The 143,844-nt window shown below is 39.7% G+C and overlaps 5 protein-coding genes across 7 annotated transcripts; 4 read left to right on the forward strand and 1 right to left on the reverse strand.

Moving 5' to 3' along the window:
* Positions 1–2,625: 2,625 nt before the first annotated feature.
* Positions 2,626–27,966, forward strand: RANBP3L (RAN binding protein 3 like; the record flags this gene model as incomplete). The annotated part of the gene is made up of 15 exons (XM_083883147.1): positions 2,626–2,644; positions 7,152–7,210; positions 7,476–7,512; positions 8,092–8,169; positions 9,198–9,272; positions 11,068–11,142; positions 11,792–11,916; positions 12,407–12,510; positions 16,564–16,681; positions 18,095–18,194; positions 19,282–19,412; positions 20,981–21,101; positions 21,654–21,796; positions 23,172–23,367; positions 27,026–27,966. The coding sequence occupies 15 exons, from the start codon at positions 2,626–2,628 to the stop codon at positions 27,067–27,069; spliced, it is 1,425 nt and encodes a 474-aa protein (XP_083739273.1). The 3' UTR covers positions 27,070–27,966.
* A 6,204-nt stretch (positions 27,967–34,170) lies between these two features.
* On the forward strand, positions 34,171–63,348 carry NADK2 (NAD kinase 2, mitochondrial). Of its 2 annotated transcripts, XM_083883918.1 has the most exons (12): positions 34,171–34,553; positions 48,598–48,686; positions 49,039–49,127; positions 50,625–50,706; positions 51,640–51,723; positions 54,780–54,916; positions 55,701–55,779; positions 58,014–58,157; positions 60,266–60,321; positions 60,405–60,458; positions 60,911–61,034; positions 62,845–63,348. In XM_083883918.1, the coding sequence occupies exons 1-12, from the start codon at positions 34,206–34,208 to the stop codon at positions 62,981–62,983; spliced, it is 1,425 nt and encodes a 474-aa protein (XP_083740044.1). In that variant the 5' UTR covers positions 34,171–34,205; the 3' UTR covers positions 62,984–63,348. The 2 variants fall into 2 exon arrangements, with proteins under 2 accessions (XP_083740044.1, XP_083740045.1); XM_083883919.1 differs by lacking the exon at positions 34,171–34,553 and having other exon boundaries at positions 48,659–48,686; positions 58,062–58,157.
* A 138-nt stretch (positions 63,349–63,486) lies between these two features.
* Positions 63,487–78,456, reverse strand: SKP2 (S-phase kinase associated protein 2). Its single transcript, XM_083883920.1, has 10 exons — positions 78,377–78,456; positions 77,217–77,473; positions 75,609–75,720; positions 75,181–75,324; positions 74,554–74,688; positions 73,231–73,329; positions 71,619–71,746; positions 69,993–70,044; positions 69,240–69,347; positions 63,487–68,102 (listed from the first exon to the last, which is right to left on the reverse strand). The coding sequence occupies exons 1-10, from the start codon at positions 78,382–78,384 to the stop codon at positions 67,889–67,891; spliced, it is 1,257 nt and encodes a 418-aa protein (XP_083740046.1). The 5' UTR covers positions 78,385–78,456; the 3' UTR covers positions 63,487–67,888.
* Positions 78,457–78,580: 124 nt separating this feature from the next.
* LMBRD2 (LMBR1 domain containing 2) lies at positions 78,581–109,892 on the forward strand. The gene is made up of 18 exons (XM_083883478.1): positions 78,581–78,685; positions 85,578–85,804; positions 86,244–86,323; positions 88,464–88,559; positions 89,387–89,554; positions 90,410–90,620; positions 92,057–92,131; positions 92,467–92,580; positions 93,141–93,324; positions 93,648–93,829; positions 94,618–94,751; positions 94,963–95,068; positions 95,849–95,946; positions 97,704–97,807; positions 99,935–99,981; positions 101,103–101,205; positions 102,426–102,555; positions 104,972–109,892. The coding sequence occupies exons 2-18, from the start codon at positions 85,631–85,633 to the stop codon at positions 105,030–105,032; spliced, it is 2,067 nt and encodes a 688-aa protein (XP_083739604.1). The 5' UTR covers positions 78,581–78,685; positions 85,578–85,630; the 3' UTR covers positions 105,033–109,892.
* Positions 109,893–129,657: 19,765 nt separating this feature from the next.
* On the forward strand, positions 129,658–141,021 carry CAPSL (calcyphosine like). Of its 2 annotated transcripts, none has more exons than XM_083882792.1 (6): positions 129,658–129,946; positions 133,692–133,842; positions 134,695–134,872; positions 135,496–135,705; positions 138,375–138,480; positions 140,901–141,021. In XM_083882792.1, exons 2-5 carry the CDS (start codon positions 133,706–133,708, stop codon positions 138,474–138,476), a joined length of 627 nt encoding a protein of 208 aa, XP_083738918.1. In that variant the 5' UTR covers positions 129,658–129,946; positions 133,692–133,705; the 3' UTR covers positions 138,477–138,480; positions 140,901–141,021. The 2 variants fall into 2 exon arrangements, with proteins under 2 accessions (XP_083738918.1, XP_083738917.1); XM_083882791.1 differs by having other exon boundaries at positions 129,661–129,946; positions 133,706–133,842.
* Positions 141,022–143,844: the final 2,823 nt, after the last annotated feature.

The raw sequence follows: 143,844 nt of genomic DNA on the forward strand, positions 1-143,844 counted from the left end.
CAAGTGCAGCCAGTGGCCAAATATTAGTGATATATGTTTAAGTTCTCTAGAAATAAAATTCTCAACAATGGGTGGTTCCATTTTTTTTTTTTTTTGTTCAAATAATAAAAAACTTTGTCAAACATGTTTGAAGTACTTTATTTTAACAGTACTCAAAATATTTTTTTCTCTATTTAGAATGATTTCTATTGAACATATTTAGAAAATCAGGATTCATGAGGAACTGTTGCAAATTTATTGATTCATTGACATTCAGAGGAGTATTGTAAAAGAAAAGATTCCATTAACATGCAGGCCTGGAACTATGACTAAGGTACTGAAGCTGCATGTTGCTGAATATCAACATGCATCTGTGATACCTTTGTGTAGGGGAAACTCTTCTCATTAGCATTGGAGATTTGACCAGATTAGAACTTTGTTTGATTTACGACCTTATTATATTTTCTTATTTTGCTTTGAGTGTTTACAGATTAAATAAAACTCATTATGTACATATAATAGATATAGATGCAAATTGAAGTAATCAATCTTGTATTACAGTGTCTCTAGCAAAAACAAAGAAACAACCCACAAAAAACAAACAAACAAAACTAACTTTGCTTGGAAAATACCCAGTCATGGCATTAAAACTGATCTTATTTTTTAAGACAGTTGTTTTAGAAAGTATTAAATATGCTTCATAAGCAGAATCAAAAGTATGAAGACTAATAAATGAGAATCTGAAAATAAGTTTCCAGATCCATATTTAGAGCTTTACTTAGTGACCTGTTTTTCCAAAGGTGCTGAGCAGCTGTGTGTGTGAATTCCATCAGAATACTCGGCTGCCCAGCACTTCTGGGAACACACCTGTTACTCGGGATCAGCAGTGGGAAATTGAATGAACCCTTTCCCATACTTCTTTTAAGTCGATCCATTTTAAGTTGGTTGCATGAAGTAGTGTTCTAAGACACCCCCATTTTACCTCATGCCATCTGTCTTACTTAGGTTTTGGCCGAGGAAAGCCTGGCTTATGTAGTGAGGCCTCTGAGGGACCCAAGATGTTGGCTGGCTGCATTGTGGCACTTTCTCTTGGCTCTGAACTGACTCTGTTTTATGTTGCCTATTTCCATGAGTATTTTTAAACCAGAAACTGTGGTTCTATTGCAAGTTTGGCAAATCCTGTTCTTGATTTCTTCTTGACAGAAGCCAGAAGGTTTTTTTGTTATTTTCGACCTCATTTTAGATGAAAATGGTCCATCACTGGAAATACCAACAGATGTCTTTTTGTATCAAAAGCCAGAAACAATATTTAGACACAAGCCCAAGCTTAGAGAGCAAAGTATTTTGTTAATTCATCTTGTTTCTTGTTTTCACTATATATATTTTTCTTCTGCCTGTTGCAGTTTTGCTGTCTAAAGTATTGATAGTTTGCTATGTTTTTGCAGCATTTTGAATAAAAATTGGTCATATTATTACATAGTTTAACTCTTGCTCCTTGAAGTCACTAATGTACAAATCATCATCTAGCATAGTGAAAATAATTTTTTATTATTTTATTAATTTTATTTATCAATGTAAATTTCTCGATCCGTGTCTCCCACTTCAATGCTAGTCCATTGTTGCTTTCTTTTCCTTCATTTATATTGCCACAAAAATTTATCTTAGTTTTTTTTCAAGTAATAGCTGTACGTAGCACATGTTCATTAGTGACAAAGTTTTTCCATGTGGTTTTTTTCTTACTATTTTAGTGATATAAAATTACTTCTGGGGATGTAGTAAACCAACATGACATTAAATTTACTTTTCTTCTCAACATCTTCCCAAATTCTCATTGAGTTAATTTAGATGTTGAACAATCAAAATTTCAAAATGGCAGTCTTATGTGCAAGAATTTGTTATTATTGGTTGACTTTGTTTGGTTAGAGTTCTATGGGACTCTAACCAGCCGTCTAAGCTGTAACATCAAAATAGATCGGTGTCTCTGCTTCTGTTTTTGCAAATTATAGCAGTAATGTGCAAAGCTTCCAAAATTGCATATCAGAACACAGAAACCTGATAATTCAATGTCATAGCTTTATCATTTGATAGGATAAAATTATAAGCAGATTACACATTTTTGTGTAGTCTTTGTGTGTTGTGCACTGCTTACTAGGATTTTGTAAAGGAAATTTGGATGCAGTTAGAGGTTTTGTAAGTCAGTGACATTATTTGGACATTAGACAATTTTCAAGCATCATATTCTATTTGAGTTTTTTTTTTCCTGATTAAGAAAGGGGTTTCTGTTTGGTTTTGCTTTGTGCCAGTTTTTTTTTTCCTTTTTGTTTGTTTTATTTATTTAAAGTTGTGGTATGTTTAACCCAGCTGAATGCCACGTGACTACCAAAACCACTCTTTCACTTCCCTCCTCTGCTGGACTGGGGAGAGAAAATTTTGGAAGGCTCATGGGTTAAGATAAAGACAGGGAGTACCATCACAGGCAGAAGAGATTTAACTTGAGAAAATCAATTTAGTTTAATACCAGTCAAATTAGAATTAAAGCATAGTTGTAAGAACTAAACCAAATTCTTAAAAAAACCTGCATCTTCCCATCCTCACAGCCTTCACTCCCTCCGTTCTCTGCCTCCTCTGACTGAGCGGAACAGGGGCATGGGGAATGGGGATTATGGTCAGTTCCAGCACAGGTTGTCTCTGCCACTCCTTCCTCCTCACTGGAAAGACTCCTCACACTCTTCCCCTCCTCCATCACAGGGTCATTCCCACAGGAGACAGTCCTCCACGAGCATCCACTTGAGTCCCTTCCATAGGCTGTTGTCCTCCGTGAATTCATCTACTGTGGGCCCCTTGTGTGGTCACAAGTCCTGCCAGCAAACCTGCTCCAGTGTGGGCTGCTCTCTCCATCGGCCACAGGTCCTGCCAGGAGCCTGCTCCAGCACGGGCTTCCAGTGGGTCACAGCCTCCTTTGGGCATCTCCCTCCTCCACTGTGGGCTCCTCCAGGGGCTGCGGGTGGATCTCTGCTCTCCCATGGACCTCCAGGGGCTGCAGGGACACAGCTGCCTCACTATTCACTTTCTCTCTCTCCTCCTTCACTGACCTTGGTGTCTGCAGAGCTGTTCCTCTCACACATTCTCACTCCTCTCTCCCAGCTACAATTGCCCTTGTGCAGTACTTCTTTGCTCTCTCTAAATCCATTATCCCAGAGGTGCTGCCACTGCTGCTGGTGGCCTCAGCCTTGCCAGGCAACTGGTCCATCTTTACTTAAAAAAAAGTGTAAGTTTTTGCTATGGATATGAAATAAAGAATTTTCAGTTTTCTGGCCAGCTTGGTAATGGTGAAGATGCAACGGATTTAACTTTTAATATTGAAAACGTAAAAATTTACTGTTTCAACATCAGAAATAAAAAACTTTTATTGAGATCACAGTTCCTATCTTACCTTCTGAAAGATTTGAGTGGGATTTTTTGCATCTTTTTGAGAGGAATAGTGAAACAGTACTGTCACCACTTTTGGCATTATTTCAGGCATAGGACTGCCTGAAAATTAGAAACAGGTATGTGTGTATATTCTCTCCACTGTGTCCTTAGCCCTCAAAGGTTAAGGATCGTTTTTCTGTGTTTAGGGCAGGATGGAACAATAGTAATAACAACTCTAAATTTTCAAAATCATCAGTGTCCCACTTATTTTTAATGTATATATTTTGTGAAGTCTCAATAGCTTTAGAAAGGCAATAGCAATGGAAGTGAAGAGTGGCATGTCACAGCAAAGAGAGATGGACCCTTATATCTCATGGACAATGCTTGCTTTTAGGATACAGGCAAATCTGGTAAAAGAAATTTTAAATTATTTCTTGTGTATTATTCTGGCTAACACTCCTAAGACATCAGCCAGCATTTACTCTTACAGTCTCCATCCTGTAACCTGGGCACCTTCCATGTCAGATAGCTCAGGTATGAGCACATAGTGCTTCTGTACAGGACAGGAGGCTGAGTGAGGACACCATCCAGGTGAGGTCTCAGACAAAGAAATTGGACATTTCTAATGCATCTTCCAGGCAAAGGCCTGTTTTGATCTTTGAATACAGCAAACATTAGGCCAACACATTTTTGATTCAACAGCTTCAGGGAGACTATAGCAAGGGCGAGAGAGCCCAATCTGTGGTGATTATTCATGCACACACAGACAGGTTCTGTGTCTGGACTCTTGGCTGAGGCTGGTGGATTATTCCAGTCCTTGCAGCCAGAGGCAGCTCATTTGGCATTATTTTCTGGTAGCTTTCCCAATAGCCTCCTTTATCCCCAAGTGCCAAGCTGCTGAGGACTGGAGTGGCCCGGTCTGAACAAGGCACTAGCCAGCCCATGTCTGTCTGTGTCCTGGTGGTAATGATGAGGGGGAATGATTCCAGCCCACAAGTTCCCATTCCTCTGTCTGCATCTGCCTGTGCCTGTCCTTGGCTGCTGCTGCCTATTCCTGGGACAGAGTCTGGCGTTGCATGGCTGGGTGCAAGGGTGTAGAAGCACTTCTCTTTCACCCAGCACAGCTACCCTGCCAGAGGCGGACTTAGTGCAGGAAGTGAAGGGGAGGAAGGCAGAGGTACTGACCAGTGTTAAAATTACCATGTCAGCGCAACTGTGATAACTCCTTGATGGCCTTGTGTAACAGCCACAAGAAGTTCTAGGTGCCTTTTTCTGTGGAAATCAGGTATGTTGTGCCTGAATGTCTGAGAAGCTGAAAATGTAAATTTACGCTTAGGATACATATATAGTTAACACAAACATATTTTTAAAACCCTGTTATGAACAGCCTGATTGAAGAATGAATATCTTACTGATGAGCTTTGTGGAGTATGCTTCAGGAATTACAAAAAGGTTTTCTTGATTTGAATAGAAGCATTATAGAACTGTAAGAACTGTAAATAACTGTGGCAGCCTCAGCAACCTCTGACTAAATCTACAGGCAGCTCTTTGGCTCAAGAGCAGTAGGTGGAATATATTCTTTATATTTACTGCAATATTAAAATACGCATATTTATCTTTGATTATGCTGTAGCTTCTTGTGCTTCTGTTGGTAATTAAGCAGTTGTGATTTTTTTCTTCAGGAACCTTTGGGTTTTAAAATATTATTGGAATCTTCCTGCTGTTTCAAATGTAGTGGGCTTTCTTAATTCCTTCAAATCCCCTACAGCCTTTTAGCTCTAGGAAAAGTTAACTCTGTGACAGAAAGTCAATTCATTTTTCACAGCACTTCACTCTTTTCCAATTCCATTCTTTGGAGTAGAAAATGTACCTTTAAAAATAGTACAAGCTTCTGAGCTTGAGGATTACTGAGAAGAATATGAAGGTTTCTACAGTTATTCTTTACTTTTTGTATTTTTCCTTCATTCAGTAAGAATGCAAATTTTCTTCCTTTGTTTGTTTTTAAGGGGACAGAAAAAAAGCCTATTCTCTTCAAAGAATCCTATTAAAGTGAAATACTATTGTTCATGTGTGCCACTCCCCTCTAGTGAATGGAAGTGGAATTGCTTCATGTTATCTCATGCCATTGAATCCCTAGCTGCAACCAGATTATGGAATTTTTCTTCAACTTTCAATGACAGAGAGTTGTCTTTCTTTCAGTGGAACAATGTGAACTTTATTCTGCTTTTTCTATTAAGGAAGAAATAGACTTTCATTGCAAAGCGTGCTAAATTTGTTAAATCCTGCCCTCTGCACACACATAATGCCCAAGCAAATATAAAATTAACATCAGCAAAGCTGTGTTAGTTATTACTCCTCTATCTACATATCCCTGCTTTTGAGTAAAAGTTTCATGCTCTTATTTTAACAATGTTTACTTTTTTCCTTAATAGTTGAATACATTTTTGTGTAGTAACCTTAACTCCTCCATGACGTTGCTTTATTAAACCTTTGAGTTTAAAATTAAAGCTTGAGTTGTTTGGTCACAGATAGGTTTGCAATTCTAGATAAAAAATACCTATCCACATATTTTTACTTGGATGTTTTTGTTGAAGAGGTAACAGAGGAAAGGAGTATTACAAAAATGTTGCGTATGTGATGAATATTCTGTCAAATGTCAGCTAACAAGGCACCAAGTGTGAGATTTCTCTGGCCAGAGGCCAATCAAATGCAAATCAATCAGCAGTCACTCTAGTCCATATGCAGTACTTATCAGCCTTGGAGAGAAATACATGCATTTAGCTTTCCATTTATCATCCAAAGTACACAGCTAAAATATGCTCATAGTCAGAAGCTGATTGTTGCTATTTACTGCACATGACAGATGTATCAAGCTAGCATGAGATGAATCCTGTATGCGGTGGTCTTTTAAAAAAGATCTATTTGTGTCTGCTTTTTTGTTCATTAATTGTGTCCTTAATTCATATAATAAATGTGCCATTAATCAGTGAAAACAGCTTTTTCTTTTACACTGACAACCAAATTTAGTCTGAATTTAGCACAGGCTGTGAAGCTCACAAGCCTAACAAAGTAAACAGACTGAAGAAGTTGTATGAGATGTAGAAGTAGTGAACCCTAAATCAACATAAAATCTGATGTGAGGCAAATGTATGTGAAAAATATTTCATAGAAGAAAAGAGCACAGATCCAAGGTATTTTTAGTTATGTCTAAGAGATGCAGAGGTATGCTGAGACTAGAATTTGCTCTATAGAGCTCCATATGTTTATTTATCATACATGCACATTAAAACTGACCCTAGACATCCACTTACCTGAGCCTTAAAGAGCAGAATGTGTGAATGTAGCCGTAAGGCCAAGTTTAACACATTCTCTTGTTTTTCTTCCTTTAGGAATATTTTACGTTTCACATCCTTGCTCTTTTCTGCTACTCAATGATGCAGTTCTCACCCCTGTTCTTAAAGGATGGCAGATGTTTTTTGTAAAGGCTAAAAGCACTTTTTTTTTTTTTTTTTTTTTTTTTTTTAAGAAGCATTGAAAATACGAGGCCAAATCCCATAGCATCTAGTTAGGCAAAACTCACACTCAGATTAGGAGATCATACCTTTTTTTAAAAAAGTACTGTACATCACTGCATCTCTATAGTTTCTTCCTTTGTAACAAAAGGATAAACTCCTGTTTGTTGCTGCACAGCATTTTCAAAGCTCTGGTTGATAAATACTGTTATGGAATTGTTATTAAAAATTATCTCTTCTCTTTTCCAGAGAAATCAGTGCTTGCCCAGGCAACATTTGTTTTTGAAAAGAAGGACCGCTCTTTGAAGGTAAACAGCCTTTCCTCCCCCGCTTTTTCATTATTGATAAAAATGGTTGAGAAATAGGGATTCTATAGACAATTACCTTAGCAGTAGTATAAAATTTTAGCCCTGGTTAGCACTTGTAATAAATGGTCTGAAAATAGAAAAAGGAAGAATAGAAAACAGAAACAAGACAATGCATACATGCTGGATTGTTATACTTTGTGTTTCTGTCTAGAAAATGACTGTTCTATTTTCCTTGACTTTTCCATGCTTATTTTTTTTTTTCCAGCGGCCTGCAGAAGACCCAGTTTGCAAAGCTGAAAATGGTAATGACCATCCCACTGAAACAGCATAATGTAACTGGGTTATTCATAGGTCTGCCAGTGGAAACAGTATTTGGACTCCTTCTATGAGCAGGGGCAAATCCCAGTTTCCAGACTAATATTCTGTGGGTTATAGAGACACCTACTCTGTCCTAATATATAGGTCCCTGTCTTCCCTCAAGAGTTCTTCCATCTGACCTCTCATATTTACCAGAAAGACAGGCTCCAGAAGCCCTGAAAGTTGACCAAGCATATTCATCAGCTGTATGAACTCCTAACTGTATTTTTCTGTTTTCTTGGGTAAGGTTATAATGTAGCTTCTCATTCTTAATGTTTTCTTACCCTATGGGCTTATGAAGTGATTCTAAGTGCTTACTTTAAGTTCTCTGAACTTAGTAGAAATAAAGAAGACTTCCCAGGGCTTTGTGAAGGTGTTGACTGAGATTCCAAAGCCCTTTTTCTCTTGGGTACTGCCTTAAAGCTGTTCTGTAAGTCCCTCCTAGAATTTATTTTGTTCAGGTTTTAATTTAGTATTATAACAGGATGCCTCATGCCAATTACACTATATTTTATTTTTTCTAGATTTCATTAGTTGTTCCAGAAAACGTGCAAGATCATCATCTTTGACTTTCCAGAAGTCTGATTCTCAGTCTAACACTGGTATGACATTTATCTCCAATCATATTTTAATTGGAGTTCTGTATTCTCATCTAGTAAAGAAAATAATAAATTCCCCCATCTAAAAAATGTTTCTGCATTGTAGGAATGCTGCAAGTAATAAACATTGATACTTGCTGGTAATTTCCAGTAAATACCTTTTTAATTAAAAATACATTGTTTTTTCCATACTTACATAATACTACATAAAGTAGTGAAAAATCTAGAAATTCTGTATAATTTTCTTGAATTGCTCACACAATCAAGGGAGGATGAGGTAAGGAAAGGAATTATATCCATTGCTTCTGGAAGACATCAGTGTTCCCTGGGCAATCCTTTACAATGTAAAGCAGTTTCCAGAAGTGCCCCTCATTCTGTCCAGCCAAGAGCTGACTGAGAAGGCCTATTAAGGACTGTGTATTTTTTCCATGGGAAATGAACACAAATCATTGAGTCTACTGTGCAGAAGAACTGATCTGTTTTTTACAATCTTTATTTAACATATGGATGATACCAGAAAGATACTTCTGAATTCAGGCATTAATAGGTGTACAGTGTACCTTTGTTTTAATCACATCTGAATGTTCCTAATAGGACTTAAGATAAGCTAAATTTAATTCAATCTGAAGGTTAAGCTGGAATAGATATGCTAGAAATTTTAAGGCATGCCTATACCAAAAAATAAAGCAAAGTGCAGGAGGAACTGGAGTCTTTTCCCTCTGGATTGCCCACACTTTTTAAGTGTCACTGTCTGGCTCTGTTTTGAACCTCTCCACCTGGAGGTCTCCAGGACAGAGCTGCTACAGAGAGGATTAGCTGTGTGCCCAAGCCAGGCTGTGCTGCTTGGCCTCAGAGACCTTCTGGTATCAGCAGCATAGACATAACTAATAGTCTGCTTCAGAAAGATGGTAGGTAGCAGTAGCAAAATTTATTCTACTGTCAATGAGAGCATGGCATCAGCCTGGCTAACTCTAAAACTGGTCTTTTTTATTCTCCAAGCAAGTTATAATTTCAGTCTTTTACTCTTTTAGATACAGCTCTCACACAGAAAAGAGGGAGGTCATCTTCATTTAACATCCTTCCTACCTTCCCTCCCTCCCAGACAGGTAAATAAAAATTAATATTTATGTAGAAAAGCAAGTATTAGCTAAAATAAAGATATGTGCAGAAATGCTTTTTCTGCAAGACAGAGCTCAAGTGTGTTGGACTAGTCTGGCATTTAAATGAGAGAAAGGAGTGTTTTATAAGGAGGACTGGCAGTTCAATAGAAGATTAGATTTTTTTAATATTTGAGGAGTCCTATGGAGCAGGGGTGGAATCTTTGAATAATTTAAAAACATTTAAATGCATTTACAGAGTGTGATACAAATTGTACTTGAAAAACCAAAATGAAATTACAGTAATTACATGAATAGTTTGCTTGCAATATAATGGTGATGGAGTGTAATTTTCCATCCTAGGAGCCTGTCTTCCACCTAACAAGGGACCCAGGGAATATCCTCACTCTTAGCACTAACAGGAATGATGGAGTGGTCTCAAATCCTAGCCTACGTCTCTTACCAGAGACAGGTTCTTGACAGACACTGGTGCAGAGGATTTCTAAACAATATTAAGAGTTCACAGCATTTTTATAGCAACAAAACACACTCTTGGAATGAAAAAGTGGTGATTGTAGTGTATCAGTTGTGCCATTTTAAAGGACATGGTACATGTGTGGCATCCCACCCTTAAGGGGAAGACAGCACCCAAGATTTGTAGGTGGTCATGGTGGAAAAGAATGACAGAAGCCAGAGGTAATTCAAAAGCTTAAAAAGTTTTACTGGTAAATTACACACTTGGCATGAAAACTGGTATAAGTCCTGACCTCCTATTTCAAGCTCATGGAGGTGGATTTTGGATGAAGGAGTAAGGTGAAAGGGAAGAGAGAGGATTAAAGATTAAAGAGGAGAAGAGAGAAGCAAGAAAGAGAGAAAATGAGATCACCAGTCCTGGTTCCAGCATCAGTGTTGGTCTGGCTGAAGGCATGTCCAAGATCCTGGGGCACACTCCTGGGCTTCCTGGGGGTACCTCTATATAGAAGGGTTTCCCCGAGTTTCTCTCTTTTTATGCAAATAAGTTCTCATGTGCAGTTTGTTCTTTCTGGAAATGGGTCAAAGGCTTTGAAGGTCTTGGGTGGTCTTGATACCCCTACAGTCCATGCCCACTTCTTGGCCTCATTCCTGCTGTGCTGTGCCATGTTGTGCTTACGGCTGTCCTGGAACAGTGCAGCCCTACATCTGTATGGCCCCTTCTCCAGCCATATCCTGCACTTCCTCACAGTGATTTACTGCCAGAAGTCCTTGGTTGGCTCCACAGCTATTTGGACATATGCATTACCCCCCTTACCTCCTACAACATGGTTGCCATCACCTTTTCACTGGTGTTTGGTATCTTTATTAAAAGAGTGAAAACAACAATAGTGCACTGCCATTGTTCTAGTAAGTTATGAAGGCCTTTTTAGCAGAACAGGACAGGGTACCTTTATTTATTTATTCCTCTTTGGGGCTCATTTAGTCGTCTTAAAAATACCTAAAACTCGACCAGATAGCATTGGCATTTCAATGTTTCTATGATTTAAAACTAAACACTTAGTTTTAAAAGATGAAGAAACATTTTGCATTTAAAATATTCATTAATATCCAAAAGACTGTGACATAGCTAGAAAACCTCTGGTGCCAAAGTCTGCCCAGCTGTTACAAGGTGAAAACTGAGACAGTAACACTTATCTTGGAGATCTTTTTCAGATGTATATGTTGCAATATTGCTCAGGTACTACCAAAACAGGGAGAGGTTACAGAAATACTAATTAACGGTTAAAATTTGGATTTACTCATTATTCAATTTTAAATTCCTTTTCTGTAGTAAGGAAGAATAACATATTCATGACCTCAGCTCTTCTTCAAAGAAATTCTGACATCATCAAAAGTACAAGAGAAGGTAACTGTCATTGTAATATTTATTTACTGTAGTTCCGCAAAGACATCCTTTAGAGATACTGGTGCAAAAAAAGAACAGCTCTTTTCCATAATGAATGATAGAGTAGATGCGTTTATGCAAACCACGACTTATTTGTCAGTGTAAATGTCCTGTGGTCCTATGATCCTAAACTCTGAGCATCTGCTCTGACTACTTATTTCCTGAGTGGATTGAACATAACCTTCCATAATGAAATTTCACATTTCTAACTGAATGTCTCTGCTCCTGGAGAAGGCAATGAAGAAACCTCTTGGCATCTGAAGATAGAGGATTAAATCTGAAATGCCAAAAGACATATCTAAAACAAAATAAATACAATTATAAAGATATACTTAAATATATAAATACAATTACGTTTTATAAGTACAAATAAGAATGTTTATGTATATAACACATTAATTTTTTATCTGATAGGATAAACATTGGTTTCAGTTCATAGTTGTGTATTTTAGAAACTATTTCAATTTTTCAGAATGTGAAGCAAGTAAATAACAGTAAATGTTATTTTAAAATGTTTTGACACTTTCAGTTTAGAGGCAAGACATATAGGTATGAATTAGATGTGAAGAAAAAGTATATGTTTAAATATTTTGTCTTTGTATTTTGCAAGGATCCTTGTCACCAAGTCAATTGTGGAATGTCATTAGACCTGCCACTTTACAGCCCCCACAAGCCCTGACCTGTCCTGAAATTCCTGTAGTATCTCTAGTGACTAAGAAAGAAGCATGTGTTCAGGTAAAAAGAAAAAATAATTTTACTGGAGCTCAAATTAAGGAAAAAACCCCAACCAAAACCAAACACCAAACAAACCAGTGCTGGTTTAAAGCAATAAATTATTCCACTGTGATTTTCAAGAAAGTTCCCATTAAGTTTCAGTGGAATTGATGTATTGCTGACATACTGTGAAATGTTACACTCATGCTGACTGTGCTTGAAAAATACCTCTTCTCTGCAGGCTATCTTACCTTTCTGGTATCAGGGTTCTGTGGGAAATCAGCTTTGGGTGTTTTGGATTTTGTCTATTTAGAAAGTGAGATTTTGGTATTTTAATTGAGGGCACTGGCTTAGTACACAGCTGGAGGAAGCTCTGCCAACAACCACATCTATTATCTGTATCTGTATGTCTGTCTATCCAACTACCTTAGTGACTCTGGATTCTAGCAGCTCTGTTAACAGCAGAAAATATACTACCTCTAATTAATCCATTTGATTTTATTATTCCTAGCTATCTGAAGACAGCTCTTTTTCATCAGCTGAGAATTCACTAAATTCCAAAACAGCAGTGGGATCATCTATTACCATGGGTCTTTCCAACTCTCAAAAAACACAGTAAGATTTTTGTTTATTATATTTCTGTATCATCTTGGCACTTGGCTGATGGCGTGTCCTTTCATCATCTATGTCTAAGATGGTACTAAGCTGTGTGCACCCACACAGGGCTCAGTGATGTTTGTGTGTGGTGCCAAGATTTGTGTCTCAGCATGAGCTTCATATGCCATAAAAAAAAGGACTCTTAACTGCAGTTAATCTCTGTGAGACAGGTGGTTTCTCACTGGCAACCAAGCTGGAAACTGTTTTGGTTTGCCATCTCTCTTCTGACTGCATGTCTGCTGCGTCTCATAAAAAAGGTGCAGAGAAACTCAGGAAATTTCATTCTTTTGAGGAATTACCAATACATGTCAGCATATTGGACACAAGAGGCATAAAGAAAAAAATACAGGATTGATTTGGAAGACCAGGTAAATGCTGCATTTGATGCTCTGCTTTCATTTACAAAGCAGAATTTCTGGCATGAAAAGTTATCTGTGGTGACTGTGATGTGGTGACTGCATTTTTGTGCAGCACAGACTTCATGATTTCTGTGAGGAAGCTGACATCCTTGGACTAGGATGTTTCCCTATCCTTTTGACACTGTATGTGACAGAAAGAGCCCCATTCTCAGAGATGAGTCAGATTCTGACTAAGAGCTTGAAAAGATTCTTTCAAAAGTGACAGAAACACAATGCAAACACTGGGAAAACACTAGTTTCTGGTCCTATGTGCAGCTTTGTGCAAGGTTTTGCTTGGGCAACAGAAAGGGATCAAGGCCACCATGGAGAAAAACTCACACTGGTGCCAAATTTGACTTTTCAAAATTACTGGGGCCACAGAAAATAGATTTCTAATGTTGCCTAATTCCCCCTCCTACCGAGGGAGGGCACAGAATATGTTAATTGGAGAAGAGTCTGTGCTAGTCTTCTACAGGGCTAGATGGCCAACAGATAAAGGTCAGGATACACAGTGCCAGGGTTCTGAGGAGGCAAGGGATTTTTAGATGCACAAAATGCTTAGATTCTTAATTATTATCAACAAAAAGAACATCATTAGAGGGCAGATGCTCACTGTGATTTTGGAAGAACCAACCTTTTATATTATGTTTAATGCTGTTGTGATGCCCTCTGAGGACAACATGTAGCCACACAGCACACTGGGTTTTTAGCAGAATCTGAATGATGGTAGTGCATGTATTGGAAAAGCTAAATCAGTTGCTGTTGGTACTTTAAATTTATTTACATTCTGTCAGCTGCACAATATCTAGGAAAAGACCGGTGAGTGACATTCTCCTGTGATGTAGAGAAATGCAACACAGTGATTCAGTGCCAACAAGCTAACTTAAAGTTGAAGGTACTTATGGTATTTCTTTCCCATGTATTTTTTTTTCCACAAACATCCTGCTTGGGGTGTTTGTGCCTCATGAACTCTGAACATCACTATAATAGTTCTATCACAATCATGATAAATGTTGGTTCCTTTGACAGTTGAAAACTAATTTAAATACAACCAGGTGCTTGCTGCTTTTCTGAGATTGCAGGAGGATGTAAGTGCCATTCTTCTGATCCATACTAAGGGACTGATACTGTAAAATACTTAGGTAAAATCTTTCTGGCATAGCTGTTTTCTCATCAACAATAAACAAATGACTATTAAGCTCTGCATACATGCTGAGCAGTAAGTGAACATTGCTAGAACCTCCTCATTGCTAAGAAAACAACCTTTTGGGCTTGCTTTTAATTTTCAATCAAGGCATTTGTTTATAAAATGAAATGCAGAGAGATGCAACAGCAGAGATTACTTTGCCTGCAGACATCTCTCTCACTTTTTGTTCCTCGTCCACTTCTTCATTTTTCCGTTACATGATTCTGTGGCGAGATGATTGAAAATACCTTGTTATCCCTCTACAGTTGCTGCAGCTGTCCATGTTCCATGAAACCAAACCACTAATTTTCAATTTTTTGAGCTGACTATAATAATGAACTGAAAAGGAAAAAAGTTCAGGCTCTTGATTCTGATTAAGAGCTTGGAAAGCTTGTGTCTTAAGTGTCAGAAATACAGCAGTGGGAAAACACAGGCTTGCAGTCATATCAAGTCAACTTTGCACAAGGATTTGCTTGAAAACTGAAAGGGTTCAAGGCCAGCACTGGAACTGGTGGCTACTCAGACCTTTTTGGACACTCTGAGAAGGCTAGTACCTAAATATATTCCCCTCATAATCCCATGTGACTATTTTATCCATTTCTCTCCTCCCATTGTTCCTTGTTAGTGATCATTCCCTGATCTCAGTGACTGTGTTTTCTATCTCCATGACAATGCCATCCCTGGGGCAAGAACACTTTGCATCCCCACAGAGAATCGCTGGAAGGAACACTTAGTTCTTGCCATGCAGCAACATAAGGCTCTCTTGAGGTTTTAATAACATTTTAAGGCTGGCATTTGCAGTTTTCTCTTAGAAGAAAGATCTTGCACTGATTAATTTTTCTTACATTTTTGAATATAATCAAAACAAGTTCCCATATTTTTTTCTTAGAAATGTGCCTCTAACTGTTGTTCTTCTAGCTCTTTTGGCGTGCTGTCCTTAAGCTGCTATTGGAGCAGCCTAGAAGCAGCAGCTGAAATATCAGTATGGAAATCAGTTACCCTCCAGTGAATTTTAGTGAAGGGTGTGCTTAAGGATAAAAAACTCATCAACACACTTCAGATTCCCTTTTCATCGCCCAAAACATGCATAGAAGCTTTCAAGGCTAAAAAGACAAGTATTTTCTGATTTCTCTGTTTTGCTTCTAGACTTAGCAACACATCAAGTGTGAGAATTCTAAGGAATATTTTTCACATTAAGTGTAAGATTGAGAGAGGTAGTACCCGTAAACCCTTCATCCTTGAAGAGATTTCAAGCACACTGTAGCTGTGAACAGAGAAACTGTGTTTTAGAGGCAATCATCAAAATTCTGCCAACAAACCCAATTAATTAACAGGAATATCCTCCACATATGTTATGTTAAGCCCTCCCAAGGGTGATAAATACTGTGAAACAGAAGTTGAGTGGTGCTGAAGTATGCAGTTTGTGACACAATATCAAGTTGCCTTTCTGCCAGGTCATCTTTCTGGAACAGAAAGTGAAAAGAACTTGCATGGTTTTGCCTGTGCCAGCAAGACATGCAGGATTAAGCTCTACTAAGAGCATGAACAACATATAACCCCTTCATAAAGAAAAAAAAAACAAACAAAAAACCCCCCCAAAAAAAACCAAACAAAAAAACCCAAACCCCAAACCAGCAGCAGGAACAACTTCCACATAAAGGAGTTTACAAGGACTTTTCTAGTGACTTTTACAAAAAGTGAACCCTGTTAATTTAAAGTGGCTGTGTAATTAGCAAGTCAAATCACAATTCTACTTGTATAGAATATTCTTGAATGTAATCTCTAAAATATAGTTGGTCAGTACCGAAGGATTGCAAATATTGCGTCCTCTTCTCATTTTAAGCGTATCTATGGAACCAGTGATAAAAAAATGGAAACACTTTTCTCTCCTGTTTTATTTATACCTCATCTTAAACCATTTGCTATCATATCTATACATTTTTTCAGTATTGGTTTGTGTATGTGAATACACTGCCTCCCTGCCCTTCCAAAAGGTAAGGAGAATGGCCAAGGAATCTCAGTAGGGCACCAAGATGTACATTATTCTGCAGAGTACTGGAGCTGTATCCTCTTGAAAGGATGGTTAATTGTTGGTAGTCTTTTGGAGGAGCAAAAGGCAACAGGGAAACAGAAGTAACTCATTAAGATTTCTGGACTAAGACAATTCCCTGAGGAGAAGTGGCATATTGTTTTGCTGGTTGTTCTTTGGTCTTAAGGAACATCCTCAATAATCTTGATGAGATATAGTGTGATACTCTGTTCCTTTTGTGAAATGTTCCATAGAGAATATTCTCAGAGTCTCTTAAAGAATTTGTCTGATTACTTTCATGACTATTTTTTTATTTTCCTTTAATGTTAGGAGCAGTGAATCTTTAAAGTGCTTTAAATAGTTCTAAATCACATTCTTATGTTATTTTGTTCCCATAGAAATCAGTTGCTCAAAGAAAGAAGTGTACAAAACATCAGTAATTGTGATTTTGTGTTTGGGGAAAACATGGTTGAAAGAGTTTTGGTGGGATCTGCACACGGCAGACTTTTTATCAAGGTCAGTGTACTTAGAAGTATAATTACTTTTTTAGAGATTGATTCTTTTTAGGTCTTTCCTTCTTTTAAAGATGTGAATAGATATGGTTCCTATCTCTCTTGAGGAGAAAATATCTAAGAATGTGCTGCTGGAGGGTTAGGCATTCTGATCTTCACCACCCTAGTTAGGTTCTTTAATTACTAACCCCAGTTAGGTTCTTTAATTACTAACACGCACCAATATGCACTTCTGGTTTGCTCTTCTTTTGACTTGAAAAAGAGTTTTTTTATCTATTCCATGTAAAGTGGAACACCCACAATGTAAGATAAAAGAATGTGGCTCCTACTGCTCTGATAACTTCCATCATAACTGGAAAGAGTTTGGACACCTAAAGGGAGTCTACAAGAAAGCTGAAGAGAGACTGTTTATAGGAGCACAGAGTAACAGGACAAGGGGAAATGGTTTCAAACTGAAGAACAGTAGGTTTAAATTTGATATTGGAAGAAATTCTTCTCTTTGAGGGTGGTGAGACAACAGGAAGCCATTGCCTAGAAATTCTGTGGATGCCCCATCCTTGGAGGTCATCTAGGGTGACCATCCAAGGCCAAGCTGGATGGGGCTCTGAACAACCTGTCTAATGGAAGGTGTCCCTTCCCATGGCAGAGAGGTTGGAACAAGATGATCTTTAAGGTCTCTTTCAACCCAAACCATTCTGTGATTCTGTGATAAATAAGTATGAAGGAAAAATTGGACACCCGCTCTAGAGAGTGTCCATGTTAAAGCATATTGTGCATACTTGTGCGGCAGCTTAAGTCCTGAAGGACTCTAGGACAAAAAAGTATTCCCAAGCTGAGGATTGTACCACTGGAAATGGAACTGAAATTCAGTTTTCAATTGAAGTAGGATTAAAACTGTATGCTCATCTGCTAGGTAAAAAGCTTGGCAACCATAGGTTTGGGCTATGACTTTTGGCCAAGATTTATTTATAAGGTATGAGTTGAGCCACTGAGCATTTTCAGAAGCCACAAGCATTTACTTAGACATGCCTAAGAAAATTTATCTGCAAAGCTGAAGGTGATAGAAATTTTTAAGTCCTCTGAGGTTAAGTTTGTGGTGTCTGAGAGTTTTAAACTACTCTTCTGGGAACTATGGGCTTGAACTGGAAATAAACTGGTACCTTAACATCTAAGTTTTTCAGTGGATTTAAATACTAGTCCAGGATGCATAAAAAGAGGTCATTCTTCTCAGAGGAAGGATGATGTACTCATTCTATGATAATAATATTACTTCCTCTAGAGACTGAAATTGTATATCTGGGCTATTTTTACTCTGAAGCTATTAAAATTGCTGATCTTCAGCCTAGCATTCAATGTTCTATTTGATATAAAGTGATTTTTTAAACAGGAGTTCTAATTTCCCCCTCTGTTTTTCTAGAGTCCTGAGAGGCATCCCAAGCTATGTAATGAAGCTGATTTACACAAAGGGGAAATAACATCCATGTCCACAGGATCTGCTCATGTCGGGTCACAAAAAAGTAAGTATAATCAGAAAACAAAAACAGTTAGTTTTATTATTATGTTTCACTGTATTCTAGAGGATGTCAAATGAGTAGTGGTCAATAATTTTCATGTATTCTCAAGCTATCCAGTCATGAGCACGCTTAGACTATGTGCCAAAATCTATGCAGCTACAGTTTGGTTTATGACATATGAACTGGACTAACTTCAGAAAGCATGATCTGAATTACTCAAGAAAATATTACAGAATATTATGAGTTAGTTCAGATCATTATATATTGTTTGAAAAAAAAATGCAGCAACCATTACGAATGCCTTGTGGACCACATTGTTGAATTACAGTGATTGATTTTAGGCTGTCTTCTGCTTGCATTTTTCAAATTCTCATGTAAATTACTTGATTATTTTGGATCATAATTGTGGGACTGAAAGTTCTGTATGGACAGATTTTGGGGCTTGTTTGGGACTCTGGTCACAGTGAGATTTTCTGCTAAGCAAGCCATGTGAGGCTGTGAGGGAGTCCCCAACAGTCCCCTGTTGTGAGCCTTCTTGAAAAATCTTCCACTTCTCTTTACTAACAGATGTATTTAGAGCCTACGATTTGTGTAAACATTCTTAAAAGTAAAAAATTTTAAAAATAAAGCCTTCAGAACAGGTGTATAGATTATGCAAAGGTACGGAGCTTTGTAACATTGTTAGTTTCAAATCTTATCCTGTTAAATATTCATTGTATATGTACCATTATTCTGAATAATGGGCTATGTATACTCAGCATAACAATGTATCAGATGAGTTTAGTTTGGAAAATCACCTTTTAAATATTTATGCCTTGTTTCTCTTTGTCCCTTGGGACAAACCTCTGCAACTATAAACACCCCTGTTCAATTCTGTATGAACCTTTTTAGTGAGGTATTTTGTATTCTTGCCTTTTCCTCTTATGTTTGTTCCTTTGGCCAAAAACTTATTAATAACACTAAACAATGTCAGATACCACAGGTATTACTGAGGTCACATCCTGTGTACTAGTTTCGTTATCCTAAAAATATTCCCAAAATATCCCCTGCATAGAAAGAATTTCGTTGTTTTTTTTTTTTTTTCCTACAGAAAGAGCTTTGTTGAGGAATGCAACACTAATTGAATCAGCAGCTGCTTGTATTTCCAAGCCAGTGGAGAAAATCCTGTTAGATAAAGTTGAAGTTATAACTGGAGAAGAAGCAGAACACAATGTTTTGCAGGTGTGTATTTCCTAAAACCTTGATGGTGAGTAGTTCTGTTGTTGAAAAGAACATCTAGATCTATTGCAGATGCAGCAATCTGAAGATAACTTCAATTTATATTTTAAATCTTTGCCTTTTTTTAAGCTATGCCTCAGCTAACCCACTTTTCTGTAAGTTGGTACTTTCTTTTTCATATTATATTTATTCATTTTGTGGTCCCTTTCAGTAAGTGACTATTTCAGTGGTATTTTATAAGCATCTACATAATACACTAGATAACCAAAACCTTAAACCTAGAAGTGATTTGAGTAAAGATGGGGTTTATGAAAAATGTTTTTAGGGAAAAAAAGCAATGTGTTGTTAAAGTAATTTGTTCTATAGTTCAGCTAAAACAGCAGTTATCTTTCCAACCTAGCAAGGCATATCTTGCTATTCTTTGACTTCAAAATATTATTTTCTCAGAAAATATCAATTATGATTTAAAAAATCTTAACATTATTTTATCTTCGATTAATTCTTGTGTCGTAGTAGAACACAAAAGTTTACTGTCTTGGGAGCAGTATGCTTCTAGTAGCAGTACTGGTATCCTGGGCTGCGTAACATCTGTAATGAGGGAGGAAATAAGGTTGTACAACTTCTGCAACAAATTTAGCTATGCTGGTGTGTTGCTTCGCGTATCTGTCTCTCAGGTCAGCTCAGCGTCGGCTGGGCCACCCTGCTAGCTGTGATACGCCCAACAGTACCTTTGCGTGGGTCTTTGGCTCCGCAGCACCTTTGCCTTAGCTGTCTCGGCCGTGGTTCGAAAGAGGGGACACTCCAGGCTCAGGGAGAAAGGTTTTATTCGGGTAACTCAGGGGCAGCCCCTGGTTCCAGGCCTGTGCCTCTGGGGAGTGACCCCCGGCCTCAGTTACAGGGGGTTTTTGTTCCCCCAAAATCTCGGGGGTGGACACAAGTTACCAGACCAATCACACAAAGCCAGGTGGGTAAGGTCAAAATGCAATACACAACATTAACAAATCAGGTGAATTTGGGATGTGGTCCTGTGAGACCCACCAATCCCTGTCAGACACCTCTCCTGAAGGTTTTGGGGTCTGGGGTATGCTGGACATGTGGGGGAGAAATACAATGGGATGGGGGAAAATACAATAGGATGATCGAAACCCAGGGCAGAGGATTAGAGTTGTCTTGGCAACTCTTATCAACCTCTGATAAGCACAATCCAAGACAGGAACTTTACCAGGCTAGGGTTAAAGTCCAAATCACATCAAACCTACAACTAAGAAACTTATGATAACATTTCAGCACCCCCACACTGGTGGAAATCACAGATGAAGAGTTAATGAAGATTAAATAATTGAAAAAGTAAACTGGGATTCATGATGAATGATGATGATGAGAAAAGAGTTTAGCACAGATCAAGGAGCCATTTCATTTTAAGTAATAATGGTGGTATCTCTATACATCTACCTTTGTACCTATGCATATGGATGTACTAAAAGCCATATCAAAAATTTTACAACCATAAAGTTTTAGATCCGATAAAACTAGTACTGGCTGGCAGTTTTCATAATGTATTTCTCTTTCAGATTAACTGCAAGCTCTTTGTATTTAATAAGCTTTCTTTAACCTGGACTGAAAGAGGCAGAGGATCCCTGAGGCTTAATGACACCTCTAGCAATAAGCATGGAATGTTGAAGTCAAGGCTAAGTACGAAATAAATAAGGAAATACCCCGCACAGAAAACACCAAATAACTTGTATTGTTGTTGGCCAGATTTTATTTCAGAATGTTTACATCTGAGAAGATTGTTATATTACGTCAAGTTGCTGAGAATCTTTTTACCTGATAAAGTTCTATGTGTTGCAGACTAAGGAATTGGACTCACAGATATTGTTAGGTTGTATGAACTACTCTGCTGCACTGTGTCTTCAGCTCAGTCACCAGCCTAACAGTTTGCTCTTTGTTGGTTCTGCTTTTTCAGCAGCACTGTTTCAAGACTCTTTAGGAATATTGTTCTTACTGTGCTGTCAGGTTTTTGTACTGTATTGCACAGTTTCAGCAGATTATTTCCTTTGTGTTCCAGACATATTGAAAGAAACAAACATATTTGGGTATTAAAAATAATTAAAATCTCACTATATCAGGGGTTTGAAATATTAATTATATATAATATAAGTAATATATAATATGAAAATATTAGTTGAATACAAGTGCTGGAGAAAACAGCTGCTGCTTATCGTATTAACCTTCTTATTTTAGTTATGCGAAATCAAGGTAGCCTGAGACTGATTCTCAACACCCAACTCTGGGAACAAATGATTATAAAAAGAGCAAACAGAAAGAGCCTGTGCTTCACTGCAACAGATCAAGTGGACCATTCTGTTCAAGTATTTCTAACTCAGGTGAGTGGGAAACAACAGTTCCACCCAAGACCCCACTTCATCCAGAATTCTGAAGGGTTGCTGAAGGTTAGTTTTAGCAAACGGCCTTCATGCTCTGTCAGCTTAGACGTTCAGCATAGATGTTACATGGCTTTTATAATGGAACGTGTTAGAATTATATTTCAAAAAAACAGGTGTGATGATAAGATCTGGCCTTAAGTCAGATGTTTCAGACTCTGGTACACATACCACCAATGGAATGGATATTATTCCAGTAATATGCAGAAGTGGCTCTTTTTTAATGGAAGCAATACGCTGACAATTTCTTCACAAGTAGTTACAATTTTGTAAGTTACTCTGGTAAAAGGCAGCAGCTTTCTGCCACGGTTCTCAACACAGCACTTGCAATAAATCTATCCAGTGTAGGACCTCTATTTCTCAATAGAGAAGAATACAGAGTTTTAATATTGCCTTGTGTAAGACAATAGTCTTGGAAGCCCTGATTTTCTCCAGGAAGGGTAAATTGGAGATAGAAATCTGCTGGACTTATTCGCAAATAAATAGCACATATGTCCCAAGTTGGAAGGTGAGAGCATCCACATGAGTTTAAGGATGTTTACAGTTTCCCCAGCAGATCTTTCTAGGAAGGATTCAGCTTGCTGGGAAAGAAAAATAAGTCATAATTTCCAGGAAGTGTCACATATGATACACAAGCAAAGCACCATGCACTGTATATGCAAGTACTGTAAGTCTGTCACTTCCTAACAGGGACTTAACTATGGCTGTGCTGGACTGCTGGTCTGCATGTGAGAATTATAAATGTCCTGATTTCCAGATGTGCCACACTGTTTTCACAGAGTGTGTAATTTACATTCTGTAAATTTGTTTTGGCATTACTGGGCCAAAAAATTCTGACATGTATGAGGAGATCACAATATGTGAGAGCTGTATGGGTATGGCAAGGGTTGCAGGAAGCTGCTTCTACAGTCACTGAAGAGGCTGGTGTCTGTCCCTACAGTATCTACCTGGTGACTGTATAGATTAACATGCCAGTGCTTTCTTACTTCTAGAATCAAACTCAGGAATCATTCGAAATATCAAGTACTCCATATAAACTGAGCTGTTCTTCAAGGAAAGTAATTTTTAAGCTTATGTTTCTTGTAACTATAGAGAAAACAATCAACAACTACATATAAAGCTCAGACCACATAAAGGAACTTCACAGAATTTTATTTACATTATTATTTGGATGTTAATTATTAAGTGTGAATCTTCAGTTGATAATTTTGATTAGAAAAAATACAAAAATACAATTCTTTCATTATTTTTTAAAATAAAATTTTAAAAATAAAGATTTTTCTCAGTTGTTTTGGACTTCACATTTTATGTTCTACAGGCAAGCTCAAAAGACACTGAACACCTGTATGCAGCAATACATCATCGCCTTGTGGCCTTGCGAAGCTTTGCTGAGCAAGAGCCAGATGTTCAGCAAGTAGACACAGAGTCAGAAACAGTTTTTCAGCCCCTAAACTGTGATAGTGATGATGAAGATGATGAAGAACAACTAACTCAAGTGAGCAGCACTGGATCCGGTAAGCAGAAGTTTTGCTGGAAATGTGTAATCCTTTCAGGGTATTTGCTTAAAGTAATGAAAATCGGACTCTTTTTTTTTTTTTTTTTTTTTTTTTTAATACTGACTGTAACTTTTATCTGATACAGATACCCCCTTTTCAGGTAGAAATAGGGTAGTTCCTTTTAGTATTTTGACTTACTACTGTTAAAATGTAAGGTTTTGCCAGTTCAAGTATCTACACATATTTATGGCCATGGAATACCCTTGACAAAAGCTTTTTATATTAATAAATTTATATAATAATTATATATAATAATTTTATATTATTAAGCATTACCTAAATGTTTTTCAGTATATTTCAGTAGAAATGACTAGAGATGTTGATTTTACTTTGAGTAAGTAAAGGATGAGTCCATCCACATCAGTGACTAGCTTTACACTAAAAGCCTGGTGCACAATGTTTTTACTAAGGTATTTATTATGTCATGGCTAACTGAATTTAAAACATGATTCTTGATGAGCTGTAACAACTACCTCAACTAGAAAATCAGCAGAAGAACATTTACACACCAGCTTTACCAGCTTTCTTCACCATAACAAAACTGTAGGCTCCTCAGAGAGAAAAAGACCACTAAAATAAGCTACAAGATATTAATGCCTCAATACTTCAGTAAATGCAACTCACAACAGGGGTGCAGTCACATTTACAGAAAGCAAGACAGGAAGAGCTGTTTGACTTAAAAGCTCTTCTTTCTTAGCAAAAGACAGGTCATATTTCTGGAGCAAATTCACTGCTTGTGTCAAACTGCTACAGCAGATAGAGGAGCTGCCAATTAGGTGTGATTTTTTAACAGATGGACTACATCAGGCAACTTTGTTTTGTTGCTCACAGCGTTAGTTTCCATCTGTAGCTAGGTAAAGACATACTGTCTTTATATTATAAACCTTCCTTTCAACAACTATTCATCAAGAATCAAGTAATGAAAAGTAACAGCTGTAAGTACTGTTTCCCTGAGGAAACAATATTTCCCCCTTTTATCATAGAATCATAGAATATCCTGAATGGGAAGAGACCCTTAAAGATCATCAAATCCAACTCCTGGCCCTGCACAGCACACCCCAAGAGTCATAGCAAGTGCCTGAGCACACTGTCCCAACACTTGTGGACCCTGCCAGGCTGGTGCTGTGACCACTTCCTTGGGGGAGCCTGTTCCAGTGCCCAACCACCCTCTGGAGAAGAGCCTTTTCCTGATATCCAGCCTAAACCTCCCCTGACACAACTCCAGGCCGTTCCCTCAAGTCCTATCACTGGTCACCTCCTCTTCCCCTTCCTAAGAGGAAGTTGAATGCCCCAGTGAGGTGTCCCCTCAGTCGCCTCTTCTCCAGGGACAACAAGCCAAGTGATCTCTGCTGCTCCTCATACATCTTCCCCTAAAGGCCCTTCACCGTCTTGATTATCCTGGTCTTGATAGATTCCAGTACCTTTATATCCTTCTTATATTGAGGTGACTAAAAAACAGCACACAGTTTCTGATAACTTGGAAATTTGGATGGAACTTGATTCCTTCCCAGATTTCCTAATGATAAGAACTCTTTCTTCTTTCAGAAAAAAAATAAAATAGGGGAAAGGGAATTTCAAAGCAGTGGAGGAACACAAATGTACAAGTTAAATATTTATCTTGATTTGCAGAGACTTCTGATACAAATATTCAGCTGGCAGCCAGCAAATAGATTCTGAAATGTGTGAGGTGTTGTTTTTTCTTGTCTTTTCAGTTTAAGCATCTGTGCCTCATTTATTCCAGTTTGTAACAACAGTTTTAACAATCCCTTTCAAGCACTTTTAAAATGGCTCCTAGCACATCCTGCTTATCTTAATCTCTTCTCAGAGCCACAAGGTTTTAAGTTGCACGCGTTTTAGTTACTGCTATCCTAGTCACTCTCCACCTTCAGACGTTCAATCTCACTCATGACTAGAACTCCCTAGAACTCCCTTTTACAAAAATGGAAGAATAATAAGCCTCATGGGTTTTGAACAGGAAGAGGTCAGTTTTAAATATCAGAACAGAAATGTCCATTTAGATCCAAGAGAACAGATCCTGGCTTTTTAAGAGCTATTGTTTTAAACTTTTAATTTTCATTCCTTCTTTTTCATTGAAAGGGTATATGTGAATAAGTAATCTTTTTTTTTTATTGATATAACTCAGTTTTGAGATTACCTCTCCTTAAGAGTATGTAAGTGTTAAGAAACATAAGTCCTCAGAGACTCTTTCTTTACAAGAAATACAAGAATTTACAAAATATGCCTGCATTTTATTTCATTCCATTTTATTTGTTTTTCTCACCCCCTCCCAAAGTGGTTTTCTTCTCTTAATATGGGAATTTCTTTCTTGTTAAACTGAACTCACACAGTTGCCTAGATGATGCTATGTATTTCATGACACTGTAAAAGACATGAAAAATTACATAATTATCTTCATAGTATCTTTATAATAATTGTTTTTAGTGCTTGAGACTGAAGTAGAAAGCAAATACGATATACATAATAAGTGAATTATGGACATCAAAGTGATTCTGTATCATAACACAGAAATGCAGAAGCAAGATGCAAAATGAATTTGCAGAAACGAAAAATGTTTTATTTTAGGGACATTTTCTGGTCCACTATGCATGTACTTCCCATCTCAGCTTCATTAGGACTCTCTCTTATACTGGAGTTTATCAAGATTTAAAATGTTTAAAGAGTTTTCTTTCTATTTTGAAGTACTTTGAAAGTTCTTAAAAGAACTACTCTTCAGCAACAGCACAGTAACTCCTGAAAAACTGCTGTCTTTGGTATTTCTTGTCAATTTAATTTAAATTCTTATCATTGTTAAGGATTCCAAACTATAAAGCTAACACACGCGCACTTGATAGTGATTAAAACTGAGGAAAAGGGAAAAGTTAAGAATTAACTTCTTTGTTGGACTTTCTGTATTCTTTTCAGCAGGCACTAGTAATATCTAAAGCAGAGAAAAAAGACACTCTGTGATTGATTTTAAATGCTCCCATATAATGAAAGAGAAGGAGGAAAATTATATTTAATATTCTGACAAACACAAGCTTTCATTTCACCTGCAAGAGATTTAAAATTCTTAGTAAGCATTTAGGAGTGGCTGGATGGTAGCAGCAATTTTTAGGCAGATACTGTGATAGTGGTATTATGTGTCTGATATTATTAGTCAGTTCTACCTGTACTGTATAACTGCAGTACTTTCTGCAGACGAGTCAAAGTCACAGAGATTATGCACCAAAACCACTTTCTCATAACCAATGAGCTGTTTGAAGGTATGTTGGACTTTTCAGAGTTTTTTGAGCATCTGTAATGGAGTCTTAAGACAGTGTACCGTCACAGAGTGAGATAATTTGCATCCTGGGTACATTGCCCTACCTAGACATCAGATTTTTTAGTGTTTTTGTGCTTGTCTTTATTGACACGGAGGGTCATAGGCTTCATTCACAATTCACATGCTCAAATATTTGTGAATAGTCCTGTGTTATCTAGTTACCTATTTACCTAAACCAGAAACTGATCATATCCAAACTTTAACCTACTGCTTTGGTATTATGAAATGCTGGATTGTTTCAAAACATGAATATGCTCAAATAAGCAAGGTTTTTTTTAATAAATTCTTTTTCAGATCATTCTAGATGGAACCGCAGGCGGTCTGTTGTGTGCTCATGATATCTGCCAGAGGTTACAACAGCTCAGCTGGGAACTCATCTTCCCAAAATGTCTAAGCTGACTCATCAGCCCCTGGAGGGAGGAAGTCAGATGTGTATTATTTTATGACTTTTAAGTAGAGATTCATTTTAGAGACAGCTTAAGTTTAATGTGTTGAGAAAGAACTTCAGATGCACTATTGAGGATTCCAGGCAGCCTGCTTTGCACTGAGCTGTGAATAACACAATGGCTTCCAATAGTCAAGAACTGTTACAAGGACTTTCAATTTTAGAATTAAATATATTTAGATACATTATTAGAGTAAGTAATTTTATAGGGAATAAGTACTTGTTCATCATATTGATGGATAATACCACATGAGCATGAACTAATAATAATATATGTGAACAGATATTTGTTACTTCTAGTCTGTTATTTAAAAGTTACATTTGGAAAGCTTTAAATTGGGCTTCACTGAAAAAAATTATTTAAAATTGTGTTGTAACATTCAGCATCCCATTTGGAAGTACATACAAGCAAAACCTGGGGTGGCAGTTTAGCATGACCAAGGCCTATAGAAACCAGCCTTCATAAAAGGGGTTTTATCTAATGTTTATTTTGAAAATATTCAGAGTGGTATACTGGCTGCAGAATTTTGTGTAAGGGAGAAGAACCATGATCTGCATCTTTCAGCTTTATGCACCAAAAGAATTCACCATGAAAAAGTAAAAGCCCGCTCTAAGGGCCATATGAGCTTTAAAACTTGAAGTGTATCTGCTTGCTCATGAACACCTTCCTAGCGGAATAAAACAAGCACCTGCACTTGTGTATATTAGTTCTCCATTTGATATACACAAATAAATGTGTGTACAATACAACGAGATATCTACATTAAAAAAAACCCCAAAACCTTAAATGTGTGAGATTTTCTGAAGTTACTTCTGCCTTACCTGTAGCTATTCCTAACAGCATCATTCATATGAGTATGTTACACATTCTCATGTGCACAATAATCCCAACAGTGGCTGAGACATGGTTGCTCTGTAAAAATCGTTCCACAAACTACTGCCTTCCACCTAAACATTTTTGTGAGAAAAAACCCTCCAATTCTCTCTAATACATGTGAATCAAGACTTGCAGGGTCATTCATAACCCCATGCACAGTAAAACACACCACTTATGTTCCATATTTTCATTCTGTCAAAGATAGAATTTGTCTGCGATCTCTCCACTGCCACTTCTCTGATGTCTTGCATATTGTTTGTCATCCTCAGAGCTGAAAGAATGTTCTGAAATATCTCAAGTCCTTTTAATTAAGGTAATTGTAATGATTTGTCAATCTAAAAAGCTGCAACACACCTGAACAGTCAAGTTACAATTTAGTTTTCCCATCTGAACATATGTATGAAGTTATGAAGAAACAATACTAGTTTCTTTCCGAATTCTCAATGGACTGCCAAGATCAGTGTCCAGATGTAGCTGAAATAATTATCTGGATTACACTGAACCCTAAATGGCCCACCAGAATTAGCACTTGTCTGACACTGATCGGGATGACAGTAAATGTAAGTGGAACTTGATTTTTGCCTTCAGGAAAGAGACAGTGCTTCCCAACAGAGCACCTGTGTCAAACAGTGAAGCATGGGGATTCTCTTTGACTTCAGTCTGCCAATAACAAAAATATTGTTTCCATAACGAGCTGTACATTGTGTCCTTTGTTATCAGCCTCACTCCTGACCACAGCAATACTTACATCACTGACCTTCATATTTCATTGCTGCAACTCATCCTCAGGGACAAAGCTCCATGTTATAAAAACTCAGGCAGTTGTAAAACACAGCAGTCCTATGTATTTAGCAACAGGTCGTGGTGATAAGTTTGCCCTGGAGTTCAGCTGGCTGTGCACTGAATGCAGAGTTTGATTTCAAAGTCTGTCCTGATAATCAAAGCCTTCTGTGAAACAGGATTTAAGCACCTGAGTGTCATGATACCCCTCTAAATTCTACTACAGCTGTAAAATCCTTGGCAAATGAGGGAGGTTTCCAGGGCAGGGACAACTGAACTTTTTCAGACACAGGACTTGGACTTTGTAATTTGCTCCCACAGCATGCAGAACAAGGTTTATAAATAAAGGCTCTTTCGATCTGCTTCCTCCCAAGATCTTGATGTGTACACACAAGTATACATACAAAAACAAACTCATGTGCACACACACTCAAAGCTTCATCTCCTAAAAGGTGAGGAGGAAAAGAGATGTTTATTTTAAAGACATTTGATACTTTGATAATAGAGGAAATTTTTTTTCTCTGAAGAACCTAATAATGTGTTCTTGTCTCACTGCACTAAAATGCACTGCTCCTCAAGCCTGAAGGTACAGCTTTATGTGATTAATTTGGTTTTAAAAATGTAGTTTGTCATTTTATGACACCTAAAGAGCAATTTCCATGTCTCAATAATGAACAATTTTCTTAAAACTTAAATTTCTGTTTAACTAGTAGTTTTGTGAGCCAGAGCTTCTACAGTTCCATGCTGCAGAATCTAAAGCTTGCATTCCTAAGGAAACAATATGTAAGTGGTTGTGCACTCCATCCACCCATCTGTCAGACCCACAGTGAGTCCACTCTTCAGTTTTAAAAAATTGGACAGGAGCTAGAATGCTCTGAGGCAATTTTAATTCTTCATGAAAATTGGCAGTTGCTGAGTGACAGAAATCAGAGAAAAGCACTCTTTGAGGAAAAAGTTTCAGGGTAAGCTTGGTATTTTCTGTGATGCTGGTGTCAAGAAGCTGCAGCACTTGCTGGGAGGGAGGAGAAAGAGAGCATGGAATGATGGGTCCCTGTGGCCTGAAGAGAGGTGTAAAGACATGGCCCAAACCCATATGAAACTAAACACCATTCATTTTTTTTTCCCAGATGAATTATTTATTTATGACAAAGCCCAATGGTGAATTTATACACATGTGGGATTTAGAGCTGGAAGATCTTATGTATTCATGCAGTAGTAATTTTACCAAGGAAAGAAAACTAACAGTTCCTAATAATAATGACATATTCTACTAAGATTATGAACTTCTAGCAGAATCTACTTGGATGGGATAGACTGAATGTCCTACTTTACAGTCTGGGGGCATTTGTATCTCTTCATAAATCTTGTCCCTCAGGTTTTTATGTCATGCTCTTTAGTGACCTCCAAAATAGTTTTGGCAGACTGTATGAAGTTAAGAGATAGGTAATATCCCCGTTGAATAAATGAACACAGGAAAAGCTTCTAGTACCTTTGCTTTCACTGCTAGTGACAGCCAGTATGACATAGACAAGGAGGGAAACAGCATCCTCATTTCCCTTAGATGGGTTTCAGAAACCTTACCAAAAGGACGTGCTGGCAGGAAAATTTAGAAAAAGCATGCACAACCCATCCTACAGCAAGTTCTCTGTCTAAACAGTGGACTTCAGAACAGTTTGTGCTTCACAAACAGTAAAGTTATTAGTAGAAAATAATGTGTCTGCATCTGTTTGAGCATATTCAAATTGCTTCTGAAATGGTGAAGTCAATTGTATTAGACTGAGGGATGGTCTAGTTTGCATAAGCAAAGAGTGGAAAGAATATTAGAAAAGTAAATGTCTGATACTTAAAATATGTTCTAATGGAAGTGTGGACAAGAAAGCTCCTCTCATTGGTTTTGTGTAAAAAAAAAAATCAGTAATTTGCATTGATAAGAATAGCTGCATTTACTATGCTTTTTCTTAAGCTTCTTCCTTGATTTTGTAAATTGAAATTTCTGAAACAAATTATATGACTCAGCTTTGTAATCAATGATGGGAGTACATACGTTGCAAGCAAAGTGCAAGCACATGGATTGGATCTGGGATCAAAAATTCTACCAGGCTACACCTGCTAATACTTTGATCTACATGCCTTGTAAGACACTGATGTGTTTGTTGCATGAGCAACTTGTTCTCCAACCATTAGTCTAGAGTTTTGCTCTGGATTATAAGAATTAACAGCTGCGGTCAGCTGGTCTCAAAATCCAAAGACTTGGTTTTATGAAATGTTAAAGTGATGGTGTGTTTACCTCTTCCCTGTGAATGCATCACCATTTTAAACACACACAAACCACAAGCATTTTCTGTTACCAGCAGCAATGAGGGTCACATAGAGAAGTCTAGACAGTGCAAATAATTGGATAAGTTAATTTTATATTGTTTATTAAACTATCACAAGAAGGCATTATTCACAGACTTCAAGGAAGAGTAGAAATGAATAGTTTTCCCAGTTGTAACTGCACTACAAGCAACATACACATTCTTTTGGGTGGAAACAGGCTACATATGGAGATTATTTTACATAAAACAGCTGGCATAGTCACACACTGCCAGTTTTGCAGCTAGTGAAATCATTTAGGGAATCATTTATTGTTTAAGTAGAAATTTTTCCAGTTACTTTGTTACACAGGATATTTTGTGCATTACATAGGTGTTTTATAAAGTTCCCTATATAACTTGAAGCATATAGAACTAAGGATGCCTGGTTTTCTATGGATTTTTGTCTTGAAATTTACATCATGTACTCCTTGGCATCTAAAACGAGCATTTCTCAGAAGCATTTTTCTAACTTCAGGAACTATTGAGGCATCTGCTTCCATGAAGAATTTTTAAGTACTCTATGCGCAAACTAAAGTTGGTTTTGGCCAGTCAAGGGTTCAAAAAGTTATTACAGTGGGAATTCACTCCTAGTCCATATTTGTGTCCTGTAAGGATACCAGGTTTAAATGCTTATATTTATTAGTTCAGTTTTGGACAAATGAATTTGTCCCTTAATCCACTGGATATATTGTTTTAACGCCATTGAAAATGGGGCATGAAGACATGGCCCGTCACAAACTGAATATATTTCAAAATAGGTAACAGGTCATTTGACAGATCTGTGTGCCTTCTTGCTGTATATCAGGTGTATGTTCAAATCAAGGACTGTAGTGAGGGAGGGGTTAGTGTCTAATGACCATTTTGTAAGTAGATCCATTTATATAAAGTAAGATGCAAACTCAAAGTAACATTCTACAAACTCTATTTTATATTTCATAGAAAGTTTAAATCCTTTTCCACAAAGACAATGGGATAACAGACAATGTGTACTCTGACAAAGAGCTAGTCTGTCAGAGACTTCCTTCTGGGAACTATGGATTAATAACTTCATGTCCCACACTTCAGCACTGTAACCAGAACTTCAAGGTATCATTTGAATTTACATTTTTAAAATATTTTGTATTTTATATATAAAAGCTTGCTATAGGAATTAATTCAAAAGACCATAACATGATAATTGCTTTACTTCAGAATAAAATATTGTTCCATGTTCAAACCTAGTGGTTGAAGCTGACTTGATTTTCGAAGATCAAAACAATTCAATATATATAGACAATACACAAAGGCACAAAATCTTAGAGGAGCAGCTAAATGATCAAATAAATTATAGATACCATTCAAAACAGTGTCATAAATTTTCAAAATCTCTTACATCTTTAGGTCACCAGGATGTTGTATTACCTACAGCTTTGTACAACCTAAAAGTTAATGGTTATACAGAACAAGGTATTTTCTGGTTAGCAAGGGAATTAGTTATGTTTAATTGGTCTGCTGGTAATCCGTTTTGTGATATTTTCCTTCAAGGCTAAGCTAATCAGTAGACAAGGAATCCTCCTAACCCACCAGCAAAGACTGGAGAGAACCTTTATCTTGTGGGAAGGGCTGAGTGGCTGCAGCTATGCTTATTTCCTAAAACTCTTGGCAAAGCACTGTAAGAGTGCTGCATTGACAGGCAAGAGCTGCTGCTTCAATCCCTTCCCCCAGGGAAGATGAAGGACAAGGTGAGTAATGAGAAAATCGTGTTTAAGTGAAGCCTTCCGTACAGAAGAACCATCTGTGGCAACTGATGCCTGCGCATCAGTGACTGATAATCATTTAAACCCCAACAGAATTTCTGGACAGCTTGCTTACAATATTAAAAGTAACTCAGGATCTGTTATTTTATTTCCTGTCCTTTCTGCCCTTCCTGACACTGGCAAATGTCACAAGACCAGAACAAGCATGGAAAACAAAAAGAGCTTTTTGGAGCTCCGCACCAGATGCAGTATTTAGTCCTTCTAAAACAAAGCAGCACGTGCTGTGTATTCCCACCTTTCTGAATTCTTTTCTGAAAGCTTTTTCCCTTCCCCGCCCTTTTCCCCGGAGGCAGGCCGGGCCCGCAGCGGGACAGTCCCCGCGGGGTGCCGGCCCCACAGCTCCTGCCCCAGCGGGCCGGGACGCCACAGGGGACGGGCACTCTCCGGCCCGTGCGGGGACACAGCTGAGCAACACCGTTTAGTCTCACAACACTGCTTAGTCTCAGAATTCCCTGTATATTCCCAAAGCTATCTGAAGTTTCGGTGATACACTATTATCACTTTGTATTTGCCTTTCTGGGGTGCTGTAAAGCTATCACAGAGACCAAGAACAGGAGCAGCAAAACGTGAGATTTCAACACACACGATCTGAGACGAAGTAATTCCTCCCTCTTTAATACCACCGCTGCCTCCCGTGACACTGAGAGTGGGGCACTGGTGGCATTGTCACTGTCTTCTGGGGCGCTGGGGAGCACTGAGGGGCGCTGGGGAGCACTGAGGGGCGCTGGGGAGCAGCGGGGAGCGCGGGGACGCCGTCACTGTCCCCTCCCTGCGGGGCGGGTCCCGCACCCCTCAGGGCCCCTCGAGGGGCCGGCCGCGAGCGCACCCGCCGCGCGCCGCCTACGTGCCTCGCACCCCGTCCCGCGCGACACTAGAACGGGGGCGGGGCCAAGCAGGGGCGGTCAGGGAGCGGGCTTTCTCCTCTGCGCATGCGCAGGGGGCCCACCTCGGGGCGCGGGGCGGGGCACGCGCCCGCCGCGCGCTGTGCCCCGATTGGCCGAGGAGAGCGCAGGCGCCGGGGAGAGCGCTCTGGCTCCGCCCCCGCGGGGGGCGGGTGCCCGGCGGCGCCGCTCGCTATTGGCCGGGGCGGCGGCTGCGCGCAGGGAGGGCGGGGCGGCGGGCGCGGCCGGGCCATGTGTGCCGGGCGCCGCCGCAGAGCGGGCGCAGCCGCCGCCGGCAGCGCCGCGCCCGCTCCTGGGAGCGGCGCAGAGCCCGGGAGATGTTCTCCTTTTGGGGCTTTCCCCGCGACCGCCTCCGCTTCGCCGGCCGGGCGGCGGCTCGTCGCTCCGCGTTGCTCTGCCAGCGGGCGGCCGCTTCCCCCTCTCCGCCGCGGCTGCCGCTGCTCGGCGGCGCCCACCGGCGCCTACTGGCGCTGGGCGGGCTGAGCCCCTCGGCGTCGGCGGCGGCCGGGCGAGGGGCGGCGGGGGCCGCGCCGGGCGGACCGGGGGCGGCGGGGGGCGGGTTCCGGCCGTCGCGGGTGGCGGTGGTGGTGAAGACGACGCGGTACGAGTTCGAGCAGCAGCGGTACCGCTACGCCGGGCTCTCCGAGGAGGACCTGAAGCAGCTGGTGAGCGGCGGGAGGGGCCGGCGGTCCCGGCCACCGGGGGCGTTGCCGCCGGGGCTGCAGCAGAGCAGGGGGTGCCCGGGGTGATGCCCGGCTCCGGCGAGGGATGACCAGGGTGATGCCCGGCTCCGGGGGCGCCCCAGGGCCGCCGTGTCCGAGTGTCCCCGGGGCTCCCCCGGGCCCTGGTGGGGCGGGGCCGGCAGCCGTGGTGGGGAGCGGGGTCGCGGCCCATGTCCCCGCTCTGACCCTGCTGCCGCCGGCTCTGCCCTCCTGCTGCCTCCCTCCCCGGGCCCGATGGAGCCACCGGGCGGCACCGCCTGGGAGAGGGGCACGACCCGCGCCGCTGGACATTTGTCGCTTGCAGGCTGCCGAGGGATTTGTGTAGTAAGCACGTTTGGGTTTTACCCTCTGAGGGATTCCAGCAGTCCTCAGCAACTGCAGTATGTAGTGTAAAGATTGAAGAAGTGCATGCTGAGGAAAACACAATGTTGTGAAAAATCCCCTCTTGTCCTAGAGTGGACTGATTGGCATTTCCTCAGTTTTCTTGCCTCACATCCTCGCTCCATCCTTATGTATGTTTCCCCATCCAGACAGCTAAATCTCAGATCCACCCTTCTTGTTACAGTTTGTAGAAAAGCCTTTTCCTTTAGTCTCTAAGAAACTCCTAATGCAAAGGTTCCTTACTGACGATATTACTAAGGAAAACAAGGATCTCGGAGAGTTGATATGTGCACTCGGTGTCTTGTTGTCTTCATCATGCTCAGTGACCTCACCCAGTTCTCCCTTTACCCTGTGGCTGTCTGTTTCCAGTGTTCATCTGCCACCGGTGGGCTGGAAGATGGTACCTTGCAGGAGTTACTTTGACTGCCAGCAGTCTGTGAAGCCCATGTCATGGGCTCATACTATTATGCCTTTATTTCGACTAAGTCCATTACATTAATTTGTCCACACATTAGTTTGTGTCTGTTAAGTCTGTGGTCTCCTACAACTGGAAATATTCTGGATCTGTGTTTGCAGCATTTGGACTAAACTTGTACATGCGCTTAACTTACGTAGCAAGGACAGAAGGCTGTATAGCCTTGCTTTGTAAAGAAGTGGGATAAAATGTACAGTATCTACAGCAATGTCTGTGTACTTCAGTTGGTCATCTGCCTCCTGTGGAATTCCTCTCCAGACATTTTTCATGTGTTTTGTATAGGTCTGTAGTCACAGTTCAACAAGTTTAATGTCAGTCTGTGTAGATTCTCATGTTCCTGTTGCTGAGGTGTCCCAGTACTTCCTTCCATACAGCAGTTAGGAGAGAAGAAGGGTCTGTGACACCTCAACTGTAAGATTTTTTCTTTTCATTTACCTTTTTGTGAGAAACTGTTTCTTGTTGAGTATAGAAGTTGTCCTCAGTGTGCAGCTAAGCCCAGGGAAAGTGGACTGGGTTTGTTTGGTTATTTTCCTTAACTGCTTCTGTACAGGTAGGACTAGGGCACTGAATCAGTGAGCACTATTGCACATCCTTTAAGGTGTTCATGACTAGTGGTAGCTGCAGTTTCTTTTCTCAAGAGAATGCATCTTTTGTGTGATTGGTACCTGTATCACTCTGAATATGCATTTTAAAAAAAGTAACTGAACTTGGTGATTGTAATAGTTGCAGAAACACCTTAGAGTTTGTCATTTTGGAGAAACTTACAGGTACACAAAAATTCTTGGGTATATATTTGTGACAGTTCTAGAATTTCTGTTCTAGGACTGGTGCTTTTTTAACATCTGTCTGTTCCCTTAAATTACTGCCTTGTGAGGAATTGCAGCAATAAAACTTGGTGTCACCAGGTAGACAAAGCCCAACTTGCCTAACTATGTGTGTAGCAATATTGAGTTAAGCTCTTGCTGTATGGGCGGGAATACAAAGATTTGTGCAAGAACACATTGAAAAGGTCTTTTAGAATTTTGTTTTTGAAATAGAAAATGAGAGAGCAAAGGAATTATTCTTGCTGCCCATTTCTTAAATTTTTTGGCTAACCTGTAAAAATTTCTGTATTTGCATTCTGCTGTGACTCTGGTCTCAGATCTTTTTTCCTCAGACTGAATTAATGGCAGCCTCACTGAATATGTTATATGAAGGCTCTTATCCTCTCTGTTGGGGACAGAGATCACTTTGTAGCAGAGTGATTGCTGTTAAAGCGTCCTTCCCCTGCCATTGTGGGCAGCTTTGGAATATGACGCATTTTACGTCCTGGTGTTAGCTGCAGTCCATGCTGCCTGTGTCTCTGTTTCTCCTGAGGAGACTTCGGAGGCTGCTCCAAGGCAGCTGATCTCAGAAATGAGCCCAGACACACAATTTTTGGGTTTGCAGCTCAGTTGTGTTGAAGGGCCACGCAGAAGGCAGGGTGGGAGTTGAGTTCATGTGGAAGCCTGGGATACGGGCAAAGAGTGAAAGCAGAATAGCAAAGGAGAGCTTTGGCTCCTTTGGCACTTGGAGCTGCTGGCTGGCCCAGATGTGGTGGGGGTTGCGTTGCAGGGGCTCAGGCTTGGGTGATCCTGGAGGAGGCTTGGGGTGTGAGGGAGCCAGCACCAAAGGAGGAGCATGGTGCTGTCATCCTCTGTCGCAGATCTTCAGATGTGAGACACTGGCTGTCTGAAATACAGAAATTCAATTGCAAGGCGATGTTGGAGGCTTAGATTTGAACAACCGTACTTGGGCTCGTTGCCTGCTTTTTGTGAGCAAAAGAGATGTCTGCATGTTTCTAGAAGATAACTGATATCTGTACTTGGAAGCTTCAATTAATGAAAATTGTGGGTTTAATCAGCTCTGCCTGATCACCAAGACAGGAGAGCAGTTCTGAACATAGCTGCTTCAATCAGTGCGTTTATGTATTAAGACAGAATATGCAGTAATTAACAATGCAGAAATGATGGTGCCTTTGGGTGCAAATCCTGATGAGATGCAATTTATTCCATGTTTAAGGAGGCTGAAGATGAATCATTGGCATACACCAATGTCTACTAAAATATGATACGGATCATAGTATATATCATTATCTATGATATACACAGTGAAAATCACAGTATCCTCCAAGAAGCAGAATACCAGTAATGAAGGTGATTGGCTGGCATTTCTAATAAGACATAAAGGCCCTAGGCACCTGTAGCTTAAACCCTTCTCTGGCCTTTCTTTTGGATACCAAGTAAGTTGTATTATACCAACACTATGAAATGTTGCAAAGTCAAAGCTGCAAGGTCACAATTCCAGAATTGTCTCTCTGCAAGCAGAAGAGATAGGAGAGGTAAAGGAACCGGCCAGAGAGCAGAAGAGCAAAACTAGTAGAGGAGGGATGGAGAGCAAGGGCTACTTTCACAGATCTACCAAGTACTCTCTGGAGTGTTTAATAGGTCTGTGAAGGATGATATATTCCATTGCCTCTCTACATGCATGTTGTCCATGCCTGCTCCAGGCAGTTGTTTTTGCCTGTCTTGTGGCAGATTCTCTTACGTGCGTACAAATAAGTTGTTAAAATGTGTTTATAACTCTACATGAACACATCTGACTGTAATAATTAGTAGTCTAATTCTGACCTAGGCTGAAAAGTGTAATTAAGTGCTGTGTATGCTGTTGTATGGGGGAGGGTTTCAGAGCCTTTCATTCAAAAGGGAGATTAGAGACCTACAGAAATGGATTTCTAGTACCACAAAACAAAAATGCTCCAAAATGACCCAGCAATTTTAAAAGAAGTGCTACATCAGTAATTTTTTTGCATCAAATAATGCAAGAAATATTTTTCTTTGCCTTTATGGAATTTAAAGAGGCTGTTGGATTTCTAAAACTTGCAGTTACCAACTTTAAGTTATACTACTCTTTCTCCCAAGTCCCTACAAGCAGTTTGCTTACCAGAAGTGGCAGCAATTCCCATTTCTTGTGACCTGGTTTACTGGGATTAGCATCTAAATATGACTAGTACAAAAATGAATTATCCAGTCAACTAATACTGAAGACTGTTTTGTGTTCTGTTTACTTCACTCTCAATAAATCCAGGCAGAAGAAGCACTGCTGTTGTCCTTATATAAAGTAAAAGAATATAATGCCCCAATAATAGGTAAAGCTCATTTCCTGACTTTTGGTTTCTGTTTTGTTTGATAGTGCAGACATGAGAAGTTGCTGACTTCTCACAGCTGTAAGGTATTTAGGGAAGATGAAGTTTGTCTGTCCAAACGCATTTTATACACAGTTCTAATTATCTCTGAAAATGTCTTGTCATATGAAAAGTTGCATTTGTCTTGGTCTTAATTGGAAGGAAGATGTTCAGTGTGGACTAGAGTTGATATTCTGTTGTGGCTGGTTTATGTGTCTTTATTTGGAGCAGAGAAGGAGAGCAAGTTGGAAGTTTGTAACAAATTTAGGCTCTTCTGGACCACTGTAACTAATTGCTAGGAGGGGTAATCTCAGTGATGTGAAGTTCATACAGCTTTATGGAAAACTGGTGTCTGATTAGGGAAGCGGAGACCTGTTGTCAGGATATTGCCTCCCCTGAAAGAGGCCAATATGAGCTCACACAGGTGTTGCATGGGGCAGCAACAGCATCCTGAGCAGGGCTGGCCAGGAAGGAAGGAAAGAGTGTTGCCCAGCAGGTAGGTGAGCTTCAGCTGGGGCTCCTATGTTGTGCACCAAAACAACCCCACAGAACTGGGGTGGGGTGTGTGTGGGGGTGTGTAGCAGAACAGTATCTTCCCAGCCTCCGGCTCCTAATGTACATGTGCACAGCACCAGTTGTTGCTAGTCTGTGCAGTAAAGCTTTCACATCTCTTAGTACATTTCCTACAAGAGGTAATTTTCTATTTTACCTTTAACTTGATAGATGATGGATTTTTGTTTTTAATGGCAGAAAAATTCTTTGCTATTTTTTACATTAAGTGGTGAAAGATGCCCTTTTAGTATCACTTTTACATTACTTTTCCTAGGTACTAGTGTTACAGGCTTATGACTCTCATACCACTGCCTGAAGATATGGTTTTGGAAAACAGCCAGGTATTTTGCTTTTAGATTTCTGGTTTAGAAGACTGCACTTCAATACTGACACCTGTGATCCTCTTGAACGCTTATTTAGAAAGTGCTAGCCAAATATTTTCAGAACACTGGGATTTTTGCAAATGGAAGGAAGGCAGCAGAATGAAAAAGCAAGATGCAAACTTTAAAGTTCAACTGAATTCTAATTTTAAATTGAAGTCTAGGAATTTAGCAGACAACTAAAAAAAAGTTGCTTTTCTGAAGATCATTAAGTATTAGGGCATTTAACCCTGTGTCCTCCTGTGGATCCAGATGTACTGAAGGCAGTATCTTTAAATAGAAACTTCCTTAATGAGTGAGGTGATACTGTGAAGTTTTTCATTGTTCTGTTGAATTCAGACTACCCATCTCTTCCTGCCGTGGTAATGTGAATTTTTTCAGTAGATGTTCTTTTTCAGAGCATATAAAGTGTTTTAAAGTTGTTAGGACTGTACTACTCTCTACCTTATCCTGAAAAGAGGGAAAAGTACTAACTCAGTTTAGTGATTTGAAGCATCCAGATTCAAGACACAGGTTATATTCCACCAGGATTTCATAAAGCTAAAGACACTTTTTTTTTCAGGAATAAAAATTTTGAAATAATCCATTGGAAACTGAGATGAGTGTAAATGCTGTATAAAGCATCATAAGCTTTATACAAGTCACAGCTTTATGTAAGTCACACAAACATGGTGTGCATTTGTTTACCTTTGGAATTTGATACATTTGCATCTGTGCTAAGTCACTTTACTTGCATCTGCTTTGTTAAAAAGTTCTTCTTATGTCGTTGTTCTAAGAGGAGTCTGGAAAATGATGGAAACTATTAAATGCAATGTATAATTATTTTTTCAGTAAGATTTGTTTTTTCCAGTACACCATTTGAATATACTCAATCACATATAGCAAATAGGTATAAAAGTAGGGCATTTCAGTGTAATTCACCTAAATTAAACTTCTGGGAGTATATCACCAAGCTTATGATGCTTTATACAGCTGAAGAAGTCTGCTTCTTGGAAGTGACTTTAGTGCTGGTTTTAAACTAACTGTGCTGACTTCAGTTGTTGTGATTTACAGCATCATGTTGGTGTTGTACTGAATTAATGAGAATGACTGAATTGCCTGGATTGCACAGGTTTTCTAGAAATCTGTTAGTGCAGAAAGCAGTTACCACTGTTTATGCAACAATTTGCTCTGCATTAGCCAGTGAATTGAAAACCACTATGTGTAGTCTTCACATGTGGTTAAAATTACAATAATGCTTTAGCGTGGTGGATGAACAATTAGAGAACAGTTCATGGCATTTTAACTGTTGTTCATGTATGCATCAAACTCTTGCCCTAAAGCAGCATTGCTATAAAACTTCAGGAACAAACTGTTGCAAGTGAGGTCAGCGATTACAGAAGTAATGGTATACAAAATGCTACAATATCTGTGCTTCACAATAATTTTTCTACAAAGAAACATCAGTCTAAAGCAGCATTTGAAGGCCTACTGTGACTGCGTAATGAAAGTGAGGGGTCTAAATTACCAAAGAAAAAAGTGAGGAAAATGTAAGAAAAAAAATTTCTAGCTAAAGTAGCTCACTGGACTTCTGCAGTATGAGGGGTGATGCAGCAAGCCAGTAGAAGCATAGCAAATAGCCAGGAACAATATTGGGGAAAAAAATTTGAGCAATTGACAGCAAGTTAGTAAATCAGTCAGTAGTTCTGGTCAGGTAACTCCAGCATTCTTGCCCTTCTTGTGTGGTAAGTACTGACTTAGTGCATTGGTTAACTTTGCACAGTTTTTAAAAGCAAGTGTCTGGAGGCCTGTATAAGACATAATACTCCAGACTGGAAAAGGGAAGAGGAATTGGATTTAGTGCAATGACTTGCAACTCAACAGTAAGTTTGTATTGGAAAACTTGATTCATGTTCGAGGCTGTATAGCAAACTTAAACCTGAGCTTTGATACTTCTATCCACAGTAGGAGTTTATTTCAGGAACCTGATTGGTTTCTCTGATGCTTTAGTTAAAGCAAATATTCGTTATTAAAGCCTTCCTGTACAAAAATGCATTGCCTTTGTGGATTGGATTTTTTAGCTATTAAGTTATCAGAAGCCAGTGCATTTTAAGTTCAAAGGACCTGCAGCTGCTAACTGAGACTCTCTGAAGGTTCACTTTAGAGAGGGTTTCACAGCACTTGTGCAAGTCTGAATGAGCTGAACTGCAGGCCCCTGTAGGAGCTGGGTGTCCCAAAATGAGTTAATCCACTGGTACTGCAAACATAATTCTACTGAAACTGACCCTGTTGTTATCAAAAGGTTGAGTGTATTGGGTTTGTGTGTTCAGGTTTTTTGGTGGTGAGGAGGACTACAGATGTGGCTTCTGTAGAAGCAGCCAGAAGCTTCCCTCATGTCTAATAGCTGATGCCATATAGAACCAGGACGGACCCTCACTGGCACAGGGCAAGCCATTTAGAGGTGGTAGTGTCGTCTCCATTGGTAAGATATTTAAGAGGGGAAAAATATTACTGTGCAAATAAAATTGCTCTCAGAAAGGAGAGAAATGAGAATGTGTGAGAGGAGGAGCTCTGCAGACACAAGGTCAGTGACTGAGGAAGGACAGGTGATGCTCCAGCTGCCAGAGCAGAGATTCCCCTGCAGGCTGTAGTGAGGCAGCTGTGTCCCTGCAGCCCCTGGAGGTCCATGGGAGAGCAGAGATCCACCCGCAGCCCCTGGAGGAGCCCACAGTGGAACAGAGAGATGCCCAAAGGAGGCTGTGACCCACTGGAAGCCCGTGCTGGAGCAGGCTCCTGGCAGGACCTGTGGCCCATGGAGAGAGCAGCCCACACTGGAGCAGTTCCTTGGCAGGACTTGTGACCTCACAAGGGGCCCACAATGGAGCAATGTGTTCCTGAGGGACTGCACCCTGTGGAGGACTCAGACTTGAGCTGATTGTGGAGCCCATGGAAAAGAGCTGTGCTGGAGAATTTTTTGAAAAATTATCTCCTTTGAGAAAGCCCCCAGGGTGGAACAGGGGAAGGAGCTACTTGAGCAATGTCGAAAACAACTTGATATGAACTGACTGTATCCCCATTCTCATGTCCCTGTTCTGCTGAGGGTGGGTAGGGAGAGTTGGAGCAGATGGAGGGATGAAGGGAAGGTGTTTTAAAGATCTGTTTTACTTCTCATTATCCTGCCCTGATTTTGATTCATAATAAATTCAGTTCATTTCCTGAAGCTGAGTCTGTTTAGTCTGTGATGGTAACTGGTGAATAATCTCCCTGTTTTTATCTCAACTTATGAGCCTTTCCTTATATGTTCTCTTCCCTATCTTGTTGTGAAGGTGTGTGATAACAACAGCTTTGGTAGGCACCTGGCATACAGCTAGTTAGGGGTCAGCATGCCATATTAAGCCAGTGACTTATCAAACGATGTTGTTCAATAAGCCTGGATTTTTTCAATAAATACTTAAATTTGACTAGATTTTTTTTCTAAATATGGTTGCCTTACTGTCTTGAATCTTTATCTGTAGCCAAACCATACGAGATCTGATTATGCATTTATTATTTCTAGTGCAAGAACAATTAGACCACATTTTGCCTTTTGAGAAGTCAGGCAACTTCTGTGAAAGGAGGGATATTAAGGATCTCTCTCAGCCTGTTTTCACAGAAGAGGTTGTCCAGCACTCTGACCATCTTTGTGTCTCTCCTCTGTGTTCACTACAACAGTTCTGTACCCTTCCTGTGCTGGGACCCCAGAGCTCGATGCAGAGCTCCAGGTGGATCTTAGCAGTGTAGAGGGGCAGAATCCCCTCCCTCCCCTGCTGCTCACAGGGCTCTGGATGCAGCCTGAGGTGTTTTTCTGGGCTGTGAGCTCACATTGCTGAGCCATGTCCAGCTGTTTATTCACCAATACCTTCTAGTCCTTCTCCATGGCTGCTCTCAATCCCTTCATCCCACAGGCAGTATTGATGTTGCCCCAACCCAGGTGCATTGCAAATGCCCCTTGCATTTGCCTTTTTGAATTTTATGAGGTTTTTACAGATCCAGCCCCCAAGCCTGTCAGGGTCCCATGGATGACACCACCCTCCAGCATATTAACTCCACCACGTGTCTTGGTGTTGTCAGTAAACTTGCTGTCACTGGTGTGAATACAGCAGTTGAAGCTCACAAATGATACTTGTTTTCTGCTATAAATCAAGGGTAGGTGTGCTGTAAAGTAAGCATAAGCCTAGTATTGAGAATATATATGCATTCATATAAGGCCAAAGTACATCTGAAAAGTTCCATTTAATCTTACCAGATGAGTCCAGGGGAGGGCCACAACGATGATCATACGGCTGAAGCACCTCTCCTGTGAGGAAAAGACAGTGTGCGCTGTTCAGCCCTGAGAAGAGAAGGCTCTGAGGAAAGTTTATAGCACCTTGTAGTACCTGAAGGGGCACTACTTTTGTCAGTGAGTGTATTGACAGGATGAAGGCAATGACTTTAAGCTGAAAGAAGGAAAATACAGCTTAGCTGTTAGGAGGAAATGCTTTACTGTGAAGGTGGTGAGGCTCTGGCACAGGATGCCCAGAGAACTTGTGAATGCACCATCCCTCAAAGTGTCCAAATCCAGACTGCATAGAACTCTAAGGAAGCTGGTCTAGTGGAAGATGTCCCTGTCCAGAGCAGGGTGGCTGGAGCTAGATGATCTTTAAGGTTCCTTCCAGCCCAAATCACTCTGTGGTTCTACTAGGATGAGATGCAGAAAGTGATTAGTAGACAAATTCACTCCAGATGATATCCATGTTTCTGTAAAAGACCGTACTCTTTTATCCTAATGCTTAATGAGCGATGCCAGAAGGATTCAGCTATGGCTTTTCCTTTCCCATTTTCTAAATCAAGGGTCGTAATCCGTATATGTAGACAACAGTGGGTGTATCTGGTGTTACTTGGCTTTGTGTTGGCTTCTGTATTTGTGTCTAGAAGCCGTGTCCTTGTTGTGCGGCTTTGTTCCTGCAGGGCAAACATTATTAAAGGACAGCAGACCCACAGTTTAAACTAAACTAGGTGGGACTTGCCAGAGTTGCAGGCTAAGACTACAGAAGGAAGATAGTCAAGCAAAAGTTCCTTGAATATGTGACTATTAGAGAAACTTCATGAAAAATCATTCTTTCCTTAAAGAAGGATCAGGCCAGTATATTCAAGAAGAGCTATTCTTAGATATTTGATTTAGACCTTTTCTCCTTCAGTCTAAGGAAAAGTAGCTCAATTCATAGGAAATGTTCTGTTCCTGAGTATATTTTCCGCTACAAGCTCTTCTTGCATTGCATTTCTGCTATGAGTTTTAAGACTACTGAAGTTGTGGCTGAATGTATTTTTGTCCAATTTGTCTCTGTTTTCATATGCTAATGCACTTTTTTCTAGAATAGCTCTTGCACATATATTAATGGATTTTACTTTGTGTGGTATTAAGGTCAGATTAACAGGCCTAACTGTAACTCAGAGCTTCCTCCAAAAGAAGAAGAGCTTAAAAGTTGTCTTCGTGCAGAATCTAATACCTCTGTGACTTTTTGAGGAGTCAGTTGACAAAACCCAAGTCTGGCATGGGTTTGGAGGCCTGTCTGATGATTTGGCTCAGGAGCCAGGCTGTCCTTGTGCTGTCTGTACATCCCAGGTGTGTTCAAGGGCTCTTTAGGGGGGTAGTCATGCACACAGCAGCTGGATCTTTTTCTTCAGCTCTTTTGAAGTAAAAAGCAGGTGCTAGTCTCAGTTTGGTCTTACGTTTTGCCCTAAGTGCAAACCTCTTTCTGGAAGCAGCATTTGTTGTAGTTCTTGTGTGGCACTCAGGTGCTGGATATGAGGCAGGAGCAGAGGCAATGAAATACAGGTATGTCTGCCTGAATATTGAGAGACAGCTTTTCACTGTGAGGGTGACTGGACACTGGCACGGTTTGCCCGGAGATGCGGTAGCAGCTCCATCTGTGAAGTTCTAAAGCCATCTGGATCCGGACAGGTGGATTCAGGTGTCCCTGCTTGAGCTTGAGGTTGGACCAGAGGACCTCTAGAGGTCTGTTCTAGTTGAGCCACACTGTGATTCTGTGCCTCTGATCACAAGGACTGTAGGCACTTCCCTGGTTCTTGGGAGTAGTCGAGTGAGAGCAGGTGATGATCAGTGTTCCTGTTCGATGTACTTGGCTGTGGTTAGGCTCAGTCAGGTTTCCCCTCTGTGAGTCCTTAGATGAATGAACTTGCAAGCTATTAATCTCTGAACACAGAGAGATGAGGTTGGAGATGAAAGAACTGTTGTAATCTCTGGAGCCTTTTGCAAATCAGGACAGTTGATTAACTCCATAGATGTAGCACAGTCATTTAAACTAAAGACCCTAACTTTTCATTTTTCTTGCTCAGTAATGCATGCTTACTTTTTCTAGAGCTAAATTCAAAGAGGAGATCTACACATTCGATGCCTGTCCTACAGTGCTGCTGAAATGGTTCATCCAGTTGTCAGAACTGTCCAGAATACTGATAGTTTATTTGCTGAGCAACTTCTTCTGTTTTCTGAAGCTGTTGATGAAATAATTAAACTCAGCTATGGCAAATGTAAATTACAGAACAGACTCTGTTCCATAGCAATGGCACGATCCATCCTCTCCTTCCTGGTGATGCTAGGGAAATGTTAGCTGTTGGTTTATCACTGATGTTGGTGGCTCAAAAACCTACAAATGATCACACAGAGAATTATTATGTTATTATTATTCTGAGATAAAAGCTCTCTTCCATCAAGTTGAAAGATAGCACGCTGACGAATTAGCCAAATAAATAAGGTACATAAAATGGCAAGATGGAGTTTGTGGTTTCTATTTTGTGTGGAACTAACAGCAGCCTGAAAGAAGTGCACTGCCACAGCAGTCTGCTTGTCAGGTGCTTGTTTTATTTGCAGCAGATACTTCTAGAGAAACCCTGATTTTAGTAATGGTATTTTTTGGAAATTGTTTGATTGTGGATTTCTTGTTCTTGTGGTAAAGCAAGATCAGTTTGTGCTTTGAACATGCATTTGAAAATTCTTTTAGCAAATTAGACCTGTGGTGCTCTGTGGCAGATGTCTATGGGAGGCAAATAACTCCTTTACCTTTTCCCTTCTCCAAGTGGAGGCTGACAGCAGACCTAGCAATGGACAGTGCTGTAACTAGCATAGTCCTGTGTAATCTTCCCCTCCCCAGGGCCCACAGGGGCATCATTCAAGTTCCCAGTGCAGCACCATGGGCTCTGCAGGACCAAGAGGTCTCCAGGGTGCACAGGCATTGTAGCTTAAAAATAGAAACAAAGAGTTTAAGTGTGTGAGGCAATTAATGGGACATAATACCCTGTATCCCAGTAAACCAATGCAGCAAGCTTTGGAGAAATAATATGCAATAGTCATCTGGATGTTTTCTGATCATCCACATGCCTGTATCTCTGTGGGATCGTGCATAGCTGGCAGGCTCCCGCTGTCTTCCTTTAGTGCAGTTGTTGCATCCAGGCAGCTTTGTTGGAAGTGGTTTCCTGATCCCAGCTGTAAGACCACCTGAAGATTTTGTTCCTGCAAGTTATTTGCCAATTGTAAATAGACTGAGTGAAACAGCAGTGCAGTTCCAGAGCAGGCAATTACATTCTTTTCTGTGACTTTTTTGGTGCTGAGTCTGTCTTACATGTTTAGCTCACGGTTGGATTTCTTGACATGAACGGGTGTCAGATGAATAAATATATCATTTCCTGGCTATTGGATTGTGGTTGACTTCAGTTGTCATATCCTGACAGTCCTCTCCCCTTCTCTCTGGAGTTGAGAGTCTATGAAAACGGGATTAGACAAGGCTGTCTGGCACCACTTTCTCTTGGAATGGTATAAAACTTTGAATAAAGGCACTTGAATAAATTGCTGGAAGTGCCTGTTTAGAGCTTCTGGCACAGATGAATTCCTCTACACAAACTCTAGGAGAAGTTCTGTTTCTTGCTGATAAATTGCTTTTAACTATTAAGGGAAAAGGAAGCAGTGACAGTAGAATTGTAGATTAGTTTAGGCTAGAAGGAGCATCAGGGGCCTGCTGCTCAAAACAGGATCGCTTTCACTATGAATGTATTTATAGACTCCTTTTGCTTAACATCCTTTGCACTCACTTTCTTTCACTTTCTTTATCTCCATGCACACACATATTTGGCAGTATCAGCCCCAGATGGGGGCCCCCCCTTGCTAAATAAGATAAAGAACGAATGGTGACTGAATTACTCGCACAAAAACTTGTTGAAAAACTAACCTGCCTCAAGTCAGTAATCTTACCTACCTGTTTATGAGTGTGTCTATATAAACTGCAAAATGTTTCCATGGTCTGAAGAACATGTTGGAAGTATTCCAATTCTTCAGTTTCCAGGAAGGATGAGACCAGAATGCACCTGCACAGTTTGTCTTGTTATTGTTATCAACTTGTTTGAAAAATGTGTTGTATTATCCAGGGAACAGTTTCAAAGGTAGTAGGTAGATTGCCCTTAGGCTTTTTTTGATGTAGAGAAAATATCACCTTTGTCAGCACTTGGCACTATTCCATTTTAGCTCAAATACAATTTGAAGGGTAATGCTGTAGGTATTTCAGGCTCTGGTTTCTTAATTGTCATTCCTGTTGCTTTTTCTGTTGTCTGTCTTCTCTACAGCACAGTTTTGAGCTAACTGGGTGCTTCAGCGCATGGGAGAAATATAGTTAGTGTAACTGCATGGATTCATGTAGAGTTTAAATCAGTTGGCAGATTCAGGAGGAGCAAAATGTCTGAAGTTGCATGGAAATCTATGTAGTATGCTTGTTTGCATATTTGTGTAGTCTGTGATTCTTGACTGCTGTGGCCATTTGATTAATTTATTTAACTTAATGAACCTAACTGCTGTGTATATAGAAATGTAATTAATGGAAGGCTTATAAAAGTGTATCTTTGCTGAGAGAAAATACGTGGGTTTTTTATAGCTTCTATTTGCATTGCTCAAGAGCACTTACTGTACTTCTACAAAAAACCATTTGTGTCTTACAGCTTGCCTTGAAGGGATCTAACTATGCCGGTCTGCTGGAACGGCATCGCATTCATACGAAAAACGTGGAGCATCTTGTAGACAGCTTACGGTAAGACTACATGGATGTTGAGGATTTCAGACACAATGCAGATACCTGTGGATTGTGTGAAACGAAAGGAAGCCTCATGTTACAAATGCTAATAAAATAGGAGTATTGAAAAGAGAGGGGTGCAGATGAACAGTCATTTTTGGAAGAACCATCATGGAACTGGCTCAGTTTAGTTGACTAGTGTGTTCCATTGTTGTCTTGAAAATAAACAAGAAAGCAGTACAGAATTTGTGTGTCAAGTGTTTTTAAGCCCAATGTAAGTGTAATTACTCCTTAGCTGCATGATAAATTTCAGAAGGCTGTGACAAGGAACAATACAGGACAGAATTCAGACTTTTTCTGAACTTTACAGGAACGAAAGGATAGAAGTTCGTCTTGTTAAGCGTCGAGAGTATAATGAAGAGACAGTTCGGTGGGCAGATGCTGTTATATCAGCAGGAGGTATGACTTTATGGAAGGGAAGTATTTGTTTCAGCATCTTTTTGTAGCTATCTCTCTCAAAAATACTTTGCAGTGTTTGAAGCAACTGGAAATATGCCAATTCTGAAGAAATTGTTTATTTAATTGTCAGAAAATCTGACAAAAACAGTAGTTATGACCATCTTGTCTACCTCTAGTATCTATAATTGTGGCCCATGGAAAGGAATCCCAGTGCATGGCCACTGGAAAAGTTTTTAATGTGTGAAACAATATAAACTGTGCAATTTACTGTAGTTTTCAACTAAAGAGGATAAAATGCTTGATGTCATCTGATTTTATGTAGCCCTAAAACCTACTCATTGTTTTTTGGGATGTGAGGTGTAGACTAACATACTACCTTATGGTCCCCTTGCTCAAACTGTCTTTCTTGCTTTCACACTTAATCCAGTGACTGGCGTATCAAGTTGGATGGTACAGGTAAAAGTCTGCAGCTTCTGAGCATCTTGTGCCACTGATAAGTGTTTTCCAGATGAACCAACAGAGCAACTAACCTGATTGTTTATTTTTAATACTGGATTGCAGCAGTTCATTCAGTGTTATTTTTTTGGGATATGCTGCAAATGCAGCATTGTGTTGCTGGGCTCTGACATAGTGTTCACTCATCTGTGGCAAATAGGCTTGATCATAGCTTTTTCTCTTCCCACTAGTCCAGTTTGCTCTTAGGTACTAATCACTATGAAGAATGGGTAGAAAGTTTTATTCCTGAAACATGCTACTACACTCCTGTAGATTTCAAAGAATTTCTCTAAAAAGTCAGTTTGTATGTGGCAAAATTTTTCATGGTTGAGGCAAGCACCTGGGAAGTGATTACATCATCTGAGATTTTCAGAGCTTGTGTCTTTGTGCAGAGACTGAACAAGGTTATAATTTTCTTTCTGTTTAACAGACAGGAAAAAATAGTAATATCTGGAGAAACCAGTACATTTAAAGATTTCTACTTCTGAGATTTCTACTCACCTAAGACTTCTTTTCCAAGTGTGCCTATTCGGAGCCAAATAAGACCTTTAAATTGCCTTTTAGGAGGACAGCTGGGATGAAGCTAAAATCATTGTTTTTATGTGATTCACAGTAACATTTGGTTTTGTTTCCCGTCTCCTGTGGCTTTGTTTAGCAATACTTTCTAAATTTACTTTTCGTTAAAGAATTTCTTTTACCTGCTGATAGATGTACAGAACTTTCCATAAATCTCTTTTAAAGCTTGCTTCTGCCACGTTCAATTGCCTGGGCATGTATACATGTCAGATAAGTTGTACTTTTTCCAGTCATGTTTGCCATCTTGAATTCAATTGTCACTACTCTTATGTGATAAGGTGTCAGTAGTTTTGTCCCATTTTATTTTTGTCCAGCTTGCTTGATTTGTTGTTGACATAAATGCGTATAATGCTAATGCTTGAGTACATTCTGTTTGGGGTACTGGAATGTGAAGTGAAACTAACTTTTGATCTTCTTTTTCTGTAGGTGATGGTACAATGTTGTTGGCAGCCAGTAAGGTCTTCGATAAATTTAAACCAGTCATTGGAATAAATACTGATCCTGAAAGGTAAAAACATACTTGAGAAAGCAATGCTTTATTTAATATTAGGCACACTTTGCATCTGTTTTCATGGTACATGAGGCATACCTGTAGCATCTGGCAGCATAAATGTCTGTTTTAGTGGGGTGTAGATACCAAGAGAGTCTGTGGTTTTTTTTAGAAAAGTTTCCACAGGGACTTACCCTGTCTCATCTGAGAGGACATTAAATAGTATTGGAAAACCATGATGGTGTTACACTGCCACAAATGTTCTTGCACACGAGTGTAGCAGCACTTGCAGCTTGTTAACATATATTACTAACCATAGAGAGGGCAGTATAGAACTTAGGAAGAAGGACTTGGTAAAAGCTAAGTGTGGTGCCTGAACACACAGAAACTTAATTTCTTTGTGAAGAAGATGGATCCAGTAGAGCCTCAGATGAAGAAGTTTGCTATGGTTTCTTAATGTAAACTGTGAGATACCTCAGAAAACTCAGTCTCCTCAGCCAGTTGTTGGCCCTTAGTTGTCCTATTATAAATTCTGCACAAACTGCACCCACCTACCCACATCAGTCTTACAGCTCAGTGGGTGCAGTGTGTTAGTACTGCTTGGTTGGTATGATCCTCAGTGGATGGCAAGTGAAACTCAGAATTCACCAAGGCTCTGCCTGGTGAGGATTCCAGATTTAGATTTCTGCTTTTGATATTGACAGTTAATTTATTCCTAGTACATAAAGTGGTGGTCAAAAGGCTTAATTCCTTTAATACCTTCTCTTCCAAAACTTTTCAAATGCTCTGAGTAGCTATTCTGCATTGCCAAATCTGACTAATAGGGTTCATAAAAGTCTAAGAAGTGTAGCTTTGCTGTATGTAACACATAGGGAGATTTGTTTTATTTTCCAAAGGTGCCAAATCTGAACAGTAACACTGTCATTTTCATTGTCATTTTTTTGCTACCAGATCAGAAGGTCACCTGTGCTTGCCTGTGAGATACACACATTCATTTCCTGAAGCACTACAGAAGCTTTATCGTGGTGAGTTCAGGTAGGATTCACTGATCTTTGGTTTTCAAAAACAGAGGAATTGTAAAACATCTAATCATGTGCAGTTCCTAAGGAGCAGGTGAAGCTCAGTAAAATCTTAATGGCTCAAATTGTGAATTTTGTGTAGATGTTTATAATGTTGAAAAATGAATTTGTGGTCAAGAGTGAGACTGGAATACAATGATAAAATTGACTGCCACTTCCAGCAAAAAGTCTTCTGGTATGACCTGCAACAATTGATTTTCACTTCTGACTTAGCAAATTCATAAATGAGGAACTACATTCTTGTAAAGGGTATATTAGTTAATGTATTTTAAGATTGTCCTAGTTAAGGGCAAATTTTGGAGGAAACTTTTGAAGTGGTCTCCTCTGGAAAGCAAATTCAAGCTGTCCCTCACCCAGCTGGTTTGAGAGGAAAATCTCCTTCTAGAAGAGTGGAAAAAAATGGTTAATTTAACAAGCAAGGTATTCACAAACCTGAAAAAATGAGTAATATTAAACAATACAACCTCTTGCAATTCTGAAGAGATGGCAAACTCAGGAAGTCCTTGTTGTGGGGTGTAGCTCATCTCGTTCAGTCCCTTATCAGTCCCTCCAGTGCTGGAAAATGCCACGTCCCAGGCCCAGGTGGGACATGGGTGTGAGCTCCCAGTGCTCTTCTGGGTTTTCAGTCCAGAGCAGGGCGATCAGCTCCAAGAAAAAGAAAAGCCACAGTCTGGGGAGCTTCTCTGCCTCAGCTAGCTAAAAGCTGACTAAAAGCAGAGAGCTCTGTCCCGCTGTCTGTGCTGCAGACACCGCAGTCCGTGGGGAGGGCGAGGGGAGCAAGTACAGGGTCTGCAAACAAACTGCGGCATTTTCTCCCCACGATGCTCGTGGAACTCTTCTGAAAGGGCAGAACTTGATATCCAGCATAAACAGAACAGACAGTTGGGGATACAAGCATCATAAAGTCACCCCAGGACAAGGACTCAGAAACATGTAGTACAGTGATGGCCATAAGAATAGAAGCTAATGAAACACATACACTCAGAAAATGGTCAGTGTGTTGCATCTGGGGTTTTGGTGATTGAGATAAAGTGGTTTAAATTTTGTTAACAGATTACTGTAAGGCAAAATATTTCTTCATGCTGAATATAGCTTCATATTTTCAGTACTAGATATTCTTAAAATAGAATAAACTCACTTGATTACAAAGAAACAAGCTGAATTTTAAAGGACAGACTAGGGAAGAATTTTTAATACTTAGGAAGAGACATTGTTCTGTAGTATAATAAGCTTCCAGAATATTTTTGTGATGACAAACTATCAAAAAGAAATCCATTACTCATGTGAAAGTATATAACAATTGATTTTTGTTTATACTTCTTAGTATTCTTTCTTAGCATATTAAATTTGTAACTTGAAGTGTAACTATATTTGTGCCACAGAAAAGTTCTGAAATTAAACAAATACAGTTGCCAGGATAAATAAACTGAAGGAGTTTCAATATATATTGCTAAAGGTACTTTCAACTCACATATTCTAAGACTTAGAAAATAGAAGCTTTTTAGTCTTCATCATTCTAATTTGCTTAAGTAAATCATCTGCTTATTCAGATAACTTTCCTTCACATTTGGCAATTTCGATGTTTTGTTGGAAACAAAGTTGTATTTTTGTTGCTACTGCTCATTAAGGAGCTGAAACCTCACCAGAGTGAAGCAGAAAGGATTTCTCTCATTATATTTCTGAAATAATAGAAACTTTATTCTTAAGCAAGTACATGAGCAGGTGTTTCATTTGACAGTTCTTAGATTTGTTCGGCCCTAAGAAAACTTTGGAATAGGTGGGTAACTGAATCCTTGTCTGGAAGGGCTTCTGGTATCATGGAGTTGTAGTGGATGGCAAGTTGCCAGGAGCTGGAACAGGGCAATTGTTTTTTCTCCTTATCCCTGACCTATCAGTCAGTGCAATAATCTGTGTTAACAGGGACCTTGTAAACCAGAAGACAACCAACATTATTGATTTATAAAGGACAAACTCTGTTAGATTACCCACATTTTTTATCTTGGTGGTTAGTGGTGTAGCAGGTTCTCAGAATAGCTAGGGGTACAGTCCCATTTTCTAATTTTGTAGGGGATGTGACATGTTCTAGCTGTAAACATTGTAAGGAGACTAGTATAGTGGTACTCACTGCATGCTTTCTGCATGACTATCTAAAATCATACTTGGAATTTAAGGGCAGATAGGATGTGTAAATGAGGCTCTGTAAAGCTGACAAGAGGAAAAACTAGCAATGTAATTATATAAAGCATAAGTATTTTGTAATTTAATGAAAAAGTGGTTACTGTTACCTGGATATCAACAGTATGAACGGGGAAAAGATGTGCTCATAACGCTCTCTTGTGATTTGCTTTGTTAGTCAAAACTTGCTACTTTGTTTTATGAAATATCTTAGGTTGTAAGAGGAAAAGGAATTGATGTCTCTAGGAAAAGAAAAAAAAAAATCTGTAACATGGTTTTTATATTCTTCTCTTGCTTCAAATGAATTCCTCTTAAGCACTGTAAATTCCTAGGCCTGGAGGGATTTTTAAAATGAGTGGATACTTGGGGCCTTATATATAAAGAGATGCATAGAGCTGCTCTTCTGGACATGTACAAACATGAACAAAAGTTGTTAAAAAATACAGCATGTATTTCTGTATAAATTCTTGAAAGCTCTTTATTCTTAAAAGCATTCTATCAGTCATTCATTCACATATAAGAATCACACATCTAAAAAGGAGAGATTGTTACATAAAATTTTTATAGGCTGCTTTTGGCCAGTGTCCTCTTATTTTACATGTGCAAAAAAAAATTAGGTAGCAAATTGTGAAATGTAAAGAATTTACACTTAAGTATTATTAACTTTCTAAATTTTGAAGTTATAGTGGAAGCTATAAAACTTGAAATATGACTTTGAATGTCTTTGAATATATTTAGCTCCTAGTCTTAAGATGTTCTGCTTTGAGAGTGGAGACTCTCAGATACTGTCTAATTTTGGAGTGAGTATTTTACACTGACTTCTTTTGCCTCTCTTAGGTGGCAGTGGCGGCAAAGAATCCGACTGTATCTTGAGGGAACTGGGATTAACCCAACCCCTGTGGATTTACATGAACAGCAGCTAAGCCAAGAGCAACACAGCAGGGCTCACATAAATGAAAGATTCCAGGACCAAAGTAGGTTAAAATCTGACAAGAATACAATCACTTTGCTATGATAACTTGGAATAGAAGATAAGGATATGTGAAAGTTTTAGTATTTGAAATACCCACTGTGAAAATACCTGATCTTTTTCAAAATGCTGTCTCTTAGAGTTACTGTAACTACTTGAGCATGTGTGTGTACACATGCTAACTTTTAAGTTAGATTAATTGAGAGTTGTAAAAGCTGGTCTTGGGCTACCAGCAAGCAAATAAGACATTAGAAGTGAGAATCAGTTTGTAGATAGTTCTTGAATACCTTCTTTTCTTTTTAATTGATTGAAAGATGCTTGGTTCTGTGCCTAACCTGTGCCCTGTACTGCATTTGCTCATTAAGAAGTCCTTGTAAATGTGAACAATTTGTTAATCCCCTTTAATTACCTTGTGGTGTGAAGCCTCATTCTCTGAACTTCTTCAGAAATGTCTGTTAAGTTACTGCCAGTGAATTTAACTTGGCTGGAAGAGTGACTGACAGACGAGAAGACTTCATTCTGCCTGGTTGCCTCTGAGTTTTCAAGGAAAAGTGTCTGACCTTAAGTATCATTGCTGACCTTGGTTTAAATATTTATTGTCTCCAGCAAAGGACAGTGATTGGCCACAAAGTAAATCAGTGAAAAAATGAATCTTTGAAGAAAATGGAGCATTAGGTCTAGAAAACAAGCTCAGGCAGCAGAATCTATCCTCCAATGAATTGTGAATGGTTTTTGAAAACTTGTGTTTTAAATCCATGATTCAAAACTGTTTTATTTGATATCTGTAGGGTCTGATATTTCTGGTCCACATCTTCTACCCGTGAGAGCACTCAATGAAGTCTTCATTGGGGAGTCTCTTTCATCCAGGTATGTTTGATTGTTTGTTTTAATAGCAAAGCACAATTGACTTAATTTCTTTTTATGACATTGCAATGGACAATCAGTGATGAGATTTTACTGTCAAATTTCTAGTCTATAAATATTTAACACTGATTATATTATTGCTTAGTGTAATTACACTAGTATAAATACAAATTTACAAAGATTACAAAGTGTATTTTCAAAGATGTAAGTGCAGTAATGTTAATTTTTAGTTTTCTGCCTCCTCTCTGGTTATTCTTTCATTTTTCCTGGCTTTTATCTTTCCCTTTTACTGGTGATTTAAGTATCTGTCCTTAAACTGCCTCCTCTCCTGCATATCTTCCTAAATATCTTTTCATAAGCTTTTAGCCATGACCAAGCAGAAACAGCTTTTATCATGACTCCTTTTTCTGCGTTTCTGTCATTAGATGTAAAGGTACCAGCCTGCTTTTGGCAGAAATCTTGTTGTTGGTGGAAAATAGTTATTTCTTAATTTAAGAAGTGTGTTTGTATCAAATCATGGTACTGCCTTATCCAGGATACGTTTGAGTATCCTTTCTGTCCTGAACATCAATGCATTTTTGGCAGCCAGACAAAAAGAAGGACACAGGGAATGTGACTGGGGCTGTGGTAGAAGACATGATCCTTGGTCAGGATTTTACCAAACTTTTACTGGTATTTTATATCTGTTTTCCCTTGATTGTTTATCTTGGAAAAAAACCTCCAAACAAAACCAACAACAGAAAAGCCACTTTAAAGTTTAACAACTTGTGTTTGTACAGTGCCTGGGACACTGACTGCTGGTGCAAACAGTATAAATGTCCTGTGAGTGCTTTATTTTTTATCTGGACTTCAGCCTCACACTGGCAGAAGGAATTAATCTCAAACAGATACAAATCCTACTTTCTACTGAATCAAACCTAATTTTATTAAGACTCTAAGAAGTTTCTTTAATGTGCACCAATAGAGGAACACAAAGCTGTTTTCCAATGCAACGAGTGTACATTGTGCTCTTGGTTCCAGTGTATTTGAGAAACACTGAGGAACACAATACCTCTAGAAACAAACCTCTAGAAAAAAGTGTGGTGTTAATAGGACCTTACACTTGAAGACTTAAATGTCATGAAGATTAATTTTCTGTTAGTTTCAAATACCCAAGTCTGCTGTTTATTTAGACAAAATGACTTTAGGCGCTTCTTTTAAGGTCTTATTCTACATGTCAGCGACAAAAACAAGTAAACTGAAGAAAAAAAACTCAGAAAACCTGTCATACCCAGCTTGCAAAAATTACATTAAACTGAATCAAGCTGTGCACGTGTGTTCTTAATTTACTTCCCATTCTCTAATCTCCATGTCTTCTCAAGAGTGGTTACACAGCATTGCCATAGTTGCTGAGAGTGTAAACTGTTTGACACCAAACAGCCAAGAGCTGTGTTTCTAGTGGATCCAGACTGAAAAAATAGCTCAGTTAGTTCTGTTTACTAAAGAACGTGAAACTCAGTCATGCATAAAACAGTGAATGTATTTTTTTGTGAGAGGCTATCTATTAATCTGAAGCTGGTATGACCGTTTGAATTAGGCACTATGAATATCAACAAGTTAAGTTTGTAAATATACTCTTGGATATGCCTTGTAGAGACAAACTTTGGTTTCTAGGCCTAACACTAGGAATCCCCTGAGAGATGGACAGTAACATGCAGGAGATGATTGTACATCAAGACTTAGTAATTTTGAGTTTTAGGAATAATTTGCCCTGGAGAGAAATGAAAGCCTGCTGATTGCGTAAAGCTATTATTGAAGAATCAATGGATTTTTAATTACTGAAGTGATCAAGAATTCAGGTTCAATCATGCTATTACTTATTGATGTTGAAATGTTTAGTGTTCCTTGACATAATTTAATGAGACCCAATCACAGCATAAACACGGGTTTTGTACAATAGTTATGCAAGGAAGGTAATTATTAATAGTTTTATTTGTAGGTCCAGCAAGCCCAGCAGATGAAGCACAGAGGTGGTTTCGTACATAAATTAACATGAGAAGTGACTGTAGAAAAATTGCCTGAAAGTTCATGCTACAAATAATTTTAGTTCATTGTAAAAACTACTATAAAATAGTGAATCAGAAATAGCTGTCAAAGGGAAACACTGTACAAAGCCTGTGAAATTGTGATCCAGATTTGAAAGTAGTCCCTCTAAATTGTTATGTGCCTGATAAGGCTGTGTGTTCTGTCTTATTCAGGGAGAACTTTAAGTCCTGCAAACCCAGTTTTAAATTCTCGCTTCATAGGGCCTCCTATTATGAAATATCAGTTGATGATGGTCCTTGGGAGAAACAGAAGAGTTCAGGGCTTAATGTGTGTACTGGAACAGGATCAAAAGCATGGTGAGTACATGTTGCTGTTTTGACAGAAATACCATTTCAGATAAGCTAGGTGAACCTATTTGGCGTGTGCATTTTGTCCTTAGTGAGACTCTCTTGTGCTGTGGGTAAGTCAGTCTAATATTGTCACTGTCGGTGTGGCTCAGAACTGTTCCAGGTGTACGAGAAGAGCAGGGCACTCGTTACATATGGGTATGGAGAGAAGCCTTGAACGGGTGAGGAGCTGTGGCACTGGGATGCAAGTTTTCCTTAGGTGTAATTTCAGTGAAAAAGATGTGGCATGCCACACGTGAAGATGAATGGTTGGGAGTGGTGAGGGAAAGAGATTCTGCTGTGACTTGCAGAGAGCGTACTGGGGTGATCTATGAACTACTCGTGTTGGCTAAAATTAAAATGCTTAGATGATGTAGCTGAGTAATCTTAGAAAAGTCTGAGCTCTAAGAAGAATGGGAAAACATGTATTTGGAAGCAGTTTTAGATGTTCTCTGGCACATCTACTGTCCATTCTTCTTTCAAGCCTCTTATTCTTTCATATTTAATTGAGAGGGGACAATCTGCCAAAATACTCCCCTTAAACAGAGATGGCCATATCTACACAGAACTGTGCTCGCTTAATCAGAGAGATATATTATTTAAACTTCAGTTCAAATGTGCTCAGTACTGCATGTAAGTCTAAAAAGTTTAGTTTTGAGTTGTGAGAAATGTGTTTGTGCTCATAATTTAAAGTTGTACAGTAAGCACTGGATTTATGTGGCAGGCTAAGATGAACTAAACCAAAAGCTTTTAATGAAATTCAAAAATGAGTATTCATGCTGTAACCATGGTTACTGGGTTTTGCTCTTCATTGTAATTCAGAATTTTGTATTCAGGCAGCATAGCTTAGTCCTGGAGCCTGCTAAGGATGAAATTGGCAGACTGCTAGGGAAACTTTCCTGGTGTTCAGTACCTTGGGAAAGTACAGTCTTAATTCAATGCTGTTCTTATGCATTTCATTTGTTTATACTCTCTGTGCTGAACAAACTCAGAATCAGGGACCGAGCTCCAGTATTGCCCCTCTCCATTGCTGTAATCAGTATTGCTGGACTTCTCTAAACTTGAGGTCAAGCCTCAGTGGAGTGATCTCCCTTAGCCTTTTGTCTAGGGGCTCTCCTGGAATTTCAGACTTCCTGGGCCTCAGAGACGTTTAAATCTCCAGGTGCTTTCTGTAACTGCCAAAACTTGTGTAAAAGGATATCCTGATAGCATCTGCTCAGCTGTGCACGTTGGCAGTAAGTGTAAAAGAGAGAGCCTTGGACATCCATGTTCAGCAGCTCTGTGGTCAGATAGGGGTGTAGTGGATCTGTATTGCAGTCTGAGGCATTTAACTGCCATGACAGAAGTGCTGGACTGAAGATTTTAAGCTGTGCTGAGATCTGGCCATGTGAGATCTTCATGGTAACTGCTGCACTGCTGTGGTTAGCACCTGCTCCTTTTTGAGTGTTGGCAGAGGAGGGAAACTTTTTTTTGGGTTTTGACTTAGTTCAGACTGAGGCTATGTTGACTTCTTCATCCAAATGTGTCAAATCCAGAACTGTCTGATCTGACTGTTTCTTTTCTACATACACCAGTTCTATACTATACATCAGTTCTTGTGAGATTCAAGACCATACCTTAGTGTATAAATAAAGAGGTAAAATATTTGTGAAGAATTTGTTGGGTTCATAAATGAGAACTAAGAGAATAAATCAATTAGCAAGGGTTGGATAGACAGGGTAAGAACACAATCTCTAGAACTGTCATGCTTCAGTTTTTAATGAAGACTTAATTCAGCAATTATTGGGGTTCTAAGGCAGGGAGATTATTGACAAGGAGATTACATCCCATGCTCTTCTTTCCTGAAGACTTCACTTAAAGGATTTTTAACATTTACAAGGCCACAGGTAGATGCCAAAGCAAGAGTTGACTTAAGACTTCTTTTTCTTTAATAAACTGTTATCAGCTCACACTTAATAGCTTCTTTTTCCTCCCCAAATGTTGAATTTAGTTTTACATCAGTGTGCAAGATTTTTGGTTTTGCTCAGTTTTTGTTCTAAATTGTACTGCTTAGCAAACAAGACTTCTTCTCTGTCTAGGTCCTATAATATTAACAAGGTTGCACATCAAGCTATTGAAGAGATCCTTAAGATTGGTGAGTGAAAAATGTGGCATTACTAAACAAGTTTATATAAAGACACATCTGTCTAACTGAGCCTCTTTTTCTTGGCTCAACAGCAAAAAAGCATGGAAGTTTGAATATGCCATTGAACACGGAACTGGTACAGAAAGGTTAGTAAAAAAGGGATTTTAAAAAAGTATCTTCGGCCAGTTCATTTTGTTTGCATTCTGTACTAGTCAGCTTTCGGTATTTTAGCCTTCTTGAAGTAATAGTCTTTCTTACAGACATTAATTAGGCACAGTTGGCAAACAATGTCTTACTTGAAATAAAAGCACTTATTTAGATTTCTGTATATCCTCTTCAGGAGAATTTCAGTTTTCTTAAAATTTGAAACAGTTAATATTTAATCACCAGAAGAGAACTATTGAGTGTTCATCATGCAGTAGATCTGAAAGGAATCTTCCTTAAAAGTAATTTTTTTTGCATGTAAAGACTATTAAACATATGTCAAGACTTGATGTTCTCTCGTGATACAGAAGCCACTCTTCCCTGGAGGAATGTGTGGTTCTGAGATTAACTCATTTTCTCTGGAAAAACTAATGACTGACTCCTCTGCTTACAGTAACAAATGATTACAATGAGTCTCTGCTCTACAGTCCAGAGGAACCAAAGATGTTTTTCAGCGTTCGAGAGCCTATTGTAAACAGAGTTTTCTCAAGTAGCCGTCAGCGTGGCTTCTCTTCAAAGTAAGTGTTGGCTGCAGTAGCAGAAGAGTTACTTCATTCTGTGTATCTCTCAAAGTATGAGCAATCCAGGGCTTTCCCTTGAAGTGTTTCAACATCCAGTTTGTGCTTTGAATTACTTGAGTATTGTTCTTGTAACAGCAAGATGAAAATGTTTCCTAGTTGTGTTATAGCTTTTTAATGTTTGATCCCTGCACAATCTTACAGAATAAAAGAATCTCACTGTGCCCAGTTTTGGATATGTGCCATTTCCCTCAGTATAAGACACAGACATTGACAAACGAGTGAATTCAGGAAAGGGAGGATAAGGGAGCCGGAACAGGTGGTTTATAAAGGAAAGACTCAAACAGTGCTTTCCTTTAGCCTGGAGGAGACAAGACTAAGGGGGAATCCAGTTGTCTTCAGCTACCAGAGGATGGTTACAGCTGAGACTTGAGTTAAACTCTTTTCAGAGCAGAGTATAATGCAACAGCCATGAATTTAGAGGATGTAAGATTTTAATGAAAAAAAGAATTTAAAATTCCGAGTGAGAATAGTCGGGCAGTCAACCAGATTGTCTCTATAGATTGTCTTACCACTGTTCTTGGAGATATTCAAAACTCGCCTGGGCAAGGCCTTCAGCCACCTAACCTGTCTTTAAAGTAAAGCCTGCTTTGAGCAGAAGGTTGGACTGAATGCATTTCCAAACTGAATTATTTGCTGATTCATCGTTTTAACTTAGAGTGCTTGTGCCAGTGGATGTTTAGATTGAATATTGGGAATATTTTCATCATGCAAAGGGTTGTAAAGCAGTGGAACAGGCTGCCCATGGAAGTGGTGGAACCGTGATCCCTGAAGGTATTTAAAAGACATAGGCACGGCACTTAGGGACATAGTGGTGGGCTTGGTAGTGCTTGTTTAATGGTTGAACTCCATGATCTTGCATATCTTTCCCAATCTAAATGATTTTATGGTATGTGGAGCTTTCCACAGTTAAATGTAAATATGTACAACCATTAGTTATATATCAGAATAACTGAACGTACATACAAACAATAACATAGAAACTATTGAAAGCAATACAGTATTTCAGTTGTAATTAAAAGTAAAGTCAACCTTTTATGTCAAAATAAATGTCTAAAGGAGCTCTGAGCCAAATTCTTCATTCTATCTTGTTCAGCTCTAAAAGAGATGCCTTCAATTTTATAAGATTATATTTAAACCTGTTAATTTAAATATGGTATAGTCAGACTTTAATATTGACAATAATATGCTGCAGTTCTTGAAGTTGCCTGGCAAGCATCCTGACCTTCAGCTTTGTGTTTGTAATTACTTTTCCTCTCTCTAAATGATTAATGTAATAAAATAGATTACTTTAATGTCCAAATCCTTTGAATCTCAAGTGTTGCTACTTGAAAATATTTATTTCACATTACATGAAGACTGCATATTAGAATCTTAAACTAATTGTAAACTTTTCTGTGAAGATTAAGTAAATCACAGTTAAATAGGATCATCAGTAGCTTTCTTGGAAAATTATACCTAAGCTCCAGCTTTCAACACCAAGTATTATATTAGAGGCTGTGCTGAGACTCCGGCAGCAATCGGCTCCATTGACCAAGTTCTTTAGTCCTTGCTGGACTCTTTGATAAGTCCATACAAAGCATGGGTAACTTGAGGGATTCTAGTGCTTAGTACCATGCTAAATGGAGGTTAAGCATTGACTGGCTCAAGCAAACAAACGTCTCAGAACCAGTTTGATTGTTAAGTGCTTGTGTGAAACACTTAAAATTTTAAGCTGTTTTATGATAACTTACATGTTGGGTTTTTGCAGAGTCTGTGTCCGTTCCCGTTGTTGGGATGCTTGTATGGTTGTAGATGGAGGAACATCTTTTGAGTTCAATGATGGGGCAATAGCTTCGATATTGATTGACACAGAGGATTCACTGTGCACTGTTCTACTGGAAGAATGAAGGAGCCTGATGTCTTTTGCTGAAACATTTATGGATCCATAGAGGGAAACCATGGGGATATCACAATGCTGCATTATATTGGAAGTTAGCCTTTTCAGAGCATTTGGTGGAAGCTTGAAGTGCTTTTCATTCCTTTGGGTTGGGGAATCACTAGCCTGATATTTAAGCTCTTTTTGCATCTAGTGTAAAATATGTCTGAAATGTTGCCTCTAACTTCAGTGAAAATTCACATTTTAACCTGTAAGGCAAACATGAAAGCTTTGTAAACACAGGTAAATGGGTTTAAGTATTAAGTCAGTAGCATTAAATATTCTGATGTACAGTTTTTTAGTAACAGTCTGGGACTGATGAAACTAAATACTTCACACATACACTTTTGTAGAAAAGTTGACTGTCAAACTAGCAATTTGATGCAAGGATATATAGATTTTGGTAAACCACGATGTTGATGTAAAAGAAATGAAAATACGAATCTTTTGTATGCTTTTCAAAAATTGTTCAACTTTGTAGTTTCATACAACTTGTGGCAATTTTTTTTTTGTTCTTCCAGTATTTTTTCTACTTTGTAGACTTACATCAAGAGTATAAGTCTGGTTTAATAAATACTGAATGAGGTGGCTTTTACTTTTTCTGTTTGGCTAGATAGGGACCTGAAACCCAAAGGTTTTCTTGAGCCCATCAGGAATATACAAATTATAGAAATCACGTTGTAGTAGGATATATTCCTTCACCGAATGGATTAACTGGCAAGCAGTTGATCAGAGACACTAGTGTATATAAGTGGCTATCATTAAGAAATATATTTGGCCTTATTAAGTTGAATGGTTTGGAATTTTAGGTTTTGAATTTTTTATATTTAAAGAAGAATGAGGTATGCTGGGTACTAGAGTTGGAGCACAAAGCTAATAGCTGTGTTTTCCAGTTTTCCCAAAATGTTTTGCCTTCTCCAGAAAAATTAAATTTCCAATCCTGTTCTGAATTCTAGTGCTATATAAATCACAACAAATTAATTTCACATGTCTCTGCTCACCTTAGGTAATCAAGTTGATAATAGAAAGGAAAAAAAAAAAGCTCTGATTAAAGGTGAGCAGGTGACCTTTTAAGCCTTTTAGGGAAACTGATCTGTGACTGCCTTTTGAAATCTGTGCTTATGATTGCATAGGAGAGGCAGAATTTGACAAAACAAATATTCCAAAACAGCAGGAACTCTTCTGCTCTACATGACTTGAAAATATGTTTTGTCTACTACAGATTGCTTTCCAAGAGTGAGTTTTCTTCAAATGACTTTTGAATGAAGAGACTTCTGTAACAGATGTTCTCAGGTCTAAAGCAAATGTTCTGCAGTGCGGCCAATCAATCAGTGTATTTATTGGCAATTGCAAAATGTAAACTGCTCTTTATTGATGAAGAAAATGGACAAATAGAGTGAATAGAACTTAAAAATAATTTAGAGGATACTGATTTGACCAGACCATTCAGTTCTAGGAAAATGTGAAACTGATGGACATGTCTGAATAAGCTATCACTGTGTATGTTTCACCTTCTAACTGTGCTGCAGAGTTATTTACACTATCGTTGTGGTGATTGTAGACCAGAGGGGAAAATCATAGTAGCCAAATAAGCTTGCAAAAGTTGGTAAGTTCAGGAACTATGAGAATAAAGCTCTTACTGTCCAACTGTCCAAAATAATGTGCAAAGCTTGTCTAAAGGTAAAGACACAAACGACTAATCTTTCTAAAAGTTGTGTGCACACAGACTATGGTGTTCTAGTTATTCTCAATCCATCTGTAACCAGTTAAGAGATTGTTTATTATGTGCCTCTGTCAAGTACAATAGTCAATATACCGTTAGGATTCAAAAAATCCCCAAGCCCACAATTGCCATTAACACTAATTTATTACTTCTTAGGACTCTATCACTCTTACATCAGATTTAGGTATTGGACACATGCACAGCAAATCTATGGCAGAAATCCCACCCCCTGCTTATTTAGACATTTGTGTGCTGTAATGTTTTAAGGGAGAATGGTAGTCGGATCAGTAAGCATACCTCTTAAGCATGCCTGTCATTCCTTATTATGAACATCAACACTAAAAGGCAATGTTTTCAGGCCCTACAGCCCCAAAGTATGATCTAGATTAGGACTTAATAAATTTTTCAAGTCAAATTCCTAACTTAGCAAAATGGAAGCCTGACCTACTCAGAAGTGGTCTCTACTGGTTTTGTCTGTATTTAATTGCAGTTGTGTTGAAGCATTTACTGGTGAATGCTTAAATTGACTAGGATGATTCAGAAATCTATAATTAATAGTAAGCAGCTAACTTTTTTTTATTAAAGAACTTCTTAAGGATCCTTTATGATGAAGGATTGGAGTACAGACAACTTACTTGGTAGACAGTATTCCAGGACAGGATTGAGTCTTGGTTTAACGCCGATTTAATCTGCATGGACTGGCAGTGATTTTTGCACCCCTTCTACCTGCTGAGTCAAGTCCATGGTATTTTCATTTAAGGCTAGTCTACACTGTGTTCTAGACCTAAACTAAACCTGTTATTCTTTGCTTTTTTTTTTTTTTTTCCCAAGTGGTGTTTATACATTCTGTAATAAAAGCTAAAAGGTTAATTGATAAATGAAGCTGTCCTGTGCCTTATTTCAACCTTCAAAAGTTTCACGTGCTCAGTTTCTTCTCACTGCCTGTTTCAGGTTGTTTTAATGGTTTGCAAGCCTTCATGCACTTACATGTGGTAAAGAGACTAATCAATGTAGCAGGTTTTGTTATGGAGTGCATAGGGCTACTTATTATTTCTCTTAGGAAAGGGTCAGTTGAGCACCTTATCCAGAGGACTTTGATTATATGTCTACTGCAGCTGTTATCATAACCATTCAAGACAGGCAACAGGATGCTAATCCCCTTCCAACACTGAACTTTGGTATGTAAAATTATTACTTCTAGTTAAAGACTTACTACTGTTCCAATTCTGCATAAGGTTTTAAAGCATAATCTAATAAATGTTGAAATTATTTATGATAACACTCTGTCCTTTAAACAACCATTGATTACATACTGCTTGGAGAAATTTCTTTTTGACCCATGACAAAGTTGGTGGCAAATCAGGGAAAACATTGAACCATCCACAAGTCATTTTGTACAATCTAGCAATTTCTTACATCTTTATTAATATCAAGAGAAGTTGCATGGGGTTACATTGTGCATAAGAAGAATTTACAGTAATTTACAGCACAGTAATGCTGTGCTGCAAAGATTTACTTTTTCTTCTTGAAGTAATTTAAGGTAGAATTCTAAGGCAGCAGAATATCCTATATCCTTCAACCTCCTATTACTCCTCCATTTTCTACAAGGTATGTTGCCCATTAACTCCTTTGTAAGGGGTACAAGCCCATTACTAACACCTGTTACTGACACTGTTAAATTTAATAAAAAAACAAACCAACTTAGATTAACAAGATAATTCATTTTTTACTATGTTCTATGAAGTCAAGTTAAATATCAAATTCTAGTACTCATACAACCTTTCCCACAGTAATTAATCTGTTCTGCACAACTATGTATTCATTCCTGAATGCTTCTCAAGACTGCAATGGGAAAAGCTGTATCCATGCAGTGGCCTATAGTAATATGTTGGCTACTCTTAAAAACATCCATGAATAAATTCAGCTGTTTGCTTACTGCATTCATGGGAAAAACAGCAGCATGTTTATGTCCTACAGAGGGTCCAAGTCTTGCCCTAGGAATTATCAGCTAAAACAGCTGCTGGAACATTCTAGGTTTATGCATGAGGACCCTGATAACAGATGCAAATGAAAGGTTCATTTAAAGTGATTACCTGTCCCTATCCTTTATTTGGTTTTGTTTTTCTTTTTGGACAGTTCCTCAGCTTCCTCTGACTTAAAAAAAAAAAAAAAAAAAATCAACACTAGACAATAGTGGTTAGTGATAAAAATACAAGTGAAGTGCTACTACAAGCAAACTAATACAAAAGAGAAGTTTATGTCTCTTGATAGCACCAAAGCATCTCTCTCTTTTAGCATTCTTACACAGTAGTCCCAGGTTCTGGTTTTTGGTCATATGTAGAATTCTCTCTTTGAGCCCTCTTCCTGCAAAACTTTTACCAATTTATCAGTTGCAGCTGAAATATCTGAGAGAAAGTTTTACTTACAATCAGGCTCACAGAAGCTACATTAAGTTCCTGTAATATGTAATCAGAAAACCTAGGACCACAACATGAAATAATGCATAACCAGCACCTGTTTTTACAGATGCTAATTCTAAACAGGCTTTTCCAACTGTATTTGGCTGAAAATGAAGGCTGCTAAAGACCAAAGTTTCCTTTGTGGCCTTTTGAATAAAAACTTCACTATAGCTCCTTTATGCTGCTTAACTTGTAAGGTATTGAGCTGTCTCTTAGCTGCTTCTGTGTAGATATCCCCAATTTACTGTTTTCAAGTTCAATTCATTCATACTACTGTACCTTTTCTTCAGTTACGTAGTTGAATAGATTTAATATATAAGTATTCATTTTGAATTCTGCAAATTCCTTAATAAACCTTATAAAGGTATCTGGCACCTCTGCAAGCTGTTCCAGAAGCTGCAGACAGTTGCTAGAGGCTGACACTACTTAATTATGGTGATTTGTTTCATAATTCTTTTTTCAAAGATCCCCTGTAAAAAAGAAAGACTGAAAGAAATATTCTATAATTGCTCACACATCATCAAATTTCTAAAGGCTTTAAGTACAAAAAAATGATATAAAATATGAACCAACATTAGGGTGTAAGACCAATTTAGAGAGTAACAGTACTATGATAAAAGGTGCTCCAGCACTTTTTTCCCTACGGAGCTTCAATACACGGTATGTCCATGGTAATCAGGTGCATTGTACGTGATCACAAGAAACTAGGATTTCTCAGTGTCAATCTGCATTTGATGCCCCAAATCTCATGGCTCTTTTTATTGCCAACAGTTGGCCTTGCAATGCTAGTAAAGTGTGAACCATTGATCTTCATGTCAGGCAGTGCTTCCTCGAGGAGCTGCAGGGAGCTATCAGTCACTATTCCAAATACCTGAAGAGTCTTCAGTGTTCGAATTTCACCAAGCTCTCTAGAAAGAGAAAAATAATATATTAATCATGAAACAGAAATTTTTGGGTGTTTTTCAGCCTGTACCCAAGCTAGATAACTCCATTTCTACTAATTTTTTAGAAGAGGGTAAACTGCTTAAGCACATACTTAATTGAAGCTAGTACTCAGCATTGATACTTCAGGAAACTGGCTGAATAAATTACTTCTTTGCTAATCTCTCTCACAGACTGAAAATAAACTGATTCTTCCCCTTTCATATCCTTGGACTTAAAAATCTAAAACAAGTGAAGGAAATTGCCCAGATGAAGTTCCAGGATGTGGCTCAGAGGCCACAAGCCCATTAAGTACTATCAATCAGTCTCCAATTTGTAGCAATTTTGGTGAGTCGCCAGACCCAGCTTCTTGATTGCTTTACATTTTCCCAGACATCATCTGAACTGTGTATCTTACAAGCAAGTACTGGAGCTAAGTACAAGCAAAATCAAAATACTTGGGTATGTGCTGCCACAGCAAAGGTGCTTCAGATCCTAATTTTCAATAATCCAATTCCTCTCAACCTTTTTTCTTGTTGGCCATTTCCTTTGTGTTGACCTCTTTCCTGGAAGTATTGGGATTGAAAGCTTCTATACTAATAAAAGGCAGAATGACCTCATGAACCACTCACTCTAAGCCATGTTTCAGTCACAATCAATAACTGATAAAGGTGCACACAAAAGCAAATATACACAGCTTACTAGTCCAGCCAGTACTGTTAACTCTGCCAGCTCCAGCAAACCTTGCTGCACACTCAGAAGTCCTGACATCAGTACTTGTCACTGGCAGGACTGCAACCTCCCATGCCAGCAATGAGCACCACTGGTATAATACCACTAACAGAAGACACGAGGCATGCATGGAGCAGCCACTTCCATGAGTACAGCCTGCACCACTGAAAGATTATCTCAGCTTTGGTTCCAGTCTGGATTCTCAAAGGCTACAGGTTCTGGATTCTCAAAGGGTAGAGGTTTTAGGTTATTTTATCTTAGTTTTATTCCCAGTTCCTCATACCATTAAGTTTTTTGAAACAGTATTTGCAATTTCAACCTAAAATAAAGCAAATTTAAATTAACTTACCCTCTGCATGAACAAAAAACAAGGTCAATTAGAGGTTACTTACACTAAGGCAGCAGGTGATATCTGGTAACATCGGCTAAGGCACAGGTGTTGTAGGAACACAAGTTCTTTAAAATACTGGAAGCATTCAGGCTTTAACATCATGCTGTCACTGTACAGAGAACACATTAAATAATGGTATAAGTATACAGCAGCGGTAAATTTACTATTTTGAAAATTCAGGCAGAGGAATTTATTGAATATATATACTTTTTCTATGACCAAAGTATGTTTTTGCTGAATATGGAAGCAACCCATGTATAGAAGCCTGATGTGTTGGGCATGCAAAGGGGCAAGTGAAGCAAGTGAAGTTTCTTTTCACACAGCTACTCTGCAACAGAACTTATGCCGTGAACAGGCAAGTTCTTCAGAGATTTCAAAATACTGTAATTGACTAGGTCAAAACCAAAATACACCTCTTTTTACAGTTACATGGCCAAGTAACAAATTTGTATTAGATATTACTTAAACCCTCTCTAGGATGCTAGGCTAATGATCTGTAGGCATCTAAATACTTCCTTCCATTCTACCTATCAATTACCATCTCTTGTTAGTTAACAAATCCTGTAGGTATCTGGGGTAACAAAGACATCTTTGATTACTTACCTGCTCCAGATTAGGTCACGCCAGATAGCAAATCTTTAGTAGGCTGAGGTTGAGTAGTATTTTCTGGATGTGCAGTGCTACACAATGTTGCCTCAGTGCTAATCCCCCGAACCACAAAGATTTAAGGACTGGTTACCACAGGTCTTCTTACCTGAGATCTAAATGGACAAGTAGAGGACATCTCTCCACCAGTGTTTTCACATCTGAAAGAAGTCACACAGCGTCAGTCCCTCTTTCAGTAACAAGACAGATGTCCACACATGTTCATTTATATCTTTTCTACTGGAACCCCGCAATTGAAGAACAATTTTTCAACTACAAGATACGTGCTTAAGACACAGCATACAGTCTGCCTGTGAAGATACCTTACATGGACTTCTTTCAGCCCTCAGCAACACAGATACATTTAGTTCAGCATATTATCCCTAGAAGTCAGTTGCATCAACCATCAAATTAGGAAGACAGTAATTTAAATTGTATTTTTGTGAAATCTATCGAGACATAGTTATGGTGAGCGGCCTGAAATACTAACATGTAGTGAAAAAGTAACTAAAATTTTCTATCAAATATCCTTTCAGAGCACCAAATCCTTTAGACATCTCCATTTTACCCACAAAAAATTCTTTCCCTATAAAAAAAAGTTACGGTTTTTCTGATGTAAACTGTAAATTTTTGACTTTCTTTTCATTGTCTGGAAGTAGCATGGAATCACCTGTGGTTCAGATAACATCTAAAAGCCATAGCGAGGTGCTCAACAACATGCAAGAGAATTTTGTATTTCAGAATTCACATGCAGAAACTAAACAAAACAATACCTTAATTATGATGATTAATGTACTATTCAAGTCTTATGCCTGAAAATTGCACTGAAACAGAGTAAAGTCACTCAGAGAAAGTGTCTGACAAACAGAAAAGGTCAGCACATGATCTCTAATGGCTCAATTAGAGGGCCCAAGGTTCAAATTCCTGATGTGGAGAAGATTATGTAGCATATTTGTTTATGTGCTTGGGGCTGAGATAAGAAGATTTGCCTATTTTCCCACAAAGGGAATACATGAAGGGGTCTGTGTGATATTTAAACAGAAATGAGAAGTCTTCCCCTGCATGTCATCCAATGCCCTATTGTTATATTCTCTCACTGCGAAAATTAAATTCTCTTTACCACAAAAGAATTTTCACCCTTTAGCTATGGTCTTGTTCATTTTGAGGTACCCTCCCCCAAATCTGGACTTACCTGCATTTTCTATAACCATCCAACTTAATAAAACTTTTCTTTCTAGAACTATTAGCAAATAAATGGTTAAATGTTGATTACTGAGATTATTTGCCTTCCAAATTAACTGGTATCTATCTGGATGTCGGTCTGAAACTCAAGCACTTACTATGACTGTTCTCTTTTAGAAGATGCTTTCAGCAGACACAACAGAAGCCTTAAGAACGCTCCAGGAACAGTATCTGGAAGGCTAATTTATAGCACACAAAGTCCTGCCTCCAGGAATTACTTCACAAGTAAAGGCTGTTCCCTCCAGTTGAAGAAGAAATGAGTTTTCACTTGACTGTTCCTAAACTCAGAAGAAAAATCATCTCACCTTTCATGCCTGAGGCAGAAATATGGGTATGAGTCTCTGACAGCAAGAACTTCAAACTATACAGAGCACAAAAGTTACTGTTAGTACATGATTCTTCTATACAAAGAGTGAATGCCAACCAGAAGAAATTATAAAGGCTGTTGCTTCATCCCCGTAGTGGGTTGAAGGTTTGTCACACTGCTGTTTACCTGCTATTTGTAGATTCTCTCTGTATCCACTTAAATTTAACTGGGTGACCTTTGAAGTAACATTACTGACTGCTGCTTTGACATGAGCGGCTGTGAATTCACACCAGGACAAGTTCAGCTCCTCCAGCCTATACACAGATGAACAGAGTTGTGAACAAAAATGGCTGAAACGCAGTTCACATTCTAGTACTTCCCATTACAGTTGATACTTTTAAAGCAAATATTTGTAACATGCCTACTGCCAACTTACTGTATTCATGACTAGAAATTCTAGTATGACAATAATTAAGCACTAATGAATGGAGCAAGTTACTCAGCCAAATCTGTCTTTGGAGATTTTCAAGATCCAACTAGAGAAAATCTTCATCCACCTGGACAGTGCTAATTTTAAATCCTGGTCTGGGAAAGGGGTTAAAGTGACTTCTCAAAGCAACTTTCAACTGGAATGATTCAGTAGTATCTTAGGAAGTGAAGGCTCTTTCCAGAACTGCCACAAGGAGACACTGTCTTTTCATCAGGTTTGTGACCTGAATCTGTTACAACTGAACAGATGGTCACATTTAGAGGAAAAATCACCATCCATTATTAGTACTGGTCAGATGACCAATTAATCCTAATTGGCATAAAATAATTCATAGTTTTATATAAACAATGGTCATGCTGTGAGTTCAACTCTCTTCACGTGCTTGATTATCTATAGCCTGTCACCAAGGAGCTGGGACAAAATACTGTTCTGTGTGCAAGGTGCTGTAGCTGTAACCAAGGGACAAAGACACGGTGAATGCACAACTACAGCATTTAGCTAGCACTCTCTACATAAAATGAAAAAACAGTTAAATTGCCACTAGCATTCCTAGGATCAGGTCTGCCATCTGCTATTCACTATGCACTGCACAGACTGCCATCCCCTAAAGAGCTCATGATCTGAGTCATCAGACCAAGCAACAGACAGATTAAGGCTTTGGCTGCCCACTTAACTCACAATTTGATTAAAAACCATGCTTTTGCAGAAGGAATGATTACGTATGTTGTCCTGCAGGTCACAGGAAATCAGCAGAAAGGTTGGGATATAAATCCTGAATTCACTGGGGCCCAGTTCAATGACATTCTGCCAGCAGATGGTTTAATCACTGGAGCTGTCAATCTCTACATAGGCCTTCATAAACTAGAAGGTTACTGAAGGATTATTCTACCATGGAAAGACACAGTATTTTCTCAGCCACTCATACTGTACTCTGATTGCAAAGGGAGCTCTGGAACTCCACTCTTCAGTTCCAAAACACAAACTTCTATCTTTGTGAAAATTACATACTATTTTCATAAAGAAAATCAAATTTACATGATATCAAAGGAACATAAATGGGGCTTACACACCCAAGAAGATGATTCAGAAAACCCATGAAAAACTACTGAAATACATCTTTGCTATTAAAGAAGAAAATAGCTCGATGGAAAGAAATTACCTGACTATTCAGCTAATAATCAATTGTTAGGCATTTAGGAACAAAAACAGGCACAAAATACAAAGAAAGTATTAGGTACAAGAATAACTGGGATTCCTAAGGAAAAAAAATAAATGTTTCAGGAATAGCAAAACCTGATTTTGTCTTACATAGAACAGCTGCTCAACATCAGCTCCAAGGCTTCTGCAGAAAACCCTGAGCATCCACAGAGATTTAGTCGTATCAAATTGGGATTTCTAGCAATGCTCCTGTAGAGAGGCAAAAAAAAAAAAAAAAAAAAGAAAAAAAAAAAAAGAAAAATCTGATAAAATTTAAATGCTGAACATTGCATGCTTTGCTAGCATGTGACTATTTTTAAGACCCAATTTTCCTGAACAGGGAAATGTTCATTAAACATGAAGTGCTGCATCTGTAATCAACTGACCAATCTGAGTCACTAAGGGTCTCAACTCTGTACTTGCTGTATCAAGGCACAGCATTAAAAGGGATACCTGTCTATTTACTTAATACTGCTGACAAGTCTGCATATTTACAAACTGCTATGTTTACAAGGAAATTGTTTCTTTTCACCTTTTCCTGTTGTATGCTAATAAACATACTCCACAGCTTATCAGACATGACTACACCTCTACAAAAGAAAAAAAACCCATCCCATTTCTGATTTCACCCCTCTGCAAGATGGAGATTATTCCAGGACAAAAGCCATGTCCAAATAGCATTCCCTGAATGCATGTGTTGGCAAGATTAGAGCATACACACAAAATCTGGAACACTCAGTATGCGCATTTGTTCAGAAGGCAATAAAAATTCTATCATTAGTGTGTGATTAGTATCCAATTTTCAGATAGTTTTAACAGTTACTACTGACAATATAAAAAGCCAAACTATACTGATTTGTTTGCATTCTGGTTCCCCCTCCCTGGAGAGAGGAAGGCATCAGAAACCAGGACAGCCAGAGTCTCTGCCATCTGATTTATGGTCCCTGACACCTCCACAATCCCCTGGTGTGACTGAACAGGTTGACTGCACACCCATTAGTGTCTTTGCAAAAAACATTTTGTCTGCCTGACAGAATCTGTAATCTTCCAGGACTTCAGAAATTCAACCAAAAAGTGAGCAACAGTGCAGAAGCACAATGGGCACCTGGCAGGAGAGCTACTGAGAGCCCTTGGAATAGAAAAGAACCTGCACACCAAACATGTGGGAGTACAAAAAAGGGAAAATAAAAGTAGCCCTGCCGTACAGCTTAGCTGTGGGAACATGGACACATAAACCCTAGAGAGGTGAGCAGTTTCTCCAACCTCCTGCTGCTCTGGGGAATTGGGAGGGGGGAAAAAAAAAGGCACCTAAAACTGGCTATGTCAAAAGCCTCCCAAAATGAACAACTTTCCACTGCATTCTTTCACTAGCCTGCACAAAATGATGCCACCAAACAGAAGGTATTACTGAATATTCCCAAACATGTCACTCACTTGATGATGTTGTCAGAAAGCACTAGACCCTCCAAGCTGAGGTTCTGCAGCTTTTCACACAGAAAAAGGATACTGTGGAGATCTGCAGCAGACACTGTGCAGTTTGACAAATCCAGGTGCTGAAGTTTAAGAAGACTAACAAAAAAAGTAAAAGGAAAAATAAAATAAAATAAAATAAAGGTTACTAAAATTGCATTAAAACTTGTTCTATAAATTCTTTACATCACAAATATATCCCATACACTACAAATATACACAACTTGCAAAAGCTATTTTTACTGCTTTCTTCTAACACCTGGGAGTCCATCCTGCTGGAGTTAAACTATTTTTCGAGTGTACCATATAAAAATGCTGGAGATTATGATAATTCTTTGCCTTGCAAGATAAAAACTGCATTATGGTACTTGATATTTTAAAAAAAATCACATCAACTAGGTTTTAAATAACTGACAGGTAAGTGCAGATCCTCCTGTTTTAACAGAGGCTTAACCACTGATTAGCTCTTCCACACTCCAGAGACAGCATGAATACTACTGCAAGTTGCTATTACCTTAAAACCAAAAACACACAGACTGTGAATAGTTGAGACCCAGTTTCAGGATCCAGAACATGCAGAAAAAGCCTTACTTGCTTGTTTTAAACAACGGATCCCCAATGCAAGATCTCGGGCAACGGAACACAGTAACACCTGCAGGCAACAACTGTCCAAGCACTCCTGGCAGCAGATTCCCACCAGTTAAATCAAGAGTCTGCCAGAGAGATTCATCAAACCTGGGGCACAGAAATTTTACTTGTTAATGAGTTCAGATGGGTAACGGGTCTAAGCTATGAGTACAACCACAGAAAGTTTTCAGTATCAAAAACAGACCAAGAGAAGGGAAAGCTATTTAATGGACTACAATAATGTTAAAGCATGTGACATCTTTTGGTTATACATACCCACATATGGCCTAAATTGAATTATGTATGTATAAATAAGATGAGAACCAGACCATTTAATGGTCTATGGAAACAAAGATTTTCCTTAGTACTAAATGATGAGAAGCAATACTTACGAAAGCCGATGCCATCTCTTGCAAATCATAGAAACTTTCAGCAAATCCTTGAGGGGCAAACAGGCAAAGATTGTCAAAAGTAATTCATCTGGAAGTGCATCCAAAGAAATACCTTTAGGGAAAGAGCAAAACATGTTCTAGTTAAATCTGGTTCATTTTTGCCTGCTGGTCAGATGCCCTGTTTGGTTTGGTTGTTAAAAGCCCCTCTACAGTTCCTCTGTAGGCTGTACATCACTTTATAACAGACATCAGCCCCACTATTCATCTCCCTTGCAGCTCATCATTGTAGGAAGATATTTTTACCATCTTTGTCTAGGCACAACTGGTAAATGCAAAGGCTCCTGTAATATTCACTTTGTATACACAGTAAAGCCATGGACACTACTCACATACTCACTCGGGGAACAAGAGCATCTTAGTTACTGCCTTTGTAATCTAACACTTGTGTAATTCTCTGGGGTTTCTTCCCCCCCCGCCCTGCTGCTGAAATGCCCACCCTACCTGTGCATGTAAGAGTCCCAGAAGAGAGCACAAGGTCGGCTATGCTTCTATGTGATATCCAGAAAAAATCAGGTATCACAAACTGCTTCCTAAAACATGCATGCTGTCACCACTTCAAGACTTATGTGAAACAATGTGTGTGATCACAGCTTCTCTCAGGGCTCCAGAAGGTGTCGTGATTCACATGGGAGATTTCTGGGTGGTGGAGCTCAGTAACAGCTGCCTTTGACCCAGCATTCCATCTTATATAAAACCAGGACTGTCTGAAGGCATTCCCACCTTCTGTGTGACAGCATAATGTCCAGAGAGAGCTGCTTATTTATTTTGTATCCCATACTCATTGAGAATAAAACCACATTTTGACACCAGGGAAAGGAACCCAGTATTCTATAACATCCCTTTCAAGAGCCTAAGACCCCTGCTCCTTCTCTTTCCAGCCCAGCAGCCTTCCACCCTTTGATGGGCTTTCCCTGTAGCTCTCTGGCATGGTCCCTCATGTTGCTTGTTTCCATCAGGAGCTGGGACACTGGCACACCTCAGCCTGCCCTCCTTACTTACCCTTCTCCTCCTGCTTCCAAACAGATAATTTTTGGACTGACTTTGGTTTTAGATTGATTGATTTTAGCTTGCTTTTTCTCTGTGTGCTTTAACCATCTAGTAACTACAGTAAACACTGGCAACAAGCTTTGTCACACTTTTGCTTTCATATTAAGCCTACTTTTGCTACTGATTCTTTAAGCAACCCTAAAACACTGATTCATAACACAGCCCTCCTGGGACCTCTGTGCCACCTCTGTCCCCCACACAAGAGCAAACAGGCACAGGACATGCAGCACAACCCCCCAGCACACGTACACAAGTGCTCACAGGGTCAGGCAGCAGAGAACCATGCTTTTCATGGGCCACAATGCTGGGGCCAGACACACCCACCCTTGTTTAAAGGCATACATAAAAGAGGATTTATCACCCCAAGCCTGAAAGCCACTAGATCTAAAAGTGATATTCTGGCTGGGTAAGAGCAGAAGTACACAATAAAGCAGGGCAGAGTTGTGGTCCCACCCTCCATCTCTGCCGAAGGGGAGCAGGACCCGGGCCAGGGGCCGGTACCTGACTCTGCCTCCCGGAGCAGCCACGGCCGCCGCACGATAACAAACTCCTTCTCGTTGTCCTTCAGCTTCTGCCGCTTTGGAGGAAGGCAGGGCGGCGACACCAGCAGGTCCTGCGGCGTGTTTTCATTGCCCAGCTTGTCTTTCTTAAGGGCCGACACTCCCATGGCCGAAAGAAGCTCCAAGTTCTTGCCGGAGTCCCACTCCAAGCCGGTGGAAACATTAGTGCTAGAGGATGGGATCTCCTGGAGATGCTTTCTGCAGACACAGCAAAACCCAGAGGCTAAGGGCACTGCCAGGCTGACACCAGGCACAGGATGGGGACCCCTGAAACATTTCAGTCACTCGCACTCCACATCCACACGCAGGGGGCCCAAGCGTGGGGTCCGCGGGCGCGGGGAGCACCAGCCGCGGCCACAGCGCGGGCCTGGGCTCGGTCCGCCGGGCTTTGGGGAAGATCCCGCCAGGGACTGAGCGCGCCCCGCTCCCGGATGGGGCGGGCGAGGGATCGGGAAGCGGAGCCAATGGAGGCGGCGGGACACGGCAGCCTCCCAACACCCCAAACCCGGACACGGCCGGGCGGGACCCCGGCACGGCGGGGCGGCAGCGGGAGGGGAGGCACGGGGAGGTGCGGGGAGCTCTCCCCGAGGGGAGGCACGGGGAGATGCGGGGAGCTCCCCCCGCGGCTGCCGGTGCTTTGGCCGAGAGAGGCGCCCCGGGCACCGCACGGCTCCCGCGCCCGCTGCACCCCCCAGCCCTGAGGGCAGAGACCCCCCGCTCCCCCGGGGCACCCGCGGGGCCGCGCACACACACACAAACACACGTGATCCCCGCACCGCTCGCTCGCTCGCCCAGGAGCCCTTTCCCGCCTCCCCGAGCCCCACACCCGCTCCCGGGGCTCCCATGCACAGCCACCCCCGCGCGGCCGGGGGATCCGAGAGGATCCACGAGGGCTCACGCGCAGCCCCGGCGCCATGCGGCTTCCGCGCAGCCCAGCATCGCTACTCGCATCCCCACGTCCCGGGGCATTCCCGCGTCCCGGGGCATTCCCACGTCCCGGGGCATTTCCGCGTCCCGGGGCATTTCCGCGTCCCGGGGCATCTCCCAGTCCCGGGGCATCTCCCGGTCCCGGCGCCTCCCCACGTCCCGGCGCCCCCGTACCTGTACATGGCGCTGGGAGGCCCGCGCGCACCCCGCGCCTTTCAGCACCGCGCCATCCCGGCGCCGGCCGGAAGCTGCGGCGGGGGAAGCGCAGAGGCTGCCGGGGGCTGTAGTTCGCAGCTCTGTGCCCGCCCGGGGCGGGGCCGTGCCGGGCCGGCGGCGGCGGGCGGCGAATGGCGGCGGCTCCGATGCGGAAGAAGCCGGGAGCGGCCGCCGGTCCTTACGCCACGCTCTGAGCCCGGTGCCGGCCGGGATGGCGGGCGGCAGAGCTCCGCAGGGGACGCGGCGCTGAGCGGCGGCTCGAGAGAGGTGAGGCGGCGGTGGGCGGGACGCGGGGCCAGGCGGAGCGGGGCCGCAGATGCCGAGTCACGGCCGGGCCGGCTCTCCTGAGCGGGGACGAGAGGCGGGTGGGAAGGGGCAGCCCCGGGCACGTCCGCTGTGGCAAGGACGCGAGGGAAGGGTGGTCGCGGGGCAGTGCTGGGTGAGGGCGGGCGGCGGTTCGTGTCCAGGCCCATGTCCCGAGTGTCGCCCGCCCGTCAGGGGCGCGGGGCGGCGCTGGTTCCGTGCCCGCGGAGCTCGGCGCCGCACAGGCCTGTGCCGGGGAGCCCTGGCACGGTTCGCCGGGGAACCATCTCTCTGGCAACACTTGAAACTGCCCGTGGCTGGTCCGAACCCTCACCCTGCTTGTTGAAACCTTGCTGTCTTTTCACACCGTGTTTCACAGCCCGCGGGACTTTCACCAATGCAGCTCTTCCTGCGGGATTTTTTTCCCCCCGAACTGCTGGTTTTGAAATTGGTGGGGATTGGGGACTAATTCTGAGCACACCTACAACCCCACTTTTAGTCAGCTGGTAGATGCTGTCTCTTTTGTTTACTGCATGACGATGGAGAGACGTGCCTGTAAAATTGAGGGTGGTAATGGAACCCGTGGCAAAGACTTTAAGTCAAGTTTAAGTCACATACAGAGAACGATGTGACTCAACACTCATATCATCTTAATAAAAGGGTTTTTTAACTGTTTCTGGTTTTAACTTAAGTCACAGAACAGTTGTTCAAAGATTATTTAAGCAGATAATCAGACGAAAAAGAGGTCGAGTTTTGCTTTAAAGAAAGAGCTGAGTTTATTTCACCTTTTCTGCATACTCTTTTTTCTTTGTAAATCATGCCACTCTTCTCTGTTAATGTACAGGAAATTGAAAGATGATTTTGCGGAAAATCCAAGTGTTTTTTACAATCTGGGATTTAACAAATAGTCTGTTTGCCTGCCCGCAGTCTTGGGGCAGTAGTCATGTGACTGCCCTACTGACACCTGCTTTGTGTGAGTGCCTTAGTCTGGTAGTCCAGATAGCAATTTCTGTTCTTTTTTTTAGATTCTGTACAGTGCAACTGTACAGTGCTTGCTTTGATTCTATTTCACTTCCTCTGATAAGTGAGTTATTTTCTTCTGTGTGTTATTTTCAGCATAGTTCCCTAAACTGAAAGATTCAGCCTCTGTGGTACTTAATATATTAAAAATTGGACTTGATGATCTTGAACATCTTTTGCAACCTTAATGATTCTGTGATCCATTAGTAGAGGACAAGGCAGCACCATATAAAACAAATGAGTTTGCCATGGTTTTGGACTGATGGTCTGTGCTTGCATTTGAACACAAAAATCTTAATGTTCCTTGGTCAAGCATTTGTCTTGGATTTAGTGCTACTGTGTGGAACTTAGTCTCCTGCAAAATCAGAGAGTACTGCCATTTTGAATGGTGTCAGCAGAGCATTTTATTTTTTTAATTAGAAGATACAAAACATTTTTCCCTAAATATTGATCTATTATCAATTAAATGTTTAGTCAATTTAAAATTTTTCTTCATTGCAAAATAGTTAAACGGACAGGTACTAATGAAGTATCAGTCAATACATAGACTGACTAGTGTGTCTTAGAAGGACAAAGTCATGCAAATTGCTTTTTCACTAATCTCAGAGGTTGTTTCTCTCAAATTGTGCAGTCAGATAATATCTCTAGTTGGTTTTCTTGGGCACTTTGTAGCTATTTTCTTTCTTTAGATAGTTTTCTCACTGTACAGAGATAAAGCAGGTCTTTGTTGTCTGTTTATAAATACTATTTCCCCCAAGCTGTACAGGCCAATGTGTAATAATAAAAGTAAACAGAAAAACCCAAACCAACCAACCAACCAAAACCCATGATGCCACTCCTCCCCTAAACCTGAAACCAACCTAAAAGAAATCTCCACAACACACTATGCAGGCTTAGATATTAAAATGGCTGAAGGGACTATTTGTGGTGTTGCTTTGCCTCTTGTCCTTCTCGTTTACAAGTTCTGGAATGTAAGTTATCCCATTTTGTCATTTTAAGATGTAAGTGTCAAGGGCTTTTAGTGTGAGGCAGTTCTATCAGTGCTAAAGGCTGTAGTCTGCTACGACATGTCTGTAGAGTGAAGTCTGTCTTTATGATTCTTAACAGCATAATTTTGCTGAGCAGGGCCTGTTTCAGAAACCAAACACTGGTGCAGAGGGGAAATGGGCCACTGAATAACCAAATCCATATGATTCCAACAGATGCTATTTATTGTTTACATTACATGGCAGATATAGATTCTAGGTCTACTGTCCATGTGGGCACACATCTCTGGGTTCTTCTACACTGCTTCTTCATGAGGCAGGCACACCTCCTTCAGGATATCAAACTGGTCGACCATCCATCCTCACGTTGTGCTTCCCCTGTATAGGGTTTACATATTTGCAGACATTTTCTTAGGCTCTCTTCTTATTCTTGATCCTGTTGTTTTCTCAGTAACCTTAATGAATTCCTGAGAGCTCTAACAACAAAACTATAGGTGGTTTGATAATATTACTCACAACCAGTTTGGCTGGTGCATCAGAATGGCCTGTTATACAGATACATTGCTACATGTTGGGTTTTTTTGCCAAGTGAAATGTGCTGGTAGAACCTCAGTAAGAACTAGTAGATTATTCTCTTGACAGAAAGGCAGAAGGTCATCATTGAGCTGGCCATTGATATATTGCAGATGGCAGCTTTTGTACTTGCAGGGGAGTTGTGAATTGACCTGGAGGTGGGAGATGCTGTTGCCCAGATCTTTTTTTGGCACGTTAAGGCTCTCAGTTCTGTCCCTGACTGTCTCTGATAATCCCTTTCATAGTTCGGCAACTTTTTTGGTTACAAGTTTTCTTCAGATGTAATTATGATCTTTAAAAATACAAAGTAAGGCTTCTTGGTATTTCAGGTGTTTCAACTGAAATACCCAAAATCTCTAGAAATGCAGCTTTTTCAAATCTGTTTGATCTCTACTTGAGAATGCTTGAAGAACAAGAAAAAAAGTCTTTACTATTCTAGAAATGTCGGAGGTGCCAGACAGGAAAACCAGAAGCATGGTGGCTGTCTTTATTGGTAATGTTTGAAGGAGAGACAGAGCTACAGATTGTCAAACTCCTCTTCTTTTTGAATTCCTGAAAAAAAATTCTGGTGCTAAAGCTATTTGTAAGTAAATAGAATATAGTGGGTAAGTAAAAGACAGCATCAGTTTGTCAGGGACAAATAGCTGAAATAACCTAATCTGCTTCAGTAATGACTGATAGACATACTGTATACAAGAGGATTAGTTTATGATCTTATATATCGCTTAGTAGCACTTTGATTCTGTTCCTTAGGATGTTTTTGCTTTGGAAAGAAAGCTGGGAAGAGCCGCTGTTGTGGCTAAGGAGGCCATTCCCTTGTCATATACTTTTAATGGTTTTCAGAGTTTCCCTAATGGAATAGGATGAGAATTAAAACAATAGAAGGCACAAAATTATGAGACATTTCAGGTATTTCTGAGAGTGGTAGTGTAAATAAAAGTACCTTAAAGATTTGGAAACTTGTGGTGAGGGGAACAGGTACAGCTGGGCAGAGCTTTGTGCCTGTGTTATGCAGGAGAAATCCACCACAGAAATACAGGGTAGAGAAGTTGTGTTTCCTGGAGGGAAAGAATTTGGAGGCTGAATTTGTAAAGGAAAGATCCTATTGTCGTGTTTATACTTTCTAGTAAGGCATGTGAGGCAATGTTTACCCTTTGTTCAGGCCTCTCTGCTGGGAGACTGGGTGAATCCTTCACAGATCTGCTTTATTCTTTCTAGCCCTTCTTTAAGAATATAGTATTGGAGTATCTTTGTTAAATTTGGTGCTCTATTAAAGCTCTAAGAAAGTGAGAAGTTTTTCATTCTCTGCCGATTCCTTTAGTAACTTGAGATTTCTGTACCAGGCAGAGTAGTTAGTTCATTTGTAATGCAGATGCCGTGAGTGCAGTTACTCTTATGTTGGCAGGGCAAGTTAATACTGTTGATAGTAGGGAGTCTATCATATAAAGCCTGAACTGAGCCCTTTATGATCCATGCAGAGTTAGTAGCTGGGTAAAATTAAAGACTTGACTGATTTTGTCTGTGTCTGAAAAGAAGCAGAAAAATCCTAAGCTAACACAAGAGTGTGTCCTTGTATTTTTAGTTGCACTTCCTGTGCCAGCGTTTCAGCTTTTAATCTTATTTGTATTAATCTGTAGTTGCCTGGTTGTTCAGAAACTGAGTATGCCAATAAATACTTCTCCATTCATGGTGAGGGCTCTCGTTACTTTGTCATTGCTTTAACAGGAGCATCTTCTGAGCCATTGTATGGTACAAGAGAGCTCTTCTGAAGTAGTTATTTAAGGACAACATTTTTGTAGTGATTCTGGAATTTCAACCAGCTGATACTAGCTGTATGCCAATAGTGAGATGGTTGTCTAAATAAAGTGATGAAACAGGATGATAGGTAAGGAGCTTACCTTTCTTTGAGATAACAACCAGGTTCAGTGTCAAATGCTGCTTTCCACAGGAAGGCATGGCTTTATAGGCTGCTATAATGTATTTTAAGGCCTGATTCTAGTAGCACTGGACCCAGATATGTCTGCAGCATTGGGTTGGATTTAGTACACCAGAAGACCTCCTCTCAAGAATTGCATTTCTCACTTTGTGGGTTTTCTTCCATGTAATCCTTTTGTGTGAAGAGCTAGTTTTAAATGGTTTCTGTCTAAAAATTTTAAGATGTTATTTTGAAAATGTGTATACATTAATTCAAAATAACTCTGTTATTAGTCTCAGTCTTTTGAAAAAAAAAAAGGCCTTTGTTTTTGTGTTTTGAGATTAAAATAGAAACCAGAGAATAACATAAAGATGTGGTTTATTGATAACTGCAAAGTCACCTTCATCTTTGAAAGTGAGTTAAGTTGTGGTAGGAATCAATTCCATCTTTATTTTAGCATATTCAATATATTTTTATAATACTTATGACAGTAGCTGAGTGCAGCATCTTGCGCAAAAACTTTTTACCTTCTGTTTTGGTAGAAGCTTTTTAGGTGTGACTGTCATAAAAACTTTATGACTAATGAAGTGAATACTGTATAATTTTTTTGTTTACATGGCAAAAGGTGTGGCTGTAATGGGCATGAAATGCTACATGCCAGATAGCAGTGCCTTAATGAAGCTGAAACATACTTGTTTTACTGTTTTTGCTTCGGTGGAATTTGCTGCTATACTGTAAATACAAAAGACTTCTCTGAGAAGACAAGAATGGTACAATAGATGTTCTATTGTCAAGGACTTTTCTTTGAGTAAGTGATTGAGAAATGGGTGAGATATCCTGAGTTTTTAATGTACAAATGATCTAGCCAAAGTAGAGTGCAGACAAATAGTAAGGGGATAGTATGTCCTAACAGAAGTGTAGATAATTTGATAAACATGTTTGATGAAAGGCAGAAAAGAAAATGTGTGTAAATCCTTTGACTAGAAACAGGAAGGTAACTTGAGCTATTTTCAGAATACAAAATTTTCTGTGTGTCACAGCCAATACGGAGTAAACTGACTGCTCTTACTGTTTGAAATTCAGTTATGAAAGTAGAAAATGAGGAGAAACAAATTTCACCGGGGAAAAAAAAGTCACAGAATAATTGTTCCTCTGTGTCCTCAAGGTAGTAATGGCATCACAAACTTCAGAATTTTTTTAGTGTAAATAAGAGAGTTTTCACTGCTTAGTGTCCTCAAACATAACAAGATCTGCTTAAGCAGTTTACTGAGAAATTAGTAAAAGAAACGGTTCACTTTACCAAGTTCTAAAGAGATTTAAAAGTAAATAGAGAGGAATTTCAGTAATAGCATTTCTTTTAAATCTCCAGAAAAATGAAAGTACTGGAAGTCTTAACAGCAAAGCCAAAGCAAAAACTATTTCATTTAAACAAACTAGCTAAATGTTAATCTTGATGGAGAAGCAAGTTAGACTGGCCACAGTATATAACTGTATCTTTTTAATAATGCATAAAAGGCCTGTGATAAAATGATGCTTATTAAAAAGGTCTGAAGCAGTTTAAATACAAATGTAACGAGTCAGTGAAATTTTCTGTAATGGATTTGTGCAGCTCACTGTACCTTTGCATAATAGCTTGTCTGTATGAAGCTTTATGTACTTTCTTACAGCAGTCCTGACTGTAACAGCAACTAAACACAGAAGGACGAGCAAAGCAAAAATACTTCATGGCAAACTATACCAAATGATTTGAGAATTCAGTCGTTTCTCTGAATAGCACAGGAGGAATAGGAAGGTGAATTGACATTCTTGAAATTTCAAACTTAAAAGAGGTGCATTACAAGTTGACTAACATACATCGCTGTGTTTTTATGCTCTATTAACTCTTATGTACGGACTTTAAATATGTATTTCAGGTATGCTCCATTAAAAAAGTTGTTCATTATCTATCCAAAAACATTTAATTTAAACACGTAACCCTTTGCAAAAGTTAGTTGATTACTCCTGAAAGGAGGAAAAAGAGCAGAATAGATTTTCATCTTGAAATTTGTACTGAACCTAAAGTTGGGCTAGTGGTCTGTTCAAGGACAGAGATTTGCCTCCTCGATCTGTTGTATATCAAGATGATGAACAGGAGTTGTCCTAATACATTTCTGGAAATGATAGCATTGGAATGACATATTTTGATTTCTTCAGAGGACTTCACGGCACCTTGCTGAAAATCTTTGGTTTTGTCTGGTAAGAGTCCTGGTCACGTGAAGTATGAAAAGTTTGTTAATATGTTTTAAAGTGTCCATTGAACAACTCTTCCATGTAAATATCTTCCAGAGATTTTAATGTAATTAAATGTCTTTTTGTCTTGCAGTTTTGCTCTGCTTTCCTAAGTGAGTGTGGTGTGGCTGGAGTCAACATTTAACAATGAGTGGCGCAGCGTTGGGCCTTGAGATAGTGTTTGTCTTTTTCCTGGCCTTATTCCTGCTTCACCGGTATGGAGACTTCAAGAAACAGCATAGGCTGGTGATCATAGCAACATTATTGGCTTGGTATCTCTGCTTCCTGATTGTATTCATACTGCCTCTGGATGTCAGTACGGTAAGAAGTGTGCTGGACTTCCTATTTAATTGCATCAAATGTGTATGGTATTTCTCTAAACTAATGATTGCAAAAGATCAGCTCTTAGAAACACAAAGAAATCTTCCATGTAGTATCTCAATAAATTAAACATGACAGTGTCTTGTGTTTATAATTAATTTTACTTTTTGTTGATCTCATCAGATAACACATCTATTTCAAACATTTTAAAGTTTCATTATTTGTTTATAACAATTTTTTATCTGTTTAGGCAGCATAAGGATATTTTCATCTTTTTACTTCCTTGACTGCTGATTGCATATTGATTTAAATGTTTGTTGGTATAATTAATTCCAGATGTAAACCTGGAGTACAGGAAATGTCATTAAAATAGTACTTACTACTTTTAAATAAGTATTATACCTCTTTGGTCACTGATACAAAATAAATTGTCTTTTAGACTATTTATAATCGATGCAAACTTGCGGTTAACTCCAGTCCTGCAGAAAGTAATGGCTCTTATGTTACTCTGGCTCCAAGGTATGAGCTACATGTTTTTTTTCTTTAGACTGTATTCTGTTGGGTTTTTTTTAATTGATAGGAGCATATTGTGTTTTTAACACTGATAAATAAGTGTTATCTGTGTGATGCAATATTTGAAATTTGTAAATATGGAGGACAGTGAGGGAAAAGGCGATGAAGGGTGGATCTTGATGGGCTGGGAGTAATTATGTAATAGTTCTAGCTGATTACTGAACTGTTCTTTGTTTGTGTTACTAGATTTCCTTTTTTTTTTTTTTTTTTTTTTTTTTAGCAATAGGACTAAGCTTTTTGAGCATTCCTGGTTATGAGGAGGCACTTTGAATGCTTATCCTTTACAATCTTAAAGACTTTAAATTTGAAAATCTAATTTTATACCTTTATTTTATACCATATGAATGAAATTTAGATGCTTGTCTTATATGTCAGGAGCATATCTAGTTGCTTCTTATAATTACATATATATGGTAATTGCAGTTATCTGAAATATACTGTATTCCACCAAAGTAATGGTGGCCTGCTAATTGTGTCCTGGCAGGAAGAAAGTAATCCCTAAACATGGAGAAGTAGACTAACGTAGGCTCTTTCCATGGCTGCTCGTCATTAGCTTACACTCGCTGTTTCCCTGTGTAAGTGATGTGTGCAGTGTAGTTATCTGTAAGATGATCAGAGCCTTTAAGATGTCAGCTGATCTGTCTGTGCAAAGTATTGCCAGTCTTGCTGCCCCAAAGCGGGGCCTGGGAGAAGGGTGAAATGATGAAATGGCTTAGTCACACAATATTGCACTCCATACTTAAGACCATGGATATTAATTAAACCTATTTAATTATATACACAATTTGAAAACTATTCAGTAACCTTTCAATTTACCTGTAGCTTCAGACAGACATTTTTTTCATAGAATCACAGACTGGTTTGGGTGGGAAGATCATCCAATTCCAATCCTCTTCCAGGGGCAGGGACACTTTCCACTATGCCAAGTTGCTCACAGCCCCTTCCAACCTGGCCTTGAATACTGTCAGGAATGGGGCATCCACAGCTTCTCTGGGCAACCTGTGCCAGTGCCTCACCATCCTCACAGTGAAGATTTTCTTCCTAATCTCTAATTTAAACCTGCCCTGTGTCAGTTGAAAACCATTGCCCCTTGTTCTGTCACTCTCCCCATATGAAAAGAGCCTTTCCCTCCCTTTTATAAGCCCGCTTTATGTACTGGAAGGCACTATAAGGCCTCCTGGCACCTTCTTTTCTCCAAGTTGAACAACCCCTGCTCAGTCAGCCTATCTTCATAGGAGAGGTGCTGAAACCTTTAGTCATACTACCTGTTGTTTTATCTTAATTTGATACTTTTGAGTAATATTTAGGTTGTGCACATAAAAACTTAAAACTCAGGCTTAACTAGTTTGATCCCTGAAAACACCAATTATTTCTTGTTAGATAATCCTATCTAAGTTGACTTTATTGCCCCTTGACTCACCCTTCCTTCATTACTCAGACAGGTGTGTGGTAAAAAACCAAACTGCCTTAGTGTAGATAGATACCTCATCCTTTGATCTTTTTTTTTCTTTTTTTTTTTCCCCTAAGAGGATTCATACGACTTTTCTAGTCTTCTGAACACTGCCTGTCAGAAGAGTATTGGCTTACTAAATCAAAATTTGTATAAGACTGACTTTTTCCAGTGGAAGATACAACTAACCCATTCTTTGTATGATTAAGTGCTCTAAATGATGATATGCCTAGATATTTTTTCAAAACCTGCTGCACTAACTAAAGTTTAATCCTTCTCTGTCTAAACAAGTGTTCTTTCTGAAATAGTGAAATAATTACTACTGAAAACCAGAAACTCTAACCTTAAAATGCTTTATTGAATAGTCCTCTTCAGTCTTAAAGCTTCTGGGTTTTTCTCCTCTAATAAAGATGTCCTTTCCAGATACATTATTTGTGGTTAGGAAAATGATAAATAAATCTAAGTGATCATTCAGTTTATTTACCTGGGAAATGGTTGACTGTTGACTATGGACTTGAATAGTATTGTACTCCTTGTATGTTCTTTTCAAAGACCTTTCTAGATAGGAATTTCCAGAAGATGCTTTTTATATTCATGGTTCTACAACTAACAGTAATCCTCTTTACATTGTTACAGCAAGCAAAAATGTTTCAAACCCTGGAGTTATATTCCTGATGGAATTATGCCAATTTTCTGGCGTGTTGTATATTGGACGTCTCAGTTTTTAACATGGTATGTAAGGCAAAAGGATATGGCAAAGACTATGACATTTTTAAGTGGAACATCTCAACAGTCTTACTGTTCTTTAAAAATGCGTATCGCTATGGCAAAGAGCTTTTTAATTGAATATTATTTGCTAGTAGTGAAATTTCTGTAATAATTACTGTACGAATTTAGGTGTATTCTTGTTTTTTCTTGCTTCTGTGGAAGCAAATTTCAGGTGGCAACCATTTACCTTTGGTTCACTTTTGTAGTTGAAACTAAGGAATTTACACATATAGGTGTTTCTAGATAGATTGAAAAAAATGGGGTTTAGGCAGCCAAATACCAAAACAATTCCATGAATAATCTGGGTGATTTTTGAGTGATATTGTAAATTAGTTGGTTTTATTGAAAATATTGTATAAAGCTTTAGCTATAGCTACAGAAAAAAGACATGTCTATGGGATTTTGGGTTGTCTGTGCTTTGTGTGGTTTCTTATCAACCTGTCATCAGATAATTATTTTTGTAGTTACTCAAGGATATCAGGGTTGGGAGTTCATTCTTATTTATCGCAGATTTTTCATAGCAAAGCTAACTGTATTGTTTTTATCTGCAGCTTGGTTAAGGTTTGCCATCAGACAGGTACATATGGAATAAAAATATCTAAGTAGCTAATTTCTTAGAAGCTTGGGAGTCTTAAACTTTAACACCCCGCCTCAGTAACTGCTAAAGTACTTTTTTCAGGGGAGGGTTGGTGGTTTGGGTGTTTGGGAGCTTTTTAGTGGGGGTTGGTGGGGTTTTTGTTTTCTTTTTTTGATTGGCTGATATAGTTTTGTTTTGTTTCCTTTTCCCCTAGGATTCTGCTACCTTTCATGCAGTCGTATGCTAGATCAGGAGGGTTCTCTATCACTGGAAAGATTAAAACTGCTTTGATTGAGAATGCCATCTATTATGGCACTTACTTGCTGATTTTTGGAGCATTTCTAATATATGTGGCTGTAAACCCAAACTTCAATTTACAATGGTAAGAATAATGTTGTAAACACTTCCATGAGTTCTTACAGAATTGTCATGGATAGTTTCTTCTGTGAATGAAATGGGTCTTTCTGAAAAAACTAGTTTTAGTTATAATATTTTGCTAGGTAGTTAGAAAGTTATTTTAACTTTTTATATGAAATGAACTTCTAAAAGTATTTATAGAAATTCGGGTTTTGGTTTTCTAGTTTTGGTATCTACAGCAGAGGAATCCTCTTGTATTTACAACGGTGCTGTTTTTCTCCATGCAAACACATTTGCAAAATTAGCACAGAAACTTCCAGTTTTTTCAGAACATCATATTTCAAAAATCCATATTTCCTGTGTGGTGCATCTGAATGCTGTAGACTTTGAAGGATGAAAAGGAAAGTTAAAATAATTGACATCTATAAATTGGTTATAGTCCTCCATACTAGAAGGATTCCAAGTCTGAATACAGATTTCTGAACGTGATATTCTGAATACTAATCCTGGGTTCTAAGGCTGTTTCTTACAGTGACTGCGATTATGCTATTTTGCTCACTTTCTCTAAGTTTGATAAGTTCATGCTGTTTCCTAATGGAACATACTCCTTTAGAAGAACAGTTTGTTTGAGAACAAACAAACAAATTCTTATCTTCCCTCCATAGTGGGCAGAAAATGAAAGATACAGGAAAATTATGGCAGCTTTAAATAAGGCCCAGTAGCAGGCCTGGCTCCAGGCAAAGATTTAGGTGATACCAAGTCTGTTCCTGTGAACTTGAAAGCCATATTGGTGCATACTGATACTTCAAAGCAGGTTTCTTGCAGGTGGAATAGGAGGATGTTGTTTGTTTGGGATTTTAATACTGTTCTGTTTCCTTAGGAACCAGCTCCAGACTATTGGAATAGCTGCTGCAAACACATGGGGTCTGTTCCTTCTTGTGTTGCTTTTGGGTTACGGTTTGGTGGAAATCCCTCGTTCTCACTGGAATGGGGCCAAGAGGGGTTATCTACTCATGAAGACTTACTTCAAAGCTGCCAAACTGATGACTGAAAAAGCAGATGCAGAGGAGAATTTAGAGGATATTATGGAGGTAAGTAACCAGCTTTCCCTGTGAAAAAAGGTGAATGCTGCTGTTAGTTGTGTCTGAATTCATTGTTGTTGGACAATTGTAGCATGAGCATGAACTTACTATAAAATACCTGTAAACTAAGAAAATCATCATAGCATGCCACTTGATAACATTCAATCCTGGGCAAAAGTTAAAACAGAAATAGTCCTTGCTGTGATGAACTTTAAAGTCATAGCAACTTGATAATCATTATTTGTTGAGTCTGTTCTTCTATTGACCCTTTTGGAGTAGTACTGGTCACTAACAAAACAGTGAGCTTGAACAGTCAGTGTAGAGATGCTTCACTAGAGTTCAAATTGTGTACTTTTTATGCTCTGCTCACTGCGTATGTCTGGAATCTTTAGTTTCCAAATTGTGGGACCATGCTTACATGCTTTTTAAGAAGAGAATATATAGATAATTGGTTTTTTCAGTGTTTCTTTTGAGACTCCGTTGTTAAATTTCCATGAGCAATAGGCTCTAATGTAGTTCAAGAACAGAATGGAAATCTAGCTGTTTGAAAAACTATTCCTCATTTTTCTGCTGGGATACCATGGCTTGGAATAATCTGTGTGAACTGTTGTAGGGTAGGGTGGAAATTTGTTTTACATGTCGGTACAAATTAGTAATAGGATCTTCATTCATTGGTAATGCATTTTGAAGAAACTGCTAAAACAGTTAAAAACATCTAAGTGGGACATAACTACAGAATTTACTAGAAAATGAGCAATGACGACCTTTTTTACCAGGGTAGCACTTAAAACAGAATATCTCCATTGGAAGGGACTAGCAGCAGTCATCTGATGCAGCTGTCTGACCACTTCAGAGCTGACCAAAAGTTGAAGCAAATTACTAAGAGATTGTCCAGATGGCTGGAGAGAGAGATGCTGATCTCTTTTCCCTGACAGGGATGTATGGGGGTGGTGCAGAGCTGTGTCCGGAGAGGTCCGGACTGGACAATAGGAAGCAGTTCCTTACCACAAGGGTGGTAGATGATTTCACATGCAACAGGCTTCCTAAAGAGGTGGTCAAGTGCCCTGAGTCAGTCAGTGAGACTATCTCCTTTTTATCTCTAACTTCAACAAGAAAGTCTTTTCCATCTCAGCCTTCATGCATAGAAACCAATTCTTTACACATTTGTATAGTTGTGTTGCACACTGCTGTTCTTTTAAAAAAAGACAAACGTAAGTAGTCTTTACAAGTACATCACTTACCTTTTTTGAGCTATTTAGTAAAGCTACGGCATTTAGGAAGCTGTATTTTTTTTAAGCTTTGATGGCTGTCTTTTCCAGCTGGGAAAGCTGCAACTCTAATTCACCAGTAAAAATTTATAGTTTATGAAAAATTTATTAATGGATGTTTTTAATTTAGCATAGTTAGTATAATAGCATAATTTAGCATATTTTTTCTCTCAACAGGAAGTCCGTAAAGTAAGTGAGAGTATCAAATACAACCACCCCTTGAGGAAATGCGTTGATACAATACTGAAAAAGGTAACCAATTGCTTATCTTCAACCATAATTATTCAGTTGGGAGGAGGTGCTTCCTGCTCATACAGAATACTTGTTACATTACTTTCTTTTGCTCTTAATATAAAATCTCTATTTTATGTCTGCTGAGTTCCTGTTGAGACTCTTGAGTTGAAATTCTTAATGAAATACTTTCTTATGATATTTTTTTTTTTGACATAGTATTGTAGAAAGAGAGAAAAATGTATGCTTAGAGTGAGCTTTTCAGTTGCATGAAATGCCTCAAATTTATACAAATAATTAGCAAAGGCTGTTTGCTACTTTCTTGCCTCCCAGTTAATTTTCCCTTTTCCTTCCAGTGCCCTACTGAGTACCAGGAAAGAATGGGTAGGAACATGGATGATTATGAAGATTTTGATGAAAGACAGAACAGTTATCCCAGTGAAAAAAGTTTGGCCAAACTTCACAAGCAGGTATATTTAATAGATGAGAGAATGCTTCACTTACACTAATGTAGTGAGAGTAAATGCTGGTTAAAGATTTTGAATGCACTTCATCTGGATTGTTGAGTATAGTGGGTTTAAGCTACCTAACAGAAACTTTTTTTGGTGAAAGAGAGCATGGACATTTAATATCCCAAGTGATCAAAATTCTGGATGTATACTAAGTGTTCTTTGGGTGTTAGATCTTGGTAATGTTATAGCTGTTTGTAAATAAGCCTTGTAATAGCTGATTGACAGTGCATTTTGAAAAAGAAATTATAGTAAAAGCTTGATATTTACTGAGATGCAAAAATAACATGGTAGGTTGGGAAAAGTAAGATTTAACTGCTACAGATGGTTTGTGATGAAAGAGCTGCAAAACTCAGTAATCATGGATATAGTACTTCTATGAATTATATATTTAGAGAATTAACTACCTGCTTTTTTGAAGATACAGTCTTTGCACATTTTCAAGGGATTTTGCAAGGATTTTCTGCCGTTTTTTGAAACAGGCACCCTGTAACCCTGATTTATTACAATTTATATTTTAGGTAATCTATTCAGTGCAGAGACATCGTCGGACACAGGTCCAGTGGCAAATTCTTTTAGAACAAGCATTTTACTTGGAAGATGTGGCAAAAAATGAAAGCAGTGCAACTCGACAGTTTGTTCATACCTTTCACTCCCAGGAACCAGAAAATAAAATTATTCAATATTTCTACACACCAACGGTTGGTAAGTGCTGTCATGTAGATTTTGGCTATTTTAAGGTGTAACTGATACCATTCTGTAACAAGAACCAATTGTTTTATTTAAAAGTTCAGCTGCAGCAGAAGAAATCAAGTCTGCAATATTAATGCATTAATGAATTGAATTAGCTCTCAGATACTAGTTTATGCTCTTGGCCATAAGCCTCAGTTTTATTTACAAATTCACTAGCAGTTACATGTTGCAATAAAGCAAGAGCAACCTTTGAAGCTTTTTGTGAGGGAATTCTGTTTCTGGTTGTGTAATTTTCATTAACCTGTTCTGGATATGTGTGTGTTTGTTTTTTCCAGAGTGGTACTGGGAATGCCTCCTCCGACCATGGTTTTACAGAGTGCTTGCAGTTGTGCTGGCCACATTCTCTGTAATTGTTGTGTGGTCAGAGTGCACATTTTTCAGCACAAAACCAGTTCTGTCACTATTTGCGGTTTTCATACAGCTGGCAGAGAGGACATATAATTATATATACATAGAGGTAAGTTGGAGATAATCTCTTGAAAAAAATATTTTCAGATCAATGGTTATGGTGACAGCAGTAGATAAAATAGATTTAAATATTAATCTCTAAATAATCTGTCAACTTTCAGCAAGTCTCTAAATATATGGAACCCAGCTTTGTTTCTGTGAAGGAAGTCTGCCTATTGCCACTCATTAAAAGTCTAAAATACCTGGTGAAGGCATGACCCAGCTGCCCTGAATATCATGTGTAGAATAATTTCTGAAACACTAGCTTGGAGCATAGGTGTTAATTAGACCTTCTATGTAATCAGCCATGTGTGTGACCTCAGTTTCCTAAACAGGAATTTGCAGATGACCAGGAATCCAGACACAGGTGTGGCTAGCATATGTGTGCACAAATTTATCAGTAAAGATACTGAGCTGAAGAATTCCAGTATACTTAAGAAAGTATTGATTTGAAAATGCTTGGGTTTATTCCTTTTTTGTGGGAAGAAATGCCAGATCAGTCATAGTAATTATTGAGGCAATTGCAGCAATTTTATTTACATTAACAAGAAGTAGTAGAATGTTTCTAGTGCCAACTGAGTTAGCTTATGTGTAGAATGTTATAATTAGCATTTCCAGTTTAAGTTGTTCTGAAAAATTCCCAAAACTCTTCTTAGAGCAGGTGGTGTTCTCACATCTCAAAATGAAAATTAAGACTGGAGATGGTCTCTGCATGTGACAGGCTATCTGCTGAACACATTAAAACCTTTACTAGAGTTCTACATTTAAAGAACTTAATGACACTTTTTTTTCCCCTAGATGGCCTGCTTTCTTACGATCTTTTTCCTAAGTATCTGTGTTTACTCTACTGTCTTCAGGATCCGTGTATTTAACTATTATTATCTAGCTTCACATCACCAGACAGATGCATACAGTCTCCTTTTCAGTGGCATGTGAGTATTTGGTATATGTTTTGCAGGTGTTCTATCAAATACTGAATTGAAAATGTCCGTAAAACTTCCATTTACTTTCTTTAATTTGTAATTTACTACAGGTATAATTCCTAATGAGCTCTACATCATTATTCTATGTTAGATCCAGTTAAGATTTTGTAGGTAATGTAAGAAACTCTTTCAAATGCTGTTGCCCCTTACATTCGTGCAGGTTATTTTGCCGTCTTACTCCACCATTGTGCTTGAACTTTCTGGGCTTGACCCATATGGATGCAACAATCTCTCACAAAAACACTCAGCCAACTGCTTATACATCTGTAAGTAAGAAAATGTGGGTTTGATTTTTCAATAAGGCTTGGAGAACAGGCAGATTATTTTAAAATACATCTTATAGTAAGATTCAGATATTTAAATCTTTTCAATCTTTTTAACAGGATAGAAATACTTGGTTATAGGTGAGCAATTCAGTAATGATTTCAAGAAGTCATCAATAGCTTTTTTTTTTTTTTTTGCTTCCTTATCTTAAGAAACTAAAGTATTATACATTAAATTTCAGGGTGTTCTTCTTTCCTGTATCAATTCCTGTTAGTTAGTATCAATCAGTAATTATTGATTAATTGATTATCTGTTAAACATGTTAGTTAGTATCAATATGAATTCCTGTTAGTTTTAGCTTTCACTGGCTTTAGCATGTAGGGCATCCTTATAGATCGAGAGCAATCCTAACTTCCTACTTAAAACTAGTGAATTTGGTTTTATTGAAGAGCTGCTTTCTGTGACAAATTACATCTTGTGTCTGTGTTGTTAGGAACTAGATTCTTTGTGTTGTCTAGAGACTCTCTTCACAGCAGATAAAAATATCTACCAGATTTGCCCTTGTTCTGGAGTTGATGAGACTAGAAAATCTAGCATTTTAGATACCTCTAAGTGCTGGAGATGACCTTTACATCTGCTTATTCTCAAGCAGATCTATGATAATACTGCCTTTGTTTCAGTTATTGTAAAGGATTGTGTATTTATGTGGGAAGGCACAATCTTCATGGGTTTATGTAGAATACGGTTAATTAGAGTTCGTTTTTGTGGATTTTTTTTCCTAGATAATGGGATCCATGAGAGTGCTGTCCTTCATTGCAGATGGATTCTATATATACTACCCAATGCTTGTTGTCATTCTCTGTATTGCTACATATTTCAGGTAAGTCATTTGCAAGATAGATTGTCCATGCTTCTTTACATTAATATAATTAGTTTCGTCTAATTCAGGAAGAGATACAGTACTCCTTTTCCAGCAGTTGAGTTGTGTCATTCTAATAAAAATGCAAAACCATAGGTTTTAAATCCATTGGTTGCTATTTATATGGGTGAAATGTGTACATTTAAAAATACAGATTGTTTAACTCATAACTTAGTTAACTTAAACTTCATTCCTAGATTTTAAAAAGTGATCTGTTGAAACAGAGCCTGTGGACATTTAGATTCTACTTTTGAGATTAAAATTACCATGAGAAAGCTGTTTTCCACAAAGTTTTCTAACAAATTAAGAAGCACTAGTACTCATGTCAAGTTTTTGATGTGTTACCAGACTTTTGGTAATGCATACTGCTTCAAGTCATTTGATCTTGTTTCCCTAAGCCACAGTTTGTTGGAGGCTGGAAGGGTAACTGCAGAAAACAATGTTACATTCTTGCTTTATAATTTCAAAATGTCTGCTTTTGAACACTGTAAGCAAATGCTGTTGCTGAACAACATTTATGGTAATAGCTTCAATTTTCCATTACCATTCAGTGAGAACCAATCTCTGTGTAGTCAAGTACAATGTAGTGAAATACCTTGGATGTCCATTAATATTGTATATGCATCTATACATAGTAAGACAACAAGTATCTGGTTGTGAGTTTTCCCTGTTTATCGTAGGCTAAGTGACAAAAGTAGTGGAGCTAAAAAACAAAACAAAAAAAACCACAACAAAATAAACAATGAACAGGAAAGCCAATGAGAAGAAAAGAGAAAAGATAAGTCTGTGTGACGTTTTGTCCACGATGATCATCCTGGGCCTCGAACACTGTAGTGAAAAGGAAAAATAGAAATTAAAGGAGAGAGGGTTTCTTTAATGACTTCTACTGATTAAAATACATGCAAAAGCAAAGATTGAATAAAATCTGTTGAGGAAAGCTGAGTCTCCTGTGTTTAATCCAGCAACCTTAAAGTTAAAGTAGTATAAGGAAAAAAAATACATGAGTACTCCAGTTTGGAGGAGGACAGTACAAAAACAGCAGTTGTGTTTTCTGATGTGAAGTTGAAAAGATGAAAGTGGTTTCATGCTATGTAGTTCCAGGACTGGCTTAAAAAAGGTGGCCCAAGCTTGCTATTTGCTGCTAATGCTATCCAAAAGGGCAGCTAGCATCCCTAAAGCTTAAAAGTATGCAGTATACATTCACCTGAGTGAATCCCTGAGGTGAAAGTGGATTTCCTATTTTATTGCTGTTTTAAAACCACAGAAACTATAATAGGCAGAATTTTTATAGTAATTGTCTTCTGGCAAAGAAGAGTTGATGACATAGGTATAAATTGTTACATCTGAGAACCTTTAAAGCGAGTATCTAATGTTAAAAGCATTTAAGGCAAATGTGATTTGCACTACTCTCAGACTATATGCATTTTAATCTCTTTGTTTTAATTGGGTTATTCCATCACTTCCAATTGTATATAGGGTTGTGTTACTGTTCTAGGTAGCCTAGGTCACTCTACTGTTCTGAGTCACCAGTTATTGTTCTGAGTTCTGAATTTTCTGTTTTCTCAGCTGGTATAATAGTCTTATCTTCTTCTATCTTCTGTGGTTTTTTACTTGGATTGTTCATACAGTTCTGAACAGTTTGTTTTACATTTTGTTCTGTAATGTATCTAAACTACTAATTGTAAATTAACAAAGGAAATTGCTTCTTCTTTTACCAGTTTAGGAACTCGGTGTTTGAATCTTTTGGGATTCCAGCAGTTTATGGGTGATAGTGAAATGACCTCTGATTTGATTGATGAAGGAAAAGAGCTAATCAGAAGAGGTAAATTAGGTCCTCTGTCATAGTCTCCCTGTAAAATCGTACTACCATAGAATCATCAAGGCTGGAAAAGACCTCTAAGATGGAGTCCAACCCTTAAACCAAGACTGACAAATTGACCACTGAACCATATCCACAAATGCCATACCTACACATCTTTTAAATATCTCCAGAGATGGTGACTCCAAACTTCCCTGAGCAGTCTATTCCAATGTCTGACAACCCTTTCAGTGAAAGATTTTTTCCTAATATCCAGACTTCCCTAGCACAACTTCAGGCCATTTCCTCTTGTCTTGTTGTCTGTTACGTGGAAGGTGAGACCAACTCCTCCCTCACTACACCTTCTTTTCAGGGAGTCGTCAAGTGATAAGGTCTCCCCTGAGCCCCCTCTTCTCCAGGCTAAACACCCTCAGCTCCTTCAGCTATTCCTCATCAGACTTGTGCTCCAGACTCTTCCCCAGCTCCGTTCTGGACTCCAGCACCTCAGTGTTTTTCCTGAATTGAGGGCCCCAGAACTGGACGCAAGATTTGAGATGTGGCCTCACCGGTGCCTAGCACAGAGGGGCAGTCACTACCCTGGTCCTGCTGGCCACACCATTGCTGATACAAGCCAGGTGCCTTTGGCCTTCTTGGTCACCTGGGCACATCCTGGTTCATGTTCAGTCGCTGTCAACCAGCACTCCCAGGTCCTTTTCCAACAGGCTGCTTTCTGACTGCTCTGCCCCAAGCCTTTAGCATTGAGTGGGGTTTTTGTGAACCAATTGAAAATTTAAAGGAAAGTGGTTTGGTGAGCGTTTCCACCAGCTCCATTTGTGCTTTTGGGTTGATCTGGCTCCATAGACCTGAGTCTATCCAAGCAGTGTAGCAGGCCCTACACTGCTCCCCATTCTGTTCCCCATCCCTGCCTTCCAGCTCAGGGAACCTGGTACCCAGACAACAACTGGTCTCAGTCTTAAAGACTGAGGCAAAGAAGACATTTAAGTACCTCAATCTTTTCCTCATCATGTAATAAGTATGTTTTTGGATTACATTTGTCTGAAACGTTGCAGAAAAAAAAAAGCGTACTGTCTGCCAGTATTTTGAAAGCTGTACTGAGGAAGGCCACAGCACAAACTGCCATAAACTTACAGCACTGCAGTCACTATGTGAAGTCCACTATTGGACTGCATTAATATCCTTAATGAAGTACTAGTTTTATCCATCAAGTTATCTGAATTTTAGATATTTTAAAATATTTTACAGTGTGTTACTGATCAGATAATACCTTAGCAGGTGCTTGTGTAATCAGTCATAAAAGATGGTTAACATTTAAATTGTCTTTATCATCAACAAACTAATCTTTATTTTGTAAGTGTGTTGATTGAGCTGCACAAATTCAGTGATTTCCTTCAGTCTTTTTTGGTTTGTCAACTAGTGTTTTATTAGAGAGAGCATGTTTTTTATGTAGAACTGGAATTATCTGCTGGTTTGGATGCTTTTTATTTTACATAATTTTTTATTGAAAGTGTTTCTTAAAAGTTGCTAAAAGACATTGTAATTTTTAAGTAAATGGTTAGAAATTAAAATTTCTGGATACAATGTTACATTATGGAAGACTTTTATTCCCATAGTTGATGGAAAACAAAACCTGGGTTTACTTAGAGTAGTAGTATTTCTATTTTTTTGGAGAAAGATCAAAGTTTCATTCCCTAAAATAAGAGGTTATGATGACATTGATACTGTAATATTATACTTCCAACTTTATAACAGATATGGACACAAAGTATTTGGTTCACAGGTTGGGCCTCACATAACTTCATAAAGATCTTGATTCAAAAATGCTGAAATCTTTTCTTAATATCATACTTTTGCAAGTTATTTCTAAGGGTTTGTTTGATTTTTTTTTCCTTTTCTAGCTGGTATCTAAATGTTATACTATGATCCAAGATACCATCATGACAAAATAAATTTGATGGGAAACTCTGTAATGATAGATAAGCAGTTTTTTGTTTTGTTTTTGTTTAATTGTAAGAGCCATGCATTTCAATAAGAATATTTGTTAGTTAATTTCAGATTTTCATTGTTTATTTAAAAAATTGCTAATGATTTTCCTTATATGGAGCTCAGACAAAGTTTTCTTTTTATTTTTAGAGAAAAGAAAACGACAGAGGCAGGAAGAAGGTGAAAACAGAAGAAGGGTATGAGATTTGTTTAGCTAACTATAATATTATACTGCAATGTCTGATAGGATTTACTGTGGATATTTAATTCACAATATTTCACAAAAAATTAGTCCCAAATAATTGATGGCATCAGTTTAACCTTGCTGAATAGTCTTGACTGGGGGTTAATTATAGAAGGTTAAAGGACAATTTTAATGACACTACTTGGGATCTTTTTTTACTCTGTGTGCTGTGGTGTGTACCAATAGGTATATCAAGCATTAAAAAGGGTACTGATTTCTAGGATGCAGAATAGTCTGAAATGGCTTATTACAGTCTCTTGTGTTGATACTCTGCTTGAAATAACTGCAGTTGCAGGGTTGTCATGCTGAAATGTGGACTCCTTCCAAACTTGTTGTTTTATGTGCTCATTGGAAAGTCATTGGCACAGGTTATTTTTTATGTCAGAGGAGGGAATTACACTTAAGACAGAATCAATAGTTTCCACTGAATAGCAGACTTGTTTGATTCAAGTAATGTTTCCTGCACATATTGTATTGAAAGGTTTGTGAAACTTTTGTTTTTCACTAGTTTATAACAAAATCTAGTATGCAAAGTCATAGTAAAAAAAAGATGAGAGAAAGGATGCATGATGATAATACTGGGACTAAAACCTCTTGGTTTTCCAAACTGAGGTATAATTTAATCCTACATGGCAGCCAGTACTGCATAGACTTTTCTTTTAATCCTTTCCCTCCATTTCATCATTTTAAAACTTGAACTTGTTGGGAAGCAAAATAACAAGTGTATGATGCATTTAATATACACTGAAATGACCTGACACCATGCTGTGAATTTTTGTGTGCTGGTGCATCTCGTTATTTCTCCATTTTGCCACTAGATGGAAGTAATGATTAATAAAAGCAGCAGTTCCCACCATAACTTAGAGCAGTTGGCTGAACCTCTAGAGCAGATTTGAGATGCAATTTGTTTTCTAAAAGTGTTTTTCTTAAGAACAGTTATGATAAGTAGTTTAGTGAAGCAACACATTTTGAGTTTAAAATGAAACAAAAATTCTTCCTGTGTTAAGATACTGAACAGTTGTTGTGTTACTTTTTCCTCCCAACTTATATTTTCCTCTATGGTCTTTTTTCCAGGAATGGAAGGAGCGGTATGGAAATAGAGATGATTCCACCAGAAGCAGAGCTGTCCACACAGACCAAAAAGAATCCAGCTTCTCAGAGACCAATGCCAGTAGACGTAAGCTTTGTGGGTTGGAGGGGAAGTTTGTTTTGTTTTGTTTCAGTACCTTTCAGTCTGCATAACACTGGCTGTGAGAGTAGTTTCAAATATTTTCCTTTTTGTCTTAGATGCTGTGCTGATTATGTTCACTTCTGTGGCTCAGTGCCACTTTGCCATTTATGGCTCTCACAAGAGTACCGTATTTCTTTCCATCTCCAACTAGCTGGGATTGGAGATTCTGGCCACTCTTCAGACCAATTTCATGGTCTTATGGGATGTATAATGATTGCCATTAGAGTAGCAGTTGTCAACAAAGAAGCTTCATGCTACATTTTGAAGTTGGGTGTTGTAAATCTTAAAATTTACTTCTTCTGCTTGCAAATTAACTATCTCAGACTGGAATAATGAAGCAATCAGATGACCAACAAACGTAACATCACATAAGTGTATATACTTTCATTTAATAATGTCTATTAGCAAAATACTTTTTTTGTGGATGCTTTAAACTTCCAAACAGTTTGTCAAAATGCAAATTTTTTTTCTGTATTTTTTGTCCTCTTGTAAGTTAACAACAAGTAAAATGAAGAAAAAGGAGGAAAAAGGGGAGGAGGGAGGGAAGCTCTGAATACACTTTGAGGAAAACACTAATAGATTCCTTCCCTCTGTACAAAGTCGTAAACACAGATTTTTAATGGTAGACTAACTGAAGTTACATTTTAATATTCATCATGTGATTATGTAGCATTCCAACGCTAAAACTAGCCATAGGTACTGACCTAGGGAAGGTCACAGAGTGAACTGCAAAACAACTGTATTTCATTAATTCATGAGATTGACTTAAAAAAAAAACAAAAAACCAAACCAAAAAAACAACAAACAAAACCAAACAACCCCTCCAAACAGTTTAGTTAAAGCAGAAAGCTGGGAGGATGAATGGGTTATTTTAAAGTAATGCTTGCCTGTAGTTTCTCATTTTCCACCATTCTTCGCAAGGTATATCTCAACCTAATTGAGGGGTAAAAGTTGTAGTTGCATTTCTGTGGAAATACAAAATTGAAATACTACAAATCTGAGCAAGCTTGGTTTAATACTAAATCTACTCTAAATTATTGCACTTTTGCTTTTGATTATTATGAGATTATTTTGTTATTTTTATGGTTTTTTAAATTTGATGTCTCCATATGCTCCAGACTATTCACAAAGCAACTAAGTGTCTTTCATTCCTTTTACTTATTCAGCACTATCAAAGTATACCCGTTCCAATGGTAGGACTGAAAGAGATAGAATAGAGCTCCTACAGGATGCAGAACCTTTGGATTTTAATGCAGACTCTGTTAATGACGACCCCCTTGAATCGGACTCAGGAAGGTGAGGAATGTTCTCTGTGATTTCCATTTAAAAGTTTCTGATGTCTTCTGTTTTCTGACCTATGACAACCATATCAAACAGTTTCATAAAAAGAGTTTTGTAAATTAAGTTTGTAATTTCATCTAACTCTTTTCCTTTCTTCCTTTTTCCCTATTATAAAGAAATACTTTAAAAACCTATTAAACCTTGAAAGTGTTCCAGGTTTTTTAGAAATGTTAGAGTAAGATTTGAGCTGGATATAATTGATACATGGAAGCTGGATATAATACAGCATAATTTGAAAAATGCTGCATATAAAACTGGTGGAATGACATGCATGTTAAGGAAACATCCCAGTGTGACCATTCAGGGGGGCAGTTTGGGGGGTCACACTTGTGCCACCCCAGACTTTCACTACTGGGACTGAAGCCCCTTCCCCACAGCCAGACCCCACTCCTATAGTGAAAAAAGTTTCCCTTTCTGGCTCAACCACAGGTTTCCCATGGCAGAGTCCTAGATGTCTGGTTCCTTTAATCATGGTGCAATAACAGTGTAACAGCTTGAATTGGTGCCTCCAGGAAGGAACCCAAAACAAAAGAATCCCTGAACTTTTACACCCTCACAGTCCTTGTGAACCATAATCCAGGCACTTCCAGCTGAGCCCTTGGCTCCTGCACTGTCTCCAAGTGTCCTGGCTGGGCCAAAGGTTCCTGCACCCTGTGTTACCTGTTCATGGCATCTTCCCTGGGGCTCCCATTTCCTGCTGTCCAGGGCACAACCTGCAGCTGCACACTGAGCTAACTGGTCTAACTGTATGCCTCCACAGACAGAGGTACAATATAAGGTATTCCCTAATTTCCTACAAAGCTAAACTGGAGAAAGGTCACTTGATCTCCCAGTATAAAATCCGTTATGAAAAGGCTGCAGGAAAGAAAACTGAATGTTACAGGATCTGCTGCAGGAATACAGCTGGATATTAGATCTTGGAACTACTAAAGTAAATTAAAATCTGAACTTCCTGAACAGAGAGTACCAGACTGCACTGCGTAGCTCTGTCTGTGGTAGAGAATTTTGTGATTCTGTGGTTGACTGCAACACCGAATTTCCTCAGTCATAGAGTATCTTATTGTTACTGCTAAGCTCTGCTCATATTTAAAAACAGGCAATACCTTGTTTGGGTGCTTTTTTCTGCAGTGGTTATGGTGTAGAACCACTAAATGACAAGTAATTTAAAGTTCACATACAAAAACTTACCATTCATTGTTTTTCAGCTAAAACTAGCTTACCAATCAAAAAGAGTCACGAAAAGTCATTGTTTTAGTGGACTTCTATCTACAAGGTCAAAAAACAAATGCCAGCTCAGAAACGTGCAAAGAACGCTGTTAAATGGCGCTGCCAAGTTTCACAGGTTGATTCAGACAACTGGTTTAGTTTCATGTCACTACATATAAAAAGTTTTTGGTTTTTAAGCACAAGAGTTTAAAGAGGAGCTAGACTAGAGTTTCTGTCAGCCGTTGGCTTCTCTGCAGTGTGAAAGGGATTGTCTGCTAAAAGCAGGAATATATCAAGCACAGTATCAGAAGTCTCCAGGCATCTATATACATGCTTGGCAAAGTGGAATATTCTGAATTTCTTCTTTAAAAAGAAAACCAAGAGCTTCAAAGCTTAGTTGAGCTTTACCTAGTAAGCTTCATTTGATTTCATGGAGGTAATAAATCAAGAGTAATTGCATATAGAATTTCAATTAATTTAGAAGTAGCTTATGTATCATTGGTTTTCAAAACTAGAGCTCCTGCAGTAGATAGAACATTCTTGGACAGTAAAGGCAGTTAGGACACCAGGTTCTGGCTTTGCATTCGTTCAGATTTTAGTAAATACTACAGCAAGAAACTACACTGTGCTTGTGTTGGACCTTATTCGTGCTTTTAAAGTGTCTCTAAAATATATTTGACCACCAATTTATGAGGTTTCTCTTTCCCCACTAAGCATGCAGGCATTTGTTTTCATTATCTTTGATACTTTATTTCTTCAAAGAATACCCCATGAGATGTACTGTTAAGCACACAAGCTACTTTATGGGTGCCATTGTTTGTTTGGATTTATTGTGTTTTGGGTTTTTGTTCATTTGTTTTGTTGTTGGTGTGGTTGGGATTTTCAAAAAAAGTCCTGTTCAACCAAAACGTCCAACTTCTTTCCATTGTTTTAGGAAACCTAGTTCTTTAAGACTCCCAGTATTCATATAACTGTTTCTCTTGGTCACATGAGGTTTAATTTAATGACTGTCTTTCAAATTCTCATTAACTAATTCAATAGGACATCAAAGCCTGTAATTCACTGGAGTTAAGAAGTAAGATTGCAATGAGAGTTAGATGATTTAATGAGTCTTTATTTTTCTATTTCCTGTGATACTTTTTCACTGTTAAAATTGATTCTGCAGGTACCAGCCTGGTGGAAGATATCTGTCAATGTCTCGAAGCAAAATATTTGATGATGTCTAAGCTCATCAAAGCTAAAGAAAATACAATGAAAATCCAGCTCCTGCTCATTGCTTGGAAAATACTGTATTTGTGGTGTATCACTGAACCATCGAAGACTCTTTAAAAAAAAAAACAAAACATGAAGGAACAACTCTTTCGGAAATGCACGTGTATGATAATTTCACCACTTGTGATAGGAATGTGCTTTTGCTATTGTAGATACTGTTGTGCATCAGTGTGGGCTTTTGTGTCATGACCAAAAGGAGAAAACTGTTTGAAGTTAATAGATGGTAAATTCATAAATATACCTAGGGTTCAACTTGAACTGTAACAGTCTGAGTTTGGGGAAGAAATTTTTGGAATTTTTTTATTTCACATTTTAACTAGTGCTGTGAGAGCATATTGATGCATCCAAAGTGCAGTTATATCAATTACTATAATAGACACTTCCTATAATTTTTCTATTTGGACTTTATGCCTAGTCCAAAATCTGCTGAAGAGAAATAAGGCTTCTTTTGCCTTCAGTGGTATTTGGATCTGACCCCATATAAGGAGAAAGCCTGAATGGTAGGCTTTCTTCATAAAATCAGAAAATACAAGTTCCAGTATTTAGAGGGCTACAAAGGAGATGGTGACTTGCTTTTATACAAGGAGTCACATGGAAAAGACAAGATGTCATAGGCACAAGTTACTCCTAGTGAGATTCCAGTTGAACACAACTGGAAATTTTTGTACAATTAGAACAATCAGCTATTGGAATAATGTCTCCAGAGAAATGGTAGATGTTCCCAACATTGAACACTTTTAAAATTTTGCTGGACATGGTGCTGGGTCCTCTTGTCTACACTATGCTTTTGCAGGGAGAGGTTGGACTATAAAATCATGGTCACAAAGGGGTTTGGGTTGCAAGGAACCTTAAAGATCATCTCATCTGAAGCCCTTCTGCCATGGGCAGGGACACCTTCTAGACTGGGTTGCTCAGCCTTCCAACATCCACAGGTTGTGTGGCAACCTATGCCAGTACCTCACCACCCTACAATAATTTTTTTTTAAGATACCTAAATCTGTCCTCTTCCAATTTTCACCTTTTTCCCCTTGTCCTATCACTAAACCCCCTGATGAAGAGTCCCTCTTCAGCTTCCCTGTAGGCACCTTCAGACACTGGAAGGTTCCAATGTGATCTCCATACAACCTTCTCTTTATCAGACTGAACAATCCTAACTTTCTCAGCCTGTCTTCATTGAGAGAGGTGCTTCAGTCCTCTCACCAACCTAGTAGCCCTCTCTGGACTCACTCCAACAGGTCCATGTCCTTCCTGTGCTGGGATCCCAGAGCTGGATGCAGAGCTCCAGGTGGGTCTCACCAGGGCAGAGCAGAGGGGCAGAATCCCCTCCCTCCCCTGCTGCCCACGGGGCTCTGGATGCAGCCCAGGACACGTTTGGCTCTCTGGGCTGTGAGTGCCATGGCTGGGGCATGTCCAGCCTCTCACCCACCAGCACCCCCAAGTCCTTCAGGGCAGGGCTGCTCTGGGTCTGTTCATGCCCAGTCTGTGTTTGTGCTTGGGATTGCAGTGACCCATGTATGAGCCCTTGCCCTTGCTCTGCATAGACCCACATCTCAAACCTGTCCTGCATGGCTTCCCTTCCCTCTCATATTGACTGCAGCACACAGCTTGGTGTCAACAGATAATCCTTAAGGTTCCTTTCATCCTGGTACTCTGTGGTTCCATGAAATATTTTTGGCATAAATTTTGGAGTGATGTGTGGTGGTCAAGAAAGGCTGTATTTTTTTTCCCAACATTATATGCAGATACACGATCTTAGCATGTGTAAATAGTTGAAATTTAGTATGGACCTGAGTGTCACTGTCACATGAGCATATGTGCAATAGCACGAATACTTTATTGAAGATAAAATGTCTGCTTAAGAAGATCTTTATAGATGTAATGATTCAAAATCTTGGCACACTAGTCTTTTTATAAGTGTAAAAGAAACATACTATGAAAATGGAGTTAAATACTGAAACATGATAATTTGCACGCACTTCAGGCACGGCTTCAAATTGCAGAGTATTTCTTTAAAAAAGGGAAATACATAGCATGACTAGGTAATGGTAAACACTTTTAATATTCTGAATACCCTGGTTGCATTGTGTATCAGTTTTTAAGGTGCCTGTATTTTGCAGTAAGTTGTTGCAAAAAGAATAATACTTTGCCATTCAAAAATGCCAATTATTAACAGTGTAAAAAAGCTTCACGTTAATTTCATATTGTAGGCATATTTTTAAACTGTAGTTAGTTGAATGAATTTTCAAATGTAATCATAAGGTAAAAGATGTGGTCAAATTCATGATAACTTTGATAATTTGAATAATTTAAAATGTTGCTTTCTTCCAGTTTGTCCAAAGTCTTTACCACTTGGGAACTTTCTTAAGTGCTTATTGCAAAGTTATGTTGAAAACTGAAAGAGAACATGTTTATATAATACATTTTTATCATGCTTAAAAAACACATCCCTTAAAGCAGCCAGGAATGAGTTATTCTGAAAAGAAGTTTTCATGAATGACATATTCTACTTATTTTTAAAAATAGTCTGTGTTTTCTCAAGTAATTGTTAATGGGGATCTAACTCTACCTCCTGTGACTTTAGTACATGTGTTTTAACAGTAGTGGTATTTGTAATACATTGATCTGCCTGTTTTGAAACACTGAATTGTTACTATGAAGGAGAAAAAAATCTTTATTTGTATAGAAGTAATTATATTAATAAATTGCAGATATACAATAATTGTCAGTTTTGTTCTTAGGTGAATACAGTGAATGTCAGCCATGCCCACAGGCATTCATTCAAGCTCATGCAATTTCCAGATCATTCATATGAGGCCACTTTTTACTTTGAGGTTTTTTTTGTTTCTAAAAGTTTGCTCCAAATCTTAGGCTGGAATCTTATCAGGGACTGGAAGTTGAGAGTCTGTTTATTAGTTGTTTGTTTAGCAGTTCTATGGTAGCACCTGTTCAATTTATTTTTGAACTACTGAGTAGTGCTAGCCTGAATTCATCCTTACATGAAAGGCATTGCATATGTTCTTGGGCACCTATCCACAGGAATGTTCTTAAACTCTATATTTCTGTTTTTAAAATTTGTATCTAATTTAATTTTTCAGCAGTTATTTATAAAAATATTTGGCAGAAATAAAATTCAAACTCTTAGTTTAACTCTTGAGATATCACTGCAAAGGGATCTAATTCAGGGTCAGTAGAAAAGCTGTTAGAAGGAGTGTCTGTCTGAAAATCTGTGAAATAACCTTACCTAGTCCCTGGTGACTAGACAGTGGGATTGAGCCTTCTTGCGGCCTGGTTTTTCCTCCCTCAGTGAAATGGCTGCAAACAGTACTTTCAGGGGAAACATGGCTTTTATATGTAACAGGTAATTAACTAGTCCTTGACCTTACCACTCTCTATAACTTCCTGAAGGGGAGTTGTAGACAGCTGGGGGTTGGTCTCTTTCTCCAGGGAGCAACTGATAGAACAAGAGGACACAGTCTTAAGCTTCGTGAAGGGAAATACAGGTTGGGTATTAGGAAGAAGTTTTTCACAGAAAGAGTGATTAAATACTGGAATAGTCTGCCCGAGGAGGTGGTGGAGTCACCATCCCTGGATGTGTTTAAAAAAAGACTGGATGTGGCACTGGATGCCAGGATTTAGTTGAGGTGTTAGGGCTGGGTTGGAAGGTCTCTTCCAACCTACACATTTTGTGATTCTGTGATGGCCCCTGGTGCTGATTTCATTGGAATACAGAAATTTGAAGAGTTGACTGTATAAATTAATGGCAGTGGGATTTCAGATTCTAACATAGACATTCTGAGCTCATTAAAATGGGAATCCATTGACATTTTTGATGTTGCAGTGAAGGGAGGACCAATGGCTGCTTTTTGAGCTCTGAAAAGCCCTAAAGAGTTCACTGTATTGTGCTTGGCAATGCCTGGTGTCGCATCCTCCTGGATGCTGTTCACTTAAACAAGGAGTTGATGAGTGAAGTCAGGTCTCATCTGTAGTGTGCATTGCTGACCAGGAGTTATCCAGGCTCTAATTATGTGCAATTTATTGGCTAATTAAAGTATGTTTTGAAAACTCATTATGGGTCCATATGACTGAATCTAGAATACTTCCAATAAAAAAATATGGTGTACAACTATAAAAGAACAATATTTGCTGTTCACTTGAGCTAGTTTCAAACAAGTTTGGTTACTTTTAGTACAAATAATGCAGAACTTGGCTGGGGGCTATGTCCTTAAGGATTTAATCCACCCCAGAGAGCTGTGGATGCCTGTCCCTGGAAACATTCATGCCCAGGCTGGGCAGGGCTCTGCGCACCCAGATCTAGATGAAGATGTATTGGCTGATTGCAGGAGAGTTGGACTAGGTGGCCTTTACAGATCCCTTTCAACCCAAAACATTCTGGGATTCCATGGTGCTTCTCAGCCAGATTGTGGCAACTCTTGTGAGTTCTTTCCTGCTACAGTTTAAGTCCCAGTAGCCCTACAGCTAAATGAAGTTAAACTAGCTTTGATATGTTTAAGCAGTGACTTCACTGTAGACTAACAATGTTCCTGCATCACTTCTGATGCTCCCAAGTAGGCAATTTTAAATACAATTCCCTTGCAAACTGTGCTTTTGGGAACTGAGTGTTAATGTATTTTTCTGTCAGTGTATTTGTAGAGTCATATTTATTTGCTGCTAAGGAATGTCAATTATATATTTATTATTTCACTTCCTGAATTACTGAGCAGTTAGTGTATCCATTTCACCATCATTTATGCAGTTTTCTCTCCATCAGTAAACACCAAAAAAAAAAACCCCAAAACACCAAAAATCCCACCCAAGTTAAGTTCAAATGTTTGAATGTCTTCCTATCAAAGATTTAAATGAGTGAAAAGAACATGTGCAAGTCACAACTTCAAAAAGCAGTGTGAAAAAACAGTACCTAATCAGTGCTGGAGTTCTTAAAAAGTATGGATAGCAAACAGCTGTAGTCAAACTTAATACTCCTACTAGATTTGTAGTTCTCTTTTTCTCAATACATATTTTGATACGTATATTGGGAAATAAGTCCCCTGCTCAGCTAAAGAGGGTTACATCTCTCAACTGTAAAGTGAGGAAGTGTTTTTATGAGGGAAGGTAAAAGATATGTAACTTCTAATCTGTGCCCATAAGGATGCTTTGGGCAAATGAAAGACATAGCTTCCTATTTAACTACTTGTTAAGAAGAAAACAAACTTTATACTCCTATAAATTACACTACTGGAAAAATCATGGAATATAATTTGCTTTTATTTTCCAATCAAGCACTTGTAAAGTAGTCATTAACAGTATGAATACAAATTGGGGAAAGCTGCTGTCTTTTCAATATTTATTCATGCTATTTTAAAATGCAACATGAACAATGATTTTTACATAGGAAGTATTAAAAATGGTTACTATGATTTTCTATAATTATGGTCATTTGTATTTTTATTAAATTTGTCTTGGAATACTGTAAAATATTATGTGAAAAATACTACATTTTGTTTCAGTTTTCATTATTGTTTTAATTACTTGAAATCTGAGGGGCATTCATAATACCAAATGGAGATCACTTTATGAAGGAAGACTTTTTATGATGCTTCTTAAATCTGATGGGTTCATTACAGACAAATAGGTGCATCTTAATTATTAACAATAACACTACTAAGGGGATATATTGTGTCCTAGCTTTTTAATTTTTCTTTGAAATTCGAAAAATAGTTATATTATTCAGAGCAGCTTAGTTGTGAATCTTGTAAACTTTCTGAAACTTTTACATTCCTTTTCTCTAATGGGCTCTGCAGGAATATGTACTGCTTCATGGCAGTCACTTAATACTAGCTGTGCCTCTAATTAAGTAGTCTAATCTGAAGCTGAGACACTCCTACACCATTCGATTATGTTAACAGAAATTCAGCATTCCTAGCAAGAAAAAAAAAAAAAAAGGCACGTTGAACTAGATCCCTTTTTAAAACATTATTGCTGTTATTGATTTTATTGCATTATATTTGGCACCCTCTGCTTGGGTCATATGGTAAGCCCAATCAAGTTTATTCTTTGTTTCTCTCAGAATGCATTGGAACGAGTCCTCAGCATGCTTTTTTGTGCATGTGTGTGTTTTAGTATGCAGCTTCAGTTATATTCAACATATTCCTGTAAGCTAGTAGTTTCAGAGTGATACTTTAGCTGTCACTGTAGAAATTAATTATTTTCTATAGAAACACATTGTGTTTCTGTAGAGGTATCTGGAAGATAAGGGAATTCATTTGTAAGTACAGGTTTAGCAATAGACCTTCATTCTCTAGTGTATATCAAGATAGGCTGTAGGAGTGCTGCTTATGGATAGACTATATTCTTTTGCCTTATGATAAAAGTATGTATGCATAAATACCTTGTTTTGAAATTCACTGAGTTAAACATTTTTCTTTGTAGTGCTCTGAATTACTGCTGTACTGGAAAATATTTTTGAAATGTGTGTTACAAAATATATAGTCAAATACTTAAATCCGCATGAAATAAATAATTTCTGCAATACATTTTCCCTGGTGTATTTTAGGTATTCATGCTTCTCTGAGGTGTTTTTGAAAGTAGTCTTTTAGAGAAACTTGACCTATTTCTTTTTTCCAGGTGAAAGTTACACTTTTATTAAGAATACATTCATACTTTAGAAGACAATCCCACGTTGTTTGGTTATTATTTTGAGTCTTCTTGAAGGCACATTTAAAAGGGAAATCAAGAAGAATATTGCATACCTGGTGTTGTCAGGGAAACCTGTGAGGACTCTGTGTGCTCCTGCAACTGACTTGGCACTGAGTATTTCTGTGAAGCATAAGGTGGCATGAAAAGTAGGATCCCTTTTTTCTGTGAGAACTCATATTAGAACATAATTCCCTCTAGTTCATCCAGGAAACTGAGGAAACTGGTGAGAATAAAGGCAAGAGACTGATCCACTGCAGCCGTGAGGAGACAGGCATAGCAAAGGAATTTTCTCCATCGCATCTTCTAATGCATATTTATTGCTTTTATCTTCCCTACGAAATAATAAAGGTAAAGGAAGAAGAGAAGGATTTTTTTTTTTTTTTTTAATATTTTACTGTCTCTGTAAAAATTGAGGGAGGTGATTCTACCCTTCTGCTCTGCTCTGGTGAGACCCACCAGTGCTACATCGAGCTCTGTGGTCTCCAGTATAAGAAAGCCATGGATCTGTTGGAGCAAGTCCAGAGGAGAGACACAAAGATGATCAGGGGTCTGGAGCATTGCCCCTGTGAGGAAAGGCTGTGTTGAGTTTGTTCAGCCTGGAGAGGAGGAGGCTCCAGGGAGATTTCACTGTAGCCTTTCAATACTTCAGGTGGGTTTACAACTAAGATAGGGCCCACAAGGGATATAAACTGAAAGAGGGTAGATTGAATGGAGATATAAGGAAGTATTTTACAATGAGAGTAGTGAGACACTGGCACAAGTTGCCCAGAGAGGCGGTGGGTGTCCCATCCTTTGTAACTTTCAAGATTAGGCTGGAGTGGGCTTTGAGCATCCTGATCTAACTGAAGGTGCTCATGATCAGTGAAGTTGGAATTAGATGACCTTTACATTCTTCCAACCCAAATTATTTTGTGATTCCGTGAGTGATCTGTGTATTCTTTTTTTCCGAGGTGGTTTGAATAGGGAAGTGAATCATTCTCCAGATAGTTAACCAGCCACACTCTTCCACTCAACTTAGTGTGATAAGTTACTACTCTTAAATCTATCAATCTATGCAGGTCAATTCATGGGAATTGTCCTTATTCAATACTAACTTTCAGTTATTTGTTGTCAGATGTTTGCTCAGAAAGCAAAATAAATTCTGATGTTTAGTTGTTAGCAGTTGCTAATGAAACTGCATTCAGTGTTCAGTGCATTTTACATCATCTGAAATACCATCTGCCTGACTGTGAAATTACCAGGCTTGTCAATTAACTCTATCCTTCCCTCTGCAAGCTCCACTTGCAGAGTGCCATGGTGTTTGCTTATCCTCGTCTCTGCTCTGCATGCTGTGATAAAGATCTTTACCCGTTCTCTCCATAAACATCCTGTCTTTCACATCCTGTTCCGCATTGATTCATCATTTGCCATTGCCTTCAGGATTTTTTGAGAACTTTATCAAAAAGCCGAAGTTGGTCAAGGCCCAGCTGAGAGAGAAGACAATTTCTCTTCCCTTCACGGGCAGCATGACCTGGGCTGCAAAGAGAAATTCATCTCATTAACAGAAGTCTAGTATTGGAGTGATTTATGAATGTGGGCTGCACACAAAGACAAGAAAAGCTCTCGGGTTCCTCCTGCAGAAACATCTGGTTAAAACTGTGTGTTTTGAGTTGCTCAGTCAACATCAAAGCAAGATGTGCTGCAACTGAGGCAGTGCCTAGGCACGTCTGTGGAAACCTGCTACGCCTTCAAAGTCCAAGTGAACACTTGTAGTCAAATAATCCGCATTAAAAAAAATTGTCAGAGTTTAGGAAAGGTTATCTATTTCAAATAAACTTCATAAAGGCCAGATGCTGATGGGAATTTTCCTCATGTATTCTCTGTTCCTCTTTTCCTCCAGAGGATGCTCCTTCCATAAGCATTTCTACTCCTAAAACATCATGCTTTTTATTTTGGAAGATTTTACTGGTTTAAAATCTGTCCTGAACGAGTATGCTTGAGATCAGCTAAAAAATCACCAACAAGGGTATGAGCAAAAGTCAGTTTTAATATTAAACTACAAAGCAAAGCCAGTTCATTGGTAAGATTCACTCTACTTAAAAAGGACAACTGAGGCATAACAAGGGAAAGCAAGCAACGACAAAACCATACAAAATCTAGGCAATGAAAACAGAAATTAATTGAAAACTACTGGGTGGGTGTGTGTGTAAAGACAGTGTAAACAAGGATAAAAAGGAATGCTTATAAGTTAAGCTTATACCTTAATTTATAGCTTAACTTTAACGATCTAACAGAGAAATCCTTTAGCAGCACTTAGCCTAAATTATAATTGTAACTTAACCTTACTTCCAGATTTGCTATAGCATATGCAAAAAGGATATGCACACAGACATAGTCAGTGCAAGATAAGGTAGCTGTGGAAAAATCTCCCTCAGAGGTTCAGTGAAAATACTCTCTTCGAATGCTTTTGCATCTCCAGTGGGCAAAGGGTTGGGCCTCGAGGAGTAAGGATATTGGCCCAGGATACATCATGGTTCAATGAACCTCCAGATACAGCAAACCTGAGGGTTTGCTGGCTCTTACAGGCATCCCCCTAAGAGGAAGATTGCTGGTTGCAGACCTGCTGCAGTCCAGGAGAGCTCAAAGGGCCCCATTTTGGACTTATTTTAATAGGGTTGCAAGACAGCAGGCTTTAGTCTGGTAACAGTGGTTTCATCCTGGCCACGGTTTGGGTCGGCACTTCCTTTGAAAGTGTGAGAATAGGAATGTTATGCCATTAAGGCCACAAAAATATTTTCCAAGGCTGGTCATGAGAAAAACAAGCTTGTTACGAGTTCCTGGGAGCAGATAGTGTTTCTGATAAGTTCAGGAAAAGCTGAGCCAAGGTAGCGTTTTCAAGGATGAGGTCTAACAAGCGTTTCTCAGATCACATTGCAGCCCGGAAAGTAATGGTGTGGGGTGCACCACCACAAAAATCTATGGGAATCGTGAAGAAAACACTAAAGTGATGTGGACTCCCAACACATTTCACTGAGCAAGCAACAGCTTTCAAGCCCAGGTTTCACAAATAAATACCAGGTCTATTGCACAAGGCCCATGGCAGTCAGTGTGACTAGTACCACTCCCTTGAGAGACAGCTTGTGTGTGGAAAGGAGTGAGGCAAAGCCAAGCTAAGGCAGAGGGAGACAGGACAAAGGAAATGTGTTGAGAGACAAAGTGAAGTGTTGGGAGAGTGTTTGAGCAGTGGCGGGAAGGGAGATGTGAGTTGTGCTGGCTCCTGGGATGAGTTTATCACCTTTTGCTGCTCTAGCCTTACCATGTTATTTTCTGTAGGAAATCTTATAAGAACATGCTGATGGCTGGCCCCTAAGGCCTAATATGTAGCTTTGACTGCAGAGGAGCAATAAAAGCCTGTGTTGGGCTCAGTACTGTGCCACCACATTGTAGCTTTTGCCTCTCATTTCTGGCATTAAACCCCAGCACAGTTCATGGCTTGATATTAGGGTTATCCTGACACAGGGAAATTGAGGAAGTGATTTGAGAGACAGTGTGAGTTATCGTTGTGCAATTCAGAGCACCAAAATAAAATCCTTGTGTTTTTGCCTCTCAGACATTTCAGTGGTGGGTTGGGAAGACATAGACACTGGGAGTCAGGCCTTCTGACCTAATGCTTAGAAGGGCTTCAAAGAGCATGACAAACTTGTTTTCTCTGAGCAATAAGCATTGAAGACACTGGTTAAAGAGCACTGATGGGCCTTAAAGCAGTATCCAAGCAAGTGTAGAACAGGAGGACTGGGATCTGCAGACTCAGGGGAGCAAGTGGCTGGGCAAGGTCTCTCCCAGGTACCCACAGAGGTGGAAGTCCTCTGCTAGAGCAGATAACAGCATGAATTATGGTGAGTGGACCGCTTCTGTTGGTTCTGAGTGATTTGGAATGAATTTAGAGCTAGAAATAAATAAAAACCTTAAAAAACACTTCCAGAAAATGGGATGAACTTGTTTACTGTTGAAATACTGCTGAAACATAATCAGATATTCAATGACCGTTTACTGGGAACAATAACACTAATGAGCTCTAGGAATTGCCAGGAGCCATAATTACTAATGAGCTATAAGAAGTAACAAACTTGATTTTACTCTCATCAAAATGAAGGCCTTTGTCAGCAGCAGTAGCAAACCATGTCTTATGTGGTTATTTCTCTGAGAACTGTTAACAGCCTTGACTAAGCTCATTAGCATATTTGAACAAAGAACAAATGTGAAACCAGTCATTAGATTAGCTATAGATTCTGTCCATTGGAGCCCATAGCTTGCTGAAAGGGATCCAGGCTGTAATGTTCACTGTGGCAATTTGAGCTTATCTATCACAAGATGAGGCCAATATGACACTTTATTTACTTTGGAGTAGATATGCTAATAAATACTAAACCAGTATTCCTCCAGAAAAGAATGTTCAGGAGCAAGACTCAATGTCCCAGTGAAGAAATTTGAGCTTTTGTTTTTTGCTCTGAAATCTTCTGACACTTGTGGAGAACAATAAAATATAATAGTCTGCAAAATTATTCTTGGGTTCCAACAGAACAGTGTTAGATTCAAAATTTAATTGGATACTTATACTCAAGATATTTTTCATTTCTCTGTTACTTTAAAATCAAGAATTCCAGCACTCTCTGCTATCTTCCACCTTGGATTCTGCCACAAATCAGGAAGAGCACCATAACAATTCAGCCTATGTAGAGTCAAGTTTCTGTTGGATTTGATTTTTCGTTCTTTGGCAACATTTTCATATTTGCTGTGCTTCTGACTTTCTGGTGACAGAAGGTGATCCTAAAAAGATGCAAAAAACCTTTTCTTCACATGGCTTCAGAAGTCCACAACTAAGTAAGGATGAACTACAGAGACACAAGATACAGGACTATCCATCCCAGTTTGTGGCTTGCTTGAAGTAGGGCACTCTGCCACAGTACACACCTTAATTTTCTACAGCAGAGCAGGAAGGATTTAAAAACATCACTCATGTTATGCCAAACTTCTCCTTCAAGGAACAGAGTTTGTACATAATAGTGATATGCCAGTTGATTCATAAAACTCAGGCAAGTGCTGGACTTCCATCCGTAATGGAAGAAAAGCAAGACTCTTTAACTGGAATCTATTGCTTTTGTACATTTTAATTGCTACTTCCTTGTCAAATCTATAAATTGTGAATTCTTTACATTTTAATAGTTTATAAGTTAATGAAGTTAGCTAACTCTTCAATTAATCCTTTTGAAAAGAATAATAAATATCCTTGAAGAACAGAAAATATCCTTTATTCCTTTTACCACTTCAATGCATTCTTTTAAGATTAAAGTTCTTTTAGAGCACATCTGCTTAAGCAGGAGCATGAACCTTGTGTCAGCAGCCTCTTTGTCAGCTGTGTGTGTGATTGTCCCACTCAAACGCTGCCACTTCCCATCCCACACCATCACACACTCTTCTTGCTGCTTTCCTTGCAATAGGAAACTGTGGGCTGCTTTCCAACAGACTGTGGTTAAGGTAAGTATCATTGTGTTTGAAATAACCTTGGTATTCACTTGAGGCAAAGTTCTGCTGTCCAGAAAATCATGGACAGCCTTCAAAAACTCTACACAACAGATGGTGCAGATGACAAAGATCTATTTAAATATCTGTCTATGTGTACAACTAGCTAGCTGTCCACACCAGCCACTCAATGAGAAACTTGTTGAATATTCTTCAAGACAGCTACAAACTCACTAAACCCATGAGCTCAGTGTAGTGATCCTTTTATCTTCCTCATCAGTTGAAGAACTCCTTTTCAGAGCATTCTCCACAAGATTTGGGCAAGACTAGAGCGGAATTTTTCAAGAGGACCTCCTTCCCCTCCCTTGCAACAGTGAAGGGCTGAACTCTTGGCATGGGCAGAAGAAGTTCAGTGGGTTTGGATCTGAGCTGTGACATTTCACAATTCCCATGTCAAGAACCCTTAACACATTGTCCCTTTCCAGGAAACTTTTCTAGGAAAGTCCCTAGGCTAGACAGTCAATGAATTAAGTACTTTGTAAACTTTGCAATGGAAGTCTTGTACCATCCAAGGGCTGCTCCAGTGTGTTCCTTGACTTCAGTTAAACATTAAGGCAGGGGACTAATGTTGTATCCATTCAACCTACAGAAGGTTTTTCACACTGACAACCAGAGATGTGCCAAGCAAAAAATCCAAAACCTTGAGAGAAAATGTTACGCTACCCAAGGAAGAGATGTGTTGTTTTTTGTGCTTCCTTTTCTTTCCACATGCCTCAGTTTGGGTAGCAGGTGTGAGCTGAAATGTTGGTGATAAATAAAAAAAAGGGACTTCATACCTAGAAATGTTTTGTATTTTATTCAAAGTACAAGATCCACCAGGGATATACCTGGACTTGAAACTGCAGGACTTAACTCCCTGAATATGTTTATCTAAAATCTTTGACTAGAAATAACATGGTAAAGAATTGGACATGCATGGGGAAGGGAGTGAGAAATTACACTAATGATTTCTGCAGTCTTGCTTCATTATTTAAAATCTGTTATTTTAAAAGCCACTCTCTGGGACTGTGAGGAATGGAGATGGGCTTTGCAGATAACCCAAACTGCTTAAGGTACTGTACAGAAGTTACAAAGACAGCACACCTGCCCTCCACAAACCTGTCAGTGCTGCTGGCAAACTCTTTTTTATATACAGCAGTGCAGTCCTGGCCATCAGGACTGGCCATTCCCATTTTAACTCCCATGATAGTTCCAATATTTTCAAGTAGGAGACATTTTAATATACTGCCTTTAACTCAGCCTTCATTTCTTTTTCATGTGGGTTCTTCAGAGGCTAAAATAATTCTTTTCTTCACAAACAAGGAATAGGTAACACCTATATGCTTTTTCACCACTTTGGGGTAAAAGGCGGCAAAGAGTTCAAGGTTTGTTGTGATTTGAATCACATTTGCAACAATGTCTGTAGGAGAAGAGATCAGGCACCAAACCTCTCAGAAAGACTCACTGCCTGGAGGCAAACCACTGGGTCCTCATCAGCCTACTTCACTCTGTCTTTAAGAAACAAGCACAGTTTTGTGCTATGTAATGACAAATCCTTCAAGATAAGGTGGGAGCTCCAAATTTTCCAAAGGTCCAGAGCCTCTCTGTTTTTCTTTAGATGAGATCTGGTTCCTTATAGGCAACGGGGGCCTCATATGACAGTGTAGTTAGGAGTATTTACTTGACATTTGTTCCAAAACACTGCTGAAATCAGCCAAAGCCACTTTCTTTCTTGATGCTGAATGCCTTCTTAGTGATGGCAGGACAGGGCTGTGCCAGGTCAGTGCAGGCAGGCAGACAGCCATGTCAGCAGAAAAGCTGGAATCCTACACTGGAGTTTCTGCTTGGAGGAGCCTCTTACATTCCAGGAAGCTGCATGTCATGGACTGCAGCACAGCACCACAGCTGCTATCCTTGGCAGACACAACTGGTGCCTAACTGAACGTGCCACTCCTAGAGCTTACATAATATTTATAGTATAATTAGAATTAACATTTGTCTTGTAATATTCTATTCTAAGAAACGTTTTGTTAATTTTTGTGCGCTGTTTTTCTGGTTTTGGGTGGGTGTTTTTATTTGTTGGGTTTTTTTTCTTCTTGGCATCATCGAAACAGCCATCTTTGGTGGCATCCGGGTGGTATGACTGTTTGTACAGAAACTTGTGAGGTTTCATCCAGCAGAAGATAGTGACTTCCCCCTGCAGATAACAAATATGTCAGATTATGCAATTTCTGGGTAGATAATGTTAGCAAATTCTTGTTAGCATTATCTGGCCTCAAATGCAGGAATGGTGTATCAGAAACGTGGCAGTAGTTGTAGTCTGGTTTCTTGTTCACATGTCTGAACTAAATTTTTCACTAGCATGAATCCATTTGAGACAATATGACTAATTTGTTTTAAGAAGGATAAGCCTTCAGACAGAGAAAGTAGTTTATGAACACTTAAATGCTGACTTGTGGCAGTGTCCTAGAATAAGTAGCTGCTCGTGGTTTGTGCTGTGGCAGGATCCCCATCAACATCAGTGTCTGTAATGGATATGCACAACAAGACACAGAGCAAGAACATTGATGTGTGTGAAGAGCTGGGGGCTGGGTGACTAATTGTTAGGGAGCAATACAGGTGTCAGGCACTTCATTTCTTTTGGCTCAGGCCTAAATATACAGGTTAGATGCTACATTTCTAAAATCAACAGGAACTTTTCTAGGGAATAAAGTTATGACTTGACTGTTGGAAAATATCTTGAACCACAGCAGGGTCTGTAATATGTTGTAACTGGCAAATAGAGTTTGAAACATTTGGGGAATCCTGCTACCATTTCTGGAGCATGGAGTGTGCCTACTTCTCTGCATTTCCCTGTTTGATGCCCTCTGCAGCATGTCACTGTAGACCTGTGTCACTGTCCCATGCTCCTTGGTCCCTTCCCACACAAGCCTCGCAGGTTTCTACCGCGCTGTACAAGGTGGGGTCATGAATAATGGCCTGGGAACAATGCTCTCCTGCTCCTGCTGGCACTCCCACCCAACCTGCTGTGAGACAAGAGCACCGGGATTATAAAAGAAAGCCTTGGGTATATTTGGGGAATTTAGCATAGATTTTGTTGTTTCTATTACTTGCTAAAGCAGAGGTCAGACAGAAGCTCTCTGGCTGGTGTGTAAGAAAGAGTAAGTCACAGGGCATGTTTTCTCACAGGCTGGACAGAAGGGTCTCTGGTGGATGATCCAAATAACCGATGTCAAAATCTGCTGGGCATCACCAAGACATATTATCATCTCTATTTAAAATCATTCTTGATTATCTGCTAAACAGAGTCAAGTAAGGGGCCTACACAAAGACATTATTACCCTGCAGCCCATAAAAAGAGAGATATCACCTGCCTAACTTCCCAGCTAAGAAGAAAACCACCATCCCATTTCAAGGGAAATGGTAACAGGGAGGGGCAAAGAAATCTCACTGCTGAGACAGACCTCAACTCTGTGGGTGTGAAAAGAATGACACACAACGTAACAGTCTAACTTCCCATTAAAGCAGTCACAGATAGCAAAATGTGTCACCTGCCTCAGAAAGAGCAGGAGAAATGTTACAGAGTGCCTTTTGGCCCCCTGCTAGGAGCTGGGTTTGAAGAGGCCCTCATACTCCTCTCTCCTCCACTGTGTTATGTTCAAGGTTTTGTTTATGGGCAAAAAGAAAGAACACCTTTACATACAAGTAAAGCCAAGATTTTATTGTTAATTCAGATATGCAGAGTCTGTGGTCTCTAATCCAAATCTAATAGAGAAAAATAAAGAGTAACAAGGCTGTTAAAACTGCAGTATGGTTAAAAGTGTCAGTAGTAATATTAATAATACAATTACAATACACTTCTTTTTGTCCTTTTTTTTAAGGATTCTGTTCACCCTTCCATTGCACTTCTATGTCTTAAAGTCATACAATCACAGAACAGAATACGATGAATTGATGATCCTGAACCCATCAGGATCATCAAGTCAGCTCCTGGCCCTGTACAGGACACTCCAAGAGTCACACCATGAGTGAACCTCAGAGCACTGTCCAAACACTTCTTGAACTCTGTCAGGCTGGTGCTGTGACCAGTGCCCTGGGGAGCCTCTTCCAGTGCCCAACCACCCTCTGGGTGAAAACACTTTTTTCTAATATACCACCTAAACCTCCCCTGACACAACTTCAGGCTGTTCTCTTGGTTCTGTCAGTGGTCATCACAGAGAACAGATCAGTGTCTGCCCCTCCTCTTCCCCTTGTGATGGAGTTGTAACTGCAGTGAGGTGTCCTCTTGGTCTCCTCCCAGCTGAACAGACCAAGAGACCTCAGCCGCTCCACATACGGGTTCCACTTCAGACTTTCCACCATCCTCATTGGCCTCCTTTGGACACCCTAGTAGTTCAATACCTTTCTTATGTTGTGGCACCCAACATTGCCCCCAGCACTCGAGGTGAGGCCGCCCCAGTGCAGAGCAGAGGGGACAATCCCCTCCCTTGCCGGGCTGGCCATGCTGGGCCTGATGCCCCCAGGACAGGGTTGGCCCTCCTGGCTGCCAGGGCACTGCTGGCTCATGTTCCACCCACCATTGACCAGGAGCCCAGGTCCCTTTCTGTGGCACTGCTTTCCCAGCATCTCCTTCCCCAGTCTGTCAGTACATCCAGGGTTGCCTTGGCCCAGTTGGTGATTGTCCAGCCCTCTGATTTGTCAGGGTCTCTCTCCCAGGCCTCTCTGCACTCAAGGGAGTCAACAGCTCCTCCCATTTTTGTATCATCTGTGATATTGCTTGTCATCTGTCCCAGTCCTGTCTCCAAATTATTTATGAAGGTATTGAAAAGCACAGGGCTGAGGATGAAGCCCTCTGGAACCCCACTAGTGACAGGTCACCAGTCTGATATCACTGTAACCCTTTGTGTCCTACCCATGAGCCAGTTGCTCGCACATCACAGGACGTGTTTGTCCAGCTGTGAGCTGGAAATTCTGCCCAGAAGGATCCTGTGAGAGACAGCATCAAAAGCTCTGCTAAAATCGAAAAAAATTTTATCAATTGACTTCCCTTGATCAGTTAGGTGGGCTACCCTGTTGTAGAAGGAAAAGATGTTCCACAAGCAGGACCTTCCCCTCGTGAAGCCATGTTGGCTGTGGCTGATACATGCATTGACCTTTCAATGCCTCCCAGAATAAACTTTTCCATTTTACCAGGCACTGGCAGGCCTGTAGTTTCAAGTGTCCTCCTTCCTGCCCTTTTTGAAAACTGGGATAATGTTTGCAGTCAGCCAGGAACTCACTCTCTGGATTCCCAAGATGCTCATAAATCGTCAAGAGAATTCTTGTGATGGTATCAGCCAGCTCTTTGAGGATTCTCAAATGAATCCCACATATTTGTAGGGATCCAGCTGGGGTAGCAGATACCACACAAATTCAGGGTGGACAGGGAGTTGATCATTCCTGCAGTCTTAGTCCTCCAGCTCAGGGCACTGAGACCCTCTTCATCTATCATGCATGCTGAAGACAAAGAATGCATTAAACAAGTCAGAATCTTCATCCTGCAGACTTAAAACTGGAAATCTTCAGCTTTTGGTGTTCTTTCTTGAAAAATTATCACATTGATGCTCTAGGATCTACTTGAGGTCATTTGTCTGTGTTACCTAAGATGCAATTACATTACACCTTTTCCTCCCCTGCTCTGCAGCTACATTTTGCAGCTGAATTTGCTGTATGTGATTTATCCACATACACTAAAGGCTCTTTTTTGTTATCTGTGTTAGTTCTAAACCCAGGTTCGTCCAGATACAACTCCATATTTTTCTAACTGACCAGTGCTGGGGGGTGGCAAGGTCTCCACTGCCAAGCCTGCGCGCCAGATTTCATAATTTCATGCCCTGTACTGCTCTAATCTCCGTCCTGTGTCCTCATCCTGGTATTGTATTAGATGTAAATATTTCCATTACTCACAGAGATACTAATTGCTATTTCTACCTATATAAATCTGCACCATACAAAGAAAAAAAAAATAAAATCACTTACGGCACACAACTCATCACTTAGAGAAATTGCTGTCAGAGAAAGTAAAACAAATCTGTAGGCAGATCAAGAAAAGTTCAGACAGGGCAAGCCTTGTCCTGAAGCTCTGCAGAAACTTGGTGCTTGTTTCTAGCAACAGCAGTGCCAGGTTACACGACTACCCTGCTGCTCTTCTTGCTTGTCCTCTCAGCAAATTGGGCAAGCTGTCATGTAGGGAAGGCCTTTAATTTTTTAAGCAGCACATCCAGTGCAAGTCAATATGTCTCTAGTTGAATATTCACTGATGAAAGAGATAATCCAAATTTTGGAAATTCTAGAGATCAATAGCTGTGAATGAAACAGCAAAGCAAGGAGCTGCTCTTTTTAATTTTTAATTTCCAAATTAAGCCTTTAGCACACAAACACCCATTTCAGAACCTTTTCTATCACCAATGCCGTGCTGCCTAACTGGAATCAAAAGTTTACGTCAAAGGCATGAGAAAATCTTCCTTGTCAGATAATTCCCTCAGCACTGTGATTTTTTCATTTCAGTGGTTTGTAATACACAGGGGGTAGTAAGCAGATGGAACTAGTTTACATTTGCCCATTCATGTGAATTCTTTTTAAAAAAGGACTTTTATAGTGAGATTTGTTTTGCTGAAGCCTTTAAAGTCATTGTAATAGAAAGAGACAGAACATTATAGAAAGACATCTCTAACTGGATTCCCAGAACTGTAGTGTGGGGATTTGGCAGTTTCTCCCAGCCAGCACTGACAAAGCCACAGTTCACGAGTTCTAGCTGGAGTCTCCTGGCTCTGTGGTCTCTTCATCTATGAAGAGCATGCCCAGGCTGAATGCTGGAGGTTGATACCAGAAAAAAATAACCCACAAAGAAAACTGTATGGAGCCAGAGAGAATGGAGTAGGGGTCTGTCTTCATCTTTATCCCATATGCATGCCCTGTGAGAGCTGTGGGCTCAGGTCAGTACCCCATGCTGTGATGGCAGGTTCCCCATCCCTCTGCTGCTCGTCGTGAATGTCTGTGTGCTCCCTTGGAAGCTCTGGGATACATGCACTTACTTTAAGAGAGACACTTTCCCAAAGATCTAAATTTTAGAGATTTATGAAACTGGAAGGGATGCTAAGAAATTTTACTTCCAAGGCTGAAAACTAGCATGCTCAGGAGGCCTAATGACCTAGCCTGGAATTACAAATCTTTAAATCTCTGCCATGGCAAATGGGAAGAAATTAGGAGTTTGCCAGTGTGTGCCCAGGTGGCTAAGAAGGCCAGTGGCATCCTGGCCTGGATCAGCAATAATGCGGCCAGCAGGATCAGGGTAGTGACTGCTCCTCTGTGCTGAGCACCATACCTTGAATCCTGGCTTCAGTTCTGGGCCCTTCATGTCACAGAGGACATTGAGGTGCTGGAGGGAGCTCAGGGAAGGGAAACAGAACTTGAGAAGGGTCTGGAGCACAAGTCTGATGAGGAGCAGCAGAGGAATCTGGGTGTTTAGGCTGCAGAAAAGGAGGCTCAGGGGAGACCTTAGTGTTCTTTACAACTGCCTAAAAGGAGGATGTAGCCTGGCGGGAGTCAGTCTCTTCTGCCATGTCTCAAGCCAAAAGATGAGAAGAAATTGTGTTATGTGAGGGAAGGTTCATACTAGATATTAGGAAAAATATTTTTCTCTGAAAAGGTGGTCAGGCATCAGAATAAATTGCTGAGAGAGCAATTTATTCACCTTCTCTGGAACTGTTCAGGAGGTATCTGGATGTGGCATTTGGGAATACTTTTAGGGATGATTATTGTGGTGCTGGGTTGACATCTGGACTCAATGATCTTGAAGGCCTCCTCCAACTTTGATTATTCTGTGATTCTGTCACTCTGAGGACCATGCTTAGACTTTTGTCTCTTGTTCTTGTGCATGTGCATCTGTGCTATGCAGGCACTTGGCCCAGTTGCCAGCAGTGCTGTTTCCAGTTCTGGAAAATGTTAGGCCCACCCCATACCTCTCCTCCTTCTCAGGCTTTGGTCATGAGTCCCAGCAAATCTGCATTAAAGTTCCCATTGCAAGGTTGGCAAGCCTGTTGGCAGAGACACTCCTGCAGGACTTTTTCAACCACATCACCTCTTTTCTTCTAGCCCTTATTTATGAGTTACGATGGATTAATCTGTTTTGAGACTGGACTGTGTACTCTGTCTGCTGACTCATCCCTGAGTCTCTTATTCACAGACAGAGAAAAGAGACCTTCACTGCGATAACAGCAGCTCCTGTGCCAAGGTGGCAGCATCTCAGGCCTGCTGTGCACAGGAGCCTGGCAATAGCTTATGCTCTGGGTGACAGAAGTCACTCCTGAAATGGAGAGGTCATGGAAAGAAGGGGCTCTGGGACATCACAAAGCCTTCTAGAATGATTGTGTATGACCAGCCCTGCTGATGAGTATCCCCAGCATGCTGAGTGTTGAATTGTGCTGCCATGTCAAGCGTGCCCTGGTTGGGAAAAGCATTCAGCTCACATAGCACCAGTACATTTCTGGAGTCAGGAACTAAAACAGTTCCTGCTAATTTGGAGAGGAAGCTCCAGTGAATAACAAGAAAAGAATACATCCCATTTGTGGTTGCTTAAGAAATGATACCACACAGGCTGAAGTCATAGCTGCAGTCACTTTGGCTCCACAGGCTGGCAAGCGCAGGGTTCTGTGCCCTGACAGCCAGTACAGCTCCCCCTCACAGCCCCCTTCAGATACCCCTGCAGCAGTGCTTGACCTGGCTCTGCCCTTTCCTATATGACTGACATTGCTTCCCACCACCTTTTCCTCTCCTGCCTAATGGCGCTTGCATGATCCCAGATACCTGTAAAAATCCACATTTCAGAGGACTGGCAGAGTTGTGAAAAAATGATCAAGACTCCTCCTCTTGACATATGCCTGTGCCAAGAGAAGACACTTCACAACCACTCTTCCTTCCCCAGAACATTCCAGCACTTTGTGACCGAATTTAGGGAGGCCTCTCTGAGGAGCAGCTTGCTGAAACCTTCTCCTCTCTGGTTTTGGCTCCCTCCTCTTTGCCCTCTTCAGTTAGGACAAATTGTTCTTGTTGTTGTTGAAGCAAGCTGCAGACTGTTCTTGTTCTATTCTTTGCTGCTTCCCCCACTTTGCAATGATTAAGGACAGCTTTTCAGCATCAAAATTATTTGATCCTAAAATGCTGGGCCCATTTAACTGTTTTCTTCTGTGGACAAAAGAGAGAGGGTTGAGCACAGAAGTTACTCATGCATGTCAGAACTCTATCACATTGTTTCACTGTGGTTGACAGAAAATTGCCAATATTTTTGGGAAATGTAGTAGAATGAAAAAAACCCTAACACCTAAAACATTGTTTTTTCCGTTTGGCCTGAAATATTCAAGAAGTTAAACTGTCATTATTTCAAGGCTAAAAATAATCAATTTCTAGTAAACGTTAGTTGCTTAACTTCTTAAAAACTGAAATACCTAGTGTTTCCATTTTCCATTCTCCAACTGAAAACAGATTTATGGAAGATTTTCAAGAAGAGAAAAGTTTTAAAGATAAGTGCCTCTTTTTCTGGAGCTGCTGGTCTCAAATCACTTTCAAAAAAACTTGTCAAGTGCATTTAGCAGCTGACATAGCATTAAACAAACAAAATCTGTTTGTGCCTCCTTTGAGCAAGGGAAAAAGGCAAGTAAAGGTAAAGGTTAGGAATGTTGCAGTTGTGGAGCCAGGCAGAGCAATCCATCACACAGGCCCTGCTGGCAGTGTGCACCCTTTGGGCTGGGAATGCTCCTCATCCCAGAGGGCTGAGAAGAGGGTCACTGGTGTGGGGTCAGACCTTCGTGGAGACTGGGCTTGGGCTCTGTTACAGAGCAGGTCTGGGGCTGAGATCCAGCAGGCAGGTTGGTGGTGACCACTCTCTTAGGAATTAGCTTGGTAGCACGAGCATAGTCTGCATGTGCCAGCTGGTCTCTGCCCTGGAGAGCAGACAATTAATTTCAGCTGGATAACTACAAACCACACAGGGAGACGGCATTTTTGGATATAAAAGCATTATATTTAGAGTCAGAGTTCAGTTGTGTTTGGAACTGGATGATCTGTGAGGTCCCTTTCAACACAAACCATTCCTCGATTCTGTAATTTAATTGGATTACAGCTTGGTTTAAAATCAGAATACTTTTCCCTTGACAATGTACTTACCATGAGGGTTTCTTTTTTAGTGTATGTGAAACTTTCTTAATTTTAATGGCAGGAAAAAAACACAGCGGCTTATCTTGTAAAATTAATCTTCTTTGCCACATTGTGTTTCATGCTTGCTATTTTTCCTTTAACCTGTATTCCACACAACTTGCTGGTTTCCCTACCAAGGACAAGCAGAAAAGCTCATATCTTTTCATATCTGAAGAGCTTCTCCACAACAGTGGTCACAGGTGGCACATTAAGAAACAGTGCTAGAACTTGTAAACTAAACTGCAAAACAATTAGGGCCACTTTTTTTTCAAGACACTTCTTATAAAGTTTATAATGCATTTCTTATACCTTCCCTCCTGCCTAAATTCAACACAAAATCTGAATTTTTAGAAACTTCAATTTACTTAAGTTGAATGCCATGAATTTATAGATCATGTTAGGCCTTATGGCATATTTTTCGTAGTTAATTCAGTCTAGTGTTAAACAACAACCTGAGCAGACAGTTTAGGCTGTTCAGACAGAAAACTAACAATCAAATATTTATGCATCTATTCAGTGCTAGTTAGAAAATGATGAAGAGAAATTTCAGAATTCTGATGAAATCTCTATATCCTTTACGATAAATTCTGAATTCATTAAATTGTGCTTACAGCTTTGTGCACAGTAACAGAGCAGGTACAACCAAATAAATTTCGTCACACTCTAATGTAATCTGAGACACCTGAATGCCCGTTAATAATTTTTCAGAGGTAACTCATTAACCATCTCAGAAATGGCACAGTCCAGTTTCCAGAGGAGTGCAGAGTAAACATCCGTATGTGTCTGTATGTGCCTGGGCTCCCTGGCAGAGGGAAGGAAAGGCAGCAGAATGCAGCTGAGTATCCAGATATAAAATTAACTTATTTTTTTGCTTTCAAGAGCCCATGTGTGTTGTTTCAATCTGCTGCAACCCTCTGAAAGTCAATGCAAATTTTGCACTTGAAGAATTCCTTCATTTGAGTGGGAAGTTGAATTCCAAGGACCAACTTGCTCAGTGAAAACCATTTCTCTAGCCCTCAGTGCCTCTGTTTTATCTTTACAGAGTGTGTGGACAGGCAGCAGCCCAGATAATGTTCATAGCCCTTTATCTCCTCTGCATTCCCAGGGAGTCTCTGGAGACTAATTCATAAAGCAAAGATAGTGGATGGAAGGATGTTACATTTTCACAAAGGCAGTATTTCTGAATCAGTAAATTATTAAATAATCATTGTTCCCTGCTTGTGCATTAATGTCCAATCAGCTGTCACATGATTCAAAAGAATATTCTAAGTCTTGCACAAGCTTCAGTTTAGTACCAGGAAGTACCTGTTGATGAGAGATAAGCAGCCTGCCAGGATGCAAGTGGTATTAGTCTAGCAATTGCCTAAAATAATTTTCTGCTTTTGCCAGGAAACAATGCACTTTTTCATTCTTGCTCAGCATTTCATCCATGGCTAGAACAGGGCTCTCCCTTCATTTCCCACAAGCTCTCACACTGACTTATACAGGCTGCCTTTGCCATCAGCCTTGATCTTCTTACCTGTTCACCTTGCTGCTGCCCCACAGGGCCAGGAAACACGCACCAGCTATTCCTACCCCTAGGGAGTCTATCAACATCCTGATTCCCTACTGAAGTGGTACATTATCTTGTGACCTTCTGCAGACCAAGTTGCTAATAGCTGTTTCTAGGCAGAGAGCAATTTTTCCTTATCATAGCGATGTTTAACCTTTTCAGCTTTCTTCTTGCTGCAAATGAACACAAGCTCAGCATCTCCCCAGAGGTTCTAACCGCCAGGAGGTCTTCAAAGTAGCAATTAATTAAAAAAAAATACATGCTGCTGAGGGTTTTTTTCTTTGTGAACCATAACTGACAGTCTTTTACTTACATGCTTCTATTATGTTTTGAGTAAACGATTGGACCAGAGAGTCTTTTCCACCCTATCAACCATGAAAGCAGAGAAACATGTTCTATAAACACAACCCTGCACATGACCTGCAGGGCAATGCAGAACTTTTCCACAGCCACTTTCCCTCAGTCTTACTGCTCAGGAAGGCGTCTCCCACTCTCCCCAGTCTCCACGTGGGCAAAGACAGGAAGAAAACACATTATTTTTAGAAGAGATAAGATGAAAAGGCTCTCAAAACCCCAACGCAATTGTCCAGGGAAGCAGCGTAATCGCAGGTTGGGCCAGCCACAGCCTCCAGTGTCACCTTGGAGACCAGCTGGCAAACTCCATGCCTCCCAAAACAGGGGGGGGCAAGGCAGCCGGGTGTGTAAACAAGTAAAACGAGATGGATAAAGAAGCTTTGCAGTGAGGTCACCCTCCATTATCACCTGAACTTGTTGCTTGAGCCCAGAACACTATCCAAGCCCCTCGGACACCTCCTAGTCCTGAGTGGAAACCCCAGGTTAAGAAGAACATTGCAGGTAAAGGACTTTAAAGAATTTTAATCTAATTTAGATATATAAATATACATATATTTTAAAATATATATGTATATATGCAAAAGAGCAACCACAACAATGTCCACCTGTCAGAGGGTTGAAGCTGGATGATGCAGGTCATGAAGGAGTGAGAGAGGTGGGAGGCTGCTGCAGAGGGGTCTGTGGGGCTGGGAAGCCAGATTTTTAAGGAGGTGTTTAGACAGTTGTCAAATGCTCCTGCAGTTTTCATGCTTTTAATAATTTAATGAAATTATAATTAGTAAATGAAATGTGTGCAATTGATTTAGGCCACTTAATCTATTATTACATCCTGAGACCTTCTGCTCTGGGGTGGGTGGTGTGCCACTTCGTGTCTATGGCCAGCACAAGGGCATTCAGAAGCCTGGGCAATCCAGAGGTAAATGTCCAGATGGGACTCTGCCCATCATACTGCTGTGGTTTTTAGGATTTCATAGGAGGCTCTTAAGCTCAGCTGAAGGATAATACCTAAACAAATGTTGCAGGACTTAGACTGAATCTGATCTATCCAGGTTTAATCCTCAGGTGCAGAAGAATGTAAAGGGATCTGGTTGCTGAACAGCATAAGATTCTTCTGGAAAAATCTAACCCAAAATGTAAGGCTTTGTGTTTGTTAGGAATAAATGCAATCATTTCTGTTTGGCCTGCACAACACAACATCACCTATAGAAACAAACAGTGCTGACAGCGTAAGGTATTGTAACTGTTCATAGCCTAGGCTGTTACACAAAACAAAACTCTCTAGCATGCAAAATTAAAATAAACACTGCTGGTTAATTTCACTGAGGCAAACATCTTGGATGTCTTGATAGTCTTGGATGAGATACACAAATTAAAACCATGTGGAATTACTGTTATGACCTGTTATTGTTTTATTAGTGGTATTAAGATGTAACATGCGCCTGTACAATATGCAAAGAACTGCTATATTCAACAAATTCTGATTGCATCTTTAATTACTTCACATTATCCAAAAAGGAGCAAGAGCAAAATGAAAAGAGAGGAAAGGGCATGTGAATGACTGTGATTCCTCCCTCCTTGCACTGATTTGGAATCTCTTTTCTTACAATACAGTCTAGGAAGGATTTACCTCTAACTTAGGCCTGCAGCCAACAGAAATAGGAAAATGGTGTTGTGTCAGTGTGGACCAGGCTTGCATGTAGCAGGTTTTCTGTTTAACTGGTTTTCTGTGTTTTCTGGATGTATAAAAAGGGTTCTCAAATACTTACTGTCATGTGGCACATGAAGCCATGTCCTGTTTAAGAGGCTTTAGTGTAATGTGAAAGTGCAATTACCTTACAGGTAACACTTTAGTTGCTGAGTTTTGTATAGAAACATGTTGTTGGTGATTTAGTTAGTGAACATTATAAAGAATGCAGATTTGCAAAGAACAGCAGATATATTTATTATTAGTGGTTTTAACCATGATACCTGTGGGGAAAAGAAGTGGGATTATTGGAGTGCTCTGACCCACTTCAGAAGGAACACTAGGAGAAAATTGAAAAGTTCAAAGGAGCAACAGCAGAATTATCTGACATCTGGGAATTCATTTTGTATCAGGAGTTCTGAGCTATGCCTAATTACTCAGCCAAAATGAGTTTAAAAGGGATCTTCAAGTACTTATACCTGGACATATTTTTAATAGGTAGCTCTTTAATCTTGTAAAAGAGAGTAAAACAGCTCCTAATATGGTGGAAATCCAGCCTAGAAACAACAGATATTAAAAGAAAAATTATTCAATACTAGAACAACTTAGCCTAGAGATGGTGAGTTCTGAGGCAGAAATGCTTATAGATATAGAAGTAAACATTATTCTTACTGCAGAAATTACAGAGGATTGGCCAGTTTCAGTGGCTTTTATTAAGGTTCAAGAGATCATAACAGATAACAAATCAGATTATCCCTCCCTAGCCTCAAATCATGAGTCTTGCTGCAATGATTATTTGATGCAGTATTCTGGAAATTGTTCCACTGAACCTGAGGCAAGAAGATGCTACACTCTTTTCATGGTGTGTATGTTTGTGTAGATTTTTGCAGTGTGCAGTAAAGATGAATTATGTCCTCATTGGTCCCAGCATTTATAGAACTGCATAAAGACATAGTGTAGAGAGAAGCACACTGATGGTGATAGGGTTGCATCATGTACTCTGTATATAGATGTATAGTTGCTATTTATTATATGTAAGCAATAGTACATTATTATATAATGTAATATAGTTTTTGCACTGGGTTTATGTAACATCACCGTATTTATAGTCTTTTCAGCTAAACATTTCCCCTTAAGGACAGGTCATTGTTTGCAGAAAGCATTTTTGGCTGCCGAGCTCACACAGCTGTGAGACCTTCCTGGTCACTGGTTAATGAGTTCCCAGAAGAACTTTGCTTGCTCTGTCTGAAGCAAAGGCCAAATGCTGTATATTTTACCCCTAGGCTTCTACAGTAAGCTAGTACTGAAACGATTTGGAGAGTACAAACCATTTTATTTTTGCTTTTTCCAAGCTCGGCTGGAGTCAATGCTCTGTAAACAGGAGTGGAGTAGTTAAGATGAAACAGTTTAATTCCATGTTTCTTAGAAGTTTTGTGTGACCATTTCAATTCACACTTCTGCACACGGAATGACAACAGGATTGAAAGTGCCTCATGCACTGACAGTGCCTCACAAGGCTGCTCAGCTTTATCTCCCCATCCCAGCACTGCCTCAGTACAGCACCAGTGGCGCTCTGAGTCTAGAGCTCTGCTGTAACTTCTGTGACTCTTGCATGCCCTGATACCATGGTGCTTGAAAGGCTGGAAAATAATTTTGGGAGTCTTCATGGTCTGCTGCAGACCCATCAGCCAGGAACAGCAGTCTTGGCCCTGAGCATTTGCCCAGGACTCATTGTGGCCCTAAAATGTCAGTCTGGGCATGGACAGTCCCGCTTTTCTTAGCACCAGGCACAAATAATCCCTGTGGGAGAGGGAGTGGGTCTCTGCCAGCCTGGGCATGCTGCTCTTGGTGGTGCTGTTGCAGCACTGCAGAGGTACAAGCTGGTTTTCCCTATTTTTATTCCACCGTTTACCTCAGAGGGAAGCTTGAAGGCCTTTATTGTCAGCATGTGAAATCCTGGGGTGCTAAACACTGTGAAAGTTTAAGGTATTAATTTGTTCTGCAGCTGTGTAAAAAAAGCAGTAGTTGTCATGTGTAGGTGACTGCTGTTGCTGAGACATGCAATGAGAGAAATCTCTGCCTTGCAGAATTAAGTGGAACAAAAGTTTATCAAAGGCAAAGGTCCTCAGTCAGGGTAATTTTTGTCTTTCTATGGTCAAATGGTAGCTGCAAGCCAGGTGGAAGAGGCTTGGCAAGGATTCTGTGGACACAGAGGGAGCCAGACCCTCCTGACTGCACCCACCAGTTGTCACAGTGTTCTTACACTATAGGCAGAAAATTCTCACACACAATTTCCTGTCTGCATCTGGATTAATCACAGGGTCATTGGCTGAGTCTATTGCATTTATCTTCTTTCAACATGAGCCCTCCTTTCATGGTTGGTGGCCTATATTGGCAATTTCCCTTTCTGATAGAAGGATATAAGGAAAAGGAAATAGAGGATCAAAATGGGTTCTCATGAAAACGTAGCTACCAGCAGCTTGCAAGTCAGGAATTTGGGATGCCTTGTATGCTGAGGCAGGTTTCAGCACTATGTCTGAATGTGAATCCACGCCATATCAGTTTTCATCTTCCAGATGTCAGGCACAGCAAGGCATGACCGAGAGATGGCAATCAATGCAAAAAGAAGCCTGTCCAAAACCACTGACCCTTTAGAAAGACTTCGTCTGCAGTGTCTAGCAAAGGGATCTGCAGGCATCAAAGGACTTGGCAGGTGAGTATGCAGGACATCAAACCCACTATGCAGCCTAATAGTTCAAGCTGCAAGAGGCTCACACCTAGGGCCAAAACTTGAGTTTCCGCATTTCAGTGCAAATGCCACAACCCACAGAGCCTGGCATTAGGGCTCATTTGTTTTGGAACACAGGACTTGCTTACCTTTTGAAGGATTGAAGACTGTGAATCCCTCATGAGATAGTCCTTCTGTGAGATGTAGAACAACTGCCAGAAAAAGGAATGGGACATTAACCATATAGCTGTTTTCTAAAATTATCTTAAGTATTTCAGCACTGGAGATTTTAAGCTTCCTTCTCTTTAGTATATGATGCCCTTGTTTTAATGGTCTCTTAGCTGTCTAGTTTATGAGAGGCACCTAAAATCTCTTTGCAAGCATCCCATCCCTAGGAAAGGGGAGTTGCATCACAAACTGAGATCCCTCCAAGCCCTCATAAACCATGAATGAATCCATATGGTTGCTGACTGGAACTTCATCTAAATGTGGAACTTCCTCTGTATGTGCAAATTGCAGAGGGCAGAGGACTATAAGGAACAGGGATTCTATGGCAGCCTTTCCCTTGTTTAACTTCAGATGCGTAACATTCATGCACCCAATCTAAACAAGTCATCACTACTACCAATAAGTGTAGAGAGTTTGTTGGTTGGGGTTTACCTTCCTTTTTTTTTTTCCTTTCCCCCCCTCCCCCACCCTTTTTTCCCCCTCAGAATACAGAACAAGGAGGAAATGTTATCTCAGTAAGCTGACTCTCTACTCCAGTACTGTGCTAAAACACTGCAGCACTCTCCATATTTTCCTATGCATTTTCCTCAAATTTCATGTTTTCCCCAGAGTATTCCGGATTATCGATGGGAACAACAGCAGAACCCTTGATTTCAATGAGTTTCTGAGAGGACTTCATCATTATGCTGTGATGATCAATAAGGAAGAAGCACAAGAGCTTTTCCGGATATTTGATAAAGACGGCAGTGGAACAATTGATTTAGATGAATTTCTTGTTACACTGAGAGTGAGTCTGGGAATTCATGTTGTTATTGCATTAAATGGATTAAAATATAGCAGAACAGAACAAAGTAGAATAGAATATTTGCATATAAACAGTTGTGATTTTTTTCAATTAATTGTGGCCTTAATTTAGACACCGAAATTTCTGTGCTGCTGTGTGGGTACCTGTGCGGTTCAGTCCCTCAATCTCACTTCTTTTTGGCCATTTTATGATGCATTTCTTTATATCACGAACTTATTCAGAGGAGACTTTCTCTAGTCCACCATAGTGATTGATTTTGTCTAAAGTATCATTGCTCTGCTGAAGCCTAAACAGTTAAGATAGAAAATATTAGTACTGAGGGTAATTAGTAATTTCTTGTTGGAAATATTTAAAATGGGCAGATCAGAAAAGTGTTATAGGTAGCATTTTCTCTTTTATTGTATGGGTAGACACTGAATAGTCTTAATCATGTTGCTCTTTTGAGGATATATTGCCCTTTCTAGCTCATAGACAGTGTTGACTATCACCAGTATATTGTCCCATCTACCTTGAAAGTTTGGCTGCTAGCAACAACAAGCACTTGGATTTGGAACTAGGCAAATAGTTGGCAAAAATAAAATGATTCTGTTAATATTTCTTTACAGCCTCCCATGTCCAATGCAAGAAAAGACATCGTCATGCAGGCATTTCAGAAGTTAGACAAGACTGGAGATGGTGTTGTAACAATTGAAGACTTACGTGGGCTGTATAATGCAAAATATCATCCCAAATATGTAAATGGAGACTGGACAGAGGATCAAGTCTTTAGAGCCTTTCTGGATAATTTTGACTCACCCGGCGACAAAGATGGGAAGGTAAGTGAAGCACCCAATTGCAAGCCATGAAATCACCATCTGAGTCAGAATTTGACTTAGGTTATTAAGTGTGGGAGTAATCACAGTACCAAACAGCCATTTGCATCACATTTATATGGAACGTCAAAGTAGATGCATAACCTGTGCACAGCACTCCTGATACAGCTAGCTTGCACATACTGAGGCAAAGGAGCTCTGCAGGAGGTACAAGGATGGTTGTGAGACTGCACTAAAACCTGTAGCCTTAATAATTAAGTTTCACATACTACATTAAGTACATCTTCAGACTACCCCTCAAAATTACTGACTTTGAAGATCCACATATTTTTCATTCTTTGGAGAATAAATAATAGGATCCAGTTGAAAAGAAGGCTGCCTGCTTTGTTAAATATTTTACAATCTTTAGTTCTTCTCCAGTGTAAATACTGAGACACTTGACTTGGAAACGAGTTCATAACAGAGATAGAGTTATCTACAGAGAGTTGGAGGAAGAATGGGGCTGGGGCTACTGTCATGGGCATGTACCCTGAGGAGCCATGAGCTGAGACAGAGCTGAGAGCCCTTCCTGCACTCTGGGTCAACTCTCTGCTTCAGGTACAAAGCCTGGGTACTTTTGTGATGGACTTCTAATAGATCTGCTTTGCAATCACCTCTGAGCCACACTCTCTTTCCCCTGCTTATGTGTCTGCAAACTTCTTTGGTCTGAACTTACAGACCAGCTATGGTTCAGCTCTGTTGAACAGCTCAGAGCAATCAGCAATCCTATATCTCCATGGTTCAACTGGTGATATTTTCAATCTGAGCAGTCAATAGTAACAACAAACTAGGCTGTAAGTTTTTATCCTGACTTTGTGGAATGTCTTTAACCCTTCTCACTCTCCAGACTGCACATGGGTTTTCAGGGCTGCATTGCAGTGGTGACTCCTATGTGTCTAATGCTCCACCTGAATCCTTCACTTGCTTTGTTCCCACCACTCAGGCTCACAGTTGTAAAAAGGTGATGGGTTTTATCTACTTTGGGCATGGCTTTGCACTCAGTAGAGGTGACTTTCATCCCTTCTGCTGCAGTGTCATCCTCAGAGATACCAGTTTGAAGCCAGCTATCCCCTTCCACCTCCACAGCAGTGGTGACACCAAATTTCAAACAAAATGTTCCTGCTTTTTCTGCTGAGGTCATACATGAACACATTAAATGAATTCCCAAACCGTTCCTTGAGTTCAGTGCCTGGTTACTCTGAGCATCCACCTCTTGTTCAGCAATCCTGATGTTAGCTCACCTGATTATTGTTTCTTCTGAGAACAGACTTTGGCTTTCCTGAATCAGAAGACACTAATGAAACTGAATACCTAAAATGTTTTTTTAGCAGAAATGCCTCAAACATTTGCTGAGCATTTTGTAGAAAGGCCCTCTTCACCATGGTCTTGCAGAATGCCTCTCAAATAGGCAGTTTTAGTAGGCTTGTAATTATCTTGTGATGGTAGGACAGTCTGAAGTGGTCCCTTCTCCCTGTTGTCATTGTTTTTTTAAGTTCTCAAACACACAATCCAATTGGGGCAGATATAATGGAACCACAGAATATGATGAGTTGGAAAGAACCCATCAGGATCATCAGGTCCAACTCCCAGCCCAGCATAGCACACCTAGAAATCACACCGTGTGCCCGAGAGCATTGTCCAAATGCTTCTTGACCTCTGGCAGGCTCATGCTGTGACCACTTCCCTGGGGAGCCTGTTCCAGTGCCCAACCACCGTCTGGGGAAGAACCTTTTCCTGATATCCAGCCTAAATCTCCCCTGACACAACCTCATGCTGTTCCCTCAGGTCCCGTCACTGTCACCCTAGAGAAGAGATCAGTGTCTGCCCCTTTCCTTGCCCTCACTAGGAAGCTGTAACTGCAGTGGGGTCTCCCCTCAGTCTCCTCCAGGCTGAACAGACCTAGTGACCTCAGCCGCTCTTCACACGGCTTCCCCTCAAGACCCTTCACCATCTTCTTGGTACTCCTTTGGGGACCCTGACACAGCTAAATGTCTTTTTTAATATTGTTTCGTATTTTTCGATGTGATGTTTATTCAAGGAATGGCCTACACAATTTGAGAGTTAAGGCATCACAAGAGACATGCAGTTTTTCTCTTCGCTAACTTGATTATATATATTTTTAATGGTCATTTTTAAACCTCAAAATACCCATGAAAGCTATTCAAAACTCATAGATATTTGAAAGAATATTTGCTTCATTAAGGGAGACTTGTTTAGATGATATTTTCACCCTATGGGTGGATATAAAGTTCCAAGCCGTCTCTGAATTGCATTGGAAACCCCATCCTCTTTATGCAAAGAGCCAAATTATAGCATCCCTGGAAAAACGTACAGTAAAAAATTTGCCTTCTTAGGCAGCAGTGATTTTAACTTCAGTTCCTGGTAATGTTAGTTAAACTTCTCATGTTTCATCTCCAAGTTTTATGGAGAACAAAAGCTCTTGTTTCTAGCAAAGTGAAATTAAGCAAATTTTTAGTGTCTTAATTTCTCCTGTCGGATTCCTTTTTGTTAGCAGCAACATGAAATAGCAGATGTTGAGTTTCATTAAGAGTTTTTCTCAAAGTGTAGTTTTGACTTACAGCATTAAATAAAATCAAAGGTTCATTTTCCTGTTTTTAATTTCTCTGTGACAGGTCACAACAGAAGAATTCATGAACTACTACGCTGGAGTCAGTGCCTCAATAGACACAGACATCTACTTCATCATCATGATGAAGAATTCTTGGAAACTCTAATCAGGTAGTTAAAGAAGCGAGACTTTTCTTTCACCTTTTACAGGCTCCTCTGATTAAGCGTTGTGGTGCTTGGGCAAGGAAGTGATTCTTCTGAGGAAGTTACAGCAAAACCAATTAGCGACCAGGCATGAAAACTGACAGCTAATATAGCCATCAGAAAGGTGATACACCTCTGTGAACACACAGGGTTAAAAATCGGAGAAATCCCGAGACGAGCCCCTTTCCCGCCGGCCTGAGCAGCGGGAAACCCCCGGGCCCAGCGGCGGCTCCGCGGGGCGGGCGGGCCGGGGCTCTGCCGTGTTGGCGGGGCCCGCCTGCCCTGGCCGCGCCCCCGGGCACAGCCGCCGCCAGGGGAGGGGAACCACGGCTATTCACTTCCAGCCGGCGCCACGGGCTGCCCCACCGCCAGCCCGGCCGAGAGAGGTGTCCCCCGGGCCTGCCCTGCTGGGGCTGAGGGGCGCGGGGAGGCACCCACCCGCCTGGCTGCCGAGGGCCCGGCTGCCGGCCCTCAGCCGCCCCGTGGGCCCGGCCCGGCTCTGAAACACCACAGCCGCCACAGGGGCCGCCCCGGGCTGGGATCACAGGACTTCTACGGGCCCAGGAGAGATGTCAGCTGTTTCCTTGACAGATAGAACTTACAAAGCACTAACCCTTCTCTGAGTGAAAGAAAAAGACAGTTGTTGAAATGTGGAGAGAAATGGCATGAGACAGAAGTCAGTGAAAAGGGAATAAAAGTCCTAGGTTGGAAGGAGGATGGAGGAGTTGCTTAGTTTGGGCTGGATTTCTTGTCAGGCCATGGAGACTGGATTAAAATATCCCTTTAAACCATGGAAAAAATATGCATTTTGGGGAGATGACAAGAGTATTTAAGTTGTAGACATAAGCAAAGGTGTTTGTGATGGACCAAGTAAATATTGAAGTAGTTGTGGTCTCATGAGAAGCTTGAACAGAGAGAGAAATATGAGATGAAGATCTGCCCCTAGAAAGAGAAAAGATCTCTGTTCCTTGAGATTAAAAAAAAAAATCCTTTGCTTTTGGAGCCATTAATCTTTAAAATAAACCCCAATGAATTTCCTGGCCCATATGCAGTTGTGGGAAAAGCTGCCAATGGGAGGGACCTCACGGTTTGCAGAACTTCTGGGCAGCTGCAGATTCATGACAAGGGAGCCACCAAAGAACTGTTCCTTGTGACTATGTCTCCATGGGATTTCTAAGAGACACTTCTCTCCCTAAGAATTGATGAAAGACTATTTTAGAGTGGTGAAACTGACTGAAAATCCCAGGTTTTGTTTCTTTATGTTATTAGAAAGTGAACACTTCTGGGGGGAGGAGAAGTGTTTTGAAGGTTTCATTTTGAGTCTTATTAATTTTTCTTTTCTTTCTTGTAGTTGTGTGTTTTTATACCTTTCAAGTTTGAGCCTGCTTTGCTTTTCTCCTAATCCCATCTCACAGCAGAAAGAGAGTAGATGATTCTGGTAGACATTTAAACCACCACGCTAATTTTAGGAAATAGAAATTGGCAACCATGAAACCACTACATTTATTGGTGTTTCCACCCAGTTGGGAACTAAAACCATCACAGGTGTATATACAACAACACCCTCCTGTTCCATAACAACAGTTTCCAGTAACTGTGCCAATTACATTCAATCTGCAGAATTAATTCCCAAATGCTTCTGCAGGCTCAGCCTCAGGGGATCAGAGCATAATCAGAGAGTAGATCTGGCATTTGGCCACTCCACACATCTGTCCTTTTTCTCTTTGCATCCCTGATATATGTTTCCTGAGATGAGCTGCTCTTTTCTTTTCTGACATCTGCAGAATGTCGCTGTGGCTCTTGGATATCCCCTCTTGCAATGTTAGATACAGCTCTGTTTGGCAGAGGATGCACGACACGAAAACCAAAATATTCTGGAAGTGTGGTGATCTTGGACAGGCTGTAATAAATGGAAGGAATTCTCTCCCAAGAAGGACACCTGTAGCACTGCAGTATCTCTAGGCTTTGTGGGTCTCACTAGTGTGATGGAGCAACTGCTGGTCTTGCTGCAGGGAACATGTGAGTTCCCAGTACTGGGAGGCTGGAAGGGTAATTGAAGAAGGGAAGACATGGAGCAGGATAAATGCAAAATGCTTTTTAAAGCCCTGTTTTTTTTCCATGGCTCACAACTAAACATACAGACAACTTTCCTGTGCATACCATGTTTCAACCCCCTTTGCAGCATCTTACAGATTTTCACTCCTTTCCTCCTGCTTTGATTCCTTTATTTCTGTACTGTGAGATCATTTTACTTATATTTTTCTTCAAAGGTGATACATGTATTACAGTATTTTTTTCTCTCTGTCCATGGAATATTTGCTGATCTGGTAGCTGTTGCCTGTACATATCTACACTGAAAGTTGTTTACTACTTATTTGTATTTGCAGTGTTTTCTGACCAAGATACGACTTCAGGAAGCATTCTGGGATGTGAAGAACTCATAACTTTCTTGTTATCTTCTGTTTCTGATGCTGAATAAAGACTGGGAACCTACCCTTGTCATACCAATGAGGCTGTCTCATTTCATCTTTTGTCTTTTGCCCATATAAACAGGGGGAAAATGTAAGAAAAGGAAACAAAGGAAACTGTAAGAAAAATTCCCGAAAAAACCTAGTGTTTGTGTGTGTGGCATCTAATTTTTCCTTCTTTGAAACCTTTTTCTTTTTTCTTCTACTTTCTGCTCCTCTCTCATTATTTTGCTGCTCTCCCAGACTGAGAAGCTGCTGCTGTATCAAAGAGTAAATGGCTTGTGCATGGCAGCATTTGCTTCATTTCAGGCTGGCACCTGGCTAAAAGCAGTACAGCGTTATAGAATGGACTTCAGTGCATTTTTGATGAAGTCGCAGGTCTTAGCCTGCGTTGCTAACAGTTCAAATACTGAAGTCCTGAGTGCTTGCTGCACTGATCCTCTGCAAACCCTGTTTTTCTTTTGTCCAGCAATGATCTCACTATGGGCAATAGCTGCTTGCAATTCCTTAGTGAAGGCTGTGCAAACCTCTATTATTTTCTTGACCAGTAAGCCTCCGGAAACTTGCATACTGGCTGACATTGGAAACTGGTGGAGAAACTCTCTTTATTATTGCCAGCCCTCATAAGAGGACCCTTTACTTACTGCAATGCTACTGAAGTGCTAATATATACGAAAAACAAACTTACTATCAGATAGGGGCTGTAGGTGTTCTGCCAGCTTAAATAGAATCCAACCTATTATTATTTTTGTATTAATTTATTAATTTATTATTATTATATTTTATTAATTAATTGCACAACATGGTGTCATGCTATCTGTCTTCTCTTTCAAACAGAAAGAAAGTAATGTGAATGGACTGTGGGAATCACAAAATGAAAGAAACATTTCCTTTTGACTTGCTATCTAATGTCTTCACCCCCTGCAGTGATCTGACAGGCTGGTATTTGTTCAAGCGAAGTGGAAGTTTTAATCTGAATAACTGCAGCCAGTTTGTCTTTGGTTTCAATACCTGCCAATTTTATTTAATCCCAAACCAATATACGTTTTCAGAAGGGTATTGGTACTGAAAGTAACTGCTTTTTTGAAACCAGCAGTTTTGTCTGCTGGCTTCTAGGATTCTTAGCTGAGCCTGTGGCAGCTGCGGAAAATCTTGTGCTTCAGACAAGATTTCTACACTGAGCTGGACTAATGAGAATTGTGTGGGGTCTTGAAGGATGTGATCCAGGAGAATTTAAACCCCCTCACCCTGGTGGTGTATCCCTGGTGCTCTCAGAACAGTTCCCAGCTCAGGTCTGCCTGCATGTGGACTTCATCGCTTACTGGATATGTTTCCTGAGAACATCGTTCCCAACAGAGTCATTTCAACATATACACAGAACCATGTTTCCAAGGGCTGGTTTCAGGTGCTTTTAAAGTCAGTGGAAAAGTTTCCTTTCATTTCTGTGAGAACAGAGTTGCTTTTGGAGCAGTCTGAATAACAACTAGTAACTTCAGAAAACGTATAGTGCTTTCAGGAAAAAATAAATAATCTGGGAAACAAACCCCATGATTTTTCACTAGTAATCAGATGCTGTAGAACTCAAATTGGAATCTGTCCTGTACAAAATGTAATTTGATTAATATGTGTGCAAATTGATGGAACAAACACAGGCATTAGCTGCTAGATAGTAAAATCTCTACTGGGGAACATGCAGGCATAATGACACACTGGATACACACACTGGACATGCAGAGGAAGCACTTTTCAGGGATTAAAGGAATGTTAAAGGGATTTGAACCAGGCAAGAGGGATTTCAAGACTAACAGCAAGATCCTCCTTTCAGCATTTCACTCTGTGATCTGGGAGACACAAAAACGAAGCTGAAAGGCCCTTTTCAGCTGCAGCTGCAGTGTGCCGGTTAAAGACCCAGCAGATAAAGGAGATAAGTGGTGATGCTGTCCTGCCAGCCTGTGGCTCCACAGCACACACAGCAGATTTTGGGAGATAGGTAGCAATGCACACCATTGTATCTGGTGCTAGCATCAAGATGGGATCTTGGTTGGTGCTTCATGTTCAAAGCACTATTTCTTCATTCTGATTGTGCAACAGATGCTAAACAGGATGGCACAAACCACAGGAACATCTGAGTCTGCAGGGCTAGGGGGCAGTCCCGGAGGTAGAGGTTTTGCCTGCACCTTGAGTTCCAGCCTGCTGTGTGGCACAGTGTCTTGTCAGGAATAAGGTCTGCCCTACCCAACATCCAGCACTGCTCCAAAAGTGTTGGTAGAGCCCTGCAGGAAAGAGGGAAAAGGCTCCCTTATAACTCTTCCAGAACTCTGCCCCCACTTCCTGCCTCTGCATGAGCCATCAGAGCACCTCGGTGACACCACCCCACTACCCCAAAAGAGCACAAGGTATGGGGAAAAAGAGGTGTGGGACAGCCTTTTCTTCTGGTGTACTCCTCTGGGAAAGGTGGCACTTCTGCAGCTTCCTTCACTATTATTTTCATTCTGGCCTCCCTGTGCTCTTTGTGGCTCCATGTTTCTGTCTGTGAGAGGAAGTTTTTGGCTTGATGTGATACAGAAATGGTTTTTGTTTTATATTGTCTCCTGCAGAACAAAATTCTGATTCAAGCATCTGAGTTTAATGCAAGCCCCACTCACTGCCATATATTCTTGAAACTAGACCACAAGAGATTTTCAGTGATCTGGTTCATTCTGCTGCTCTCATGACACACAGCTGTCTTGGTGCAGACAGATGGCAGCAGCAGAAGTTTTGCAGATGAAACCACCTGTGCACATTGCTGTATAGAAGCCAACTTGCCTTTATGTAATTCCTTGCACACAGCCCTGCAGCCCTGTGGGCAGAGCAGGGCTTTGCC

Source organism: Zosterops lateralis (genome assembly GCF_965231275.1).
Source record: "Zosterops lateralis genome assembly, chromosome: Z".
NCBI lineage: Eukaryota > Metazoa > Chordata > Aves > Passeriformes > Zosteropidae > Zosterops > Zosterops lateralis.

Excerpts from the sequence above, each read along its gene's own strand:
- LMBRD2 (XM_083883478.1), top strand. The coding sequence starts at position 85,631 with ATGAGTGGCGCAGCGTTGGGCCTTGAGATAGTGTTTGTCTTTTTCCTG. Across the intron at positions 89,555-90,409 it reads CCAAACTTCAATTTACAATG|GAACCAGCTCCAGACTATTG; the intron begins GTAAGAATAATG and ends CTGTTTCCTTAG. Across the intron at positions 92,581-93,140 it reads TGGCCAAACTTCACAAGCAG|GTAATCTATTCAGTGCAGAG; the intron begins GTATATTTAATA and ends TTTATATTTTAG.
- SKP2 (XM_083883920.1), bottom strand. Across the intron at positions 75,325-75,608 it reads AAGAGATGGCATCGGCTTTC|GTTTGATGAATCTCTCTGGC; the intron begins GTAAGTATTGCT and ends TCTGTGCCCCAG. Across the intron at positions 73,330-74,553 it reads CTTTCTGACAACATCATCAA|GAGCATTGCTAGAAATCCCA; the intron begins GTGAGTGACATG and ends GCCTCTCTACAG.
- NADK2 (XM_083883918.1), top strand. The coding sequence starts at position 34,206 with ATGTTCTCCTTTTGGGGCTTTCCCCGCGACCGCCTCCGCTTCGCCGGC. Across the intron at positions 54,917-55,700 it reads TGAAAGATTCCAGGACCAAA|GGTCTGATATTTCTGGTCCA; the intron begins GTAGGTTAAAAT and ends TGATATCTGTAG. Across the intron at positions 58,158-60,265 it reads GGAACAGGATCAAAAGCATG|GTCCTATAATATTAACAAGG; the intron begins GTGAGTACATGT and ends TTCTCTGTCTAG.
- CAPSL (XM_083882792.1), top strand. The coding sequence starts at position 133,706 with ATGTCAGGCACAGCAAGGCATGACCGAGAGATGGCAATCAATGCAAAA. Across the intron at positions 134,873-135,495 it reads AATTTCTTGTTACACTGAGA|CCTCCCATGTCCAATGCAAG; the intron begins GTGAGTCTGGGA and ends ATTTCTTTACAG. Across the intron at positions 135,706-138,374 it reads CCGGCGACAAAGATGGGAAG|GTCACAACAGAAGAATTCAT; the intron begins GTAAGTGAAGCA and ends TCTCTGTGACAG.